Here is a 144179-nt window from a genome sequence, read left to right as displayed (position 1 = left end):
TAGCACATTGAGTTGCAGAAAAATAGGGAGACAAATAATTTTTCAAAGGAAGTCATGCAATAATCTCGGTGATTTCTTTACAAAGTCCTTACCAATTTGTTTATTCTAGAACTTGTTAATGGAATTGGTAACAAAAGAATTCGTGATTTGCAAGAACCAAGGATGATAACCTATTCGAGATCCTAGAATCTTTGATATTGCACTCTTTTCCTTTATATTGTTTTCTGAATGGTTTCTCAAAGAAGGTTTTTCAAGAAACAATAGTAATACAAGTATTATGATATGTCGTTTTCTCCTTATATTCCCACTTGGTTTTTGGAAGGAGATTTTCATGGCCAGTTATGTATATCTCCTCACATATTTTCCCTGCATGGTTCTTGGAGGAGACTTTATACAAGATGATGTATGACAACAAGGATAAGAGGTGATTAGGGCAAGTGTTGAGAGTAAATTAATATGTGGTTAGTTGGGTTTACTTATTGCCGTAAGGTCCCCTCCCCCTCTCTTCTTCTTGGAACAGCCCCTCTGGGGATTGCACAAATATGTGAACATCATGAATGAGAACGACACATAGCTCAGTACTATTCATTCTAGCAATTAACTCTTTGCAATAATTTAAAAAATAAAGGTTTAAAAGGGAATATATAAAATTCATTTTTAATTAACTATTAAAATGAAGGAAGGATACAAGAGGAACAATTGAACTGCATGCGCTCCAAACGAAGTCGAAATAGCAATTCAAACCAAAAACCAATGCACTATATTGCGAGGAGTTTATGGGTGTGACGGTAGGAGATGAAACCAGAATCACTGCATGGAAGTGCAATCGGATGGAGTAGGTTGGGTCGCACTTTGGATCCGTGCAGTGAACTTGTGGCATAATTCCCGATTTTAAATGTGAGCTTGTGACGGGAACAAAGTCAGTTCCTGGAGCTCCTTATCCCCAACACTAATTCATCTCCTGTATCACCATCCATCACAAATTCACAATGCATGACAAAGAGGGACTTTGTTGTTTATTACCAACAAAGGCACCTTTGCGTCCCACCACTACCATGTTAAGAACAAGAAACAAAAGAACCAACGAAAAAAGAAGCAGCTTCTCCATTTCTCCAAGGGACTATAGAGCAACTCCTAGTGCATTGAAAGCCATGTGTACGTCCAGCTTCTACAACTCCAATCCTTCATCTTATTTTCCATCTCTAGTCATTTCAAGTATGTATAGATACTCACACCAACCACCAACACTAAGTCCAGATAGCAAGGGATGCCATGGCTATGGCCCCAAGAAACAGGGAGACATATGCACCAACCTGCAAGATGGTCGGGTTGTTGCTCATCCTCCGACCAAGAAAATCAGCCGCGATGAGATCCACCAGTGCCATATAGATCAGTACACCAGCCGACATGGCATTAAGAATACCCTCCACCACCAAAGCACGGGGGCTGTACGGGTTGTAGAATGATGCCATGGCGGAGCCTGCAGCGATCCCGGCGGGTGTTGTGATGGCAAAGAAGAACGCCATCAAAAGCATAGAGAGATCCTTCAGCTGAGCCTGCGTAGATTTGTTTCATGACATACCTTGCTTAAAGTGAGGAACTATTATATTTAGCACATATGTAATGTAGAGCTCTTTTACAGTGGTTGTAGAGTTACGACTTGTAATTTCATGTAACTCCCCTCCAGAATATTTTGGACCGTCGGATTTATAACAATAATTTATAACGAGTGTTTTGCAGAGAAACCCTTGATTATTTTGATAATCAACCCGCAGTATATGCATAATAAACGTTTCGCTCTCCTGTTTCGTACGTCACCCTTCGCCGGCTGCAGGAGTTGTTTCGTCCCGATTCCCCTCCTCCTGACCCCACGAACCCTAGCTGCTGCACCAACGCAAGCCCGCCGCCGCTTCAACGTCGCCCCGCAGCCGACCGGCACGTCGCTTTCCTGTGCCCTCGCACCGGTCCTGCTCCACCCTCTCGCCTCCCTCCGCTCTAGGTCCGTCTTGCGCCGCCAGAAGCAACTCCCGGTCTCCAGCCATTGACCTCGCCTCGCTCCTCTCCGGTCGTCGTTGCTGTCAAGGAAGTATCCGGCGGAACGCAGCGAACCCCGACCTCCTCCACAACAGCCGACGCCCCTCCCTCTAGCGAGTTCACCCTGTCGTCGCCTGCTGCAGAAGCGGGACGAGCCTCCCAAACGCAGCGAGCTCCTTGCGTACGGTCAGATTGCTGCCTCCTTCTCTGGCCCACCCATCCCTAGCTCAAGAACTTATATGTCAGTTAATATATGATACCCTTGTGGCAGTTTGCATTTTATACTGTGCTTCGTATTGCAGCTACAAGCATGCAGAGGATTATCAAGAATGAGTTATAGCTGCTTATGAAAGCTGCGGACATGATTCGTCACATTGCATTAGAATTAGAAGTTTACTTTGCTATGTTCTTTGGTGCAGCACAACTGGGTGCAGTTTGTTTCTTATGTGGAGTTCGCTGGATCAAACTTCATATTCTACGTTGCTCTATCTTTTGCTGCACCTCAGATGCCCTTTATGCTTTCAGTATGATCTTGTGTGCAGTTAGGTGGTTCAAAGATTGAACTTCAGTATCCATGCGATATGTACGGATGTGAATACATGACCGTACGAGCTTCGATCTGTTTTGTTACGTCCAGCGGCTCGACGCAGAAGGGCGCCTCTTCACCGATGATTGCTGGCGGCTGTAGCGAAGTGCTGTTTCCTGGCGCCGAAGTCCAGAGCTAGCGTCTTCAGAGACAGTGGCCGTCGTCTCGGTTGTGTCTTCCAAGCTGAACGTCCTCAGATTTTCTCCATGTTGTAGCCTTGAAAACTAGTCAAAAGGAGTTGGGTCTGTGGCATTCGTTGAATGTTTCGCTAATGCTTTGCAGTTGAGAATGTTTCGATGGTGTCTTCATCGCCTCAGAAATTTTGATTATTTTTATTTAACCAAGTTAAGTTAAAAATAAATACCCATTGTTTATATGAAAAAAGGTTGGGCCTGGGACTCGAACGCAGGACCTTTGGTGATTGCCCTAGCGCTCAACTATGTGCGCGGAGCACAAGCAAAAATTACACTCAAGATAAATAGATGGCGGGCGTTCCTAGCAGGCCAACTAATCCTAAACGTTGATGCTTCATAGTAGTTCATCACATACTACAAATACTACATGATCAAACACTAATTCATTACAAACACTAGTTCATGTTACATACTACATTCACTACTAGTACTAAGGGGGGTGGGAATCTCACGGCGGCGAGCTGGCGGCCATGGACGACGCGGTGGAGGAGCTCAATCCTCGTCGGAGCTGCCAAGGTCGATATACTTCTCCCTCTGCTTCTCGCAGATGCGCCGCCACTCGTCGTCCTTCTCCTTGGCAGCAAGGTTCGCCCGACCGTCTGCTAGAGCATGAGGGCTTCGGGTTCCTCGTCATGGCGCCGGCGCTCTGCCTCCTCGCGCAAGCTGCGTTCGGCAATGGCGGCCGCGACCGCGTCGACATCGGCGACGAAGTCCTCGGGCCCGACGACGCTGTGGCGCATGATTTCCTCGGGCTCCTCCAGCTCCTCTAACCACTCCGTCTTCACGGGGATAAGCCTCTCGCCGGAAGAGGAAGAGCTTGCTGCGCGGGTGAGCCACGCGGCAGATCTCGATATTGCAGCGGAGGAGCCCACGGCGGAGGACCCCGCGGCCGGCTGACGGTCGTACTCCTCTGTCTCGCGACGGAGGAACCTCGGCGGCGGTGAGAGGCCCCAGTTCATCCACTTCTTGCCCCGCGCTTCCTCGCGCCGTTCGAGCGGACACGACGCTCGCGCTCGGGGTCGTGACAATCGCCGGAGCTGTGGCCGAAGCTCCACATGGCATTTCGAGGCGTGTTCGGGCTCGCCGGCGACGAGAAATGCGAGGGGGCAGTGGGGAATTGCTGTGGAACGTGGCGGCGGAGGTATAGGGTTTCGACCCATATCTCCCCGCAAACCCATAGATATACCGCTTCTGCTGGGCGGTTTGCGGGCCGCAGTAAATTTTTTTACGGGCCGGACGAGTATACGGGCTCTGTTCTGGCCAAAAAATTGGGCCGAGCCTGTATACTCGCCAGACTTATGCGGGTTTGCGAGATTTACAGGGTCTGCTAGAGATGCTGTAAGACTGATAACCTTATGTATGGAATGAAAAGAAAAGAAGAAACGTACACCTGGTTAATTTTTTATACCGCTTAATTGTCCATGAACTTGAATCAGTTGAGTTGGATACTTGAGTGCACATGGAAGAAGCAAGTACTGAAGATCCAGTGCAACGACTTCTGGAGATCGATTCAGCTGGATACTCCAGTGCACAAGTATACTTGAGTGAATTTATATCCGTTGAATTGTTATAAAGAAGTATTCTCCACAATCGTAGTATTTCAGCTACTATAGAAATTCACAAGCGAAAGAACCCCAAACAGTAACATTAAACAACTTATAATTTGCTGGGTGAATGACAAGATCAAGATGGTAATGGAACTGGGCAAAATATTCTCACTCTCATGAGTGCAACATTACATAGTATTTCAGTTCTGAAAGTAACTCTCTCTATACTATGCCTATTCCTTGAGTTCTTCTGTGCATATTGGTTCACTATCTCATCTTCTTGGCTGATCTGAAGCTCGATCGTTTTGAAGCAGAGAACAAACGAGGAATCCCCATTAAACATGGTCACGAAATCACCAAACACTGGTAGAAAAAGGGTCAAACGTGAAACACATTAGTGCCGGTTTGAATTAAAGCCGGCACTAATGTGTACATTAGTGCCGGTTCGTGGCGGCGATCAATAGTACCGGTTCGTGGCGAACCTTTAGTACCGATTCATGCCACGAACCGGTATTAAAGAGGTTGTGTCAGCCTGCGGTCAGGCTATGGCCCCACCATCACCATTTAGTGCCGGTTCATACCACGAACCGATACTAATGAGGTTATGGCAAGCTGTTTTTAGCCCCACCTCGCCAAGAGAGAGGCAGTATGAGCGGTTTATAAGCCGTGAGTGCACAGACAATGACGAAGAGTTGCAATGCTCACCTACATGTTGATTAGCTTCAAGCCTTGCGGAATAGTATAGATTGCACTGAGCTATGTGCAGTGGCTTAGTGCAATCTATACTATTCCGAATGGCTTGAAGCAAATTAACCAGCATTGCACCTCTTTTTTATTTTTAATAACTTATTTAAACTCCGCACTTCTTTTGTGTTCAGTATGCAGCATTTAAAGCGACGTCATCAATTTCCAACATTCTGACATCATTTGTTGTTTTTCGGTCATTTACCTAATTCTTTAGAGAGCTAAATGACCGTGAAATTGAAAATCACTACAAAATGAATCTTGAAAATGTTGAAACTTGCCATGGTATCATCATATCACCCGCATAGCATGCGCGAAAGAGTAGAGGGTCACGGAAAAAACTGGACGCACTTCGTGTACAAACTGGACATACTCTTTCCGAGTATCAGGGTTTCGGACGAGAACTCATCTGTTACATGGCCACTTCAATGTTTTTTAAACTTATTTGAACTCCAGACTTCTTTTGTGTTTAGTATGCAGCATTTAAAGCGACGTCATTAATTTCCAACATGTTCTGACATCATTTGTTGTTTTTTGGTCATTTACCTAATTGTTTAGAGAGCTAAATGACCGTGAAATTGAAAATCACTACAAAATAAATCCTGAAAATGTTGAAACTTGGCATGGTATCATCATATCACCCGCATAGCATGCGCGAAAGAATAGAGAGGGTCACGGCAAAAACTGGACGCACTTCGTGTACAAACTGGACAAACTCTTTCCGAGTATCAGGGTTTCGGAGTCCGGAGTGGGTACTAATGTGCATCCCACCAATCAGGAAGACACGGATCGTGTGTTTCTTTCTAGCTCTTGCGAGTCGTTGGATCAAGGGTGTGTTTCTTCCTAGCTCATGTGAGTCGTTGGATCGAAACTACCACAATCACTTTGTGAGCCAGACGACCCTATATATAGCCCACCTCTCGCCTTCCCTGCATAAGTCTTTCAGTTCATTGACTACATACATCTATCAGTTCATCGACTGCATACATCTACTAGTTCATCGACTGAATACAAATCATTCGGATTCGCCATCATACGTCCAACCGTGCATTTGATATGCATATATATGCATCACGAGCCACGGTTGGGCTGTATGATGGTGATACCGATTGGTTTGTTCTAGATCCGACATAAAAGGTTTGATACAACTTCTTTTTTGTGTCATAAGAGCTATCTCTCCTCCTACCTATTTTAGTTACACAACTACCTATTTGTGTCAAATTTTCACTTTTGATGTTGCTCTTGCATCATAAGCATCCATGTTAACTGGACTTACAAGTAATGCAATTTAACCAAACTATCTTGTGATCTTCACCAGGAGAGAGGCAGTATGAGCGGTTTATAAGCCGTGAGTACACAGCATTCCGAAAGGCTTGAAGCAAATTAACCAGCATTGCACCTCTTTTTTATTTTTAATAACTTATTTAAACACCGGACTTCTTTTGTGTTCAGTATGCAGCATTTAAATCGACGTCATCAATTTCCAACATGTTCTGACATCATTTGTTGTTTTTCGGTCATTTACCTAATTGTTCAGTATGCAGCATTCAATTTCCAGAAGAAAATAAATAGAAGAAAATAAATAATGCAGAAAATAAAAAAACTATACAAAAAATTACTCAAAAATAAATAGAAGAAAATAAATAATGCAGAAAAGAAAAAACTATATAAAAAACTACTCAAAAATAAATAGAAGAAAATAAGTAATGCAGAAAAGAAAAAACTATATAAAAAATTTGTTGGCACACTGCCCAGTGGGCCTGCCAGACCTAGTGAGTGCAAATGCAGGTCCAGAAGGGCCAGCAGGCTCACAGGACAGCGTGCCCTAATTAATTAGGCCGAGAAGCCTGCTATATAGAGGAGTTCGAAGAGGTAGCCGCGGCTGGGTTTATAAACCAGTGCGGCTGCTCTTCACCGGGCGAGGTGGGACTAAACTTTGGGGTGGCAGCGCAAGGCCTTTAGTACCGGTTGGTGGCTCCAACCGGTACTAAAGACCACCCTTTAGTACCGGTTGAAGCCACAAATCGGTACTAAAGGCCTGCTCTTCTTGCCTCTTTGCCTGGCCAAAGTAGGCCTTTAGTACCGGTTGGTGGCTCCAACCGGTACTAAAGGCTCACTCTATATATCAGTTACATCTCCCCACTTCTTTCGTCAACCTCTCGCGCGCCGCTCCCGTCGTCGCCGCCCTCGTCGTCGTCGTCGTCCCCGCCGCCGCCCCGAACGCCGCGCGCCGCCGTCCGTCGTCATCCCGCGACGCGGTCCCGTCGTCGTCCCACGCTGCCGTCCGTACGTATCTCGCTCTCTCTCCTCGCGCGTACCCGGCCGCCGCGCCGCGCGCCGTCCGCCCCGAACGCCGCGCGCCGCCGTCGAACTAGAGATTAGAACTAGTTGAATAATTAATATAACTAGTTTATTTTTAGTAAGAAAATTTAGGTATATGAGATTTGAACTAGTTCAATAATTAACATAACTAGTTTATTTTTAGTAAGAAAATTTAGGTATATGAGATTTGAACTAGTTCAATAATTAATATAACTAGTTTATTTTTAGTAAGAAAATTTAGGTATATGAGATTTGAACTAGTTCAATAATTAATATAGCTAGTTTATTTTTAGTAAGAAAAATTTAGGTATATGAGATTTGAACTAGTTCAATAATTAATATAACTAGTTTATTTTTAGTAAGAAAATTTAGGTATATGAGATTTGAACTAGTTCAATAATTAATATAACTAGTTTATTTTTAGTAAGAAAATTTAGGTATATGAGATTTGAACTAGTTCAATAATTAATATAACTAGTTTATTTTTAGTAATTAAAAATTTAGGTATATGAGATTAGAACTAGTTCAATAATTAATATAACTAGTTTATTTTTAGTAAGAAAAAATTAGGTATCTGAGATTTGATGATCTAATTAAAATATTATTTGTTAATGAGTTTTTCTATTTATTTAATTTTTTATATATTTTGAGTTTATATAAATGTTAGATTAATGTCGAATGTTAGATGAATTAGATAGAAAAGTTAAATATATAGTAATGTCAATTGAATATATAGTTAGATATATTAATGTCAAATGTTAGATGAATATATATTTGGCTAGATATAGGTGTTTAATGTTTCATCTATATGAACATAGGAAATGTCATCTGACGACGAAAAAGATTTCATTATGTGCGAACACTGTGAAGACCAGCGCGGCCTGTGCGACCAAAATTTCCTTGTTGATGGTAGGCGCTTCAGCATCAAGCTGGATGAGACATTCGAAGTTGATACAGTAAGTCACTTTGTTAATTATTATTTGAATGCAAAACTTATGCTTCATTTGCTTCAACTTATAATTTTAAATTTTCACTATTCTACTAGCGCATCCCCTACTATGCAAGAATTTTTGTCTTGGATAAGATAGGTTCTAGTGCTATAGATGATATGGAGGTAAAGAGAGTTTACTTGAAGACGGAGCATGGGTATACTTTCAACGTCAAATTATATAATGGAGACACATACACCCATTTTGAATGCAAAACTTGGCAAGCACTATGCAAGGCTTATGCATTTGAGCCTGATATGGTTATCACCTTTGATATTCGTCCGGAAGATGATATTGAAGGTAATATAGACATCTGGGTCGATGTGCAAACGCCTCCAGTTCTACCATTTGGTGACTTTTTCTCAACCATGCATGCATATGTTTATGTCTTTCATACAGTTTATTCAAAAATAGTTGACAACTAATTTGTATTGTCAGCTTATTTCGGTTCAAGCAAACATGTCCGGCGCTTGGTAGATAGGACCTACTACTGCCCCGGGGCTCAACTAAACTGCGAGGAGATAAGTCATTATGTTTCATGGCTTGAGGATCTTAATATTGTCAAGACAATTTTTTCTCCTAAACTTAGAAATGTTAGTACTCAAAATGTGCGACCAATGGTGATCGTATTGAACTACGGTCACATCTATAATCGAAAGATGATAAGATTTTAAATATTTGTCCTTAATTAATTAGTGCATCTTTTGCATACATTATTTTTGAAGCTAAACTTTCATTGCTTAGTATATTAATTACTGAGTGAAGTGCATCATAGGTCCTCCAACTATTTCAGAGGTGTCACGTAGGTCCTCGAACTATGAAAATCGTCATCCACGTCCTCAAAATGCAACATGTGTGTTATCCTGGTCCTCAAACTATTTTAAAGGTGTCACGTAGGTCCTTAAACTATTTCAGAGGTGTCACATATATACACACTTATTACTATATACGATGTTCTTCAACAGGGACTTCCGATGACAGTTGTGCCTCAGTGGATCGAGACTAAAGGTGACATGTCAATGGTTAGCTTACGGCCAAGATATCCTACATTGCACATAAGTGCATTCAGGATTTTTGAAAGCGAAGAATGCTTAATAGTGAAAGATTGGAGCAAAATTGTTAATGATCACAGAGAAGTACTAGGGGTCAGCAAGGAGAAGCACAACCCAAGATTAGGAGACAGATTCATCTGCATGCTCCAGTATGATGAATCAGGAGAGCTATACATGTTCTATACTATTCTACCTGAGAGGGAGCAGCAGGAGTAGCTACTAGTTCATGCTCTTAATTAGTACTTGTCTCATGTCCGTGTCCTGAACTTCGATGTTGGTGATGATTATGTTGAACTTGATGATATCTTTGCTTCTGTTACAAAGTGAATGTTTCCTCTTTAAGCTAGCCAGCATTGATGATGATTACATAGCTAGCGGTAATGACTATGATGATTAAATAGTGGTAATTAGACGACTATGATGATTTTTAGCTAGCTAGAGTTTATTTATTTATTAATATGCGATGATGATGATGATGATGATGATGACGACTACAACTCATTATAACGTAAAACAATCCTAAATTAAATTGATAACACAAATTTAATTGAAAAATACAAAATAAAACAAAAACCCACAACCATTTAGTACCGGTTGGTGTTACCAACCGGTACTAAAGGGCTCCCGGCCACTGAAACTGGCTCGTGCCACGTGGTAGCCCTTTAGCACCGGTTCGTGCTGAACCGGTACTAAAGGGGGGGGGGGCTTTAGTGCCGAAACTTTAGTGCCGGTTCCTGAACCGGCACTAAAGGGCCTTACGAACCGGTGCTATTGCCCGGTTCTACACTAGTGAAAGCAAGCATAGTTCCTGAAGCGACAGTCATGCTTCGGATTCCATCATAAAGGACTCGGAAAACATTAAGGGCCGGTCATCTCAGTGGTGTGTGACTGGGTGGCGACCATGGTGGTGTGCCCGGCAGCAGCCGCTTCCTCGAGGGACGGCAAGCAGGTTACGATGGGAGGGGAACCCGACGGTATGTCCGGCAACCGCCTCTTCCACGAGGGACGGCGAGCAGGTCGTGTGGTGGTGGGGAACCCGATGCGGCCGCTTTCGCGAGGGACGACGAGCAGGTCGCCAGGGAAGTCGTCAATGGCAGCAGAGATCGGAATCTACGGCTGTATCCGATGATACATTAGGATTTATTTAGGAACATTAGAAGGTACTTTGAGATTTGGATCAGGAATGACGTATGTGTTAACATCTGAGGAGGGGCCTCACGCGGAAGGCCCTGACCGTGGTAAAAATAACGGATATACCCTTTTATAAAACATAAAAAGAGTATCCCACCTAATTTTGGTACCGGTCCCACCATTACTTTGTAATTTCATGTAATTTCACTCTCGTAACTCCTTGTAACTCTAATTTTATTACCATCAGATTATAGAGCATGGACGGCCCCTAAAATCGCCAATCACCGTAACAGTTGTAATGTACTATTATTGGTTGAGCAGGTACATCTCAATTACAATACGAAGGTTTTGAAGAAAACACACCTCTTTTCATTTTCTGAAAGACCACACTTAAGCATGATTAGGAGAAAATGGAGATAGTTAATTAACCTGAGAAATGCAGTCACCCAGTGCAAAACCCTCAAAGAACTGGTGGAAGGAGAGGGCAGCAACCAGAGGCTTGATTGTACACGTGCTCTGCGAAATACCTAGTGATAGCCCGATGATCACCGAGTGTGATACAATTCCAAGTTCCAAAATCTTGAAGGTTGTCCATACATGCAGCAAATGACTATAAATAATTAGGCATATATACATGCATCAAATGACTATAAATCTTGAAGGTTGGCCATTCATTACATTATTAAACCACATGAAAATAGGCCATTGTATTAATCCACACACCAGCTAAAATATTTTTTTCATTGATCATATGACTGGCTTGATTAACATAGTCCACATCACCTAAAATATATTTTCTATTGATCATATGGCTGGCTACATTAACGCAGTACTAAATACAGATGTATTCGCTCAAAGAAAGAGATTTATGGTAAATACAGCTACATATATAGACATATAGTAAATAAGATCTTCTAAGAAGCACTACCTTTTCTCTAGAAAGTAAAATCAATTTTGTATCACAACTATTATCGATTCAAAAAGTTAGAAGTGGAGCCTATAAGCAGTACGTGCTTAAACTGACAAGGTTCCAGATGGTAGTATATACTGCTAACAATAAAGAGCAAGGATTTGACGAATTCAAAGTATCTAGGCCCTTAATTAATCATGGTCTTCATTTAATTTCCTTAGTTGTACATCGATCCTCACAATAATCTAGTACTCCATCCTTTCCGGTTTATAGGGCTTGTCTCAATTTAAAGGGCTCATCTCAATCTCATTTGAAGATTCCGGGGGCCATTAAATCACTGCATGCAAGAATTAAAAAGGAACACACCAATGCATGTAATATTCCTACTCATCTAGTCGACAAGCATGCATGCATTGCAATTAATTCAAATTAATGCATCAGTTTAATTTGAGTAGTTTTGTGAAGTACGAGAAACATTCCTCCACTCACCATATACCTTGGAAAATAAGTATAATGGTTGGTATTTGTCAATCCGAATCTAACATATCATAATGGTGGAGATTCTATACGAATGTAGTACTTTTTTGTGAGAATAATAGTGACATACTATATACACTGATGAAATAAAACGTGGGCTGCTCTCCCTTCAGTATGCGCAACTCTAGATCCATGGTGTAAATTTGAAACATAACTCACAAAAACAGAAAGTGTATATTTTTTTAAGGGCGTTGCAATGAAATTTAATATAATTGTGTACTAAACCAAACACTAGCATGTTTGTTTTGTGGGGTACTGCTTTCTTGACCAGGCTACAACAAACTAATCACCTCCTACAGTCCGTGGTTGGCCAAAGAATGAAAATTATGTAATTATTTTTATTTTACCATGTCAAATTAAAGATATGACTATCAAATATTTATTATTGATCCACTAGAAAGAACCTGCAACGAGACAAATATTTTAATATTGTCTTGAGGAAAAATATCGACATGTTGGATCCACATTATAATGATGATGGATGATCGGGAGTAGCAGCACGACAGGTTGGAATTGCTACCAAAGACTACTCCACCAAAAAATTGGTCATGGCCAGAATGCTGATCCTTGTTTGGATAAATATATATGATGATACTATTCATCACCCGGGGGTAGAATAAGTTATTCTGCATCCGAGATAATTTTATGATCGTTTTATAAATAAATTACCATTGGAATACAAATAGTTATATTCATATTGATTCACTATGTAAAATTTGGCATAGGAAAAGAAAAATATAGGTCATAAGACCAAAAAATCGTATTTTACGTATATTTTACACTATATTATTACATCTGTAATTTTACATGTCAAAGTATTTTTTATGGCGAATGTATGTTTTCTTACATTCTCTTTTTACGTCTAAAATAAGACAAAATTTACGGAATGTAAAATTATGATGTATTAATGTTGAAACAGAGGGGGGGGGGGGGGGGGGGGGGGGTGAAGAATAACTATTCCTCACTGAGGGTGACGAATAGTCAATCCCTATTCCTCACTTCAGGATAAATATATACCGAGACATTTGCTATTTTTGTCCATGACACATCCAGACATATTTTTTAATCCCACCGTTGGATCATGTTATATTATAGGTGTGTTGGTTCAATATTTTTTTCAGTATTTTTAAGAACCTTTACACCTTCGAAAACTTTAACTAGTTCTATGGTAAGCTATTGTAGAAAATCCTACTCCTATATATATATATTAGAAAATTATATGTCCCAAAATTCTTGGCTTAGATTTGTCTAGATGCGCATGTACTAGACGGAGGTTATATATATTTTTTGGAAAATTATATGTGTTTTGCTAGTTAAATTGATGACCTACATTCCCATGCGAGGCTTATATTTGCATCTGGAGGGAGTATGTAGATATGTTGGTTTATCATATATGTCATGCTATTCCATGCATGATTAATTCTTTTTTGTTGCGGGAAAGGAGCATGCATGATTAATTCGACTAGCACATTTGTCATCACTAGCACATTTGTCATCTTTTCCTATTGGTGTGTCACTAACCCCATATAAAGATGCAACTAATTTGCTGAAAGTATATAGCTTAATAAAAAAAAGTTGCACCCGGAGTATATGTGCGCGTGCAATGTACCCGGGAGGTTGGTGTCACGTGCATACAATATGCGGATAATACCATGACTATGGTGGAGGGGGTTGAAACTTGATATCATCAACCTCAAGTTCCTTCTTCTCTACTTTGAGGCCATGCCGGGTCTTAAGATCAAATTTGATAAAGAGTGACATTGTGGTTTTAGGATTCTCGGACGACGATCGGTAGCGGATTTCGGACAAGATGAATTGCAGGTTGTAGTCGTTCCCTATTACATACATAGTGATGCCGTTGTCTCATACGAGGGTAACCTTGAGGGATTTCAACCCGCTTATTGCTCTGGTCGCTTCTAGGTCGGTGCCATGGTGTGACCGTGTTAGGTCCAATGGGAGTAAGTACATTCTTATTGACTCCGGCCACTTGGCAGCCTTTTTTCTTCTTTCTTTGCATTCCCCTTGGATGTGTTTGTGCTGATGCCCCAGCGGGCGTTATTATTTTCTTTGGTGCACTTGAACTTGTTGTATGAACTGCATGATTGATTTATCTATAAAGCATGATGAAAGCCTGCTTCGAGAGAGTTCCTTCTTGCACACATACTTAAGCAACTAATTAATTAAGCGAGAGTGATATAGTGTTTTTGAGCTCGTTACGATTATGCTTGCCTGGTATAAGCTATCCCAAAAAACAGCATCGATTATGCTTGAGCTTGAGAGGAGGGGCAAGGCAAGCACTGTGTTCGTACCTGCGAAACCACCACTTGACGAGCTTGGGACGGGCCCTCCTCGTTCTCGTGGCCATGGCCGTTGTGCACTACTCCTTCGTAGACGTGCGCATGGCTGTGCCCAAGGTCGGCTTTACACTTCTCGCCCCCTGTAGTCCTCCCGTCCTCCAGCAGTGGCGACCCCGTCTCATGTTGGGCGCTCGTTGTGGCGGAGGCGGCAGCGGCCATATCGCGCTGCTTACGCTCGTAAAACTGTGTGCCGATGAAGTCGACCACGAGCGTGACGAGGCTGGCGAGCATGGCGACAGAGCCCGCGAAGGGGAACTGCCGCCACGGCGACGAGTCCGGGAGGCACGGGTCCAAGAATTTCTCCTCCGCGTCGTGCATCATGTGCACGTACCCCGTGCCCAGGACTACCCCCGCCGCGAACGCCTTGGCGAGCAGGAACGCCCACCCGCCCTCACCGGCTCGAACCCCGCCACGCCACCTGTGGCCGACGAGCGGGATGGCGACGCCGGCGGCGCTCGAGACAAGGATAGCGGCGACGGCGACTATCTTGAGCTGCAGCGCCGCCGCCTCGTTGCGGCAGACATCGCCGCCGCCATCCCCCGTCGCCTCCGCGTCGCAGCTCGCCGCGGAAACCGAAGCTGCCACCCATCATCAGATATACTGTATCAAGCAGTGCCGCCGCGTCATAGTCATACTACTACCAAGAACCATCGAGCGGTGCCGCCGTAACTAATTAGTAGTAACATGATATATCTACGTACATACCTGCGAACCGTTGTAGGTAGGCCAAGAGGGCGACGTACGGCTCCATTTCCTGGTCTCTCGACGAACGCCGGCCGACGAATGCGGTCGTCTTGCTCTTGTCCCGCAGAACAATCGGATGCGAGTTGAGAGTTGAGAGTTGAGACTCCGGGCAGAGTTTACAGCCATGAACACATGGTATCCACTGCATCAGCGCGGCGCATGTTGTCATCCCGCCGCGTCCGCGCCTGGTGGAACGTCGGGGGGTGGGCCAGGGTCCACATGCTGGGTGACGGCATAAAAAACATGAGACAGGCATGCGTGGTCTTCTCTGTGTGTGTGGATTTCAGGACGCGGAGGTACGATGTCGACACAATGACGATGTCTGGACACGAAGGTACCATGTCGACACAGTTGTTGTGTTTGCTTTGATTTTTCGTGCACAATTAATCTAGAACCCAATGTGTCAACCATAAGGTTTCATAAAATAATATGTCAATGATAAGGCTCATGACTCGACTTTGATCGTTAGGGATTGGTGCAAAGATCATTTCCTAAGTAAGCTGCAAGCAGGGCTAATTTTAACAACCGATGTAGTAACAATGAAAACCACTCCCTATTTGACGAGGCTGTACCAGCAAGTGTGTCAAGCAAAATATGCCATTGTCATGGAACGCCGATCCCAACAGCAGATAATGAGGGCTGAGAACGTTGACCACGAGGACACGTGTAAATGATGAAATACTAACACATCCACTCCTTGTGGGAGCCGATGAAACTTCACTCCAGGATCAAGGCAACCTCGAAGACGTCGACACACTGCAATTCAGTGGTACTATTTGAGTTCCCTGCGGACACCTCAAGAGGGTAACGACGCAAAGTGTCGTCGCCGACAAGCACGAAACAACCGTCTAGGGTTTTCACCAGAACCCAGACACAAAGAGAAAACCCGCAATGACACCACTGTTGTGTGTGCCAAAGTGCAGAGCTTTCACTCACATCCTCACCAATGCCACAATAGACATTCAGACCCAACCATCTAGACGGACCATCAAGGGTCGATGCCTTGGAATCAAAGTCGGACTCACCACCAGCACGAGAGTAAAAGGACACCTAAGAACAAAGGCACCAAGAAATGGACAACATCATAGCAGAACCGCCGTGAACCGGACATCCCGATGTCGGTCCACGCGCTGGGAGACCCACCTTTGTCGTGGCACGGATCAAGAGAGGCTAGCTAGCATCATCGCCGGGGCAGCCCTAGAAGATGGGCCTCCACGGGCCAGATCCGGTGGATCCCTAGAGGTCCTCCGCAACCTAACCCTAGATTCCCCATCACCGTACACCAGACACCCTGCACACCACCACAGTTGACGCCGGCCATAACCTTGCTCGAGCACTCCCTGCCCCGCATCGGTGAGGACATCGTCTCCCGCTGCCCGAAGAAGATGTCACGCCACATATAAAGAAAGAGAGCAAAGCAATAAGTAGGACTTTTACGGACATTGGGTGCCTAAACATGGTCTGTCCTTCTTTTATCTATGTTCTAGATCCACCGATAACCTGATGTAACATTTTGTATGCTTTTTTTACTTCTCACAACTGCTCTTTCCACATTCCTGGATATCTGGTGCCAAATTGCTGCACCTCTCCCTCTAGAAATTCGTTCTAGTATAGCTACTAGGATCCGACGAAAACTGACGCCGACCGTGGGGACGTCACAATATCATATTGGTCCTAGTAAACATCATCATCATGAACTGGCGCCCTGTTTCTCTCAACGAGGAGTTTTTGATGTATGATCCAATTATCTGTTTTATCACGACGAGACTTCTATCGACATATGTGGCTCTAGCAATGTAGGATACTACCAAGTTTAAGGATGCACCAACAAGTTATTTCTCGTCCGATTACCATCCCTTATCCAGAATATGTCGGGCCTATAGCATGCATGTGTATCAACCAACCACTGTACCATGGTTCCGGCTAGCTGGAGCTCGATTCACCCCTTAATGACTCACCAGGTTTAGGCTCTCATGCCAGTATGACTTGTCAATCAAAATCCTTCCATGTTGGGGAATTCAACTCATGCCTCCCATGTGAATACTTGGGTCAGAGTTGAAGCCATCACCATTTTGGACATTTTCTTAGGAATGTGATATTTGCAAAGACGTTGTGAAGTCATAAAACATGGATTCATGTCTTGCATCATCAAATCTGACCTGAATAACCGCGCCAACAAAGTGGGGGGGAAGCGGACCATCATATGTGGCATCCATCTCCTTCTCATAGGCATCAAGGGTAGGCGGGGTGCTCGGATATTTTGAAGAAACCTTTAAACGGACGATCTTCATATATTCAGCGTCCCAACCGACAAACTAACTTCATTATCATTCTTTTCCATAGATATATGATGATTATTTATTAGTAGAAATACGCGTATCCGGAAAGGAAAGAAAATATTTGATAGATGAAGTACCTGGCTTAAAGTCCAAATTGTGCTGGAAATTTTTACGAAAAAAATTAATTTGGCTAATACTCCAACTACGATGCCCAGTACATGTGGCTACACCTAGATATTATGTTGTAAACTACATAATATATATAAGTATATGCTACTCTTTCTCATATTTGTACCATCTAGAATTCTTTACATAGTTTATCATGGATGGGCGTGCGATCATGGTCGAGTTACTGCCTTGGTATCTAGCTATTTCTGTTGCTCTTGTGAGTGATTTAAAAGTTTCATTGTCAGCTCCTTAGCTGTGTCTGTGCGCAAGCTTATCCATGCTCTCTAGTTAGCTTCGCCATATAAACTTCCTTTTATACTTGCCGCCATACATCTTGCTTTAATAAATAACTAACACAAGCATGCACATAACACTACATAATGTGCACATCGAAACACAACCGTTGACCTTGCAACAAGGGCCTGCCCATTCTTTCAAATACAACCTGGCGTTGACATTCAAATGCAAGGGCCTGCCTCTTCATTCAAATACAAGCTAGCGTTGACTTATCAAATACAAGGGCGCCTTTGTAGTTGGCTACTCATCCTAAATTCGGTCAAGCCGCTTAGCAGCAAGGTAATTAAATTATCCCTAATCGCTTGCCCTGCAGCAACTTCTCTTCTCGCTCCATTCCTGAAATCTCGATCTGGTGATGTTCTTGTCTTCCGTTGTAGCCATGAAGTTCGCCAAGGAGTACAAGAGATATATGCAGGGGATGAAGGAGGAACTGCCCACTTTGGGGCTGAAGCGTCTCAAACAAATGATTAAGAAATGCAACACTATTCCCTATTGCCCGCAGCTCCCCGGCGACGACACCACCATGGTCGTCACGGGGCATAGCCAGTGCACCGGGGCCGGCCACTGTTATGGTAATTGCTTTGTGCTTGTTATTTTCAACCAGTTCTCTATTGTTCTCCAGAAGGCCAGCTGTTCTTTGTAGAAAGATGGAAACCCCAGCCTCTCCGAACGACTAATGCACTTCATTCTTACAAAGTATATCAGTAGAAAGGGTTTGAAAAGCAAACTCTCGAAAATAGTTTGAGCGAACACAAATATGGATCACAAGATACACTTGTGTAGCACGCGTCCTATTGCTAGAGACCACCATCTATGCCGGTTGAACATAGTTTGTGCTACCATCTTCAAATACGTGCACCTAAAATACATAACATCCTACACCTTTGCATATGGATCCAGTGGGTAGCCATATGAATAAATTGCAAAAAAATAGCACAACATAGAGCATACACCCCGCCCGAATTTTCGGCTTCGGTTGTCCACTTATCTTGGATAACTAATTTTAAGACATGCTTTGATAAACTAGTAAGTGTGGGTCAATTGAAAGCCCGGTGCACAATCTCCACATGAGTCGTTTCTCCCTCATGGCAATAACATCACTTCTGGTTTCCGTTATAGTAGTCGATCCTTTTTTTAGATCCTTAACAAGGTTATCTTTCGTTAAGCTTATCCCTAAATACCAAGTAAATTAGTGATCCGTCTAAGTTTGTGAAATCAGTAATTAATGCCCTAAGGGAGTAAAGGGCTTGAAAAAAAAGATAGTTATCCTCTAGCCCTAAGGGAGTAAAGGGCAGCCCCGGTGCATGTAGCTCCCGCTTGCGCAGGGTCCGGGGAAGGGTCCGACCACTTTGGGTCTATTGTACGCACCCTTTCCCTATATTTATGCAAGAGGCTGTTTCCACGACTTGAACCCGTGACCTCTTGGTCACAAGGCAACAGCTATACCACTGCGCCAAGGCTTATCTTGTGAAAACATGCATTGTTCCATTTTGAGAGATATCATTTAAGTTTGCACATCCTACATATGTGGTGATATTATAGGATAGAGGTAGACAATGTAGGGTCCTCCTTGATTTATAGAAAATGTGAAGAAAATAATAAGAATGAGGAATTATTTTCTTGGTGCCATTATCCATCAAAATTGGATTCATAGTAATTAATGGTGCAAAGAAGAAACAAGAACAATTTTATTTTGATCTCCGATTCAAAGAGAAATGCCATATCTGTACAATCCACTTAAACCTCTTTCTAGATTTTGTGTGTGCAGAGAATAAGATGAAGGTGTTCATTGCCAAAATAAAATTATCATTTGCTTATTCTTTTACCCGAAAAGAGGGTAGATTCCCGGCCTCTATGTCGGCTATACATGCAGCCATTCTGTTGCAAAATATTAAGGTATTATATAAGGAGTAGCAAAAAATGGAAGTACAGGGGAACCACAGCTCGACGGGACTACAACAACCACAATAGAGATTACATGCTACCCATAGTAGAGATGACATACTACACCTCATGTCTCACAAGTTTACTTTTGTATGTTCTTTGCATTAATGTGAACACCTTTGTTATGACTCCTTTGTATTTATTTTCCATTTTCATGAATCAAACACCTAAGTCTACAAAGTTCATGCATTCTTCATACGAATCAAACACCTTAGTCGTGCACATGCATTTATACTTGTTTTCCTATCTATATGTTCCTGAATATTTAAAGAGTTATTAATGAAGGTATAGGCTACATGGCCCATGATCAATATTTGACACTAGCTATTGCATGTGCAGTACGTGATGAGAGTTTCTTTCCATCCCTTGCCAATGAGCTGTCAACAATCGTTTGCTGCTTCAATGAAAGGGTCGAAAAGTTACTTAAATTGCATGTAGCATCCACGGGATTGAGGAAGTACTTCATGTGGTTCACAAACAGGTCTCAAAGGACTGATGAGGCACTAGTACGGCAAGGAAAAGACCTAGTTACCTATGCTATTGTAAATGCTGTAGCCATGAGGAAAATCACAAAGAAGTATGACAAGGCATGGCCCCTAACTCAATAATTCGGTTTTCCTGCGCTACATATATATGTTTTCTAAAGAAAAGCAAGCAGTTTTAAGATGGTCTCTTTTACCTCATCTTTTCACATGGAAGGTAAGAGTGTATAATAGATCTGAGCCGTTGATTTCATTAGGTAGTGGTCTGAGTAACTCCTACTTTCTTACCTCCCATGTGAAAAGAGGAGGTAAGACGGACATGTTAAAATTACTCAGTGTTGTCGATGAAGGGAAATTGACAGATGGATGACTAATAAGTCATAATACTTGGTTGTGAACACTCTATTTATCTATCCGAAGGTGCAAAAAGGCCAAAGGCCCCCAGGGCCTAGACCCAGGTCATGGCCCTAGAATCCTTCATTGACTGTAGCACTTCTGCTACTGTTCAACATTGTTCATCATGTTTGGCTCAGGCCGGATCCAATCCAGGCTGCGCCCCTGTATGTCTCTTTATTTGAAGATGCACACCATACAGTATTAGTCTCATCAATATTGTTGGTGTGAAATGGTGATTACTGCGGCAACATTACCATCTACTGTCCCTGCTTTGATAATTAGATAGTCACAAGCAACTACATAATGATAAATCATTTTCTTAATGGCATAATGATAGCATCTAACACAAAAAAACTTGCAGAAATGTTGCTCGAAACAAGGGCAATCTTTCAGAACTGAAGCGCGGAGGCTGCACATCGAGATACTTGAATCCCCGTGGCTGCACGAGCTCATGGCTTTGTACATCAACTTGAGGTGGAACAACACCGTTTCAATGGAGCTCTTAGTGGACCTCTCCCTCACATTCGGCGATGAGGATAAGCCGACGCTCTCTTGTAGCCTCTTGGATTCCTTGCGGGTCGACATCGACTTAACCTGTTCAATCTGCTTGGTAAGTTATGGATATAAATGCTCTCACATGCTAGCCTCTGACTTGGCGGTCCGATACGTGACCCACGTGTCAACAACTATTTTAGAGGGTAGTACTGCAGAGGAGAGTACGTGAGCTATACATTTTCGGCCCTTTTATTAAAGCTTTTTGTGAAAACTCGGACTGCTGAAGAGAGTGGATGATATAACTCAATAAGATGTTTGGTTTTGCAGGACACAGTGTTCGATGCAGTTTCTCTTTCATGTGGCCACATCTTCTGCTACCTGTGTTGCAGCGCTGCAGCCTCTGTGACAGTTGTTGATGGACTCGAGTCTGCAGATCCCGGATCAAAATGCCCGATTTGTCGCCGGGTAAATCTATCAAATTTTTGCTCAATATTTTCTACCAAGGTCACCTGATCAGAAACGTATATCTTTGGCTCTGCTTTAGGCCGGTGTCTTTCCTAACGCTCTGCGGCTGAATCAGCTCAACATTCTGCTTAGAAACAGGTAATAATTAATTAAGTGAATTTGAGAAAAAAATAAAGGGGATAATAGTCTTCTCTCTCTCTCTCTCTCTCTCTCTCTCTCACACACACACACACACACAAACGTGTGCACTATTTTTTACGTAGAAACCCTTCTTTCAGTTGACATTGCTGATCAGTGAAATACTTCTGCCTTCCTACAGTTGCCCGGAGTACTGGGAGAAGAGGATGCAAACCGAGCGTGTTGAGCGTGTTCGCTTGGCCAAGGAACATTGGGAAAGACAGTGCAGAGCCTTCACGAGCATATGATTGTACGAGACAACTCGGGTGTCCTGGCTTCTGTCTGTTATTTTTATCAGTTAGGTTGCCTATATGATAAAGTTTATTCAGGGATGCCTTCCTCGCGTGGTGTCAACTTTAGCAGTACTAAGACTTCGTTTGGCATTCAAGTGGATTGTAAATAAAAATCTTGTTATATATCAAACTGTTTTTGGATAATCGAATGCTTTGCCCGATTATCAATCCAGCTTCCTTTGAAGATTAAGATCTTTCTATGACAATGGATCCGCAGGCGCATCCCCTTCTGGGGTCGAGGTTCTCAAGCGCAACGGCCCCGGTGATGGTAATTGCCCCTTGTGCGATACGGCGGAGGAATCCAACCACATTTTCTTTACATGTGCGACCGCCTAATTTTTTTTTGAAGTTGCTTCCGTGAAGTAGTTGGTGGAGGATGGTGCCACACCGACTTCACTGAAATCTTCTCGGAACTGCAAGCTTCTATGTTGGGACACCACCACATTAGGTAGCTGGATATCGGAGTCCTCATTTGGACACTCTAGATGATTCATAATAAACTTGTGATTGAGCGTGCTACCTTGCGATAACCTATTGATGTCATTTACAAACTATACGGTTACCTGCAGCTGTGGAAGCCGCTTAGTCAAGGACCGGAGCGGAGCACCATCGACCTCATCACTACCGGTCTCCGCTCCCTGGTGTCTCGCCTATCGCAATTTGCTACAGCCGGCATCACATCCTGCTACAGCCCAGGCGCGCGCCCCTGCAGCACCACCATTTAATGCACTCCGTCCATCCATCTAGCTCCACGCCGACCAGCAAACCTCCACCCCTGGAAGCTGCAACCAGCTAAGCCATAAGCTACAACCGTCATCGAATTTTGCTACTACCGGTGACAGGTTTGCTATATCCATCAAGGCGGAGCTGCGACCTACTGGGGCAGTGGCTTTTTTTGTTGGAACCGTCCTCAGATTTAGCTACTACTAGCGAGGGATTTTGCTACATCCATCATGGCGGAGCCGCGACCGGTGACGGGACAAGATGAATTGTTGCAACCATCATTGTATTTTGTTACTACCGGCAAGGGATTTTGCTACATCCATCATGGCGGAGCCGTGACCTGCGACGGCGGCGACGACGAATTGCTGCAACCGTCGTTCTTTTCTGCTATGATTGACGATCTTTTCTGGTACATGCATGAACGGCGTTGACATTCTCAGCGGAGTCCATGTATAGCGTGTTAATTCTGTCTGATGTGCCAGGTGATAATAATAAGAAGATCTGAAAGATGAAGATACCTCTTAAGACTAAAATCTTTGCATGGTATCTTTGTCGCGGGGTTATTCTTACTAAAAATAACCTTATTAAGAGGAACTGGCATGGAAGTCTGCAATATGTTTCTTTTGTCATCATGATGAGACAATAAAACATTTATTCTTGCAATGTAAATTGGCTCATTCTATATGGTCAGTCATCTAAATAGCTTCTGGCTTGTATCCGAAGTATTGCTAATGTATTTGGCAACTGGTTACATGGGATTGACCATAGGTTTAGAACTCTTCTCATGGTGGGAGCGCTTACTATTATTTGGTCGTTTTGGTTATGTAAAAATTATACTGGTTTTAATGATAAAAATACTTCTCTGATGCAGGTTAGCTATAGATGTATCGAAACTCTCTGTTTATGGTCATCTCTACAACATGTGGAGAATCGACAATAGCGGAGACAAGGAGGGGCGAGCAGGGGCCTGGCCCCCCTAACGGTTGAGCATTGCTGTATACTACCTCATTTTCTGTTTATAGAGCTCAATTCGAAAATCTCACCAACCAAGGTAGATAATGAGTGGTGAAACAATTTTTATAGTTTGCAAAACCACTCAATTAATGCGTTTGTTTTCTTAAAAAAATTGTGTTTACTCATGCATTAATTACAATGCATGCATGCATAAACTACATGCATTGGTCAATTTTCTCTTAATACTTGCATGCAATGACTTATTGCACCTTGAAATCTGAACATATCATGAGGAACAACCAAATTGAGACTTACAAAATGAAAAAACTAAAAATTTAAGATAAGCTCTATGAAGCGAAAAGGAGGAGGTAACTACGATAAAAATGCATGTATCCCCACGTATATACATACTCGCCCACGATAAAAATGAATCGGAAATGGAGATAAGGATGAACGGGGTAAAGCCTTATCTGTAAAGATGAAGAGAGGTGCGGTATCTTTTGTAAAATTGTCATAGTTTGCTTTTTATCCGTCATATATTGATTGGACGGTCTATATTATAAGATGGCAGGTACATCATCATTACCAACTCAGTTTTTATAAAAGTAGAGATTAGAAAAAGAAATAGGCCCAAGTGAAGCCCACTAGCGGCCAGGATTTGTAAGTTGCATGTGAGTCTCCAGGCCTGGGCGTTGCGTTCCCATGTGATTAGCTTGTATTTCCTTCATTCTTAAATATTTGGTTTTTTAGAGATTTCAAATGGATTACCACAATACGGATGTATATAGACATATTTTAGAGTGTAGATTCACTCATTTTGCTTTGTGTGTAGTCACTTGTTGAAATCTCTAAAAAGACAAATAGTTAGAAAGGGAGGGAGTATGTGGATTAGTACGCAGAAAGTAATCGCCACCGTTCCGTGCCAAATTATCTTCTATGAGTTCCTTTTTGTGATTGGAATTTTCCTATGTAGAATTCATCCAATATAGCTAATTGTAGATTGTAATTCAGCAGCTATGAAGAGAAAAGCGTAGCCAAACCCTGCTAAGCTTAATTAATTTTAGGGTATATCCGAGGGACCATGTCAGTCCAGAAGTGCCCCCAATCACTAGATACTAATTTATCTTTTAAGCATCGCCAAATGGGAGACGACTTACTTTAGTATTGCATGAGAACATACGTTGAAAAAAAAGCAGGTAAGTTCTCTTCCAATGAAATTATTAAAATTTTCATTCATTTATAGAGGTAAATATGAACTCATGCAACTGTATAGATGCTTTGTAGTGTTTGCTTCATATTACATTACATTATTTTTTGGTCTAGAAATTTTTTATGAACTTCACTTGCCCCCCCCCCCCCCCTCCTCTATATCCAAATCCTGGCTCCGTCCAGACATGTTTACGGATGTGTGTACATGATTGGAGGCTATGACAAGGGATACTTTACCCAATATGGATGGCAGCTTGATCTTATGATTAGACCCCCCCCCCCCCTCCCCCTCTCCGCTTTAGGCTTTATACTGACTCTACATGTCTCTTTGTATTTCACTTTTCTTATTTTTCGTTTCTATGAAAGACCTTGTTTGACTGTGTGTATCTTAGTTATGCAGAGGATGGGTGTAATGTTTAAATCATTTAAGTAATAAAGCACCCATTTTCAAAAAATGAACGGCGTCGTCTCTTGACCGTCGCTCATGCAACCCCGTGCAGCGAGCTTCGACGGTGCATCACGGTGCTACGGCGAGCTGCCGCCATTGCCACTGGAGCTGCCACCGCGGGTGCACGTGGTTACATGCGTGGAGCCGCGAGAAACGTAGGCAGCAACCAGCGGCAAGGGCAGCTAGAGACGATGAGGGTGGCCGTGCTTCAGGTTGGTCGCACTCGCTTGCCCAATAGGATGGCTTTATGTATCTGGCTCTGCCGGTGCGTAGTGACCGGCTGAAAGTTTGGCCGGTGTCTTGGTTGTCTTCACATCATAGCTACACCTCTTGATCGGTTTAAAACCAAAAAGGGATATCACTAGGGGGCTTGGTTGTCTTCACACCATAGCCACACCTCTTGATAGGCTTAAAGCCAAAAGGAAATTATGTGGAACCAAACAGAGTATGTTGCATCAAGCACAACTCAAACATAGGTAACCACTGAGCACAGCTCAAATATTACCTGGGGGCTCCTTGCTTCTCAAAGAACAACGAGCTTGCGCCCTTGTAATAGGCTATCAAGCCAGGCTTGGAAGCCAGGTGTATTCACCTAAAACCCCGGGTTATCCTGCCTCTTTAAGTAAGCCACTCCGTCTAGGTAAACCTAGTATTACCCATCGAACGTTTGACAAGTCAATCTCATGGACCCTGAACTTGTCAAAGTTAAAACGGTGATTGGTTAAAGATTGAGATCCATCTTAAAAGGCTTTGCAAAATGGTTTAATTCAGCGGCCTGGCAGCCCATGAAAAGTCTCGATTTAGGGCCTGGCAGCCCATGAAAAGCCTTGTATATTTCCTTTTTGATTTGCTGTTTTTAATATTTTTTGATAAGGGATTTATGAATATTTCTAATAAGCCGGTGTTTATTACAACTTGGCATGGCTTTCAACGCTCAGTTGTTAGTACATAATCAGTTCTAAACCGGCAGCAAATTGCTCCGGTCTGGTTTTGGCTACAGGTCACCAGCATTATACGAACAAATCAGCGGCTATTATAGCCCGGCTTGGTTTTTATATGAATCGGCAAGAGAGCAAGGAGTCATCAACACTCCGGATTGGTGTTTTTCACCCTTACTATACAAACAGTTGGTCAGCCAACAAGGTATGTGTTATGTATCACCTATTTTTACAAATCTTGGTTGTCCATCCAAGTTATGTATATATTTTTTGGGCATTATGACCCATCCAGTGGTAAACCACTAGGACACTTTCAAAGTTCTTATATGCAGGAACACAAATCATAATGGACTATGCATAAATAGATCCCAAAGGCAGAACAAGTTTTCAGGTATCAAGCAAAACAAACATGCTCGATGGCATGACAGATAAAGGTGTTCATGCTATCCTATTACAAGGTGCTTTAAATAGCCCAAATTAAATAATTGTTTTCAAAGAGTGGAAGACTGCAACTGGTAAACCGACCACCGGTTTAGGATTCCTCATTGGGACGGCTTGAAGATTGAGGGTCATCTTGCGCGGTCACATTCTCTTCATCCCTCCCCATACGCTGGAAATCAACCGTTGACCAATCGATTCCGGTTAAGGCTTGAAAAACGGCCTCTTCATGGATAAGATTGGAGGGGCCAATGTCAGGAGCGTAAGTATGCTTACGGATTGGTGGCACAAGATCTTCAACATTATGGATCAACGCGGGCTATCTTTTTCCCTCAGCATCATAAACCGGTTGAAAATGAGATAGATCCGTGTCCTCTGCCAGTTTGCTTGCTATTGGTCGCATCTCCTCCTTTGTCAGCCTTAGGAGATCGTCGTTATTGAAATCTGAGCCATCTTCTTTCACACCAGGATACCCTTTGATGATATATGCCGGTTCAAGATCCGGAATCCATGCCTTGGCCCGGATTAGCACGGTCAGCGCTCCTGATCTTGCGGGTGATCACTTCAGTTCATTAATCCGGGCAGGTAGCATGGCCAGCTTTTTAATAGTTTCTTTTATCAGCGATGTGATGACCCACAAGTATAGGGGATCTATCGTAGTCCTTTTGATAAGTAAGCGTGTCGAACCCCACGAGGAGCAGAAGGAAATGATAAGCGGTTTCCAGCAAGGTATTCTCTGCAAGTACTGAAACAAGTGGTAACAGATAGTTTTGTGATACCATAATTTGTAACAAGCAACAAGTAACAAAAGTAAATAAAGTGCAGCAAGGTGGCCCAATCCTTTTTGTAGCAAAGGACAAGTCTGGACAAACTCTTATATAGAGAAAAGCACTCCCGAGGACACATGGGAATATCGTCAAGCTAGTTTTTATCACGCTCATATGATTCGTGTTCGATACTTTGTTAATTTGGTACGTGGGTGGACTGGTGCTTGGGTGCTACCCTTACTTGGACAAGCATCCCACTTATGATTAACCTCTATTGCAAGCATCCGCAACTACAACAAAAGTATTAAGGTAAACCTAACCATAGCATGAAACATATGGATCCAAATCAGCCCCTTACGAAGCAACGCATAAACTAGGGTTTAAGCTTCTGTCACTCTAGCAACCCATCATCTACTTATTACTTCCCAATGCCTTCCTCTAGGCCCAGATAATGGTGAAGTGTCATGTAGTCGACGTTCACATAACACCACTAGAGGAGAGACAATATACATCTCATCAAAATATCGAACGAATACCAAATTCACATGACTACTAATAGCAAGACTTCTCCCATGTCCTCAGGAACAAATGTAACTACTCACAGAGCATATTCATGTTCATAATCAGAGGGGTATTAATATGCATATAGGATGTGAGCATATGATCTTCCACCAAATAAACCAACTAGCATCAACTACAAGGAGTAATTAACACTACTAGCAACCTACTAGTACCAATCCCGGACTTGGAGACAAGAATTGGATACAAGAGATGAACTAGGGTTTTGAGAGGAGATGGTGCTGATGAAGATGTTGATGGAGATTTCCCTCTCCCGATGAGAGGAGCGTTGGTGATGATGATGGCGATGATTTCCCCCTCCCGTAGGGAAGTTTCCCCGGCAGAATAGCTCTGCCGAAGCCCTAGATTGGTTCCACCTCGTGGCGGCGGAGTTTCGTCCGAGAAGATGGCTTCTTATTTTTTTTCTCATCGAAAGACTCCATATAGCATAAGATGACCACCGGAGGGCCACCAGGGGGCCCACGAGGTAGGGGGCGCGCGCCCCACCCTCGTGGGCAGGGTGTGGCCCCCCTGGTGAACTTCTTGCGCTTAGTATTTTTTATATATTCTGAAAACGTGTTTCGTGAAATTTCAGAACTTTTGGAGCTGTGCAGAATAGGTCTCTAATATTTGCTCATTTTCCAGCCCAGAATCCCAGCTGCCGACATTCTCCCTCTTTATGTAAACCTTGTAAAATAAGAGAGAATAGGCATAAGTATTGTGACATAATGTGTAATAACAACCCATAATGCAATAAATATCGATATAAAAGCATGGTGCAAAATGGACGTATCAACTCCCCCAAGCTTAGACCTCGCTTGTCCTCAAGCGAAAGCCGAAATCAAAAAATTATGTCCACATGTTTAGAGATAGAGGTGTCGATAAAAATAAAATACGGACATGAGGGCATCATGATCATTCTTAAAACAGCAACTTATATAATTCTTGTTGTATGATCTCTTATGCTAGAGTAGTAATTCAATCACAATTTCAAGTATGAATCGTAAACTTCATTGAAAACTAACAAACTATAATCTCAGTCATTTGAGCAATTGCAACTTATCATAACATAGGAAAGAGTCAATATATAAGAGCTTTTCAACAAATCCACATACTCAGCTATCATATAGTCTTTCACAATTGCTGACACTCACGCAATACTTACGGGTATGGAGTTTTAATCAGACACAAAGAAAGATAGGGGCTTATAGTTTTGCCTCCCAACGTTTTACCTCAAGGGTAATGTCAACAATAATAGTTCATGAAAACTCACATCCAATTAGCCATATATACCAGGATCTTTCCAACATACTGTGATTGCCAAAGGATAAAATGTAAAAAGGATGGGTGAAGATCATCATGACTCTTATGAAATGTAGGAGATAGAAGGAAAAGATAGGCCCTTCGCAGAGGGAAGCAGAGGTTGTCATGCGCTTTTATAGTTGGATGCACAAAATCTTAATGCGAAAGAACGTCACTTTATATTGCCACTTGTGATATGGACCTTTATTATGCAATCTGTCACTTTTATTTCTTCCATATCACACGATCGTATAAAGCTTATTTCTCCCACACTAATAAGTCATACATATTTAGAGAGCAATTTTTATTGCTTGCACCGATGACAACTTACTTGGAGGATCTTACTCAATCCATAGGTAGGTATGGTGGACTCTCATGGAAAAACTGGTTTTAAGGGTATTTGGAAGCACAAGTAGTATCTCTACTTGGTGCAAGGAATTTGGTTAGCACGAGGGGGAAAGGCAAGCTCAATCATGTTGGATGATCCATGACAATATAATTTATCTCAGATGTAAGAAAACATAACCCATTACGTTGTCTTCCTTGTCCAACGTCAACTCTTTAGCATGTCATATTTTAATGAGTGCTCACAATCATAAAAGATGTCCAAGATTGTATACTTATATGTGAAGACCTCTCTTTCTTAATTACTTCATATTAATTGCAACGATGACCAAAACTATGTTTGTCAACTCTCAACAACTTTTATTCATCATACTCTTTCTATGTGAGCTCATTACTCTCCATAAGATCCATATGATCTCTTTTATTTTTTTATACTCTTTCTCTTTTCTTTTATTCACTTAGGATCATGGCAAAATAATCAAGCCCTTGACTCAACACTAATATTTATTATATATAGCTCATGGACTCTATTACATAGAGGGATCATAAAGCAAAACTCAAAACTGGATCATGCCATAAACTTTATTCTACTACATCAAGATATTATCAAAAAGATCGAACTAAGAAAAATAGTAAAGATAAAAGTGATGGTGATACGATACCGGGGCACTCCCCCAAGCTTGGCAGTTGCCAAGGGAAGTACCCATACCCATGTGATTATGTCTCCTTTGTTGGTGAAGAAGGTGGTGGTTTTGTTGATGGCGTAGGCTTGTCGTCCTTCTTCCAGGGCATAGGCTCACCATCATAGAAGGATGATCGAGTCTCCTGAAACCTCAAATCTGCAGCCAAACTCATCCTCTTGAATCTATATTCATACCCACAGTTTTGATTTTGCAGGTCATAAATCTGGGCTTGGAGGTGCTTGATTTTCTCATGAAGCTTGAAGATGGCCTCCCCAATGTCCTTGACGTCCAGCTTGTGGTTGTTGGTGAACTCCATGATCATAATGTGATTGGAATCAAGTCCATGCTCCACCATCTCCTGACACTTGAAAACTTCTTGCTCCAATGCCTCGAGCCTTGCCTCCGTGCTTCCGGTCTTCCTTGGTCCCTCAGCATCGCGGATGTGCTACAACCCCTCATGCATCTCAATGGTTTGAGGGTGTTGTAGCACTTCTGCGAGGTAGGGGTTGATGACCTTCTCGAAGAACTGGTCCTTGGGGGCACTTGAAGATGACATGACGACCTGGATCTATAGGAAAAATAGCTCGAAACAAAGACAGGAGATTTTTGCGTGATACGGAGGTCAAAACCCCCGGGAGATTATATAATGAATTTTTACCGACCAAAATACGTGGCGTGCAAAAAAACGGAGTCCGGAAAGCGCACGAGGTGCCCACGAGGTAGGGGGCGCGCCCAGGGGGGTAGGGCGCGCCCTTGATAACCCACAAGTATCGGGGATCGCAACAGTTTTCGAGGGTAGAGTATTCAACCCAAATTTGTTGATTCGACACAAGGGGAGCCAAAGAATATTCTCAAGTATTAGCAGCTGAGTTGTCAATTCAACCACACCTGGAAACTTAGTATCTGCAGCAAAGTGTTTAGTAGCAAAGTAATATGATAGTGGTGATAACGGTAACAAAGTAAAGACAGCAAAAGTGATATTTTTGGTATTTTTGTAGTGATTGTAACAGTAGCAACGGAAAAGTAAATAAGCGTAAACCAGTATATGGAAAACTCGTAGGCACCGGATCAATGATGGATAATTATGCCGGATATGGTTCATCATGTAACAGTCATAACATAGGGTGACACAGAACTAGCTCCAGTTCATCAATATAATGTAGGCATGTATTCCGTAAATAGTCATACGTGCTTATGGAAAAGAACTTGCATGACATCTTTTGTCCTACCCTCCCGTGGCAGCGGGGTCCTATTGGAAACTAAGGGATATTAAGGCCTCCTTTTAATAGAGAACCGGAACAAAGCATTAACACATAGTGAATACATGAACTCCTCAAACTATGGTCATCACCAGGAGTGGTCCCGATTATTGTCACTTCGGGGTTGCCGGATCATAACACATAGTAGGTGACTATAGACTTGCAAGACAGGATCTAGAACTCACATATATTCATGAAAACATAATAGGTTTAGATCTGAAATCATGGCACTCGGGCCCTAGTGACAAGCATTAAGCATAGCAAAGTCATAGCAACATCAATCTCAGAACATAGTGGATACTAGGGATCAAACCCTAACAAAACTAACTCGATTACATGATAAATCTCATCCAACCCATCACCGTCCAGCAAGCCTACGATGCAATTACTCATGCACGGCGGTGAGTATCATGAAATTGGTGATGGAGGATGGTTGATGATGACGATGGCGACGAATCCCCCTCTCCGGAGCCCCGAACGAACTCCAGATCAGCCCTCCCGAGAGAGATTAGGGCTTGGCGGCGGCTCCATATCGTAAAACGCGATGAAACTTTCTCTCTGATTTTTTTCTCCTCGAAAGCCAGTATATGGAGTTGGAGTTGGCGTCGGAGGGCCACCAGGGGGCCCACGAGGTAGGGGGCCACGCCCAGGGGGGAGGGGTGCGCCCTCCACCCTCGTGGATAGGGTGTGGGCCCCCTGGTCTTCATCTTTGGCGAGGATTTTTTATTATTTATTCTAAGATATTCCGTGGAGTTTCAGGTCATTCCGAGAACTTTTGTTTTCTGCACATAAAACAACACCATGGCAATTCTGCTGAAAACAGCGTCAGTCCGGGTTAGTTCCATTCAAATCATACAAGTTAGAGTCCAAAACAAGGGCAAAAGTGTTTGGAAAAGTAGATACGATGGAGACGTATCAACTCCCCCAAGCTTAAACCCTTGCTTGTCCTCAAGCAATTCAGTTGACAAACTAAAAGAGAAAAAGAAAAACTTTTACAAACTCTGTTTGCTCTTGTTGTTGTAAACATGAAAAGCCAGCATTCAAGTTTCAGCAATTATTATGAAGTAACCATACTCACAATAACACGTAGGTCTCACAATTACTCATATCAATAGCATAATCAGCTAGCGAGCCATAATAATAAAACTCGGATGACGACACTTTCTCTCAAAATAATCATAACATGATATAACAAAATGGTATCTCGCTAGCCCTTTCTGAGACCGCAAAACATAAATACAGAGCACCTTTAAAGATCAAGGACTGACTAAACATTGTAATTCATGGTAAAAGAGATCCAGTCAAGTCATACCCAATATAAACCAATCATAATGAATGCAAACGACAGTGTGCTCTCCAGTGGGTGCTTTTTAATAAGGGTGATGACTCAACATAAAAGTAAATAGATAGGCCCTTCGCAGAGGGAAGCAGGGATTTGTAGAGGTGCCAGAGCTCGATTTTTGAAATAGAGATAAATAATATTTTGAGCGGCATACTTTCACTGTCAACGTAACAACTATGAGATGGCTGTATCTTCCATACTACATGCATTATAGGCAGTTCCCAAACAGAATGGTAAAGGTTTATACTCCCCCTCCTCCACAAGCATCAATCCATGGCTTGCTCGAAACAACGAGTGCCTCCAACATTCAACGGGTCCCAGGGGGAGTTTTGTTTAATTGTTTTGATTTGCTTTGATCTTTTTGGATCATGGGACTGGGCATCCCGGTTACCGTCCCTTTCTCGTGAATGAGGAGCGGAGTCCACTCCTCTTGAGAATAGCCCACCTAGCATGGAAGATATAGGCAGCCATAGTTGCACATGAGCTGCTCGAGCATACAAAACAGAATTTCATTGGAAGGTTTGGAGTTTGGCACATACAAATTTACTTGGAACGGCAGGTAGATACCACATATAGGAAGGTATAGTGGACTCATATGGAACAACTTTGGGGTTTAAGGAGTTTGGATGCACAAGCAGTATTCCCGCTTAGTACAGGTGAAGGCTAGCAAAAGACTGGGAAGCGACCAACTGAGAGAGCGACAACAGTCGTAAACAGGCATTAAAATTAATTCACACCGAATATAAGCATGAGTAGGATATAATCCACCATGAACATAAATATCATGAAGGCTATGTTGATTTGATTCAACTACACGCGTGAACATGTGCCAAGTCGAGTCACTCAATTCATTTAAAGGAGGATACCATCCTATCATACCACATCATAATCATCTCAATAGCATGTTGGCACGCAAGGTTAACCATTATAACTCATAGCTAATCAAGCATGGCACAAGCAACTATAATCTCTAAATGTCATTGTAAATATGTTTACTTCATAATAGCTGAATCAGGAACGATGAATCATCATATTTACAAAAACAAGAAGGTCGAGTTCATACCAGCTTTTCTCATCCCAATGAGTCCATCATATATCATCATTATTGCCTTTCACTTGCACGACCGAACGGTGTGTATAATAATAAGAGTGCACGTGCATTGGACTAAGCTTGAATCTGCAAGCATTCAACTCAAGAGAGAAGACAAGTAATATGGGCTCTAAGTTAAATAAACAATCATGCATATAAGAGCCACTAAGCATTTTCAATATAGTCTTCTCGACCCCCAAAGAAAGGAAAAGAAAAAATAAAAACTATTTACACGGGAAAGCTCCCAACAAGCAAAAGAAGGACGGGAAATAATTTTGGGTTTTATTTTTAATTCTACTACAAGCACGGAAAGTAGACTAACACTAATTTTTTTCTTAAGGTTTATCAAACACGCAAGAAGAAAGCTAGAAAAATAAATTTAAACTAACATGGATATTACAGTGAAAGAGTATGAGCACCGACATCTAGCAATGAGTGTGAACATGAATGTAATGTCGGTGGGAAATACGTACTCCCCCAAGCTTAGGCTTTTGTCCTAAGTTGGTCTATTGCCAGGGATAACCTGGCTGATATCCGTAGGTGAAGCTGGGGTCGTACTGCGATGAAGAATAGTTGGGATCATAATGTGATGAAGAGGACTCTGACTGCCACTGGCTGGCAACCGCCTCAGGATCCCAAGAATAAACAGACATTCGTGGAGGCTCCGGTTCCAAGGCTGGTGCAGGATTCCGATAGGCTTGAACAGCCGCCCACGGAACAATGTAAGTACATGCAGACAAGTTAAACAAAGAGGGAGCAGGCAAAGTAATAGTCTCAGGGTGATGTTTATCAAAGTACAATTTATATTTAAGTGCCCTTTCGCGATTCTTAACAAGAAAATCATGTGCTACCATACTCTTATAATCTAAATAAGCACGAGGCAGTGCTGTTTCTTCTTTCTCCTCATGCCTAATAGGTATTTCAAAATGTTCAGCTAGGTGTGAAGCATAAATGCCTCCAAAGATGGGACCCTTAGTACGGTTCATACTCAACCGTCTAGCAACAATTCCACCCATACTAACAGAGTTATTGCGGTATAAACCATGGAGCAAAATAATAATATCAGGAATACTAAGGTTCCAACAGTTCCCGCGACCAATCAAGCAACGACTAGCAAATAAGGAAAAGTAGCGTAAAACAGGGAAATGTATGCTAGTAATTCTTGCATCAGAAACCTTCCTGGTTTCTCCCACAGTGTATAAGTTTCCACTTCATTACGGTGTGGTTCATCTAAAGAACCCTCGAAAGGTATTTTGCAAACCTCGCAAAATGCAGCTAATGTCATCTCCCCAGCAACATCATATAAATGGAACTCTACTGTTGGAGGTGATTTCTTAGGAAAAAAGTAGGAGTTCTGCACAAAAGTATTTGTGAGTAAGAGATACTGATGACTTGGTCGCGGAGGAAGTTGGTGAGGCCGGCGTTCTCAATCAATAGATAGAAATCTTCATAAATCCCGGCACTCCTCAAGAAGTCATCGGAAGGCCATTCACACGGCCGGACCTCCACGATACGAGGCAGATTAAATTTGGGCTTCTGTTCTTCTTCCTTTTGTTTCTCCTTAGAACTTTGGCTCGACGAGCCCCTCAAAAGTCTCTTCATTATTTCTGAAACAATGTGAAATTTTTAGTAACTTCAAACAAAGTGAACAAACTTCAATAAGATTGATAGCAACTACTCATACAAGTGCCTAGAGCATATATCAAGCATTAGAACTACTTGGAACCATATATATTTGACATGCAAGCTCAAGAAAATGGTCACCTATGCAGCACAAATTTGCAATGAATAAAGCACTAGAACAAAAACTAATTGGACCAATGGAGGAGTCACATACCAAGGAACAATCTCCCCAAGCAGTTTTGCGAGAGGTGCTTTGAGCAAGGAGATCGAAAATCGCAGCAAAAGTTGCTGGAACACGAGCTTGAGTTGGTTTTTCGGGTTTGTGCGAGACAGAGGAAGAAGATGGATGCAGGAATAAGTGGAGGAGGGCCACCGTGGGCCCACGAGGTAGGGGGCGCGCCCAGGGGGGTAGGGCGCGCCCTCCACCCTCGTGACCAGGTGGCAGCTCCCCCCGCGGTAATTTTTGCACTAAAAATCCTTAAATATTCCCGAAAAATCATATTAAATTGGCATGGCATTCTGAGGACTTTTATTTTTGGGATATTTTTATATTGCACGGATAAGTCAGGAAACAGACAAAAAAATACTATTTTACTTTATTTCTACTAAAGAACAAAAAATATAAAGAGGGTACAGAAGGTTGTGCTTCTAGTTTCATCCATCTCATGCTTATCAAAAAAAATCCACTAACAAGGTTGATCAAGTCTTGTTAACAAACTCATTCCGATAATCATGGAACCGAAGAAATTTCGAATAACACTATGTTACCTCAACGGGGATATGGATATCCCCAACAATAAGTATATCATATTTCTTTTTGACAGTAGGAAGAGGAAATTCAAAACCTCCAAATATAATCGATGGAATTTTTCCAATAGAGTTGACACTATAAACTTGAGGTTGTTTCCTCGGAAAGTGCACCGTATGCTCATTACCATTAACATGAAAAGTGACATTGCCTTTGTTGCAATCAATAACAGCCCCTGCAGTATTAAGGAAAGGTCTTCCAAGAATAATAGACATACTATCATCCTCGGGAATATCAAGAATAACAAAGTCCGTTAAAATAGTAACGTTTGCAACCACAACAGGTACATCCTCACAAATACCGACAGGTATAGCAGTTGATTTATCAGCCATTTGCAAAGATATTTCAGTAGGTGTCAACTTATTCAAGTCAAGTCTACGATATAAAGAGAGAGGCATAACACTAACACCGGCTCCAAGATCACATAAAGCAGTTTTAACATAATTTCTTTTAATGGAGCATGGTATAGTAGGTACTCCTGGATCTCCAAGTTTCTTTGGTATTCCACCCTTAAAAGTGTAATTAGCAAGCATGGTGGAAATTTCAGCCTCCGGTATCTTTCTTTTATTAGTAATGATATACTTCATATACTTAGCATAAGGATTTGTTTTGAGCACATCAGTCAATCGCATACGCAAAAAGATAGGTCTAATCATTTTAGCAAAGCGCTCAAAATCCTCATCATCCTTTTTCTTGGATGGTTTCAGAGGAAAAGGCATGGGTTTCTGAACCCATGGTTCTTTTCTTTACCATGTTTCCTAGCAACGAAGTCTCTTTTATCATAACGTTGATTCTTTGATTGTGGGTTATCAAGATCAACAGCAGGTTCAACTTCTACATCATTATCACTACTAGGTTGAGCATCATCATTAACATTTTCACTAGGTTCATGTTCATTACCAGATTGTGTTTCAGCATCAGACATAGAGATATCATTTGGATTATCAGGTGGTTCAGCAATAGGTTCACTAGAAGTTTGCACAGTTCTATCCTTTTTCTTTTTCTTCCTTTTAGAAGAACTAGGTGCATCAATATTATTTCTTTGAGAATCTTGCTCGATTCTCTTAGGTGGCCTTCAGGGTACAAAGGTTCCTGAGTTATTCTACCAGTTCCAGTAGCCACTCTAACAGCATAATCATTTTTCTTACTATTCATTTCATCAAGCATTTCTTTCTGAGCTTTAAGTACTTGTTCTACTTGAGTGGTAACCATAGAAGCATGTTTGCTAACAAGTTTAAGTTCACCTCTAACATTATCCATATAATTACTCAAGCGTTTAATCATAAAGGTATTCTGCTTTAATTGTCTACCAAAATAAGCATTAAAGTCATCTTGCTTAAACATAAAGTCATCAAACTCATCCAAGCACTGACTAGCAATTTTAGTAGGAGGGACTTCAACTTTATCATATCTATAGAGAGAATTTACCTTTATTACCTGTGTCGGGATATTGTGAGGTTCTTCAGTAAATAAGTAATTGAGATCATATACTTCTTCAACAGGCGGTAAATTAAGACCATGTATTTCTTCAATAGGAGGTAAATTCTTAACATCTTCAGCTTTAATACCTTTTTCTTTCATAGATTTCTTTGCCTCTTGCATATCTTCGGGACTGAGAAATAGAACACCTCTCTTCTTCAAAGTTGGTTTAGGAATAGGATCAGTAATTGGCTCAGGAGCTGGCTCAGGAGTTGGCTCGGGAGGTGCCCAATTATTTTCATTTGCCAACATATTATTCAATAAAATTTCAGCGTCATCCGGTGTTCTTTCCCTGAAAAGAGAACCAGCACAACTATCCAGGTAATCTCTAGAAGCATTAGTTAGTCCATTATAAAAGGTATCAAATATTTCAGGTTTCTTAAGAGGATGATCAGGAAAAGCATTAAGTAACTTGAGAAGCCTCCCCCAAGCTTGTGGGAGACTCTCTTCTTCAATTTGCACAAAATTGTATATTTCCCTCAAAGCAGCTTGTTTCTTATGAGCAGGGAAATATTTAGCAGAGAAGTAATAAATCATATCATGGGGACTTTGCACACAGGCAGGATCAAGAGAATTAAACCATTTCTTAGCATCACCCTTTAATGAGAACGGAAATATTTTGAGTATATAAAAGTGGCGCGATCTCAGATTATTAGTAAACAGGGCAGCTATTTCATCTAACTTACGAAGATGTGCCACAACAGTTTCAGATTCATAGCCATAAAAATGATCAGATTCAACCAAAGTAATTATATCTGGATCAACAGTAATATCATAATAATCCTGATCAGGAACACAGATAGGTGAAGTAGCAAAAGCAGGGTTGGGTCTCATCCTACCTCTAAAAGTTCCTTACTCCACTTAATTAGTAACCTCTTACGTTCAGGTTTATCCGGACAAGCAAGAATAACTTCATAAGATTCATTATTAAAAAGATAACCCTCAGGAATAACAGGCATAGGTTCATCATCACTAACATCATCGTGTTCAGGTTCACTAATTTCTCTTTCTCTAGACTTAGAAATTTGCTCATCTAGAAATTCACCAAGTGGCACAGTAGTATCAAGCATAGAAGTAGTTTCATCATAAGTATCATGCATAGCAGAAGTGGCATCATCAATAACATGCGACATATCAGAATTCATAGCAGTAGTAGGTTTAGGTGTCGCTAGCTTACTCATAACAGAAGGTGAATCAAGTGCAGAGCTAGATGGCAGTTCCTTACCTCCCCTCGTAGTTGAGGGATAAATTTTTGTCTTAGCGTCTTTCAAGTTCTTCATAGTGTCCAGCAGATATAAATCCCAAGTGACTCAAAGAATAGAGCTATGTTCCCCGGCAATGGCACCAGAAAAAGGTCTTGATAACCCACAAGTATAGGGGATCGCAACAGTTTTCGAGGGTAGAGTATTCAACCCAGATTTGTTGATTCGACACAAGGGGAGCCAAAGAATATTCTCAAGTATTAGCAGCTGAGTTGTCAATTCAACCACACCTGGAAACTTAGTATCTGCAGCAAAGTGTTTAGTAGCAAAGTAATATGATAGTGGTGATAACGGTAACAAAGTAAAGACAGCAAAAGTAATGTTTTTGGTATTTTTGTAGTGATTGTAATAGTAGCAATGGAAAAGTAAATAAGCTTAAATCAGTATATGGAAAACTCGTAGGCACCGGATCAATGATGGATAATTATGCCGGATGTGGTTCATCATGGAACAGTCATAACATAGGGTGACACGGAACTAGCTCCAGTTCATCAATATAATGTAGGCATGTATTCCGTAATAGTCATACGTGCTTATGGAAAAGAACTTGCATGACATCTTTTCTCCTACCCTCCCGTGGCAGCGGGGTCCTATTGGAAACTAAGGGATATTAAGGCCTCCTTTTAATAGAGAACCGGAACAAAGCATTAACACATAGTGAATACATGAACTCCTCAAACTATGGTCATCACCGGGAGTGGTCCCGATTATTGTCACTTCGGGGTTGCCGGATCATAACACATAGTAGGTGACTATAGACTTGCAAGATAGGATCTAGAACTCACATATATTCATGAAAACATAATAGGTTCAGATCTGAAATCATGGCACTCGGGCCCTAGTGACAAGCATTAAGCATAGCAAAGTCATAGCAATATCAATCTCAGAACATAGTGGATACTAGGGATCAAACCCTAACAAAACTAACTCGATTACATGATAAATCTCATCCAACCCATCACCGTCCAGCAAGCCTACGATGCAATTACTCACGCACGGCGGTGAGCATCATGAAATTGGTGATGGAGGATGGTTGATGATGATGACGGCGACGAATCCCCCTCTCCGGAGCCCCGAACGGACTCCAGATTAGCCCTCCCGAGAGAGATTAGGGCTTGGCGGCGGCTCCATATCGTAAAACGCGATGAAACTTTCTCTCTGATTTTTTTCTCCTCGAAAGCCAATATATGGAGTTGGAGTTGGCGGCGGAGGGCCACTAGGGGGCCCACGAGGTAGGGGCCCGCGCCCAGGGGGGAGGGGCGCGCCCCCCACCCTCGTGGACAGGGTGTGGGCCCCCTGGCCTTCATCTTTGGCGAGGATTTTTTATTATTTATTCTAAGATATTCCGTGGAGTTTTAGGTCATTCCGAGAACTTTTGTTTTCTGGACATAAAACAACACCATGGCAATTCTGCTAAAAACAGCGTCAGTCCGGGTTAGTTCCATTCAAATCATACAAGTTAGAGTCCAAAACAAGGGCAAAAGTGTTTGGAAAAGTAGATACGACGGAGACGTATCAGCCCTCCACCCTCGTGGAGGCCTCGTGTCCTTCCCGGACTGCTTCTTGTTTTTCTATTTTTCTAAATATTCCAAAATGGAGAAATATTGCCTTAAAACTGTTTTGGAGTCGGTTTTCTTACCGTACCACATACCTATTCCTTTTCGGAGTCTGGAATGTTCCAGAAAGTGTCCCTTATGTATTCCTCCGGGGTTACGGTTTCAATAACATTGGTTTCAACATTTATGGGGTTAACTGAGATATAATGTTTGATTCTTTGACCGTTCACCACCTTCGGATTTGTGCCTTCGAAGTTGTTAATTTTTATGGCACCGGAACGATAGACCTCCTCGATAACGTAAGGACCTTCCCATTTAGAGAGAAGTTTCCTGCAAAAAATCTTAAACAAGAGTTGTATAGCAATACATAATCACCTACATTAAACTCACACTTTTGTATCCTTTTATCATGCCATCTTTTAACTTTTTCTTTAAACAACTTGGCATTTTCGTAGGCTTGGGTTCTCCATTCATCGAGTGAGCTAATATCAAATAACCTCTTCTCACCGGCAAGTTTGAAATCATAATTGAGCTCTTTAATAGCCCAATATGCCTTGCGTTCTAGTTCGAGAGGTAAGTGACATGCTTTTCCATAAACCATTTTATACGGAGACGTACCCATAGGATTTTATATGCAGTTCTATAGGCCCATAATGCATCATCAAGTTTCTTGGACCAATTCTTTCTAGACCTATTGACAGTCTTTTGCAAAATTAATTTGAGTTCTCTATTACACAATTCTACTTGACCACTAGACTGTGGGTGATAAGGAGATGCAATTCTATGATTAACATCATATTTAGCAAGCATTTTACGGAAACCACCATGAATAAAATGTGAACCACCATCAGTCATTAAATATCTAGGAACTCCAAATCTTGGAAAAATAACTTCTTTAAGCATTTTAATAGAAGTGTTATGATCAGCACTACTAGTTGGAATAGCTTCTACCTACTTAGTAACGTAATCAACAGCAACTAAAATATGTGTATATCCATTAGAGGAAGGAAAAGGCCCCATATAGTCAAAGCCCCAAACATCAAATGGTTCAATAACGAGTGAATAGTTCGTAGGAATTTCTTGACGTCTACATTACCAATTCTTTGACATTCATCACAATATAAGACAAACATACGGGCATCCTTGAAGAGAGTAGGCCAGTAAAAAACAGATTGCAATACCTTATGTGCAGTCCTATCTCCAGCATTGTGTCCTCCATAAGCTTCGGAGTGACACTTGCGTAGGATCTGTTCATGTTCATGCTCAGGTACACAACGTCTAATAACACCATCTACTCCTTCTTTATAAAGATGTGGGTCATCCCAAAAGTAATGCCTCAAATCATAGACGAACTTCTTTCTTTTGCTGGAATGTGAAACTATGTGGTATAAACTTAGCTACAATGTAATTAGCATAATCAGCATACCATGGAGCAGTATGAGAAGCATTTATGACATTTAATTGCTCATCAGGAAAACTATCATCGATAGGTAGTGGGTCATCAAGCACATTTTCTAACCTAGACAAGTTGTCTGCAACGGGGTTCTCAGCTCCCTTTCTGTCAACTATATGTAAGTCAAATTCTTGTAGCAAGAGAACCCATCTAATAAGTCTATGTTTAGCATCTTTCTTTTCCATAAGATATTTAATAGCAGCATGATCAGTGTGAATAGTTACTTTAGAATCAACAATATAAGGTCTGAACTTATCACAAGCAAATACAACTGCTAAGAATTCTTTTTCAGTGGTAGCATAATTTCTTTGAGCATTGTCTAGGGTTTTACTAGCATATTGAATAACATTTAATTTCTTATCAACTCTTTGCCCTAGAACATCACCTACAGCATAATCACTAGCATCACACATAATTTCAAAGGGTAAATTACAATCAGGTGGCAGAACAATAGGTGCAGAGATCAATGCGTTCTTAAGTATTTCAAATGCTTCTACACAATCATCATCAAAGACAAATGGTATATCTTTTTGTAATAAATCAGTCAGAGGCCGAGAAATTTTTGAGAAGTCCTTAATGAACCTCTTATAAAATCCGCCGTGACCAAGGAAACTTCTTATACCTTTGATGTCCTTGGGGCATGGCATCTTTTCAATATCATCAACCTTGGCTTTATCAACTTCAATACCTCTTTCAGAAACTTTATGCCCCAAGACAATACCTTCATTAATCGTAAAGTGGCACTTTTCCCAATTGAAGACAAGATTAGTTTCTTCACACCTCTGCAAAACTCGATCAAGGTTGCTCAAGCAATCATCAAAAGAAGATCCATAGACGGAGAAATTGTCCGTGAAAACCTCACAAATCTTTTCACAAAAGTCAGAGAATATAGCCATCATGCATCTTTGAAAGGTAGCAGGTGCATTACATAAACCAAAAGGCATACGTCTATAAGCAAAAGTACCAAAAGGGCAAGTAAAAGTAGTCTTTGATTGATCTTTGGCTGACACAGGTATTTGAGAGAAACCAGAATAACCATCTAAAAAGCAAAAATGTGTATGTTTGGATAATCTTTCTAGTATTTGATCGATAAAAGGTAAGGGGTAATGGTCATTTTTAGTGGCCTTATTTAATTTGCGGAAAGCAATTACCATCCTATAACCTGTAATAATTCTTTGAGGAATCAATTCATCTTTATCATTAGGAACGACAGTAATACCTCCCTTCTTAGGGACACAATGGACAGGACTTACCCACTGACTATCAGCAACGGGATAAATTATACCTGCCTCAAGGAGCTTTAGTATTTCCTTTCTTACCACTTCTTTCATTTTAGGATTCAGCCGTCGTTGATGATCACGAACTGGTTTAGCATCTTCTTCCAAATTTATTTTATGTTGACATAGAGTGGGACTAATGCCCTTAAGATCATCAAGAGTATACCCAATAGCAGCACGGTGCTTCTTCATAGTTTTCAATAATCTCTCTTCCTCATGCTCTGAAAGGTTAGCACTAATAATAACAGGATATATCTTGTTCTCATCAAGATAAGCATATTTAAGAGTATCAGGAAACGGTTTAAGCTCAAACACGGGATCACCCTTGGGTGGAGGAGGATCCCCTAGGATTTCAACAGGCAAATTGTGTTTCAGAATAGCTTCCTGTTTAAAGAATACTTCATCTATTTCCCTTCTTTCATTCATAAACATATCATTTTCATGGTCTAGCAAATATTGTTCTAAAGGATCACTAGGAGGTACGGCAATAGAAGCAAGACCAATAATTTCATCCTTACTAGGTAATTCTTCTTCACGGTGTTGTCTACTAAATTTAGAGAAATTAAATTCATGAGACATATCATCTAAACCGATAGTAACAACATCCTTTTTGCAACCTATCTTAGCATTAACAGTGTTCAAGAAGGGTCTACCAAATACAATGGGACAAAAGCTATCTTGTGGGGAACCAAGAACAAGAAAATCAGCAGGATATTTAGTTTTCCCACACAATACTTCAACATCTCTAACAATTCCCATTGTTGAAGTAGTATCTCTATTGGCAAGTTTAATTGTGACATCAATATCTTCTGACTCAACAGGTGCAATATCATGCATAATTTCTCTATATAGGCTAATAGGTATTGCACTAGCACTAGCACCCATGTCACATAAACCATGATAACAATGATCTCCTATTTTAATAGAAATAACAGGCATGCCTACCACAGGTCTAGGTTTATCTTTAGCACAAGGTTTAGCAATTCTAGCAGTTTCATCACAGAAATAAATAACATGCCCATCAATGCTATCAGCCAAGAGATCTTTAACAATAGCAATATCAGGTTCAACTTTAATTTGCTCAGAAGGTGTATAAGTTTTAATATTGCTTTTACGAACCACAATTGAAGCTTTAGCATGATCCTTTATCCTAACAGGAAAAGGTGGTTTCTCAACATAAGCAGTAGGAATAATAGGATCATTATAAGTGACAGTCTTTTCTTCAACTTTAATAGGTGCAACTACTTTTACTTCTATGGGAGGATGATATTTAAACCACTTATCCTTGGGGAGATCAACATGAGTAGCAAAAGATTTACAAAAAGAAGCTACTATCTCAGAGTCAAGTCCATATTTAGTGCTAAATTTACGGAAAACATCGGTGTCCATAAAAGTTTTAACACAATCAAACCTAGGTGTCATACCTGACTCCTTACCTTTGTCGAGGTCCCAATCTTCAGAGTTGCGTTTAATTCTTTCCAATAAATCCCATTTGAATTCAATAGTCTTCATCATAAAAGATCCAGCACAAGAAGTATCAAGCATGGTGCGATTGCTATCAGAAAGCCGAGCATACATTTTTTGAATAATCATCTCTCTTGAGAGCTCCTGATTGGGGCATGAATATAACATTGATTTAAGCCTCCCCCAAACTTGAGCGATGCTTTCTCCTTCGCAAGGCCAAAAATTATATATATAATTGCGATCACGATGAACAAGATGCATAGGATAAAACTTCTGATGAAATTCCAATTTCAATCGTTTGTAGTTCCATGACCCCATATCATCACATAGCCTATACCATGTCGATGCATCTCCCTTCAAAGATAAAGGGAAAACCTTCTTCTTAACAACATCTCCGGGTACACCTGCAAGCTTAAATAATCCACAAACTTCATCCATCAGGATGCTTTGTTCCATCTCCTACAAAAGGATTAGCTAGCAGTTTTTCTATCATACCCGAAGGAATTTCAAAGCTGACATTTTCATTTTCAGAAGGTTCAGTAGGTTGAGGAGCAACTCTTTGCTCTACTGGTCGGGGTGAAGATACCCCGAACAAGCCCCTCAGAGGATTACTTTTCATAGTAACAAGTGACAGTAAATTTCAGCACACTATATAAATTTTTCCTTACCAAATTCCACCTACCAAAGGCACTTCACTCCCCGGCAACGGCGCCAGAAAAGAGTCTTGATGACCCACAAGTATATGGTATCTATCGTAGTCCTTCCGATAAGTAAGAGCGTCGAACCCAACGAGGAGCAGAAGGAAATGATAAGCGGTTTCCAGCAAGGTATTCTCTGCAAGTAATGAAACAAGTGGTAACAGATAATTTTTTGATAGGATAATTTGTAACGAGCAACAAGTAACTAAAGTAAATAAAGTGCAGCAAGGTGGCCCAATCCTTTTTGTAGCAAATGACAAGCCTGGACAAACTCTTATATAGAGAAAAGCGCTCCCGGGGACACATGGGAATATCGTCAAGCTAGTTTTCATCATGCTCATATGATTCGCGTTCGGTACTTTGATAATTTGGTATGTGGGTGGACCGGTGCTTGGGTGCTGCCCTTACTTGGACAAGCATCCCACTTATGATTAACCTCTAATGCAAGCATCCTTAACTACAACAAAAGTATTAAGGTAAACCTAACCATAGCATGAAACATATGGATCCAAATCAGCCCCTTACGAAGCAACGCATAAACTAGGGTTTAAGCTTCTGTCACTCTAGCAACCCATCATCTACTTAATACTTCCCAATGCCTTCCTCTAGGCCCAAATAATGGTGAAGTGTCATGTAGTCGACGTTCACATAACACCACTAGAGGAGAGACAACATACATCTCATCAAAATATCGAACGAATACCAAATTCACATGACTACTAATAGCAAGACTTCTCCCATGTCCTGAGGAACAAACGTAACTACTCACAAAGCATATTCATGTTCATAATCAGAGGGGTATTAATATGCATATAGGATCTGAACATATGATCTTCCACCAAATAAACCAACTAGCATCAACTACAAGGAGTAATTAACACTACTAGCAACCTACTAGTACCAATCCCGGACTTGGACACAAGAATTGGGTACAAGAGATGAACTAGGGTTTTGAGAGGAGATGGTGCTGGTGAAGATGTTGATGGAGATTGCCCTCTCCCGATGAGAGGAGCATTGGTGATGACGATGGCGATGATTTCCCCCTCCCGGAGGGAAGTTTCCCCAGCAAAACAGCTCTGCCGGAGCCCTAGATTGGTTCCGTCAAGGTTCCGCCTCGTGGCGGCGGAGTTTCGTCCGAGAAGATGGCTTCTTATTTTTTTCTCATCGAAAGACTTCATATAGCAGAAGATGGCCACCGGAGGGCCACCAGGGGGCCCACGAGGTAGGGGGTGCGCCCAGGGGGGTAGGGCGCGCCCCCACCCTTGTGGGCAGGGTGTGGCCCCCCTGGTGAACTTCTTGTGCTCAGTGTTTTTTATATATTCTGAAAACGTCTTCCGTGAAGTTTCTGGACTGTTGGAGATGTGCATAATAGGTCTCTAATATTTGCTCCTTTTCCAGCCCAGAATCCCAGCTGCCGGCATTCTCCCTCTTTATGTAAACCTTGTAAAATAAGAGAGAATAGGCATAAGTATTGTGACATAATGTGTAATAACAGCCCATAATGCAATAAATATCAATATAAAAGCATGATGCAAAATGGACGTATCAGCGGAGGCTTGTTATAAGCTGCAGTGCAAATGGCTCGCTGGGACCTAGAGAACTACTATTCTATCAAGGTGTAGGCCGTTTTAAGCTTCATCCACATGTCAGCGCCCAGGTGAGCAATGCGGGTCCCTGTCATGGTTAAACATCAGTAAACCAATCATTGATAAGATATTATGAGTTAGAAAAACTGCATGAGAGGGTACTTACCAAACACAGCAGAAGTCATGGCGTCAATCTGCCGCTTTAAGCCAGTCAGTTCTTCAACCACCGGCTTCAGGGCTGCCTCTGCGTCCTCGGCCTTTTTTTTCAAACCGGCTTTTTCTGTCTCCCAGTCTGCACTCTCTTTGTTGAAGGTCTCTTTCAGCCTTTCCATGGCTGCTAGGGCATTTGTTAACTCCTCCTTGGCCTTGGAAGCCTCTGCTTGCTGAGATATGACGTTCTCCTGAAGGTCTGCGGTTTGAGCATCATTTTTACTCAGCTCGGTCTACAAAGGTGAGGTATGTCATCAAAACAGGTTATGCCTTTTTACTCAGCTCGGTCTACAAAGGTGAGGTATGTCATCAAAACAGGTTATGAAGTATCAAGCGTATAACGAGTTATGCACTTTGTACTTGGGGGCTAAGCCTATTTGCTCTATCATTAACATATTTTTCACAAGTCTCAAGTACAATGCAAGCATTATCCTTAACACTTGGGGGCTAATGTACATCTGTTCAAAGTTGACGCATTGATTCAGGACCCGGTTTACCTTGCAAAGATAAACCGGCCCTTGGGGGCTACACCGATGAAAACTACAGGAATACAATGATAAAGTACCTGTTTGTTTCCAACGATGACTTGACATATGGAGGATCAGCATGCAAGGATTAAGATATTACAAAGTCCCGGTTTATGATTAACATCATAAACCGACCCTTGGGGGCTACTTGGGATGATACTTGAACTTTGGATTTAAGAAAGGAAAAGTGATGAAAATACCTCATAGCGTTCCTTCATCAGGTTCACTAAACCGGCTTCCTAATCACGGTTTGAGTGTAGACGGTTTAGAAAACCGGAGTGGAGTTCTTGAGCGCTGAGATGGGTGTAGCTTGGCAAGTCGGTGCTCCATTTGCCTTTTTCCATGGCAGCACACTCTTCCTTGGCACTATGTTTCGCCAATATAACAGGATGGCCAGGAGAGCTGTGGCTCATACCGGTAATGATAACATCGCCTTCTTTGTCTCCAGCAGTCTTTACTGGAGTTGATGGAGTGTCAGTGGCTCTCACCGGACTAGAAGACCTATCATCAGCCCGGATTGGATCTGCCGGTTCATCATCAGGCACAGCAGTGTTTAACTTTTGGTTGTTCATCAATATTGTGATCTTGAGGGGGTGGTTCATCAAAAGTAGCTTCAGGATTTGGACCCTCCGGTTCAACCATTTGCTCCGGTTCAAGAACCACCTGGTCTTCGGGCGAATTGTTAACCCAAGCCTTTTTGTTGGGTCTGGCTTTGGCTCTACAACATAAAAAGATGCGAAAGTTAAGCATAATATATATATATATATATAAAGTATGGAAACATCGAAGAAAGGGGTTGAAGTACTTACCCAGCTACAGTTTTGAGAGGAGGAAGTTGGGTCGCTGCTGACTCGCCAGAGGATGAGGGAGGTGTCACCTGATAATTCGAATCGGACGGATTAAGAGGTTGTCGGAAATAACATGCCTTGGGATAAGAATTGTCAGAAGTGGGTGAGACCTCAGATCGGCGCTTTCGAACCGGGGTGTCAGGTAAACTGGCCGAAGTGACCTTTTGGCCGTTGTGCCGGGTGGTGCGGCGAGCCTCGTGCTGCTGCGTCTTCAAAATAAATGTTGGATCCAAGTGAGCAAGAGGATGAAAAAAGCTTACTTTCCGGACCGCTTGACAGATTTTTTGTGTTGGCATGGAGTCTGAACCGGAGGAAAGGCTAATTACCTCTACATCGTCAGCTTGGCTGCCCTCCACGTCCTCCTGATAAGTATCATTGTCAATGAGATGCATGAAAAGGGAACCAAGTGAATCAAGTTCTACCTCAACTTCCGGTTCATCTGGGTCGTCGTCCAGTTCCATACTGATGCGTTCAGGTGCTTTCCACTTTGTGGTTTTCTTGACGGCTTTGGTTTTAGGGCGAGCAGTTTTTGCCGCTTTCTCTTGAGGTTTCTTCTTCCAAAACGGATCATCACCCTATTTAAAAGTAAAAAAGAAGGGTATTCAAGGATTGTACAGTCTAAAGATATCAAGGGTAAAGCGGAGGGACAATACTCACAGCAGGCGGTTTGTTCTGCGTGTAAAAGGGGTATAGTCCGGTTTGGTGACAGACAACTTCTGATTCGTTCAATATCTTCTTGACGGCCTCAGTGACCTCTTCATCGGTTAGCTGAATGTTGGTATGACATTGGGAGTCCTTTACATCACCAGTATACTCGCACATTAAGCCGGAGTGGCGACTTAACAGTAAGATGCTCCAAGATATCCAATAATGGACAAAGTCTACACCTGTTAAACCGTTGGCCAAGAAGGCTCTCATCTTGGCGAGTTGAGGTGTGTACGGGGTCCGTTCCTGGGCACTTAGGCGTTGTGGAAGTGGATGAGTATTGGCAAGCCGGTGGGCCCGGTAACCTGGCAGAGGATTTTCGTCTTCAGGGGAGTTGTCTTTACAGTAGAACCAAGTTTGATTCCACTCTTTGGGGTGACTGTGCAGCTTGGCGTGAGGAAATTAAACCTCTTTTCTTTTTTAAATGGAGACCCCACCGAGTTCAGTATTGGGTCCGTCTACAAATTCGGTGCGCCGGTTCAGGTGGAAGAAATCCCGAAACAGTTCCACAGTTGGCTCTTCTTGGAGGTACGCTTCACAGAAAACTTGAAAGTTGCATATATTGGATACCGAGTTGGGTCCAATATCTTGAGGGTGGAGTTGAAAGCTGGCAAGCACATCCCGGAAAAACTTTGACCTGGGCGGTTTGAAACCACAGCCTATATGATCAACAAACACAACTACCTCACCCTGCTTAGGGGTGGGAGGATTTTTTGGACCAGGAACGCGCCACCGGATCTCATTCTTCTTTGGTAAGGTTCTGATCTTGACCATTCCATTCAGTTGCTCCTCGGTAACCCGGGAGGGAGCCCAGTTGCATGAATAAAACTGCTTGGCCATTGCAAATGAAAAGCTGGAAAGAAATGCCGGTTTACAATTTATTCATAGTGATGCATAAGGTACAATAGAATAGAGGAATCCAAGTATATGAAATTGGTAAACCGGAGGCTGATATAATTATAAATGACAAAGCAATAAGCAGAAGCAGAGGTATATACATGCTATTAAACTGGAGTATGACGATGGAGACAAAGGATTGCCAGTTTAAAAGGGGAATAATGGTATATAATAGATTTCTTTTTACAAGGGTAAACCATCTATGTGATGCGGAAGGTATAGATCTAAGGCAAGAATGACTAAGTAAGGTAAAACAGGTTTCACAAGACTGCATTGAAATTTTGGATCTACCATAAGCCAGGAAAAGGAAAAATATTGAGACTCAAGAACTTGGTCCCAAAGCAGTTCATGAAAGGTCCAGATCAAGTTACAATGTATTTAAAGATTGGATCAAATGGTTGAGATAAGGACTTTCATAGTTACTATGAGGAATATATCAAGAACAAGTTCTACTGGCTATGGGTTGACGAAGAACACGAAGAGAGCAACAGGAACCCGCGTGAACCCTAACGGATCTACAAGGAAAAGAGGGGAAGCTTACCGTAGCGGTTGAGGTAGCGGTGATGCACCGCATTTCTCTGATGCAACCAGGTCGATGCAGTGGCCAACGGAGAGGCAGAGGCAGAGTTCGACGACGACGGCGGCGCTCGGGTGCAGGGGCGTCGCGAGGAGGAAGAAGAAGCGAAAAAGACGAAGGGGGAAAAGAGAATGACCCTTGGTCCTATTTATAGGGCGAACTGATAAGTGACAAGTGCGTGAATCGAGGAGCCTAAAATGGATAGTTAATAAGGATGTCGCCTTGGTGGTTGGATATTCATTAATGAAGGGTATCTTCGACTTCAACGAATAGATGACATCATGGCGGTTTACTACGGATCCAAAGGATGACATCACGGCGGTTTACCAGATCCATTGGAAGGTGCCAGGGCAAGAATTTTTCTAAGTGTTGAAGATTGATATGAACAAGTTCAAACCAATGCGGGGCCTAATGTTGGGGATATTACTACTGGACGTAAACCGACCAGGAGTAGCCGGATTAACTCCAAGAAGATCAGAAGCCCATGAAGACGTGAGGATGGTGGCGCTTTACGAAGGCCCAAGGCCCAAAGGTGAGTTAAGACCTGTAGATGTAAACCGACTTTATTGTATAACTTGCATTGCAAGATAGGAAGGATAGAGACCGAGCCGGACACGTTTATGATCCGGCCTCGGGACTCTGTAAACCGGCGGGCGTCAACCTGTGTATATAAAGGGACGACCCGGCAGCGGTTTAGGGACAACAGACAACAACTCGAGAGCCAGGCAAAGCGGATTCGCTCCCTGGTCATCGAAACCCCAGCAATACCAAGCATAACTAGACGTAGGCTTTTACCTTCATCGAAGGGGCCGAACTAGTATAAAACCCCTCGTGTCCCTTGTCCGGTTTAACCCCTTTAAGCTAACCCGTAGCGATGGCTGCACGACTAAGTCCTTTCATGAGGACATCTGCCGTGACAAACCCACGACAGCTCCTATGGTGTCCATTATCAGGGAATCTCCAAGAGCGACCCGTAAACCTCCCGTAACCGTTCGGACCAGGCTGTCCGGACCATAGAAGCCGTCTAATGCTGACCTGTATTGTTGCGCGGAGCGGTCCGGACGCGATGTCTTCCGCAAACTGGAGACAAACATGGGGGAGGTTTGCGGGAGTCCGAACACGTGAAATGTCGCTCTCCGTCCCCTGGCCTACCCAAAAGGAGGGCCGAGCCCGCACTTTTGTAGCATCCCGCATTGTTTTCACGCCAAACTCCCCAACTGTTTCCGTGCCAAACTCCCCACTCTCTTTTTCCACTCCCTGCCGCTCTCCGCCCAAGTCCCGATCTTTTCTCCCACCCTGTCCTTTCCTCTGCCGCCGACACATGGAACCGCCGGAGAACCTACCAGAGATGGGGGCGTCAAAGGTGCCGGAGGATTCGAGAATCACAATCGCTCGGAGCAACAGCTCGCAGACGTGGCAGTATCGCCGCGTCAAAGCGAAGCCGCAAACGAGAAGAAGATGAGGATACATTTGGCCGCCGGTGGGACTGGTAGTGGCGATGGTCTTGGAGGACGGCGAGGCCGTGGCGGACGCCGCTAGACGGGCACACCCACAGTACTGACGACACCATTGCTGGAGCGTTACAAGCCCTCATACTACTACGCTGCCAAGCAACTCACAAATCCTGTCGATATGGTTCCTTACATCGTCGATGTTAACGTGGCGCCACTCTTCTCTGAGTTCTCTTCGCCGTCGCTCATCCGAGCGAGGACAGCAGGGGAAGAGCAGATGGGTGCCCGCGTGTTGTTTGTCGCAATGCCGAGAGCGAGGGAGCCGGCGTATGATGCGCACATGGATATGCTCGATATCATCCACGATGGGGGCGAGGGAGGAGGAGGGGCTATGAGGACGGGCTGGTGGAAGACTCGGATCCAACCAATTCCTACAACTACCAGCAGCAGCAGTCGTACATCCAGATGGCCACGCAGAAGTGCTACACCCAGACTAGCGATGGCACACAACAACAACAACAACAACAACAACATTGGACCGCCGGAGAGCAGCATCCGGAGGGGGCGGAGGAGGGGGGGAGGAGGAGGAGGGCAATGACGATGATCTAGATGATACAGCCGGCGATCCGAAGAAAAGGAGAAAACTTCAAGATGCGGGAGGACGAGCTGTTGTGCGACGCATGGTTGGCAACTAGCCTCGATCCTGACCATGGTAGAGCAAAAGGGCACAACCTTTTGGAGGAACATTCACATATGGTTCCATGAGCACAAGCATTTCGCGCCCTACTCTGACGCATTGATCCTCAACTGTGAGTGGATGTCACTCAATCATCGATGGTACACCATCCAAGAGGCCGTCTCCAAGTATTGCGGGCACTTGAAGCATCTCATCGCATGGTGGCCATCGCCAATGCGGAGGACGCCAAGATGTTGACCTTGAATATCGACTCTTTGGATGCTGACATTAAAATTATCGTACAATCCGTCCGTTATCAGACGCTGGAGCGGCAGAAAGATCAGTTGGCGGCGGTGCAAGATGAGGACGCCGCGGAGGTGGAGGTGGACGTGGACACGGAGGTTGCCTAAGCCGCGGCGACAGCACCTCCTTGATCGGGAAGATCTTGCTAGGATGGCCGATCCGGCAGGGCAGAAATGCACGGACTGCCGGGCTGATGTTCTTTTGGATTCCGGCATGTAAAATCTAAGCATATTTGCCTCATTTTGGTTGTGATTGGGGTTGCGATCTGGCGCGGATGTGAGCTGGCGCGTTATGTGGGTCAGCGTAGATTGGAATATAAATTTGTTGGTGGACAATATGCGGCTAGCGTTGGATGGCTGCCTCCCGCATCCATGTCTGTGAACTGATCCTCTGTCCGTGAACGAATGCGGGCGGTTTTTTGCGAGTTGGGTTGCCGTTATAGATGCCCTTATTCAACATGATGTCGTTTTTGTTCCCACGGAATATATTCATCATTTTATATTACTGTACTTGATTGACACTTGACCCGCGGGATAGTAGAGCCGCACACGCCTCCATCAGTCCGTATTGAAAATATCTCCGCCGCGCGCGGCGCACATCAACCTACCGCCCGGGCGAGGTGGTTTGCTTGTCTTCACGTTATTACGGACCCCTCCCCCCCTCTCCATCGATGACGACATCGAACGAAAAGCATTCCACCACGAGAAAGGAAACCAAGTCAATGCGAACAAGAGAAGGAACAACACACGAAAACGTTGCTGGTCATTCCCCACCTTTCTCCGCCCACCAATCATCCTCCTCCGGCAGCACAACTCCGGATTGGCGTGGCCATCAAAGGACCAGGACGCGACTCCTCTCGTCTGCGGGTAAGCTCAACTCAAGCTGGCTGGCCTGTTCATTCGTCTCAGCTTGTTCTTCGTTTTCCTCCTGCTCGTCACCGCAAGAACGATCGCGGTTGACCTGCACCAATCATCATCGGTGGGGGGCATTCCCAATGCCGTCGATTGCATTCCATTACCGAATGAATGAATGAATGAATGAAAATAAGTAGTAGCAAGAGCATCTTATACATGCCGTACGTGTTCATGTTATCAGGTTTGTTCTTGCGGACCATGGACGACGGGGACATAGATTTCACCAATCCGGAGACGTACCTGCACCCGGCCATGGACAGCTACTTTGACGACATCCTGAAAGACCCGGAGCACCTCGCATGTACTCACACCCACGCCTGCTGCAACCCGCATGTACGCCATGACCTTGCCCACCACACCCAGACCTGCGTCCATGTCCACACCAAGATCCTCCGGGAGGAGTCGGATGATGTCCCCGAGACCTCCGAGTCGCCGCAAGAGAATAACGGCCCCAAGAAGCGCCCGCCAGGTAACCGGGCAGCTGTGAGGAAGTACCGTGAGAAGAAGAAGGCCCACACGACTTTGCTGGAGGAAGAGGTGGCTCGCCTCAAGGCTTTAAACAAGCAGCTCGTGAGGAGGCTTCAGAGTCACTCGGCGCTCGAGGCTGAGGCCTCCAGGCTCCGCTGCCTGCTTGTCGACATTAGAGGGAGGATCGACGGAGAGCTTGGTGCTTTCCCTTACAAGCGGCCAGTGAAGAACAAGGATTTGGCTGACCAAGGAAGTTCCCTTGGTGGTGCCCGGCAGGTTAGGCTCAGATGCAACGATCCGCCCTACTGCAGTCCAGAGATGCAGGCCATGACAATGGATGACGATGATGTTATGAGTAGCGAGGTGTTGGGTCAAGGTGCCGGTGATATTGCAAACAACCAGTGGCTCCAAGGTTTGCCAGATGATGTAAAGAGGTGAAGGCAGGTTAGTTATACTTATCTTGTGTGTTCTGTAGACAAAATTTTCTTGTACAAATGGCAAAGCGCCTGCCTTTTTCCTAAAAAATAGAAGAGTTTTTCTTATAGCAACATCAATTTCGGGCAATAAACTGCTTGTTTACTTCTGCCTTTCTGTATGTTCAAACTCACATTAGCTGCTCATAGCATTACTGAATAACCTTTTCCAGGGAATGATCATCAGTGTGATAGTATTAATTCAGTTTGTCATTAGACACTCTGTTCATTCATTCTGATAGCTACCCATGAACTTCATAATGCACCGGCCTTGCCATACTTTTGATTGTCCTTTAGACTGTTTTATAGTGGGCAGTTATGAACGGCTTTCATTAGTATGTGCATCTGATTCTTCACCTGGGAATAGTATGCTAAGTATAGTGATGACATATTAAACCCCATTAAGAGGCGCTAGAATGGTGCCCAACCAGCTACGCCATGTGGCGCATGCTGTTGGTCACGGTGAGAAAGTTTTTTAGATGATAGGCACTTTTTTCGAGAAAAGTTTTTCTAGAATTTTTCTTTTTCCTTTTAAGATTGTTGTGATGTCCACGTGATGCGAGAATGTTATAAAAAATTGACATGATGATGAGGTGCGCATAGTTTGCTGTCAAGTGGCCCGCAATGGCGGGCCCCAACCACTAGTAGTGGACAAGCGTCTCCATTATTCTGTTACTAAATGTAACCTTTGTCCATCTCTAGTCTTCGAGCTGAAATAATGAGTTAACATCTCACTATGCTGTGGGGATTGTACAAGGGCATCTCTAGCCGATCCCCTAAAATTAGTGAAGTAAAAAAAATCTCAATTCTTTTAGCCTAGCCACATGAACATCAAACAACTGCATAATATATCATCAATCATTCAAATATTTCAAAATAAACACGCGTAATGTATAAACCATTAACAAACATTTAGTTTAACGGATGGAGATATTCAAATTAAAACACATCTGAAAGACATCAGATCATCGATCAAGTTTGATCCAAAATCGCCACAACGTAGCATGTTTTATGTTGCGGATCGAGGCCCAATGATATACACGAACTGAAACACTTTCCTCGCCAAAGAAATCACGCACCGCCATAAACATGGGCACACCCATCAGCATCATCATCACCACCACCACCACCACCACCATTCCAAAGAGCGGCCTCTGTTTGGGTTAAGATCTCCCCAGGAGTGAGCTCCCAATATTTTTTTGTGATATCATCCATTGTGTTTGGGTTCATGACAACAACAACAAACTCCATCATCCATGGACCGCACACCAATCAGCGGCTCACCGCACAATGCATAGACCGAAATAAAAAAGAAATCACCTTGTAGGCATTTAATTGAGCACTTGGCGGCCGTGGCCCTTGTTGCCGGCTACGGCAGCTGGACACCCCGGAGCACTAGCTGTAGAGGTGGACGGAGATGCCACACGAGCCACCGTCCTCTCAGCCACCACCACCATCACCATTCGGAAGAGAGACCTCCGTTAGGATAAATCTCCTCACAAGTGAGTTCCCAAAACCTTTTTTGCGGTATCATCCATTGTGATTCGGGTCATTACAACAACAGCAAACTCCATCATCCATCAGCCGGTGACACTCACCGCACAATACATAGGCCGGAATGAAAAAAAAATACCTTGTAGGCATTTCATCAAGCACTCGGTTGCCGTCGTCCTTGTTGCCGGTTGCGGCAGCCGGATGCACGTGAGGCACTAGCAGTAGGGGTGGACAAACACGCCACAAGAGCCACTGTCCTCTCGGCCACCATCACCATTCCGAAGAGAGGCCTCCGCTTGGATCAAGATCTTCCCACAAGTGAGCTCCCAAAACTTTATTACGGTATCATCCATTGTGGTTCGGTTCATGACAGAAACAAGAACAAACTCCATCATCCATTGGCCGGCAACAATCACCGCACAATGGATAGGCCGAAATGAGAAAAAGCAAAAAAATACCTTGTAGGCATTTCATCGAGCAGTTGATGACCGTGGCCCTTGTTGCCGGCTGCGGCAGCCGAACACGCCTAAGCACTAGCCGTAGGGGTGGCCCGAGACGCCACACAAGCCACCGGACAGGTACGAGAGGTTGAGGTGGCTTTCTTTTTCTTGTTCTTCGCCGCCTCCTCGGCGAGTGGCGACGTGGCGGCCGTCGGCTTCCTAGAACACTTGTCGCTGGTTAGAGCAGTGTGCTACCGTCGACAGAGACGAGGTGGCCACCCAGCGATGTTGCTACTAGCGGTAATTGCTGGTGTGGTGGATCGGGTAACATTTTTTTGTCCAAAACCTTTTTCAGTATGGACGAGGCGCAGGGGTGTTTTGTAGTGGTGATACGCCGACGGTGGTAGCCTGTGGGGTGGTGGAAGGGTCTTTCGTACCCATTCCAGCCAGAGCAGCAGTCATCGGTGGTGATGGTGGGTGGGAACGGTGGCACTGGGCGGCGCAACAGAAAAGGTGCGGGGATGTTTTACTCGGCCGAGGTGGGGGGGAGTGATTTTGGGAGCCGTGTGCCAACTTTTCGGCATTGGGGTAAAATTCTTACTCCTCTAACCGATATAGGAGTTTGGACAGGTCCGGTTTAGAGGAGTAAACTCAAAATTTTACTCCTCTAACCGATTTTAGGTGATCGGCTAGAGATGGCCTACGCTATATCCAGTACATGCGGGTTGCGATGTACCTAGCTAGTTTGTGGCCTTCATCTAGCTCAGTACGACGCGCAAATCGTTTCCTTCTGTGGAGATTATTTTTTGCATTTTCTAAAAGTGTTGGTGTGGATGTTTGCTTCAGGACTCAAGTAACACTCATGCTACTGCTTTCATTTTTCATCATCTTTTTTGTCTCTGCAAGTGTTGGTGCGGATGCTTTGATCAGGACTCGAGTAACATGCTGCTGATTTTCTCTTTCAGGACATGCCTAACTGCTTATATTCCCTCTCTGGGGACTATTTGTTTCCGCTATAAGGAATACTACATTTCTTGCTTCTATCGGCCGGGTTGTGTTTGGTTCAAACTTTTGTATTGCCAATAATGCCTTGTATGGATCCTGAGGCGCTGCAAGTTCGATAGCTCCGATGCTACCAGGACATGGCTGTTCACGTTGCATTGTTCTGTTTTCAGTTATGTTCACGGAGTTTTGACAGCCTTGCTTCTGGTCCTAGATGCCTCCTTACAATGAGTAGATACACACCGCATTCGAAGTTATTGTGAACAATCAAGATTTCTGCATCCGTGGTTTGTGCTAGTTTACTTTTCTTTACCCGTCTATTTTTGAGATGTTAATGGTAATATAGCTAAAAATCACAACGTCTGACTCCTCTATGTCTGTGAATAATAAAAATCACAATGCAGAATAGAAGAGTTTTTTTACCCCTCTATGTTTGTGATGATAAATACGTTGCTGGTTTATACAATTGTTCTATGGTAATTTTCAACTCCGTTCATTATTATAAGATATTCTAACCCTTTCCTGATTCGGATGTACATAGCACATTTTAGTTTGTTTATCGACTCATTTCAGTCTGTATATAGTTCATATTAAAATATTCAAACCATCTTATATTTGCGAGTGGAGGAAATATTAAATATGAAGAGTATATACAAAGAGTAGCAAAATATTACATCAACCAATGCCATTTCTAGGCCACATAGAAAAAGATGGAAATTCAAGTTCACAGATTAACCGTGCACCGCTTGTTGAGCTGCTCTGCTTTCAGAGGTTTGACGCGCATCATTGTGAATTTGAGCAGTTCTTTCAGGGTGAAGGTCCAGCTATTAGAGTTCTGGATAGTATTTCTGAAAATTTTGTCATTCTAGGTTACATATTCAATTTGAGTTGACCGCGAGTTCAATATCAGCAGTTGTTAGCCTTTGGAAAACACGTTCACTATAAATTCCATCAAGTTGTTGGTATGCCTATCCAGTTGTATCGTGTTTGATGATACAAGCAGAAGGATTCCACCATTGTTCTGATATTTTGTAACACAAACACGCTACCCTGACAATATTAGTCCATACTTGTGGTCGTTCCTGTAAGTGTAAATAAGACACTATACACCGATACTCGTGTTCCCCCACTCCTAAGAAGAAAGCCCTTTGTTTCATGGTATGCAATGTAAGAAGACAACGAAAAATGTGTCCCTTGACATAGCAGTACAAACTAACCACACTAATCCTACAAAATCATTAAAAACTTGGAATAACATCCTCGGGTGGTTTTGGTATGTCGTATTTGTTGTTTTTCTATCGAGAGAAAGGAGGGGACAAGTACAGGGAGGGCGACTAGACGACTTCTGGCCGCAATGCCTGCATCGGTGCCTTCCTCTGGAAGCGATCGATTTCCTTCATTGATTGCATGAGAGATAGTTCTCTGAGTTTTCTCGTTGACAAGTTACCTTGCGCACGCAATAGGCATCAACAATAAAATGGCTTTGTGGGCGTCACCCTTACTTAGGTCCTGACCGGCTTCTCGGTTCTTCCTTGTTTTTTAACCAAATGAAGAACTTGACAGTGTTGTGATACCATCTTCAAGAAGTCTTCAGTGCAAAGTTCCAAGGAAAGTTAATGCAACATTGGCTGTCAAATGTGTTCTTCACCCACCAATATATTATATATGGAAGTATGAAATTCCATCAATAAATTCTTGAAGATCCAGAACTAAATTTTTGATAACCCAAGCATGATGAAGGTGATTAATGCCTTCATGCAAGCCTTACACCCAAAAGAAGTGAACCAGGCCCTAAAATTGTAATCTTCCAAAGACAACTGAAGAACTATACCCACGTCATGTAAGAGTACGTCTAAGGAGAAGACAACGACACGAGCAAAGGCGACACGTGGACCGCTGAGACACAATGTGCCTCCTCGGCTAAGGATCTATATGAAAACAATTCAAGGTTGATACTAAACATACCCCATGGATCGGAAGGTCGTGGTATCAATAACCTACCCCGCCAAGTCCACGATCCTCTCGATACGAATACAAAACCCCAGAGCCACGCGAGAAGAAGGTGCTCCTTCACAAGTCCACAATCCATTCAACAAATGAATGTCGAGATCAAGCCCAACAAGTCTCCACCGTGCCCCGCTAACAAGATAAAACATTAATATGTACTAGTAAACCTAGCCTCAGAAACACATGGGGACAATCCTGCCAATGGTTTTATTATTTAGCCTCGCACGAAGCACATTAGTAGTTTAAGCCCACTAGCTCAATCGAAGAGAACATACCAACGACGGCCTCATAAATACGTCTTGAAGTACACTGCTACAGAAAATATGTGATTTAAACATTCAATTTATCCAACTCCCACCTCCTAGTGACCAGAAAATATGTGATTTAAACTTGTGATTTAAACATTCAATTTCCTTCATTCACTTTTGTACTCACAAAATCATAAGTATTGTATAAATGTTATACGACAAATGAAGTATATCTCAAATTTAGCTCAGATAAACACACCATAAATCCTTCAGCAGAAGGAACCTATAGTACAAATACTCAAGACGGAGGTGGGCGGTAGATTAATTTACGCAAGCCACCATATAACAGTCTTCTTCTTCTGCCGTCTTTCTTCACCTTAACTTATTCACTGTTGGACGAAAGTGATACACATACCCATGACAGTTCAAAAGCAAACACTAACACATCCACACAAAGAAAAGGAAAAACGATGAATATAATATAAATGAAATACTCCCCATCTCATGCTTCTTTGTGAATTCATTCACTCCATGCTAGTGAAACTTTGGATGAGAGAGAATTCTATACATCGTCAAGCTTGCACAACTTTGGCGATTCCGTATGCTGCGGCAGAAGCAATGGCACCGATAAAAGTAGTCTGGAGAGCACTGAAGAGTGGGCGGCTTCCAGTGAAGCGGCCTTTGACATAGCCAAAAAAGAAGAGCGCAACAAGCGTGACCACAACTGATGTGAGCATTGCATCATGAGCAGTAGGAATGAGCATGTAGGGCATGAGTGGGACCAGCCCGCCAACAACGTAGGAGAGCGCTATCGTCAGAGCACTCTGCAGGGCTCTTCTAGGGTACCGGCTTCTTGAGTCTCAGCTCAAACCTGGATTAAATAATTATGACCAACTTAACACAATTTCTTTAGTGTGAAAGACACATCTCATCACACATGTCACGTCAAAAAAGACGACGTACCTCATCATGAACTCGAGCCAGGCTTGCGGATTCCTACGTAGGCCCATCACCACAGGGCCATACTCTTGGGGTTCGAGTCCATATTGCGACATGATCTCTCCGACCTCAGCAGCCTCTGGACATGGTTCGTAATTGTAAGGAGGAAAATCCGAACCCAACAGTTTAAATTCCGTAATGCACACATAAATATGTACATATGTAGGTGCATGCACTTTTTTGATGAACTAACTAATGTAGAAAAAAATATGTCCAATCTTTTTCGTCACAAATGACATTCTCAAATTACCGATTTCAGGGACCGCAATGATCTCCTCTTGCTCCCTTCTTAACTCCCGCTCATAATGGTCTGCTTCGCTCTTAACCGCCAAGTACCTATACGACAACGTATCCCAGAGATGCAAATAGATGATGAGAGGTTAAGCCAAATCAGTAGTCTTGAATGCACATCTGGTTCAAGATGCTCTCCAACTACCTTCTTGAACGAAAAATATACTGGAGAACCCGACAATATAAATATAAGTACAAATCCAAATTGTGATCATTCAAGACGTCAACCAAACAATGCAATTGTGCATCAACTCTCTCATCCAAGTGAATTAGATTCATTTCCACATGTTCTCCAACTTACCCCTAATAAGGGAAAAATAATATATTTAGTTTTAACCGCTCAATGGTAAAAGACATCCATGTATGTGAGAGGCGAAATGATAGCATCCCCATCCCCCCCCCCCCCCCCCCCCCCAAGGATGAACATTATAATATTCCATGTTTTTCCAAACGATTCAAATATAATTAGACATATAAATGTTCATGTATCATGCATGATTGTATATTACACGTGAAGATGATGGTCCCCCCCCCAAAGAATTTGTTGATGGTATAAAAACATGAAAATATTCTAGCAATAAAGATGTGAAGTTTATAAAGGGTACAAACTGATTATTTCTCAACAAAATTTTCGAAGCACAACTTGGACATTTGCATGTTTTCGTGTTTTACAGAATAATTTGACATTTCATAAAATTACACCCGGTTGAGTAAGCTATCATGTGCGGCTTTTGAATTTCTTCTATTGTATACATCACAATACATACATTTTACATTCTTATCTTAATACCATGTGTATGCAATAAGTATATTTATGTCTCAGAATAGTCATATCCAAACTTAGAACGTACTCCCTCCAAACGCTATTAGTGATCTAAACGCTCTTATATTTCTTTACGGAGGGAGTACCAATTTAAAGTTGTACTTAGTGCTTACAACAAGGATATTTGGTGTAGCACATATATTAGAAATTGGGATAAATTGGCAAGGAAGTAATTGTACTTGCCACCTCTCCTCCCAATTCAATGGATCACAAATGTTTGCAGCATGATAAATGCTTGATCATTCCCTATTATATTCACCCCCACCCCCGTTCCCACAACAAAAGCTTTAAACTGAAACTCTTTCAGAAAATGGAAGCTTAATTTATTAACCCTGGTCTAAGCACCAATAATACACACGGCCAAAATATAACAAAGATAAATGGGATAAGAGAAACATCATGTTACATATAGCATTTTTTTTCATAACCTACAACTACCAATATTCCCGCATCGGAAAAGTGTGCGCCAGAAGTCTATGAGCCAATACACCCCCCCCCCCCCAAACATTCACTATAAGGCTGGTCATAGTGGGAGTAACATAGGTAGTAACATAGATGCCACATAAGCAAAAATGATGATGTGGCAAGTAGTTAATAAGGAGAGAGGCAAATAGAGTAACATAATATGTTACCATCACATAGCGGTTTCCAATGCATAATGAGTCTATAAAGTAATAAATGAAGGCAACTATGTTACCACACCTATGACACTACCCACTATGAAGGTAGTAACATAGACTAGTAACATATGTATGTTACTAGTCTAAGTTACTCCCCACTATGACCAGCCTAAATGGAACAGCAAAGGCCGTAGGCCATTATATATCGATGACTATTAATAACCTCTTGTGTCGTAAGCATTTCTTTCTGTTTTGCATCAGTTCTACTTTATGTTTAAGGAGCTTTTAAGATGCTTCAAATTACCCCCTAGATGGTACGATTAGTATTTAATCCCAGCCATCCATCGAGCAAGGTTGGTTGTACCAATTTTTCACTTATGGCAAGTTATTTTCTGACCCCACAGATTCCCATCTGTACTAATGAAGAAAACCTATATGTTTATTTTCTTCACATCAAATACTAATACCACAGCAACGAATGTGCATCACTTGTATAGTATTGCACATACACCATTTTGTTGACGAAGACATTAATGCATAACATTAAGAGTGAGAGAAAGTGCATGTCTGGCTTTTAAACTGTACATATGATCTGTATTTTATACTGCATAGTGGACATAGCATATCTTCTAAAATATTGACAATGCAAGGATACAACTATGCACTATCTCGCAAAAAAACTTTACACTGGAGTTATTAGCTAGTAAATAGAAAAACATTAGTACTTTCTCCAATGTATTAATCTTTGTCAGTTTTTTCTGATCACATTGCATATTAGAAAACTGAGGCACATGTAGCCAATCTATGCACGAGCATTATTTAGGACCAGCAGCTCCATAAGCCAAAACAACCCCTCTTAACTCTTGTTTGTTATATGTACAACTTTTCTAATATGAAAAGTAAAATATGAGTATACATAATCAATATCTTCAACTAGGCTTGTATTTGTCAATATATATATATATATATATATATATATATATATATATATATATATATATATATATATATATATATATGATTTCAATACCTTACTTTAATAATAACCACATGCGGTTACTGGTAGAATCGTAGATATGTTTGAATCATTAGATCACATGGAATTAGTGGATCATATTAGTGGGTGTGTCTCAAAATTTCTCTTATATGCGCGTTATAGTTAAGAGTTATGATCAAACTAAGCGTTTTCATAATGATGTGTTCTTTATTCAGCTAATGCGTACTGGTGACGATGTGACTGTTTTTTTCTCCTTAAGAATATGATATGAAAATATTGCATCGTCACTCATCAGTTAGAAGTAACTAGCAGGGCGACCCGCGCATTTGCGCGGCTAGACTTTGCATATAATTATCATTATGTAACACTTGATTTTGACATGGTCTTGAGTAAACAATCATGGAGTGTTGCTTTTTATCTTAAAGAATATTACTACTTCGGGAACCAACCTGTGGTTGGATGGTTAGGAGGATAGTGGTATCCCCAGCCCATCAGAGTTCAAGTCCTTCCGGTGAGGTGCATTCAGTGGGAGAAGACATTTCTGTCGACTCAGAAGACGCCTATGGGGACTTCGTCAATCTCAAAATAATGTGTCGACTAAGTCTTTCAAAGGTGCTCATAAGGAAAGGGTGTGCGTCTGTACTGTGTTAAAAAAAGAATATTGCTACATCAACTTATGGTGTGACATATTGTTCATATATTAATGGCCAATGTTAGGAATGCTTGACTACCTCCTCCAAAACAATGGAACACTTGATTACTAGTACTTTTCAAAATCTATAGTTTCATTATTTTCTATTGGTGTGTAATTAGCACCAAATTAGGTGGAAACACCTAGTTCTAATGCATTTTTCTCAAATAGAAAAATTGGATAAATAAAATGTCGATGGTTCACACATAAACTGCTTCTTTTCCCTCCATTCATCTCATCAACACGTGGTGTTTTTTCTATTCGATTAATGAAGTGTGATGCATTCAAATTATTCCTCAACACTCATTCTACTATATAATATGCTCTTTGGTTTCACACAAAAAATGCTCTATGGTCTACTCAACTAATTAATGTAATGTGTTGATTGCCGCATATACTCATTGAATGCAAACGATTCTCCATACCTCGGTCCAGTCATATATTGTCTTTTTACGGTCTTGCACATGTTATTCATACTTATTTCTATTGTTCAATTTAGAAATAAAAAACTCATATTGCATATAAATATTTTTGTTTTGCCTTCACTATTCTCGCTACCATCTATGTTGCTTTCTTCATCAGGAGCGCTCTCTTGGACACAAACACATTTTCATTTCTTTTGAATTTTTTGCCCATTACACATGAGGTTTTAGGTCGAATCATGAAAATGACTAATTTCTTAGGAAAAACTAAAGAAACTTTAGTTATTTATATGGACTCTATGCAGTGACCATCTATCCCTTATTACGGATTTCTTACATAAAAATGGTTGTACCTAATATGAGCTGTCTGAATTTAACTTCTAAAAAATATACTTCCTATTGCTAAATTCTTATATCAAATAGAGTTCCATTTTATTAGCAATGCTTCTAAATTTATTTTTATGGACTTTTTTATGAGCACCAACTTTGTTATTTTCCTTGATTATAACACTTCGAAGATTGGCAGCGCTATTGTCGTACCTTTAGTCTGTAGTAGGTCCTCGTCTTGTAGTGCCTTCTCTCATTTGAGCACCACAGGGCATGTACTACATGTAAGTTTTCGACGTTGCTATGAGTGTGCCTTCGATATGAGATATGTACTTGATATGCCTCTGATCGTCCAATCGATAAGTTCAAGTTGCTGTTGTCGTCGTTGCGAAGAATGAACGGGTATATTACTGAGGGTTACTGGCATTATTTTTTATATGGATTTTCGGATATCTCAGTGTACTTTTGATAACTGAACAACACGGTGCGCATAGCATATATAATTTGATGGGGTCGTACCTTTTTCCGTATAGGAGCATTGATTTACCAGGCGCCTTGCCGGGCCATTGACCATCATGGCGTCACCGGCCCTTGTGCTTCATTGCATTGTCTATTTTTGCATGGTTGGCAGGTGCTTGGGCGACTTCTTGTGTCGTCTAAACTTAAATTGACAAATCTCTACGTCAATTTCGTGAATATTATGATGTAATGTCTGCATGTACAAATATATTTGCTGAATAATTTTTTTTGCATGTCCTTATACATGGAGACTCCTACGCCGATGGATATGAGCTAATGATTCTCAACCATCCAATTTATATTGCTTTAGGATAGATATAGAATATATAGATGGCACCGTATATAGCAATTAGCAAAGGTACCGCAAAAAAAGAATTAGCAAAGATGCAAAACACTCATGATTCGCAAATGCAAAAGCAGCAGTTATTTTGACACCGATGTTATTAATTAATTTAAGCAGCACCATCAAGACGATCATATATAAGCAGCACCATCAAGACGATCAAATGTAAAAGGACCGGAGACTAATATTTTTTATTAATCCGTGATCGAACATGCAGATTGTAGAATTTAGCTTAAATCAACCGTACATGTAGCTTGTGCATTGACGTGTCTGAAATGTTTTAATCAGCTGAGGCTGCCGCCTTTTTTGAGCTGCTTGCGTTTGGGTTTGGGTTTGATGTGCCAGTGGTACTGATGTGTTTTATTTGATGGCCAGTCCTGCCTGTATGTGCTCGTTTGTCAGATGCATGCCACTATATATACCAGATTGATTGATGCATACGTGTTTGCTTGTGTGTACCTGATATGTAGTTTTTTCTCGAGGGGACACGTACCTGATCTGGTTTCAGCCGATGATGGATGATGGACTTTGTTTTTTAAGAGAACATCCAATGATGGACTTGTGCTGCTAAATGCCGGGGCAATCCATGCCCCGTCCGAAGAGGGGCACTGTTTGCCTTTTTTCCTTTTATAATCATCTTGGTTCTCCTGTCCAGACACGGTTTGTGGTAATTAAATAACACGGATGGCCGCTAGCCTGCCGCAGGCACTGTTTGCCTTTTTTTCCTTTTATAATCATCTTGGTCCTCCTGTCCAGACACGGTTTGTGGTAATCTAAAAAAACACGGATTGCCGCTAGCCTGCCGCAAATAGCTTACAATTTTCTGTTGATGAATCTCAACCGTTTATTTCTCATAACTTGATAAAGTTAAATAGATTAACTAGGCTAGGCTGCAAACTAGCGGTGTAGTGGATGATATGTTATGGTGTAAGAGAACCAGTGACACTAGTAGAAAAAGGGCCTATAGTCCCGGTTTGTAAGGGCCTTTAGTCCCGGTTCCTAAACCGGGACTAAAGTGTCGGTACTAATGCCCCGACCTTTTAGTCCCGGTTCAATCCAGAACCGGGACTGATGGGCCTCCACGTGGGCAGTGCGCAGAGTCCAGGCAGGAGACCCTTTGGTCCCGGTTGGTGGCATCAATCGGGACCAATAGGCATCCACGCATCAGCATTTCTGTGGCTGGGGTTTTTGTTTTTTTTGAAGGGGGGGGGGGGGTTGGGGGTTTTGGGGGGTTAATTTAGGTGTTTCATATATTGTGTTAGCTAGCTATAATTAATAGAGAGAAGTGTCCTCTCTTATGTCCGTGCTTGGTCGACGCTACGTACTATACATACGTATAGAGAGGACTAGACACGCTAGCTAGCTAGTAAGCAAACGAAGGAAACAGAAGATCGTCATGAACATATATGCATACCGAGAGAAGTGATATCGACCACCTCTCCTTCTCCGAGAGATTGGTCGAACAACAAGTTCTCGTATATCTATCTGACACTACCGGCTACATATATACAATAATTATCTCTTACAAATATAATCATACGGACTCAGGGTCCACATAGAATTCTCCGTCTTCAGGGATCACGTGGTCAAGAAAGAATGCCGCCAATTCCTCTTGAATTGCTCGCATGCGAGCTGGTGCTAGGAGTTCATCCCGCTTCCGAAACATCTAATTTAAAGAAGGGGGTCAATACATATATATATGAATGAATGAAACTCAACACAAATGATGGTAATAAAATAAAATTGTGAATGTTGTTATTTACGTACTTCATATTGTTCGTCAGTGTAGCCCCGCTCACAGGTCGTGTGGCGGATGGACTCGCAAACGTAGTATCCACAGAAATCATTCCCTTGTTCCTGCCACAACCACTTTACAAGAAATAGAGGTTAATCAAACTGATAAGCAAGAATGCCAAATGGTATTGATGAAACTAGCGCTTGAATGACTAGTAGATGCGCTTAAAATGCTACTATAGTACTTACTTTCGGGTGTCTAAATTGCAGCTCCTTCGGCAGTCCCGGAGCTTTTCTGGTGAATTTTCTCCAAACCCTGCCGGACAAAGAAAACAATTACTTGATATATCAGGAAATGAACAAAGTTGCTGATATGGTGGATAATGATCGATTTAACTTACTTCTCGAGTATTTGAGTCATGTCTGCATAGTCCTGGGGATCTTTTCGTCTTGAGTCTAAGACGGTTACTAGTCCCTGCTCAAGCTTAATCTCTAGGAGAATATAGTGGAAACTGCACACGCATGCATAACTCATCAATTACATTACTATAACCTTGACTAATATATAAGGGAAACCGAATACGCACAAGACAGTAACACTCACTTGAAGTTGTAAGGAAAGAGTATTATATCTTTGTTTTCATTTATTACGAACGATCGTAGCAAGTTGGCCTTGGTAGCTGCGGCATGAAATTTAACCTGAGTTGCATCTATGAGATATGTGTTAATGAACCCAATATCACCGACTTGTCTTTTCTTCAATTCGACGATCTTAAATCTGCATAATATAGTGAGGATGATTATAAATACATGCAATGAAAGAGCTAAGCTATATAGAGAAACTTAATGACAGAAGTAGTACCACTTACAGACAGTAGCAGGCGACCGTTGTTTTATCAAGGGCCAATTGATTGAAAAACTGATAGAACTCCTCAAATGGAATAGGCAACAGTTCAATTCCACATCCAATCATGCAATCTTCGCATCATCGTTGATAGAGATCTTTCATCTTTGACGAGAGGCTTCCCGTACTCGTATCTTTGTATCTGCACGTCCATGGGTTCATAATGTACATCGTCGGGCAGGTAATCTACAAGATTGCTATAACCGGGCACCATCCTCGGATCATTAGCGACGTTGTGGCTAGGCACCTTGAGCGGGGGGCACGATTGCTTCGCTTGTTCGCCAAGCTGGGCAATTTGTTTCCCAGCTCGTCGTTCTTTCAGCCTTTGATCACTGACAGTACTTCCCGACCGCTCCGCTTCGGCAAATTCCTTTCCAATAATGCGCTCATAGTTTCCTTTCGGCGGAAACTTCGGTGGTTTTGTCAAGGCAGCCAGAGTGCGCTTCACTTTCACCGGATCTACCTTCTCCTCCGGAGGTGGATGTCTCTTTGCTCTCAACCCTTGAAACCAGTCATCCACTTCGGTTCGCGTGATCTCGGCGTTCTCCTCCGGGGTCCTCTCATATGGTAACTTCTCTGGAGTCTTCAGAGAAGGACCGAATCTGTATGTCCTCCCGCCTCTGGTTGTACTGCTAGACGCCGACCGAGCAGACGGAGCGGTTGTCTTCTTTACTTGCTTACGAGGCGGAGGAGAAGGACTACGACGCGCCGGAGCAGCTGGAGCGGCGGCAGGTCTCTTCCGCCCTTGCTGACGAGGCGGAGAAGGAGGAGGCTGGCTGCTCGGGCGCGTCGGCGCAGGCGGAGAAGGAGGCGGAGTGCCGCCACGCGCCGGAGAAGGAGCCGGCCGAGGGCCCTGATCGTCACTCGCCGGAGGAGGAGGCGGTGGAGGAGGCGGAGTGCCCTGACTTGCCGGAGGAGGAGGAGGAGGCGGAGGCGTCCAGTTCGGAAGGTTGATGAGCTCCTTCCGCCATAGGCATGGAGTCTTCAGAGCAGACCCCAGCCGAGTCTCCCCTTCACCGGTAGGGTGGTCAAGCTGGAGGTCCTCAAATCCCTCCGTTATTTCATCCACCATCACCCTAGCATATCCTTCTGGAATCGGCCGGCAGTGAAAAGTTGCGCCGGGTTCAGTAGGATAAACAGAGCCAACAGCCGCCTTGACCTTCAAATTCATCCATTGCGTCATAAGGTGGCAATTTTGAGACTCCGTTATAGCATCCACGGGATAGCTGGCAGGAGCCATCAAGGCATGCTCCGGCTGAAGCAGCTCGGTGGAAGCCACGCTGCTTCTGCGCTGAGATGGCGGGGTAGCTTCGGGGGAGGCTTCGGCAGTACGTTTGCTGCGATTTGCTTCTCGTTCCTCTATCGCGTCTACCCTTGCTTGCAGCGCCTGCATTTGGGTCTGCTGCACTTTTTTCCTCCTCTCATGGGATTTGTAACCGCCTGCGTCCGGAAACCCAACCTTCCACGGAATGGAGCCTGGCGTGCCTCGTGTCCGTCCAGGGTGCTCAGGATTCCCGAGGGCCATTGTGAGCTCGTCGTTCTCTCTGTCTGGAAAGAACTTCCCTTGCTGCGCTGCTTCGATATACTGCTTAAGCTTCCTGACTGGTATGTCCATTTGATCGTTCGTCCAAATGCACTTCCCTGTTACAGGGTCCAAGGTTCCGCCAGCCCCGAAGAACCAAGTCCGGCAACGGTCTGGCCAGCTAATTGTCTCTGGTTCGATCCCTTTATGAACCAGATCATTCTCAGTCTTGGCCCACTTAGGCCGGGCTACGAGGTAGCCACCTGACCCCGTGCGATGGTGAAGCATCTTCTTCGCAGCATTTTGCTTGTTTGTCGCCGACATCTTCTTACTCTTTTCCGATGTCTTGTGGGCCACAAATGCGGGCCAGTGATCTCTGATCTTCTCATATCTGCCCTTGAATTCTGGTGTCTCATTATTTTCGACAAACTTATTCAGCTCTTTCTTCCACCTCCTGAATAGTTCTGCCATCCTCTTAAGAGCAAAAGACTTGATTAATTTCTCTTTAATTGGGTTCTCTGGATTATCCTCTGGCGGTAGGGTGAAATTTGACTTCAGCTCAGTCCAAAGATCATTTTTCTGCATATCATTGACATAAGACACCTCAGGGTCTTCTGTAGCCGGCTTAAACCATTGCTGGATGCTTATCGGGATCTTGTCCCTAACCAGAACCCCGCACTGAGCAACAAATGCGCTCTTTGTCCGGAGGGGTTCAATCGGTTGGCCGTCGGGCGCGATTGCTATGATCTCAAACTTTTCATCCGAGCTCAACTTTTTCTTCGGGCCTCGTCTCTTTACCGAAGTTGTGCTCGATCCGGAGGGCTAGAAAAAAGAACAAAGACTTAATTAATATGTGTACATACCAAAACAATGAATGCATCAATCAGCTAGTCAGCACAGGCTTAACTAATATATATACCTGGCCGGACTCGGTTCGGTCACCGGAGCCGTCATCACGGTCTCCTTCTTGCACCGGCATTGGGTCACCGGAGCCGTCCTCATGTTCTTCTTCTTGCACCGGCATTAGGTCACCGTAGCCATCTTGTTCACCCTCTCCTTCCAGACCATCGGTGTCGTTGAGAAACAACGAGACGGCATCACTTCCTTCTGCGATTATGTCCCTCAACAACGCTTCTTTTGCTTCGTCTAGGGCGGTGTCCATAGTTTCTACAAATATTTACAACATGGCAATTATTATTCAAACATGACAGATGGATATATTAGTGCCAAACGTAGAACTAGCTACCTAATCATAGTAAGCTATCGGGAGGGGGTATATATCGACAACGACGACACTACATCTATGTCCCTCGACGACCCTCGTTCCCGATAAAAAAAGAGGAAGAAGAAGAAAAAAAGAGAAGAAGAAAGAATAGAGGAGATTCTTCTCCTCTATTCTTTCTTCTCCTCTTTTTTTCTTCTTCCTCTTCTTTTTTTATCCTCTTCTTCCTCTCATGTTCGAGAGCATCGCCGAGGGGTCGGGAGGTTGCGTAGTGTCAAAGGATTCAACAAAACCATGTCTTCATCATTAGGCGAAAGTAACATGTGCATGATGGTACGAAGCTCTTCAAAGTTGTTCTGGAACGGAGTCCCAGATAGGATAATTCGCTTTTTGGTACAAAGTTCAGCAAGAGCCTTCCGAATATCGCTATTTGGAAGGCCTTTGCTGAATTCGTACCAAAAGGCGGATTATCCTATCCGGGACTCCATTCCAGAACAACTTTGCAGAACTTCGTACCAACATGCCCTGGTTACTTCCGGCTAATGATGAAGGCATGGATTTCTTCAATACTTTGACACTAGAAAACCTCTCTCGACCCCTCGGCGATCCTCGACCCCTCGAACCCTCGACGACCCTGGAACCCTCGACCCCTAGACGACCCTGGAACCCTCGACCCTCGACCCTATAGAACCCTCGAACCCTCGACCCTGAAACCCTCGACCCTTGACCCCTCGAACCCTCGACCCTAAAATCCTAGAGGAGAAGATCAAAGAAAAAAAAGAAGAAAAAAAAGAGGAGAAGAAGAAAGGAATAGTGGAGAAGAAGAGAAAATAGAATATGTTCTATTTTCTCTTCTTCTCCACTATTCCTTTCTTCTTCTCCTCTTCTTTTTCTTCTTTTTTCTTCTTCTTATTTATTTCTCCTCTTCTTCCTCTCCTCTTCTTCTTCTTATTTAGTTCTCTCGACCCCCCTCGACCCCGACCCTCGTCCCTGATAACATTTTTTTCTCCCCTCGACACCTCTCGACCTCTCGTCCCACTCTCGACCCCTCATCATCATCTATCACCCCCTCGTTTTCTTTAGCATATATCCATGAAGAAAAAAGAAGTCTTCCTCTTCTTATTTTCCTTTTTCCACTCCTTCCTTTTCTTCTTCTTCTTCTTCCTTCTTCCTTCTTCCTCTTTTCTTCCTTTTCCTTATTTTACTTTTTCCTCTACACTAACCTAAAATCGATATCTACTAATTAACAACCTAAATAAAAAAATGAATACATATATGAAAAAAAAATCATATGAAAAAAACATCTAGCATTTCATCAAACACCTTCTATATGACAAAAAAAATCAGAAGCTCCTCTATTCCTTCTTCTTCTCCTCTTTTTTTCTTCTTCTTCCTCTTCTTCCTCTCCTCGTCTTCTCCTTCTTCTTCTCCTTCTTTCTCTACTTATTTTCCTTTTCCTTATTTTACTTTTTCCTCTCCACTAACATAAAATGCACTAACCTAAAATGCAACAAACATAAAATGCACTAAATCGATCAACTAACCTAAAATCAGTGATAAAATGCACTAACCTAAAATCGATATCTACTAACAACTTAAAAAAATTAATACATATATGAAAAATGCATATATGAAAAAAAACATCATCATATCATCAACAGAAAAAATAGTATTTTTTCTAAAAATCTATCTTTTGCATATATACATCAACATATATATACACTAACCTAAATTGCACAAAAATGCTATCGGAGAGGGGGTATATCGACCCCCCTCATGTATCCACATACATACATCTATACATGCATACATTTCTCATATATACATACATACATTTCTCATATATAAGTTTTTCTTCTTCTTCCTTTCTTCCTTCTTCCTAGCTAGATATATAAATTTTTGCATATATAAAATACATATATACTTGCATATATGTATAAATTTTTGCATATATAAAGTTTTTCTAAAATCTAACTTTTGCATATATGAACATATATACACAGAGAACATATACATATATGCACATTTTTATAATAATGAAAAAAATAATAGGAAAAGGCGCCGGCGGCCGGACCGAAGGTGGCGGCGTGTGGTCGAGGTGACGGCGACGGGGTTGGGGAAGGGGCGGCGTGCGCGGCAACGGCGACGGGGTCGGGGAAGGGGCGGCGCGCGCGGCGACGACGACGGGGTCGGGGAACGGGTGGCGCGCGCGGCGACGGCGACGGGGTCGGGGCAGGGGCGGCGCGCGCGGCCACAGCGATGGTGTCGGGGCCGGCAGGGGCGGCGGGCGCCGCGACAGTGTCGGGGTAGTGGCTCGGCGGCGGCGACGGCGAGGTGGACCAGCCTGACGGCGTCGGGGCAGGGCTCGGCGGCGACGGCGACGAGGAGCAGAAGGCGTCGGGGTGAGAAGAAACAGATGGATTTTGGCGAAAACTGCAAAGTGATGTATATATAGCAAGAGCATTGGTCCCGGTTCGTGGCACAAACCGGGACTAATGCCCCCCTTTAGTCCCGGTTGGTGCCACCAACCGGGACCAAAGGCCTCTTTTCAGCAGCCCAAAGGGCGGGAAGCGGTGGCCTTTGGTCCCGGTTGGTGGCACCAACCGGGACTAAAGGGGGGCATTAGTCCCGGGTCGTAGCACCAACCGGGACTAATGCCCCCCTTTAGTCCCGGTTGGTGCCACCAACCGGGACCAAAGGCCTGTGCTGCCCGAACCCAAATATTTAGTCTCACCTCGCTAGTTGAGAGGGAGGCGCACATGTTTATAAGGTGCGGTGCGCCTTCCCTCTCGAGCTCCTCTCTAAAGCAGGCTTTCGGGCCTAACACTGCAATCTGTGCCTGTGGGCCTACTGGGCCTCCCGCGGGCCTGAATCCTGGCCCACGGTAGGGTTTCTAGTCGTATTCAGGCCGTGGGGCCCAGTAGGTGGCACTTTTTTTGTTTTTTTTGTTTTTTTGTTTCTACTTAGAACTAAATACTTATAGTTTTGGAGTGATTTCTTTTTTATTTTAGGTCACAAAAATTATAAACTTTCTGTTAGTGCCATTAGTTTTAAAATTTGAATAGTTTAAATTTGATTTTTTTAAAATTTGTGTGAATCACTAGTTTATGAATAACTTTACTACAAAAATTGATTTTTGAGTCAATCTTTTTCCTGCTATTTAATATTACTGTGTTTTATCATTATACTCAATTTGGTAATTTTAGTTAGTCATAACAAATATTATAGGGGTGAGCCCTATTTTTTTCCAGTTTTTTTGTTTTGTTTTCTGCATTATTTATTTCCTTTTGATTTTTGCTTTATTTTTTAATTCTTTTTTCTTTTAGTTTTAGAAAAATTATAAACTTTCTGTTAGTACCATTAGTTTTCAAATTTGAAAACACTTTTTTAGTTTTTTTGTTTTCTTTGTTGCTTTATTTATTTTATTTTGTTTCTACTTACAACAAAATACTTATTGTTGCTATTTTTATTTTTTATTTCCAGTTTTTTTGTTTTGTTTTCTGTATTATTTATTTTCTTTTGTTTTTTGCTTTATTTTTTAATTCTTTTTGCTTTTAGGTCAGCAAAATTATAAACTTTCTGTTAGTGCCATTAGTTTTAGAAAAAATATAAATTTTATGTTAGTGCCATTAGTTTTCAAATTTGAATACTTAAAATTTGAACATAGATGCACCTATAGAGAAAATTCGACCTAAATTCATAGTTTTCAAATGAACTCTGAAAAAGTTGGCATAGCATACTCGTGTGTTACAAATTTGGCATGGTATCATCATAATAGGTCCGGGAGAAAGTCTTCACTTTTTCTTCGCTTGTGTCATTTGCTAATTGCGCCGTAACCATGGATAATCTTCATTGTTTATCAGGATGCTTGGGTCAGCCTTGACATTGAAGGGAGGAATTTCATGAAACTTTTCATAATCTTCAGACATGTCTGTCTTGCCGTCCACTCCCAGGATGTCCCTTTTTCCTGAAAGAACTATGTGGTGCTTTGGCTCATCGTATGATGTATTCGCTTCCTTATCTTTTCTTTTTCTCGGTTTTGGTAGACATGTCCTTCACATAGATAACCTGTGCCACATCATTGGCTAGGACGAACGGTTCGTCAGTGTACCCAAGATTTTTTAGATCCACTGTTGTCATTCCGTACTGTGGGTCTACCTGTACCCCGCCGCCTAACAGATTGACCCATTTGCACTTAAACAAAGGGACCTTAAAATTAGGTCCGTAGTCAAGTTCCCATATGTCCACTATGTAACCACAATATGTATCATTTCCTCTCTCGATTGCTGCATCAAAGCGGACATCACTGTTTTGGTTGGTGCTCTTTTGATCTTGGGCGATCGTGTAAAATATATTCCCATTTATCTCGTATCCTTTGTAAGTCAATACAGTCAAAGATGGTCCCCTGGATAACAAGTACAACTCATCACAAACAGTGTTGTCATCTCTGAGACGTGTTTCCAACCAACTGCTGAAAGTCCTGATGTGTTCACATGTAATCCAGTCGTCACACTGCTCCGGGTGTTTGGAGCACAGACTATTCTTGTATTCATCGACATACGGGGTCACCAAGGTAGAGTTCTGTAGAACTGTGTAGTGTGCTTGAGACCAAGAATATCCGTCCCTGCATATTATTGAGTCTCTTCCAAGAGTGCCTTTTCCAGTCAGTCTCCCCTCATACCGCGATTTAGGGAGACCTATCTTGTTAAGGCCAGGAATGAAGTCAACACAAAACCCGATAACATCCTCTGTTTGATGGCCCATGGAGATGCTTCCTTCTGGCCTAGCGCGATTACGGACATATTTCTTTAGGACTCCCATGAACCTCTCAAAGGGGAACATATTGTGTAGAAATACGGGCCCCAGGATGACAATCTCGTCGACTAGATGAACTAGGACGTGCGTCATGATATTGAAGAAGGATGGTGGGAACACCAGCTCGAAACTGACAAGACATTGCGCCACATCACTCCTTAGCCTTGGTACGATTTTTGGATCGATCACCTTCTGCGAGATTGCATTGAGGAATGCACATAGCTTCACAATGGCTAATCAGACGTTTTCCGGTAGAAGCCCCCTCAATGCAACCGAAAGCAATTGCGTAATAATCACGTGGCAGTCATGAGACTTTAGGTTCTGAAACTTTTTCTCTGGCATATTTATTATTCCCTTTATATTCGACGAGAAGCCAGTCGTGACCTTCATACTGAGCAGGCATTCAAAGAAGATTTCTTTCTCTTCTTTCGTAAGAGCGTAGCTGGCAGGACCTTTATACTGCTTCGGAGGCATGCCGTCTTTTTCGTGCAAATGTTGCAGGTCCTCCCGTGCCTCAGGTGTATCTTTTGTCTTCCCATACACGCCCAAGAAGCCTAGCAGATTCACGCAAAGGTTCTTCGTCACGTGCATCACGTCGATTGAGGAGCGGACCTCTAGGTCTTTCCAGTAGGGTAGGTCCCAAAATATAGATTTCTTCTTCCACATGGGTGCGTGTCCCTCAGCGTCATTCGGAATAGCTAGTCCACCGGGACCCTTTCCAAAGATTACGTAGTGTAAATCATTGACCATAGCAAGCACGTGATCACCGGTGCGCATGGCGGGCTTCTTCCGGTGATCTGCCTCGCCTTTGAAATGCTTGCCTTTCTTTCGACATTGATGGTTGGTCGGAAGAAATCGACGATGGCCCAGGTACACATTCTTCCTGTATTTGTCCAGGTATATACTTTCAGTGTCATCTAAACAGTGCGTGCATGCGTGGTATCCTTTGTTTGTCTGTCCTGAAAGGTTACTGAGAGCGGGCCAATCGTTGATGGTCACGAACAGCAACGCCTTAAGGTTAAATTCCTCCTGTCTGTGCTCATCCCATGTACATACACCGTTTTCATTTCACAGCTGTAAAAGTTCTTCAACTAATGGCCTTAGGTACACATCAATTTCGTTGCCGGGTTGCTTAGGGCCTTGGATGAGAACTGGCATCATAATGAACTTCCGCTTCATGCACATCCAAGGAGGAAGGTTATACATACATAGAGTCACGGGCCAGGTGATGTGATTGCTGCTCTGCTCCCCGAAAGGATTAATGCCATCCGCGCTTAAAGCAAACCATACATTCCTTGGGTCCTTTGCAAACTCATCCCAGTACTTTCTCTCGATTTTTCTCCACTGCGACCCGTCAACGGGTGCTCTCAACTTCCCATCTTTCTTTCGGTTCTCACTGTGCCATCGCATCAATTTGGCATGCTCTTCGTTTTTGAACAGACGTTTCAACCGTGGTATTATAGGAGCATACCACATCACCTTCGCAGGAACCCTCTTCCTGGGGGGCTCGCCGTCAACATCACCAGGGTCATCTCGTCTGATCTTATACCGCAATGCACCACATACCGGGCATGCGTTCAGATCCTTGTATGCACCACGGTAGAGGATGCAGTCATTAGGACATGCATGTATCTTCTCCACCTCCAATCCTAGAGGGCATACGACCTTCTTTGCTGCGTATGTACTGTCGGGCAATTCGTTATCCTTTGGAAGCTTCTTCTTCAATATTTTCAGTAACTTCTCAAATCCTTTGTCAGCCACAGCATTCTCTGCCTTCCACTGCAGCAATTCCAGTACGGTACCGAGCTTTGTGTTGCCATCTTCGCAATTGGGGTATAACCCTTTTTTGTGATCCTCTAACATGCGATCGAACTTCAGCTTCTCCTTTTGACTAATGCATTGCGTCCTTGCATCGACAATGACCCGGCGGAGATCATCATCATCGGGCAAATCGTCTGGTTCCTCTTGATCTTCAGCAGCTTCACCCGTTGCAGCATCGTTGGGCACATCGTCTGGTTCCTCTTGATCTTCACCAGCTCCCCCCGTTGCAGCATCACCGTATTCAGGGGGCACATAGTTGTCATCGTAGTCTTCTTCTTCGCCGTCTTCCATCATAACCCCTATTTCTCCGTGCCTCGTCCAAACATTATAGTGTGGCATGAAACCCTTGTAAAGCAGGTGGGAGTGAAGGATTTTCCGGTTAGAGTAAGACCTTTTATTCCCACATTCAGTGCATGGACAACACATTAAACCATTCTGCTTGTTTGCCTCAGCCGCATCAAGAAACTCATGCACGCCCTTAATGTACTCGCGGGTGTGTCTGTCACCGTACATCCATTGCCGGTTCATCTGCGTGCATTATATAATTAAGTGTCCAAATTAATAGAAGTTCATCATCACATTAAAACCAAAGTGCATACATAGTTCTCATCTAACAACATATAGCTCTCCAGAGCATCTAATTAATTAAACCATACATTGAAACTATGTAAAACATTTTAATGCGGAAACAAATGCGATCATAATCGCAACCAAGGTAACAATTGATCCAACGGCATAATGATACCAAGCCTCGGTATGAATGACATATTTTCTAATCTTTCTAATCTTCAAGCGCATTGCATCCATCTTGATCTTGTGATCATCGACGACATCCGCAACATGCAACTCCAATATCATCTTCTCCTCCTCAATTTTTTTTTATTTTTCCCTTCAACAAATTGTTTTCTTCTTCAACTAAATTTAACCTCTCGACAATAGGGTCGGTTGGCATTTCCGATTCACATACATCCTAGATAAATAAAATCTATGTCACGTTGGTCGGCATAATTTTCATAAACAATAAATGAACCAATAGTTATAAAGATAATATACATACCACATCCGAATCATAGACAGGACGAGGGCCGACGGGGGCGGATACCAAAACCATCGCACTATATAAGATGCAATAATAAATGTAAGAAAATGATACAAGTATCTATCTAAACATACAAGTAAGAATATTTTTTCTTTCAGAAAGAAGATAAGAACAAGAGGCTCACCACGGTGGTGTCGGTGATGAGATCGGCGCGGGTGATCGAAGGCGGTGAAGAGGGGGACGGGGCGTGACGGACCGCTAAATCTAGACAAATCTCGAGGAAAATGGAGTTTGGAGGTCGAGCTTCAAGAGGAGAAAGCTTAAGTAGTGTGGCTCGGGCATTCCATCGAACACCTCATGTGCATAGGAGGTGAGCTAGAGCACCACAAAGCCCTCTCCCCCTCGGCCAGAAAAAACAGAGCACTGTGCTCTGCTCTTGCGCGAGGGGGTATATATAGGCACCTCATTGGTCCCGGTTGGTGACATGAGCCAGGACTAAAGGGGAGCCTTTGGTCCCGGTTCAAACCACCAACCGGGACCAATGGTGGTGGGCTAAGAGCGAGGCCCATTGGTCCCGGTTCATCCCATCAACCGGGACCAAAAGGTCTAGATGAACCGGGACCAATGGCCCATGTGACCTGGCCGGCCCCCTAGGCTCACGAACCGGGACCAATGCCCACATTGGTTCCGGTTCTAGACTGAACCAGGACTAATGGGCTGACCCGGCCTGGACCAAAGCCCTGTTTTCTACTAGTGTGATTACCCCCGAGTCCCATGCAGGGGCGGAGCCCATTGGGCTGACCCTGATGCACAGGAATACGGGCCCATCTAATTTTTTAGTGCTACCTACCACCTAAAAAGGCCCTGTGCATCAGGTTGGCCCAACATCAGTGCATCAGGGTGTCCAGACTTCACGCACGCACGCCTCCGCAATGGGCCAATACAGGCCACGCACACACGCACCTGCTGTTTGTTCCCCAGCCCAAGTCACGTACGCACGCTGTAATCAATCGATCGATCAGTTTCCCGTGTAGACGTACGTGCGCGTACCAAGCGGCCGTGAAATCAATCGATCCATACGACCTATATACGCCTCGCGTACACAGGCGGCAGCGAACCGGCGACGTCGGACGCCGCAGGCCGCAGCACCACAGCCACACTTGAGTTCCGCGCGACACCTACCGCACTCGCAATTTCGTCTTCGGCTGGCCCTCCTGCTCTCTGCAATTCGGCGACCTGTCCGAGAGATCTTCCGTTCTGTCTATAGATTGGATAGGAAGGAACCCCAATTCTGGTAGTGTCCTTGCCCTACCTTTTCTAAATCTTTCTACGAATTGCAAGTTGCAAAAGTTACGTTTTGGAAAACATAATTTGGGGAGAGAGGATTCAATATGATCCGGGCAAGAGAAAATTGAAAGAATGAATGAAAAAGGCCAGCAATGCTCAAGTTGTTGAATATTTCGTCGCTCGGAGGTGTAGGATGTACTAAAGGTAATTTACAGGTTTTTAGTCATTTAAGTACTTTCATCCTAGCATTTTATTATGTTCGACTAGAAAGTTCAATTCTATTTTTATCTTGTAGGTTACTGAACCTTGTTGTCCAATGATGTATTCTGGAATTTGGAAATGCAAGACATCCATTTTCAGGTAATTTTGTCTCTCATTTTATCATTATAGTGAGCATTTTGATTGCTACATATTTTTTTACACATCGCCTTCTATTATGTCCTATAATATGTGCTAGAAGTTGTTAAACAAACCTTTATTCAATAGAAAGTTGTTTGAAAATTTTACGCCTTATTAAAGCGGTGCATCGGGTAACATTTGCTCCAGCTCCGCCCCTGGTCCCATGGAGATGGCCCCTGCTGCGACCTCCGCAAGGCCGGCGGTGAGGACGAGCGAGGATGGAGCGCTTGCACCTGAGAGCCCCGCGGCAAGGGCGAAGGGCACGGTAAGGCCGTCGGACACGCCCATGATGACGTCCCGCACCACCTCCTCGGCTGTGAAGTGATGCTCCTTGTGGCTGCTGATCAGCTCCTTCTCCAACATCGGCTGCTCCCGTCCCTCGCTGGCGCCGTCCATTGCCTTGATTGCTGGAGCTAGTGAAAGGGCTGGCTAGCTCTACGCGGTTTCAGGGCTTCTGGTTTGTTGGACTGTCGTGACGGGCGTGTGCTTTACACGGCCCACCTGGACCATTCTTATATAGAAGAGCCCCTAGGGAGGGGAACGAGTGGAACCTGGGGTAGGTGCACCCATTTTTTTCAAAAAAGTTAGTAATTAAGAAAATGGTCGAAAATCACGATGTAAATTGTTTTGTGTTACGCTCGAGTAAATTGTTTTGCATACAAAAGACTTTACTGGTGTTGTTAGCGAAAAACAAAATCAACACTATATGAGAGTTAATTACTATATATTCACTCTATATTGTCCTGGAAATTCTGTTTTTCGCCTTAGATTTTTTATGGCAGTTTTCCTTTGTCGAAATTTTTAAACGAGTATGCCAGTTGGTCAAATTTATTCGAAAATAGTTTCAAAGATTTTTGAATTTTTCGTGAGTTGCTAATTTTCTCAGATTTTTTTAACAGGTCCATCTACACCCAGGTGTATCAGGGTATTTTCCAGCTCCTAGCAGCAAAGACCTATTACCGGTAGAAAATATTCTCGTATTTTCTTGATTGTTTGACAAAGGATATAGCTAGGATGCAAACTTCATATCAATATCCCTCAACCATCCCAGTTATCAAACATGTTACAAACAATACGAGAGGTAGATGTTTAAAGCTAGCCGGATTATGGGTCAAACGCAATGAGCCCACTTACACTAAAAAGATGCTTGGTTGACTCATGGTTAATTATGGCCGAAGACACAAGACTTACTCATGCTAGGTCTTCTACGTGCGAGCTTGTCTCATCGAGATCCCAATCAGGGTTATAAACCAATGGGAAATGTTCACTATTAAAGGCATTTTCATCCATAACCTTCTAATTATCCATAGGTTTATCGACATGGGGCATGGGCTAAATAAAGCGAGTCGACGGAACTTTTGTCATTCATATGTAAATTCAATCGAAACTCATCCGGCTTGTGCGATAGCCGAATGGGTTTCAGACGTGCAAACATCTCATTCTGCGGAACAAATCATGGAGCTAGCAAATCCCTCAAAAAATATGTCAGGATCAGCTTCGTATTTTTGTGATGGTCCATGTGTTATTTTTTCAGATCAACGGCCTGATCGCACAATTATTAATTAACCAGTTGACATTTCGATTGTTTGTCCTTGAATGTCATACACCATGTGTTCTACTACTATCTGCGCCGGGATGCATGTCCTGTTTATGTGTCATTGTGTGCACACCCTCGATATGTTTCAGCAAGTTGTGTGTGACGGATCAATACATTTATATATACACTGACAGTCTGTTTATTTCCCATAGTCTAGCAACTAAACTTGCAGTGTTTCAACTGCTTATTTAATTTATAATTTTTTTATTCAATTAGCATGTTCGTGCATCCGGATGTGCACAGGCTGCAAAAGATTCTTTCCTCTATTATCTAAATGAAAGTTGATTTGACAGTTAAGATCAAGTGAGCCAACAATATACATCCCTAATCTATAGTCACTCATCAAAGTAACGTTTGCAGTCGGATCCCAAAACCAAAACGGTACACGCAGGAAAATGACAAATCGTGCGCGGCATTCCCATCTGCATCCACCATCAAAATTGCTAGCAAAACCATACAGATAATCATAACATTGTCAAGTGAGACAGCCCCAGGCATGATAGATGATTGATTAAATTCCTACCACTCGCGTGCACCATGAATCATACCGTGCCAGGGGTGGATAGAAAGCTCGAGGCTCGAGGCCCGGGTCATGGCTCGGATGGCGAACTAGCAGAGCCCAATCCCTCTGACCAGCTTGTGAAACTCGAAAGATCTCTGGAATCCTTGAACACGAAATTTTGGCATGACCTTTGATAAACAAAAATTCACAATGATGTATAGGCATGTCATCACTCCATAAAATATCATACCAAGTTTCACTAATAACATTAATTCATAGTCTCATACATCATACTGCAACACTAATCCATCCACATGCACTTAGTCCAGCAATTCCATTTGGGAGATTTGTTTGAACATGTGTGATGCCTGAGCCCTGGGATGTGCTGCACACCCCAAAATATACGAATACTACTCCAATAAAGTCATGAAACAGTTTAATCCCGTGATGGCACGCACTAACACTAAGAAACTGAAATAATTTTGTGTGCCGAATGCTATGCAGGAGGCATGTCGTCGACCACCGATTGCTCACCACCTTGTCCATTCTGCTGGCCTAGATCGGGGATTTCCCAAGGGAAGTTTGTCCAGATCGTGCGTGTGGTCATGGTCATAATCATGTAATACAGGGAGTAGGCGCGTAATCGGTAAATGGTCACTCAGTTTTTTATTTTGAAAAGTCATTGAAAATCTTTTGGAAAATATCCGGTTCCCCCACTCCTTCTCAATGCTCCCAACTTCCAAAAATACATTTAAATATTTCAAAAGTTCCCGAAGAACGTTATGAATGTTCACAAGACATGGGCCTATAATCCCAAAAAAATTCAAATCCAAATTCAAAATTCATAAGGAGAAATGAAAAGACAAAGCACAGTGAATAGTGTCACAAAAAGACAAAAGCACAAAAGACACTATACACATCCTGAATTTTTTTTGTTTCTCCATGTATATTTTGAATTTGGATTTGAAATTTCGAGGGATTGTTGAGACAAGTCTTGTAAACAATAAAAATTTACTTTTGGAACTTTTTGAAACATTAAAATGTATTTTTGAGAGATGGTGGCATGGGAGCATTTGAGGAGTGAGTGCTCCCAAATTCCAAAACATAAATTTAAATCTTGATCGAAACTTATTTATTGATAATTTCCATTCAGTCGTGTGAACTCTTTGATTTGGGCACTCCTATATTTTGATGTCAGCATGTCGTGCATATAAGAGCAACTCTAGCAGATACCCCTAAAACGCCTCGAAAAAAAAGGTCCAAACCATATCCTGCAAAACCGCATGTACTGTAAATTTTTTACAGTCCCCCTAAAAACTGCACCGTCCTCTAAATATGGAGGTTTGGATGAAAATTTTATAGCTCCCTCTATACCAGAAAACCATTGGCGGGAGGGAAATTTGAGCTCCCGCGCGTTCACCCTCGTCACCGCTGCCATCTTCCATTGTCGATTTCGGCCATCCCTGCCGCCACCAACCACACCACTGCGGTGGCTTGGAGGTCGCACGCGCTCCTATGCATGACCAGGAGCAGCCCGGTGTCGTCCACCTCGCCTATGGCGGCCGCACGTCGGACCACGGAGCTCGAATGGGACCAGCTTTTGGGAGCCCTACGTCCGAGCTCGAGATGGACCATCCTGCGGCGGCCGCGCATCGGAGCAGAAATTTCGAGCGGTACCAGCCCGTTGTCGTGGCCGATGTGAACCAGCGGTCGGTCTTGATCGACCACCTCCTCTACCCCGACTACATAGATCGGAACTGATCTGCTGCATCAAGCTGACTAGAGCAGAATCAGGGGTCAGCCTCGATTGTAATTCAGTTTTTGTTTTGAGGGTGCTTTGTGCTAAATCTTTACGAGATCTGTTCTGCCGCAGCACACATCATACCATAAAAACTCACCAAACACATTTTGCGGTATACACTAAAATGATTTTACAGTATGAGTTTTTAGGGCATCTGTTAGAGTTGCTCAAAGGTTGGAGCTGGAAACGTGTCAACATATCTAGTATACTACACATGCCACTTCATCACACATGCCCCACCATTTATATTTCTCTCTTCATGCATGAATAATGCTACTTACTCTCTCAACATGCACGGTCTCCCGCTTTATCAACCACACTACTTTTATTTCTCTCAATATGCATGAGATATGCTACTTATATTCTATAAACTAGTGGTTGGGGCGCCACCGGGTGGCGCCGCTTGAGGCGTGCATGTGCGGTAGCAAATAGGTGGCCGCACTTTTCATTCACTTTTTGTCGCTGTGATTAGAACATGTACATGGAACTGCCGGTCAACTCATGTGGACTTTGATTACTTACAAGACCAACAAAAATGCATTACTTGCAATATACATTTATAAAATAAATCGGAAATATTATTAATAGGTAGGCTTATATGAACATAGAGTAGCAGTCTTACGTCCTACAAAGACTTATACCTATAGAGATGATGGACTGCAGAGCCTAAATTTTCTAAACTCAAGCATCCACAAAATGAAATCATCTCATGATGATGATGAATGATAAGCACTGAACATAACTACAAAGACCTAATAAGAAGCCAAGACTATTCGACTAAAATTTTAATTATGAAAAAGATGACAGCAGGCCGATGATCTGAACTACAACCGAGGAGTTCTTTCCTCCCTCTTTCTCTAAATTACATGTCTGCAAATAAGTTTCAGAACAACAGGGATGGCATGGAATTCCAGTGAATGAAAATGAATAAATTATGGCTGACATCTCTGTTTCACCTTCGAAGCTGCATCTCACAAGTTGACTATAACCATTCTAGATGCTCATAATCTTTGGAAGTCCATCAAGCTTTGCAGCATGTACAAACTGCATTACTCCGTACGTGGTTTCATTGGAAACACCGATATATTGTACCTAGATTAGAAGAGACAAACATCGAATTATATACTGGTTTATGGTTACCTGTCTGCTATCTTTGGCTGTCTTATGCATATACTCTGAGTGAATTATTCAAATGTGCGTTTATGAACACAACAATCATATGTTCATAATCTAGAATAAATCTAGGCTATTATTACATCGAAAATGCACATGGTTTTTAAAGAGTGTGCAAAATACATGCACCAAATCCTTTGGAAAGATAGATCCATACTAAGATTTGTGTTCAATTAATAATTATCTGGTTGTTGTTTCTAAAATAAAATTATACTCCCTCCGTCCCATAATATAAGAGCGTTTTTTACACTAGTGTAGTGTCAAAAAACGCTCTTACATTATGGGACAGAGGGAGTATTACACTATTACCTTCCCTTTACCAATTAGTTCCTGAAAGCTTTCCATTGATCCACACATGGGACGCTTGGCCTCCATTTGGTTGAATTGTAACTGAATTCACCGTAACGTGCGACATACCTATCTAGCCTGAAGACATAAAGCAAACTTTGGAGCCAAAGTTGTCTTTTTTGTCAAATAAAATAATAATGATGACATATTAATACAAACAAAGTATGAAAAATTCTATGTGAAAAATGAAAGAATTAAAATGAAGAATGTGTGCTGAAAACAGTCTGTATAAGACGACAAAAGGACTCACAGAGGATGGAAAAGAGAACTCAGATTTACAATTTTCAAGTTCAGTAAGGAAATGCAAAATGTGAAATATGATTGTGTATGAATCAATCTGGAACAAGATGTGAAAATTATTCTGAGCAAAAATAATCTTTGAAATAAACACTACCCAGTGTATGTGAAGAAAATCAGTGTAGTCTTTAGATAAGCATGAAAGGCTCTTTTCGACACTTTCCTTCATAATGGGATCATCAACACACACCTTTCTGCATTGTACCGATGAAAAGTGTGATCTGAATAACCAGAAATTTTGGTGGCTAAAGTTGTCTAGTCAGAAACATAGTGAGCTGGGAACGACAAATGGATTCAGAAGCATGCTATCTGAATTGGGATCGGGGAACTCCAAATGGATTAGAAAACTGCAAATAAATTATAAGGCCGGTTTAGGGTACTTTGTCTCGTGGCTTGGATTTCATCCACCTGCCTACATATAGATCAGTCCTCCCTTGAGTCTCCTTGGGTTGCATTCGGTAGTAACAACCAATAGAAATGGAGTATTTCAATTAAAACTGGGATCAACTGCAGAAAATAAGACGGTGGTCGAAGGGAAGGAAGGAATGTGTACCGGCAATTTCTGCGGTGTCCAGTATGTTGATGCCCTGATTAAAATAATAAGAGAGCATATCATGGGATTCCTTCTCTGTTCTTTGCTATCCAAAGATCATCTAAGAGAAGTAAACATTAGACTAAGATGTAAAAAAACTGGACCAACAACAACAACAGAAACATGAAGGTTCAGCTCTGCACATACTGTTCCAAGAGTTATCCCGCTAATAAGGAGATCTGAATCTCCCAGCTTCTTGTACGGCAACTTCGCTGCTTCTGGCTGCGGACACGTCTCGGGTGCCATCTTCGGGAATGTTGGGCACTCAACCCTGGTAAGTATGAGGAGATTGCAGCAAACGCAAATAGCACCATTTGTCGCGTATACTGTTGTCGAATTTTTTGTTGTTGCATATATTGAAACCCTGTTCTTGCACATTCCAACAAACATATCAAGAAGAAAAAAATCAATGCGTGAAATGATGCAAAAAATCAGTTTTTGTTTCGTATATGCCTAAATTCATCTTTACTCAAGGAAATTCTAGCAAATTAGCCTAGTAATTAGCCACATGCAGCAAAGAAACACCAGTATGCAGTCACTTTAGTCTGCGAAATATTCAAAAGTTTGGAGAAAATACCATTGTCTTTGCAAAAAGAAACTATCAAGAGGCAAGAACTGGTTACTACAGAGTACAGACTGAAATCTTCATCAACATCACAACAATGCAGATGCTTATAAACTAATATACCAATAAATCCAATCTATTTGGTCTAGAACATGACGAGTGGAGAATGAAAGAGCAAAAGAATCAATCTCACCCGACAGAGTCGAGGATGTCGTTGGAGATCTTGGCGGCTCCCTTGTGCAGGTCTCCCAGGCTGTAGGCCGCTGCCGCTTGATCACTGGCGTCTCCCCTGACCCCGCAGAAAAGCCTCAACAAAGTCTTGGTTTGCAAGCACATCACAAGGAAATTTATAGACGACCCCAACTGACTCCATTCAGAACTGGGCAATTAAGAGAGGGCCTCAATAGCTGGCAGCTTCATGCAAGGCTGAAAAACGAGAACAAATTCAAATGTGTACGAGTCAGAGAGCAATGAATGGATGATGGACTCACCATCGAGTTGCAGTTGCAGAGACTGAGCACCGTATCGAGGGCTCCGTACATAGCTGGCGCGGGCCCGAGGTTGGATCTGATGAGTCGTGCAAGGACAACGGCAACGTCTCCGATGCTCTGCATCGAACCCAATGCCCTGACAGAACGCAACGCCTTCAGTGTACTGACGACCTGCATCTCCACCCCATGTTGTCTCTTTGCTGCCATCACGGAGAATCCCATGATCCTAGATGCCCGAAAGGACAATGGTATGAAATTTTCAAAACAGGACTAAGCACTACATGATGTTGTGGTTACCAAATGACATTACTTACAAGTTAATGCACTGCAAAAATTAGTACACTTTTTCACAGTAGTACAGCTTGCATTTGACGAGAACCCATACGTCTTCCTACAAAATGGTCAGCTTTAACCATAGAAATGATAACTACGTCAAACATGACTCATGCCCACTAGACCATTACATAACACATAATGGCAGCCATAGTGCTGAACTTCCTCACACTGGTAAAGCACAAAGACAACAAGGTCTTCAGTAAAATCTAACAGGCACATAAGACCAAGAAATGTTTAGAGGCTTTAGAATTTAGCACGTATGGGATTTAATAAACAAATTACCTTATATTTTGGACAGAAAATCAAGGAGAGGAGGGATATGTAGTCCCTGACTCCCAATCGCCTTGTCCCTTTCAGCTGCTGCAGGGAAAAAGCAATCGAAAGATCAGCACACACCACCATTCAACCACGCATACTAGCGCAAGCACAACATGCGCACACCACGACAGCTAGCACACACGCATGCCACCGGCAGCACGCGCAGCACAGAGGCATGCCCGCTCCACACCACGCCCAGCTGCAACTGCCAACGCCGTCAAGATGTCCGCAACTTTTGCTCCAATGGTAGAGAGAGGATTGGAAGGAGAGAGGGCCGCCGCACAATCACCTTCGATTTGCAACCACCGCAGACGGCCTTCAGCGTGACGACGGCGGGGTGGCCCGAGAGGTGTTGCATGATCTCGACCTCGCGGTGGACCGTGTCCTCGACGTTCTTGGGGATATACCAAGAAACAGTGGTATAAGTGTATAACAGAGCAATGCAGCTATCATGAGAAGCATAAAGAGATGAAGGCATCACAACTCATGGAAGATGAAATGAATATTGCAGTTATTTATTTCACAAGGAAAACAGTAATAAATATCAAATGGCAAAACACATCGCATATATTTGAGCAATAGCACTCTGGCTGTTTATTTTCAGTAGTCATTCACACATTTAGGCAAGGCCGCAAGGCACATTAGGGGCTGATCAGGTGAGCTAAACATATACAAATAAAAACATTGCTAGGGTGGATAAAGGGCCACATGCTAGAGATGAGTCAATACAAAAATTAAACAAGTTCTGGCAGAATAACTGCACTGACAAGAGCATGCAATATTACTTGGCAAGTGTAAACTTCAAATGGCATGTAAAATCAACAATTACTTCCAAATTCGTACAAGTTGTAAAGGCTAGTTATATATGCAATCGAAGTTAAGGGACTTTAGGATGCGAATCACAACCAAGTTATTAGCAACAAAGCAAAACAAAGTTACCGAGTTACAGTAAAAGCTAATGAAAACTATCAAAAATTCGCATCAAGAATATGATATCCGTGCAGTTACAATTCTACTTGGAACTATACAGAAGTCCACACCTTGAACAGCTCAAATCTACAGCCAAGGGAGGGACACGCAGAGAAGAAATTCTAAACTAAACATGAGCACGATCTCAATCACTACGTCCATAAAGGCTCCTCCGCCGCAGCAGATCGAGAATGACAGGAGGAAGCAGGGAAGGGGATCAAACTCACCCTGTTCTGGTCAACAACGTCGACGATGACGACGAGGCAGCCGTAGTCCTTGCCGTAGTTCACCAGGGCCACCCACCCGATCAGCACGAACCTCTTGAACGGCTGTACAAGCACAAAAACAAGGCAACCATGGTCAACAACCAAGACCACCAGAGAGAAGGCGACAGAAAAGGCCTAACGGTGAGTTGGATTTCACAGGTCTTCCTACCATAGATCCGAACGGAGCAGAACTTGCCGTGTCCGATCTCGTTGCCGAGCTCATGGTAGGAGACGATGATAAGGTTGGGATCTTTGGACGGTTGGAGACGCAGAGCAAATCGACTGAGGCTGCGAGCTGGGATGGTGCCGAAGGCGGCGGCGGCACGACCACCATCACCAATTAGCAAGTATCCATTGTTGTTGTGCCATGACCATGAATCAATCACAAGGTTTTTCTTTTGTGACTAGCACTGCTAGGCTGCTAGCTGTACGTGTCCATCCATCCATGCGTCTACCAAACAATTATATCATCTTAAGAGAACTCGAGGAACTGTCAACATGCATCAGTTTTATTGGACAGCTCCTCCTTCTATGTATGCTTTATCTATTCGTGTGACTGCTGTGTTCATCAACATCAACAGCAAGAAAAAGCTGCTGCCAAAGGTAAGCGTGCCTCTCTGAACCTTGATTTGCTTTAGGTTGTATATATATCTAGTTAAACTCTGATCTTAGGTTACGTACATGTCTTCCTACCAAAAGCTAACAATTAGTGATGTTTTTCAGATAGAGGTGTTAATGTTCTTTCTGCTGCTGCTGTCCTTTGTGACCCCATCACCAAGGCTCTCTTGGCAGGATTCCTTGCTATGCGTAAATAACCATGGCAATTCCTCAAGTGTCAACGTTTCCTACTCTCTAATAACAGAAAAAAGCAAGAAACGCTGGGATTTATCATCACGAACAGCAAGAGTTGATGGAGTAGGAGAGATACATGCTGCGGGGAGGGGAAGAAGGACCTTGACGCACTCCAGGGGAGGGATGGGAGCTCCATGGCGGCTTGAAGGTGTTGGTTCTCGTCAGCCCTTAGGGGCCGGTGGTCCTTGTTCTCCTCCTCAGTCGTCGCCGGGATACTCTAGGCAGCAGCACCAACTTGACGAAGAGCCTGCGAAATCGAATCGAAACAAATGAGTGGAAGATAAAGTGGGGAGGGGACCTTGTGGATGGGCTCCATGGATTGGCTTGGGCACCATGGAGGGGAGGTGCTGCTTACCCGAGCTAGGAGGTCGCCGTCGTACACGACGTGGAGCACACCGGCGAAGACCACGGCGACAAAGGCACCTTCTTCCGTCGAGCTCGACCATGTGTGGGGTGTTGTCGTCCTCGTCCTGCTGCTCCGAATCGAACGAATAGGTAAGGGATCGAGGAGAAGAGGAGAGGGTCTGGATCGATGGAAGGCAGGCAGAGCTCACCTCGGTGGTCGCCGCGGATCCGTGGGGGTCACCTGGGGCGCGCAGCGGAGGAGCGCCGGCGACCAGCTGCGGCCAGGGTTCTCCATCGGGACGCCGTCGCCGTACATCTCAAGGTGGACGAGACGCCGTCGAGGGTGGAAGATGAGAGAAGGTCGCGGGCGGGCGACGCGATGGGTGGCGGCGATGAATGGGCGGTCGTATCTGGCGAAGGTGGGGAGGAGGTGGCGTGCGTCCTCTCTCTGTCTTCTCGAGGAAGGAAACGACCACGCCTTTAACCAGAGATCGCTCATTGCGCGATGATAGATGGGTTGGATACTCCCTCCATTCCCTTATACAAGCCACTATGAAAAATATATTTTGCATACAAGACCACTAACAATAACCGAGGCAAAAAATAATGATGTTTCCTCGCATTATTAACTTATTTAATACTTACATGCTTGTAGTCATAATGACACTGTGTTACTTCCTTTTCATTCATTCCTTGCATACATACAGGCGTATTAATGATTTCGGTTAACGAAAAGAAAAGTGGACTTGCTAAGCTGTCATTAAATTTTACCTTGATACCTATAATTTGAATTTGTGGCTTGTACTCCCTCCTTTCCGGTTTATAGGGCTTATCTCAAAATTTTAGTTTTCCATTTTATAAGGCTCAATTTTGTTGTTCCCCATCACATGTTTAGACTTCAAGGTGCATTAAATCATTGCATGCAAGTATTAAGAGAAAACTGACCAATGCATGCATGCATTGCAATTAATGCATTCGTAAACATAATTTTTTGAGGAAAACAAGAGCATTAATTCGGTGCTTTTGCAAACTACAAAAAATATTCCACCACTCATCATCTATCTTGGTTGGTGAGATTTTTGAATTGAGCCTTATAAACCGAAAAGGAGGGAGTATAAAGGAATGGAGGGAGTATCAAAAACTTTATAATCATTAAACAAAATAAGTGTGTGGATGCGTGCGTGTGAGTGGGTGTGGTCTTCATTCTCGTATTCAAATTTCAGACAACAAATCTCATCAAATAATATATTGCAACCCAGTTCCGGTAACAACCTGTGTGGTATCATCTAGTGTAAGTAACAAATGAGCTTCCGTTATAGTGGGGACTCTAAAAGTTCATGCATGAGGGAACTGTAATAATTTATGCATGATTTGCTGCTTTAAATATGTCTAACCGGTTGCTTTCTTCTAAAAAAGGAGGGTCAAAACCTTTTTTTTTTGCACCTCCTGCCCTGGATTCGCAGATGCACGTAACCATAAATTAACTAAATAAGATGCAAGTCGGCGCTTAAACTTACAAGTAGAATCCAACAAGTATATAGCAATGACGAAACGACGACAAGATGAGAAACAATCAACTGGCATTGTAAACTCATAATTTTCTTCCATGACCAAATTTCAAAAAGGAAGTAGGAACCCACACCGACATTGCCTTGTCAAGCCTATAAATGTTAAGGTAAAGACTTTCATCCTAGAAATTGAGTCCGACCAATCAAGGCTAGAAGATCATAACAAAGAAAACAAATTCAACAAAGAGGCGGTGCAACTATGCCATTGTCGATCTGACAAGTGAAAGAAAGATGGCTAGTTTTCAGCCACAACATGTAGTGACATTCTAGCCACACCATCATAACGCAGAACTTCCGAGAGATGCGTCGTTGTTATTCTATCAATATCCACGTGCCATGGTGTCCTCGAGAGCAAATGACCAAGATCGAGCTCAAATCAAGCCATATGATTATTGTTCGGCCACCTCACGCACAAATATTTCACTCATTGCCACTAGTAGAAAACAAGGCTTTGGTTGGGGCCTGACCAGCCCATTAGTGCCGATTCAGTCACGAATCGGGACCCTTGGGGCATACGTCCCGGTTCGTAAGCCCGGGGGGCCGGCCGGGGCCTCGTGGGCATTGGTCTTGGTTCGTCTGGATCCATTTGTTCCGGTTCCTAGCACGAACTGGGACCAATGGGCCTCGCTCCTGGCCCACATACATTGGTCCTAGTTCGTGGCTCGAACCGGGATAGAAGGGGGGCCTTTAGTCCCGGTTCCAGCCACGAACCGGGACAAATGAGTTGCCTCTATATACCCTCTCACCAGCGAGCAGAGCACTCCACGGTGCTTTGTATTTTTGGCCGGCGAGGGGAGGGCATTTGGGTGCTCTAACTCACCTCCTATGCACATGAGGTGTTCGATGAAATGTCCGAGCCATGCTAGTTAAGTTTTCTCCTCTCGAAGCTCGACCTCCAAGCTCCATTTTCCCCGAGATTTGCATAGGTTTAGCGGTCCGTCACGTCTCGTCCCCGTCTTCACCGCCGTCGATCGCCCGCGCTGATGTCGTCGCCGGCACCACCATGGTAGCTTCTTGTTCTTATCTTTCTGAAAGAAAAACAATTCTTACTTCAGATAGATACTTGTCTAATTTTCTTACTTTTGACACACGTAATTATATATAATGCACGCAGATGAACCGACAATGGATGTACGGTGACAGACACACCTCCGAGTACATTAAGAGCCTGCATAATTTTCTCGAAGTGGCTAAGGCAAACAAGAAGAATAGTTTTATGTGTTGTCCATGCCCTATATGTGGGAATACGAAGTCTTACTCTGACTGAAAAATTCTTCACACCCACCTGCTTTACAAGGGTTTCATGCCACACTATAATGTTTGGACGAAGCACGAAGAAATAGGGGTTATGACGGAAGACATCGAAGAAGAAGAGGACGATGACAACTATGTGCCCCCTGAATACCGTGATGTTGCAACGGGGGAAGCTGTTGAAGATCAAGAGGAACCAGACGATGTGCCCGATGATGATGATCTCCACCGGGTCATTGTTGATGCAAGGACACAGTGCGAAAGTCAAAAGGAGGAGCTGAAATTCGATCGCATGTTTGAGGATCACAAAAAAAGGTTGTACCCCAATTGCGAAGATGGTAACACAAAGCTCGGTACCGTGCTGGAATTGCTGCAGTGGAAGGTAGAGAATGCTGTGTCTAACAAAGGATTTGAGAAGCTACTGAAAATATTGAAGAAGACGCTTCCAAACAATAACGAATTGCCCGACAGTACGTACGCGGCAAAGAAGGTTGATGACCCACAAGTATAGGGGATCGATCGTAGTCCTTTCGATAAGTAAGAGTGTCGAACCCAATGAGGAGCAGAAGGAAATGATAAGCGGTTTTCAGCAAGGTATTCTCTGCAAGTACTGAAATAAGTGGTAACAAATAGTTTTGTGATAAGATAGATTGTAGCGAGCAACAAGTAACAAAGGTAAATAAAGTGTAGAAAGGTGGCCCAATCCTTTTGTAGCAAAGGACAAGCCGGAACAAACTCTTATAATAGGAAAAGCGCTCCCGAGGACACATGGGAATATCGTCAAGCTAGTTTCCATCACGTTCATATGATTCGCGTTCGATACTTTAATAATTTGATATGTGGGTGGACCGGTGCTTGGGTGTTGTTCTTACTTGAACAAGCATCTCACTTATGATTAACCTCTATTGTAAGCATCCGCAACTACAACAAAAGTATTAAGGTAAACCTAACCATAGCATGAAACATATGGATCCAAATCAGCCCCTTATGAAGCAACGCATAAACTAGGGTTTAAGCTTCTGTCACTCTAGCAACCCATCATCTACTTATTACTTCCCAGTGCCTTCCTCTAGGCCCAAATAATGGTGAAGTGTTATGTAGTCGACATTCACATAACACCACTAGAGGCTAGACAACATACATCTTATCAAAATATCAAACGAATACCAAATTCACATGACTATTCATAGCAAGACTTCTCCCTTGTCCTCGGGAACGAACGTAATTACTCACAAAGCATATTCATGTTCATAATCAGAGGGGTAATAATATGCATATAGGATCTGAACATATGATCTTCCACAAAATAAACCAACTAGCATCAACTACAAGGAGTAATCAACACTACTAGCAACCTACTAGCACCAATCCCGGACTTTGAGACAAGAATTGGATACAAGAGATGAACTAGGGTTTGGAGATGAGATGGTGCTAGTGAAGATGTTGATGGAGATTGCCCTCTCCTGATGAGAGGAGCGTTGGTGATGACGATGGTGATGATTTCCCCCTCCCGGAGGGAAGTATCCCCGGCAGAACAGCTCTGCCGGAGCTCTAGATTGGATCCGCGAAGGTTCCGCCTCGTGGCGGCGGAGTATCGTCCCGAAAAGTTCCTTCCTATTTTTTTCTCATCGAAAGACTTCATATAGGAGAAGATGGACGCCGGAGAGCCACCATGGGGCCCATGAGGTAGGGAGGCGCGCCCTAGGGGGGCGCCCCCCACCCTCATGAGCAGGGTGTGGGCCCCCTGGCCTTCATCTTTGGCGAGGATTTTTCTTTATTTATTTTAAGATGTTCCGTGGAGTTTCAGAACTTTTGGAGTTGCGCAGAATAGGTCTCTAATATTTGCTCCTTTTCCAGCCCAGAATTCCAGCTGCCGGCATTCTTCCTCCTTATGTAAACCTTGTAAAATAAGAGAGAATAGCCATAAGTATTGTGACATAAAGTGAAATAACAGTCCATAATGCGATAAATATCGATATAAAAGCATGATGCAAAATGGACGTATCAACTCCCCCAAGCTTAGACCTCGCTTGTCCTCAAGCGAAAAGCCGACAACAATAAATATTTCCTCATGTTTAGAGGTAGAGGCGTCGATAAAAATAAAATACGGACATGAAGGCATCATGATTATTCTCATAACAGCAACATATATAGATTTTGTCATATGATTACTTATGTTCAAGTGATGATCTATTCACAATGCAAAAGTATAAATCATAAATCTTATTGGGCTCCGACAAACTATAATCTCAGTCATTGAAGCAATTGCAATTTATCATAACATCGGAAAGAGTCTATGTCAGAGCTAAAAAGCAAGTCCACATACTCAACTATCATTTAGTCCTCCATAATTGCTAACACTCACGCGATACTTGTGGTTACGGAGTTTTAATCGGACACAGAGAAAGATAGGGGCTTATAGTTTTGCCCCACAACCTTTTACCTCAAGGGTAATGTCAACAATAATGGTTCATGCTCCCCTACATCCAATTAGATATATATATATATATATATATATATATATATATATATATATATATATATATATATATATATATCATGTTCTTTCCAACATGCTGAGCTTGCCAAAGGATAAATGAAAAAGAAAAGGTGAAGATCACCATGACTCTTGCATAAGGTAGAAGATAATAATAAAAGATAGGCCCTTCGCAGAGGGAAGCAGAGGTTGCCATGCGCTTTTATGGTTGGATGCACAAAATCTCAACACGAAAGAACGTCACTTTATATTGCCCCTTGTGATATGAACCTTTATTATGCAGTCCGTCGCTTTTATTACTTCCACATCACAAGATCGTATAAAGCTTATTTCTCCCACACCAATCAATCATACATATTTACAGCAATTTTTATTGCTTTGCACCGATGACAACTTACTTGAAGGATCTTACTCAATCCATAGGTAGATATGTTGGACTCTCATGGCAAAACTGGTTTAAGGGTATTTGGAAGCACAAGTAGTATTTCTACTTGGTGCTGAGAATTTGGCTAGCATGAGGGGGAAAGGCAAGCTCGACAAGTTAGAGGTCCATGACAACATACTTTATCTCAGATATAAGAAAGACATAACTCATTACGTTGTCTTCCTTGTCCAACATCAACTCTTTAGCATATCATATTTTAATGAGTGCTCCCAATCATAAAAGATGTCAATGATAATATATCTATATGTGAAACCTCTCTTTCCTTATTACTTCCTATTAATTGCAACAATGACCAAAGGTATGTCTGCCAACTCCCAACAACTTTTAATAATCATACTCTTTCTATGTGAAGTCATTACTCTCAATAAGATCAATATGAACTTTTTGTTTCTTTTTATTCTTTTTCTCTTTTCTTTTATTCACCCAAGATCATGGCAAAATAATCAAGCCCTTGACTCAACACTAATCTTTATTATATATAACTCACGGACTCGATTACAAAGAGAGATCATAAAGCAAAACTCAAAACTAGATCATGCCATAAACTTTATTCTACTAGATCAAGATACTACTAATAGGATCGAACTAAGAAAACGGTAAAGATAGGAGTTGTGATTGTGATACGATACCGGGGCACCTCCCCCAAGCTTGGCAGTTGCCAAGGGGAGTGCCCATACCCATGTGATTATATCTCCTTTGTCGGTGAAGAAGGTGGAGGTGTTGTTGATGATGCAGGCTTGTCATCCATCTTCCAAGGCATAGGTTCACCATCATAGAAGGATGATCGAGTCTCCAGAATCCTCGAATCTGCAGCCAAACTCATTCTTTTGAATCTATATTCATACTCACAGTTTTGGTTTTGCAGGTCATAGATTTGGGCTTCGAGGTGCTCGATCTTATCATATAGCTTGAAGATGGCCTCCTCGGTGTTCTTGGCATCCGGCTTGTCATTGTTAGTGAACTCTGCGAGCATCGTGTGGCTAGCGTTGATTCCACGCTCCACCATCCCATGGCACTTGAAAACTTGTTGCTCCATTACTTCGAGCCTCGTCTCCACGCTTCCGGTTCCCTTTGGTCCCTCCACATCGCGGATGTGCAACAACCCATCACGCTTCTCAATGGCTTGAGGGTGTCGCAGCACCTCCGCGAGGTAAGGGTTGATGACATTCTTGAAGAACTTGTCCTTGGAAGCACTTGGGGACGTCATGATAATCTAGATCTGTCAGAAAAACAGCTCGAAACAAGAACATAGGAGGTTTGCGTGATACGGGAGTCAAAACCTTCGGGAGAATATATAATGAATTTTTACCGAGAAAAATACGTAACGTGCAAGAAAACGGAGTTCGGAAGGCACACGAGGTAGGGGGTGCGCCCAGGGGGGTAGGGCGCGCCCACCACCCTCGTGGGGCCCTCATGTCCTTCCCTGACTGCTACTTATTTTTCTATTTTTCTAAATATTCCAAAACGGAGAAATATTGCCAGAAAAATTGTTTTGGAGTCGGTTTGCTTACCATACCACATACCTATTCCTTTTCGGAGTCTGAAATGTTCCGGAAAGTGTCTCTTATGTATTCCTCCGGGGTTACAATTTCAATAATATTGGTTTCAACATTTATGGGATTACCTGAGATATATTGTTTGATTCTTTGACCGTTTACCACTTTCGGATTCGTGCCCTCGAAGTTGTTGATCTTTATGGCACCAGAACGATAGACCTCTTCGATAACATAGGGGCCTTCCCATTTAGAGAAAAGTTTTCCTGCAAAAAATCTTAAACGAGAGTTGTATAGCAATACGTAATCACCTACATTAAACTCACGCTTTTGTATCCTTTTGTCATGCCATCTTTTAATTTTTTCCTTAAACAACTTGGCATTTTCATAAGCTTGGGTTCTCCATTCAGCAAGTGAGCTAATATCAAATAACCTCTTCTCACCGGCAAGTTTAAAATCATAATTAAGCTCTTTAATAGCCCAATACGCCTTATGTTCTAGTTCGAGAGGTAAGTGACATGCTTTTCCATAGACCATTTTATACGGAGACATACCCATAGGATTTTTATATGCAGTTCTATAAGCCCATAATGCATCATCAAGTTTTTTGGACCAATTCTTTCTAGACCTATTAACAGTCTTTTGCAAAATTAATTTGAGCTCTCTATTGCTCAACTCTACTTGACCACTAGACTGTGGGTGATAAGGAGATGCAATTCTAAGATTAACATCATATTTAGCAAGAATTTTACGGAAAGCACCATGAATAAAGTGTGAACCACCATCAGTCATTAAATATCTAGGGACTCCAAACCTTGGGAAAATAACTTCCTTAAGCATTTTAATATAAGTGTTATGATCAGCACTACTAGTTGGAATAGCTTCTACCCACTTAGTAACGTAATCAATAGCAACTAAAATATGGGTCAATGATTTACACATAATCTTTAGAAAGGGTCCCGGCGGATTATCTGTTCCGAATGACGCTGAGGGACGCGCACCCACGTGGAAGAAGAAATCTATATTCTGGGACCTACCCTACTGGAAAGAGCTAGAGGTCCGCTCTTCAATCGACGTGATGCACGTGACGAAGAACCTTTGCGTGAACCTGCTAGGCTTCTTGGGCATGTATGGGAAGACAAAAGATACACCGGAGGCACGGGAGGACCTGCAACATTTGCACGAAAAAGACGGCATGCCTCCAAAGCAGTATGAAGGTCCTGCCAGCTACGCTCTTACCAAAGAAGAGAAGGAAATCTTCTTTGAATGCCTCCTCGGTATGAAGGTCCCGACTGGCTTCTCGTCGAATATAAAGGGAACAATAAATATGCCAGAGAAAGTTCCAGAACCTAAAGTCTCATGACTGCCACGTGATTATGACACATGTGTTTCCGGTTGGATTGAGGGGGCTTCTACCGGAAAACTTCCGATTAGCCATTGTGAAGCTATGTGCATTCCTCAATGCAATCTCTCAGAAGGTGATCGATCCAGAAATCATACCAAGTCTAAGGAGTGATGTGGCGCAATGTCTTGTCAGTTTCGAGCTGGTGTTTCCACCATCCTTCTTCAATATCATGACACACTTCCTAGTTCATCTAGTGGACGAGATTGCCATTCTAGGCCCCGTATTTCTATACAATATGTTCCCCTTTGAGAGGTTCGTGGGAGTCCTAAAGAAATATGTCCGTAACGGCGCTAGGCCAGAAGGAAGCATCTCCATGGGCCATCAAACAGATGATATCATTGGGTTTTGTGTTGACTTCATTCCTGGCCTTAAGAAGATAGGTCTCTCTATATCGCGGTATAAGGGGAGACTGACTGGAAAAAGGCACGCTTGGAATGGACTCAATAATATGCTGGGACGTGCATTCTTGGTCTCAAGCACACTACACTGTTCTACAGAACTCTACCTTGGTGACCCCGTATGTCGATGTACACAAGAACAGTCTGCACCCCAAACACCCAGAGTAGTGTGACGACTGGATTACATGTGAACACATCAGGACTTTCGGCAGTTGGTTGGAAACACGTCTCAGAGGTGACAACACTATTTGTGATGAGCTGTACTCGTTGTCCATGGGACCATCTTCGACTGTATTTACTTACAAAGGATACGAGATAAATGGGAATACATTTTACACGATCGCCCAAAATCAAAAGAGCACCAACCAAAACAGCAGTGTTCGCTTTGATGCAGTAACCAATAGGGGAAAGGACACATATTATGGTTACATAGTGGACATATTGGAACTTGACTATGGACATGATTTTAAGGTCCCTTTGTTTAAGTGCAAATGGGTCAATTTGTCAGGAGGCGGGGTACAGGTAGACCCACAGTACGGAATGACAATAGTGGATCTGAACAATCTTGGGTACACTGACGAACCGTTCGTCCTAGCCAATGATGTGGCGCAGGTTTTTTATGTGAAGACATGTTACCAAACCGATAAAAAGAAAAGATAAGGAAGCGAACACATCATACGATGAGCCAAAGCGCCACATAGTTCTTTCAGGAAAAAGAGACATCGTGGGAGTGGAGGGCAAGACAGACATGTCCGAAGATTATGAAAAGTTTAATGAAATTCCTCCCTTCAAAGTCAAGGCTGACCCAAGCACCCTGATAAACGATGAAGATTATCCATGGTTACGGCGCAATAAGCAAAGGACACAAGCGAAGAAAAAGTGAAGACTTTTCTCTCCAAAATTATTATGATCATGCCTAAACCCTAATCATGATACTTCGAAAGAGATTGTCCGTTTTGTACACGAAGTGCATCCGGTTTTTGTCGTAACCCTCTCTACTTTTTTGCACATACTATGTGGGTGAAATGATGATACCATGCGAACTTTCGACCTTTTCAGATTTCATTTGAAATGCGTTTCAATTTCAGGGTCATTTAGCTCAACCAAATCAGTAAATGCATGAAAAAATAACAAATGAAGTCAGAAAGGGTTGAAAATTGATGATGTGGCTTTGAATTGTGCATTTTGAAAATTGATGATGTGGCTTTGAATGGTTCATGTGAAGTGCTTTTCAATTTCAGGGTCATTTAGCTCAAAGAATGAACTAATATAAAAAAGAATGATCTGGAAAACTTTAATAAAACTCTAATAGCAAAAATAATAAACTAAAAGGATGAACTAGAAAACTTTAATGAAACTCTAATAGAAAAAAGAATGAACTAGAAAACTTTAATGAAACTCTAATAGCAAAAGGAATCAAATAAAAAGTTTTATAAACCTCTAGTATTGTTGAAACTAAAATTATATAAAATTTATGCAACTAAAATTATCAAAGTATTTTCTGTTCAAAACATTATAAGGAAAAAGAATTTTCATAAAGAACTTTTTTGTTAGAAACTTTAATAGCAAAAAGAATTATCATAAATATTTCTTTTGTTAGAAACTAAAATAACGAAGACTGCTTTTGAATATAATGATAAAACACAGTAGTATTAAATAGCAGGAAAAAGAATCACTCCAAAATCTATATTTATAGTAAAGTTAATCACAAACTAGTGATTCACATAAATTTCAAAGAATTCAAATTTAAACTATTCAAATTGGATAATTAATGGCATTAACAGAAAGTTTATAATTTTTATTACCTAAAACCAAAAAGAATAACTGAAAAACTAGTAAGTATTTTGCTGTAAGTAAAAATAAAATAAAATAAATAAAACAAAAAAATGGGAAAAAATAATAAAATGCCGCCTACTGGGCCACCACGGCCTGCATACGACTAGAAACCCGCTAGTTGGGCCAGGATGCAGGCCTGCAGTTTGCCCAGTATGCCCACAAGCACAGAGAGTGGATTTAGGCCGGTAAGCCTGCAGTAGAGAGGAGCTCGAAGTGGTCGGCTCGGCAGGGCTTATGAACCACTCCGAGCCCCTCTCGGCTAGCGAGGTGGGACTAAACATCCCACCGCACCGCGGCAGTTCCAGTACACGCCCTTTGGTCTCGGTTGGTAGCACCAACCGGGATGAAAGGGTGCCTTTGGTCCTGGTTCGTGGCACCAAGCGGGACCAATGCCACCCTTTAGTCCCGGTTGGTGCCACCAACCAGGACCAAAGGCCTCTGCTTCCCGCTACCAATGCTCTTTCTATATAAGCCACACTTGTGAAAAAATTCGATTTAGTTCTTCTTCCCACTGCCTTGATGTCGTCGCCGTGTGCTCCCCTGCCTCGACGCCGTCGCCGCGCCATCGCCCCCTGCCCCGACACCGTCGCCGCGCAGCCGCCCCCTGCCGCGACGCTGTCGCCGCGCGCCGCCCCTGCCCAAACACCGCCGCCGGGCCGTCCCGCGCCGTCACCGTCCGTGCCTCGACGCCGTCGCCGCCGCCCCCAGTGAGCCCCCGCGCCCCTGGCCTGCCCCCCGCCGTGGACGCCCCTGTGGCCACCGTATGCATATATGTTTTTTTTGCATATATGTTGATGTATATGTAATGTTGATGTATGGAGCATATATGATGATTTTTTGTTCAGCGTCGTCATATATGATGTTTTTTTCTGCATATATATGTGATCATATGAGTTTTTTGTTCATACATGTGATTTTTTGTTCATATATCATATGATGTTCCTATTGTTGATAGATGATCAATCATATTTGTTCATATGTATGCAAGCGAAGTTGTTGTCGTTAGTTGTAATGTTTAGGGTTTGGGTCGTCGAGGAAGGAAAATAAGGAAAAAGAAGAAAAGAGGAAGAAGGAAGAAGGAAGAAGAAGAAATATAAGAAGAGGAAGAAGTAGAAAAAAAGACGAGAAGGAGAAGGAATGGAGGAGAAGAAGAAAAATAGATATTCTATTTTTTCTTCTTCTCCTATATTCCTTTTTTCTTCTCCACTTTTCTTCTTCTTTTTTTCTTCAACATGAGGGGGGGGGGTCGATAAATAATAGAACTAGTTAAACTAGTTTATTTTTAGTAAGTGCTTAGTAGTTGAACTAGTTGATTTAATAAAACTACTTTATTTTACTATAGAAGTAGTTTATCTTTAGTAAGTACTATTTTATTTTATTTATAGTAAGTGCTTAGTAGTTGAACTAGTTGATTTAATAAAACTACTTTATTTTACTATCTAAGTAGTTTATTTTTAGCAAGAAAATTAATAGAACTACTTTATTTTTTTAGTTGAAGCAATTATTCCCGCATTGACATCGACGATGCCTATGCAGCATCCTCGTCGTCGACTCGGCGGAGGAGGCCTGCTTGATCAGAGGGGCCATGTCCGAGACTGGGCTTCGCCGGGCTGGTATTGGGAGGTGCTACCTTCCGGGGCCGTAGGTTGGTGAGGAGCCAGCCCGTCGTTGACCCGAACCTTGTTTGGTGGCGGTCGCGTGGGCTAGTGACAGTGCCGAGGCTTCCGGACACTGCGGAGGTGGTACGTCACCGTGTTAGCGAGGAGGACGAGCACGTCCGTCGCTACATGGTTGCGTTGCAGGGCAGGTTCGACAATATCTGGCAGGTTCTTCAGGGATCTCACTGGAGTAATGATCCTGTGTTGGTTCCTTCTCTTTGGGTGTCCACTGCCCGCGCCGATACCCGTCGGGCTTTACGGTTCTAGCTAGTTGTATTAGCGATGCTATATGTATGATACTATTCGAGGTGTATTAGTGATAATATTCGACGATGTAGGGACGCAAGAGATGATGTATTTTTGCTTATAATTGAATGCATTCTAGTTTGAATACTACTTCTACTTTGAATGCTAAAATTGGAGAGCACTATGCAAGGCGTATGCATTTGATTAGTTGATAGCTTATAGGTTTTTTAGTACATATATTTAATTTTACAAGTTTAATATTTGAATTATGAACATAGGAAATGTCGTACTCGCACGACGAAAGTCTCCTGGGGGAGTGCGACTGGTGCCACGATGACTGAGGTTTGTGCGACAGGCCTCATCTGGACGAAGGTCGGCGCTTCAACATTAAGCTCGAGGACACCTTCGACGTTGAAACGGTATGCAACGACGACAAGTGCTTTTTTCGTAATTAAGCATGACTTCAACTATTTCAACATGTAATTTTCATCTTTTACAATTTGAGTAGCTTATTCCATGCCATGCAAGACGCTATTTCTTGGAGAGGATGGGTTTTGAAGACCATTAAAATTTCGAAACACAGAAAATTCACCTAAGGACCCATCATGATGTGGATTTTTAAGCAAATCTGTATAATTATGAGAGCGTAACCCATTTTGGTTGCAAAAACTGGGAAGAACTTTGAAAGATGTATCGTTTTTATGAGGGTATGCTTGTCATCATGGATCTTGATGATCCTAACATTGACCAAGACAATATGGACATTTGGGTCCTTGTTGATACGCTTCCAATTCTACCACTATGTGAGTTTCTCAAACATAGTTATTAACTAATTTATATTATTCATTTCAAAATAGTTGACAGCTTATTTCCATTGACAACTTATTTTCATTGTTCAAACAATGTGCGGAACATGGTAGACAGAACCTACTACACCGATGGCTCTGAGTTAACTTATCAGGAGAAAAATCATCTAGTCGCATTTTGTACTGATCTTGAGAATTACAATATCTGTAATAAAACCCCTCCACATTATGGTCAGTACTTGCCACTAGTGCACGTGTTGAACTACGGTAACATCCATGGAGAAGCCATGGTAAGATTTTTTACTATTACAACATCCGTGCATCTTTTGCATAAATTCTTTTAAAACTTAAATACATTGCTAACTACGAAGTTATTACTATGTTTTTCAACAGAAAATCCCGGATGATTGTGTGCCTCATCTGATGTATCCGAATGTTCGCATTAATGTTTTGAACATGCAGCCAGGTCATCCTACGAATCTCACATGTCCATATCGGATTTCTAAAAAAAGTGGAGACATGAAAATCGCAGAATGGAAAAAATGTATGGACAGTCGTAAGGAGGTTCTTGGAAGCAAAAGTAAGCGAAGCGTAAGAATTGGAGACAGGATGATCTCCATTCTCCATAATGGAGAGTCAGGGCCTATATTGTTTTATGCTATTTTACCTTAAAGAGGGTATTTAGGTCCTACCTTATACGGATGATCATGTGCTAAGAACAATTAAGTAGGGTTGGTTCGATGAGTATGAGGATGGTGATCGTATGACGTGTTATTAATAACGAGTAGAAGTTGTATGATGATGATTAGTAGGACTTGTTGTTATGATGATGCATGATGCGAGCATGAAGAGTTATTATATATCAATGGATGAAATGAACATGGATTGGATTGAAGGGAAGGCAACATGCATGTGGTGCATGTCGAAAGTAGTACTAATCCAAACTTGATGAAGTTAGGATTAGTATTACTTTCGACATGCACCACATATATGTTGTCTCCACTTCAATCTAAGCCACTTTTAGGCATTGCAGCAGCGTTGATAAACCAAGCATGGAGATAAGAGAGGACACTTTTCTCTATTAGCTAGCTAACACCCTAAATTAACCCCCAGAGCCCCCTAAACCACCCCCTTTCAAAAGAAACAAAAACCTCATCTCCTGCCAGCTGCTGACGCGTGGATGCCTTTTGGTCCCGGTTGGTGCCACCAACCGGGATCAAGGGCCCTCCTGCGTGGGCTCGCCGCAGCGGCCACGTGGAGGCCCATCTGTCCCGGTTGGTGTAAGAACCGGGACTAAAGGCTTAGGGCTTTAGTAACGACCCTTTAGTCCCGGTTCCCCAACCAGGACAAATGGGCCTTACGAATCGGGACAAATGGCCCTTTTTTACTAGTGTGTGTGTGGGGGGGGGGATGAATCCATGACTCACAATTGTGGTGGTACACTGCATTTTTACGAGATAGGAAGAGATATGAAAGATGTATTTATGTACAAGGACAAAGGCATTACATAACATATATATCGTTGAGCATATGATAAGGAAGAAGGAGCCAATTCGGAATAACATGGAAAGGAGTACATGGTCGTCTGAGCTAAGGAGATTTTCTTTACTTAGTCATGGAAGATTGTGAATCTGACTCGAATTCAGTCTGATTTGGAAGGCATGACGTTCACCTTGGGGCCCAGATGCCAAGTCCAAGAATCGAGCGGTTCAAGTTCTACAACCTGTTTGAGGTCATCCACCGCATGAGAATCCATGGATCAATTCAGAAGCTCTAGTCGATTAACTATTAGCTCCTTTATCTTCCAAACAATGCTGCTATCTATTTTGAGATAATAAGAAGATTGATAAAGTCATGAATTAGGGCTATTACCCACCTTGGGTGCTTGAAACCTAGGTAAATATCATGTCATCATCTACTTCATCGGTTTGAGCTTCGTTGGATTAATTCATGTATCACCTCACCTCCAAGATTTGTACAACATATAGCCATGTATACATGGTCTAGCAACGGGCGATACAAAATTTTCTACATACGATCTTGTGTATACATTCTAAAGCAGCTTTCTCGACTCTAAACATCTAGAAAACGTCGCATGTTGAGTTCCCTAAGACAAGTATTTATAACAAAACGACCTCCAATGGACACAACCACACCATAGCAGCATGTTGGACGGTTGTAGGGTGGACCTCTCATTGGCATGTCTAACTTCGTACCTCGGTGGGGATGCCAAAGTCCTTCACCATTACCTTTTTTTGGTGTCCAATAACAATGATTGAGTAACTTTATGCTGGGAATGCATCATACTCGGGCTTGCTTTTGTCACAACGAAGAACTACAGTCAATGTTCATGTCTTGTCGCATTGTCTGTAAGATTTTGATGAAATTTCTTGCATGGGCTCCATCCTAGGTAGGCAGCATAACCAGATAATGGTGAAAAAGAACGAGTTAGAAGGGGCTCTTGATAGATGAGTTGGTGAATACTTCTCAACATGATATTCGACCGTCCTCATGTGGTAGAGGTGATTCTGTTGCACACAACTGCAAATCAACCCTTTAATGAGAAACACTTGAATGCCTCCACTAATGGTTTCAATGCTCATGACTAAGCCTCGCCAAAGGGGGGATACCTTCCACTAGTGGGCACCTTACAACAAGTGGATATCTACCACTAATCACATGCTCTTGTTTCAAGTCAATGGCAACATGTCCAAGGAAGCTTGGGAGCCACTTGGAGGTGCTACCTCCACCCAGGCTTATTGGGCCCTCTTGTATTTTGTGTCAAACTTTGACTATCCATAAAACTAACAAAATATAAGCTATATGATACAAAAAATATTATTAGATTTATATTTGGAAGAGATTTTCTATAGTATAATTTTTGTTACATATAGTTACATTTTTTAAGTCAAATTTATGATCAAACTTCAGCCCAAAATAAGAGGTGGCCAAATAAACCAGGAATAAGGTAGTACTTATTCTATTGGGCACCCTAGCCCGTCGCATGTGTAAAGGAGTGTCCAGGAATGATCACCTCAACTCGGACCATTAGGGGGTTGAAATCTATGTGTCAAACCTAGCGCAAGTCAAATTGTTGCACAATTCGTGATGATTTTCTCTCAGAATTCATATATCCATCACATAGCCGGGTGTATTTCACATGCTACATTCCTATATGCATAAATAACATCAATATTCACAAACACATGCTTATGTATATGACATAAAAAATCAGCGCAAATGTATGAAATAAAACGAGTGCACAACCATTGAACAAAGTAGTTAATTCTATTATGAACACATGCAATAATTGATGAAGTGCATAAATAACGAATCTATCATGTTTTTTGCGGGCAACAAATCTATTGAATTTTGTATACAAAATTCAAACCCCCTAGGTCTTACATGTGGCTTGTACGGGCATCACCCTTGAAAAAATCATGCCTTGTCTAGTAGTTGGATGTCAGCGTATGCACCGAGAAAGATCGTTGATAGGAAAGATCTGTTAAGCACCAACGACGGCCCCTTCTCTTTACCTTTATCGTCTCATACCTCAGTCCATTGCTTTAATGTTGTCTCTCTTCTTCTTTGCTCGCGAGAGTGAATAAGAGGACGACCCACCGGTGGGAGGATGGAATAAGTCGGCTGCTACCTCTTGAGCATGCGTTGGTTTTCCTTTAAAGAGGAAAGGGTGATGCAGCAAAGTAGCGTAAGTATTTCCCTCAGTGTTTGAGAACCAAGGTATCAATCTAGTAGGATACTACACGCAAATCGCCTAGTACCTACACAAACAATCAAGAACCTCGCAACCAACGCGATAAAGGGGTTGTCAATCCCTTCACGGCCACTTGCAAAAATGAGATCAGATAAAGATAATAACATAAATATTTTGGGTATTTTTGTTGTATAGATTGAAAAGTAAAGATTGTAAAATAAATAGTAAACTAGAATTATAGATCAAAAACTTATATGATGTAAAGTAGACCCGGGGGCCATAGGTTTCACTAGTGGCTTCTCTCAAGATAGCATATATTAAGGTGGGTGAATAAATTACTGCCGAGCAATTGATAGAAAAGTGCATAGTTATGAGAATATCTAGGCATGATCATGAACATAGGCATCACGTCCGTGTCAAGTAGACCGAAATGATTCTCTATCTACTACTATTACTCCACACATCGACCGCTATCCAGCATGCATCCAGAGTATTAAGTTTATAAGAATAGAGTAACACATTAGGCAAGATGACATGATGTAGAGGGATAAACTCAAGCAATATGATATAAACCCCATCTTTTTATCCTCGATGGCAACAATACAATACGTGCCTTGCTGCCCCTGCTATCTCTGGGAAAGGACACCGCAAGATTGAACCCAAAGCTAAGCACTTATCCCATTGCAAGAAAGATCAATCTAGTAGGCTAAACTAAACCGATAATTCGAATAGACTTGTAAAGATATAAAATCATGCATATAAGAATTCAGAGAAGAATCAAATATTGTTCATAGATAATCTTGATCATAAACCCACAATTCATCGGATCTCGGTATACACACTGCAAAAAGTATTACATCGAATAGATCTCCAAGAACATCGAGGAGAACTTTGTATTGTGAACCAAAGAGAGAGAAGAAGCCATCTAGCTAATAAATATGGACCCGAAGATCTGTGGTAAACTACTCACACATCATCGGAGGGACTATGGTGTTGATGTAGAAGCCCTCCATGATCTAATTCCCCTCCAGCAGATCGTCGGAAAAGGCCCCAAGATGGGATCTCACGGGTACAGAAGATTGCGGCGGTGGAAAAGTGGTTTCGTGGCTCCCCTGGATGTTTTCAGGGTATAAGAGTATATATAGGCGAAAGAAGTAGGTCCGTGGAGCTACAAGGGACCCACGAGGGTGGGGTGCCACTACTAGGAAAAGGCATGCTAGTGGCGCACCGAATTTGCCTTCTAATGGCGCACTACTGGTGCGCCACTGGCATCACGCCATTAGAATTAAATTCTAATGGCGCACTACTGGTGCGCCATTAGTATCTGGTGTTCTAATGGCGCACCGCGTAGTGCGCCATTAGTATAGCCTACAGTGCGCCATTAGAATGCCTCCCAGGGGCCATATGTACAAATGTGCTTTGGCATTCTAATGGCGCACCAGCAGCTAATGCGCCATTAGTGTGATGATCACAGTGCGCCATTAGTGTCTTGTGTGGTGCACCATTAGTATGAATATTAGGTTTTATTTTTTTTGCTTTTCTGATTTTTGCACAGGTTACAAAATATATTATTGCATAGAATATAGACAGTAGCACACAACAACATCAGATTCATCAAATACAATAGAAGATTAGTCTCCGAATACAATTCATCATATTAGTCTCCGGATTCAAAAGACCGGACAAAGATAAAACATTACAAGTCTCAAGACCGCGAGTATCGAGTTTGCCTTCACATTACAAGTCGATATCGATCATCTAAACTACCATCACATAGAAGAGAGCTGTGGTCATCATGATGAGCATCATCGCGATCAAACTGGTCTTCATCCGGTTCCTCCAACGCTCCCTCCTCTCTCCCGCTAGATAGCGGGCGTATCTAGATTCGGCCTCCGCCCTAGTGGTGTACCCTTTGTAACTGTTACTGCTGAAACGGTGAACCTGTCTCCGACACTCCTCCCAGTCATCGTAGACTCCGGGAACCTTACCCTTGTACACGACATACGACGGCATCTTTATGCACAAGCCAAACAACAGACAATCTGTGGACTGTACACCAATCTGGATGATCCTAAAGTTAATCACATTGGTTCCACCTGGTGAAAAAGTTGGGTTCGAAGGAGGACTGTACACCAATCTGTGGACAACACACATAAGAACAGTAGCAGTAGTACTACTACTAGCAGTAGTACTACCAAAAGAAAGGAAAGAACAGTAGCAGTAGTACTACTACTAGCTAGCTAGCTAGCTGGTACTGATCTAGCTTCTGCATGCATTTCTCTGAATTTTGTTATACTTAAACACTACAAGGAATTATACTTTGTCATAGCTATTAGTCTTTGGACTAAGGGGCACTAGCACACTAGTAAGTGATAGGCAACCATCCTACATGGAAATGTGAAGAGTTACATGGATGAGTACCAGCTCTAAGTGAAGGCTCAATGGATTCAAGATCAACCGACTGAAGTTGCCCAAACCTGCAAGGAAAAGAGAGAATAATGATTTCGAACTGCTTCTGATGGCATACATAAGCATAAGTTCAGTCCCCCAAATCAAGTACTCCATCAGATTGGGATACTACTCTAGATTAGTGTAGCCACTATCTAACAAAAAATTTCAGAACTGAATTTCAGAGTACTCTAAATGTTGTGTGCCCTAGTATTTCTGTGTTCCCTTGCATTTCTATAACATTTAGTAGCATGACAATTTTATCATGTTGAAAATAATTCAGTAACATGAATTTGGCTAAGCCAAGCATGATCTTGCTTGCATTGCCGCCTTTGCTACATGAAGCAATAGGGTAGGTTCAGTTTCACTGAATTTTTGAAACTATACATCATTTGCTGAATTTTTGCTCTACATCACTTGCTCTTTGTAAATTATTGCATATATCCAGTGACTGAATTTTTGAAACTATAGGTGAACCTCTTCAGGAAACGCAAAACAGTTAACTGAAACTATCTAAAATAGTTAAATCCACTTGATGCTTACCTAATGCAGGCCAACAGAATGAAATGAACTACGAATTTGTTCTCTGAAATACATGTAGGCCAACAGAGAGGATGTTCTTACAAGGGAGCAAGAAGCCTGCCGCCATGGCCCTAGGGTTTGCAGGTGAGGGGGTGGAGGAGAAGGGAGGAATCACCATGCATAGGTTGGGGAGGGAGGAAGGATGGAGAGGGAGGAAGGAGGAAGGAGGAGAGGTACCTGGGCAGGCGCGGCCGGTCGTCGGAGGGGTCAGGGTCGGGGTTGGGGTCGGGGTCGGCGGCGGCGGCGTCGTCGAAGGGATGCCTCAGTTGGCCGTGGGAAGGCCGGCGGCCGCGGTCGTCGTCCTGCACCCCGTGCCCGGACTGAGGAAGACGCCGGCGTTGAAGCTCCGGCAGCGGCTGGGCGTCGGGGGGCGACGGCGCGGGGGCGACGGCGCAGGGGCAAAGTTAGGTCGAGTGGGGGGGGGGTCTGGCGAGGGAGGGAGAGAGGCCAGAGGGGAATAGGTGGAGGGAAGCTTTCTAATGTCGCACCACATGCAGGTGCGCCATAAGTACAACTGTTCTAATGGCGCACCACACCTCGGTGCGCCATTAGAATTTTGTTTTAACCTAGCCTAGTAGCCATATCTACAGCCCAACCCTGTCTACAACAGAACCCACGCACTAGCCCGACTGGTCAGCACGCAGCACACACACCAGGAGGTCTTGGGTTCAATTCCCAGGATCCCCAATATTTTTTTATGCATTTTAAATGGTGTTTTTTATATTTATTTGTGTTTAAATATGTTCAAACTTGTTTAAATCATAACAGTAATATTTTTTATGCATTTTAAATGCTGTTTTTTATATTTATTTGTGTTTAAATATGTTCAAACTTGTTTAAATTATAACAGTAATATTTTTTATAAAAATAGTAAAAAAAATTTAAAAAAAGTAAAAATAATAAGTATATATACTAATGGCGCATCTCCTCTGAGTGCGCCATTACTAGTTTAAACTAGTAATGGCGCACTGTGCCACGATGCGCCATTAGTAGTTTTCCAAAAAAAGAATAAAACAAAATTTACAGTAATGGCGCACTGCCTGCTTGGTGCGCCATTAGTAGTTATAGATAGTAATGGCGCATTATGGACCCGATGCGCCATTAGTATGTATGGGAAAATGGAAAAAAAATAATTCATACTAGTGGCGCACCCTGTTTATGGTGCGCCATTAGTATATAGTAGTGGCGCACTGCTTCCACGGTGCGCCATTAGAATCAATCCTATCTATAGCCCTTTTCCTAGTAGTGGCGTGCCTACCCCTGGGCGCGCCCTCCTGCCTCGGGCCGCCTCGTTGCATCTCTGACTTCCACTCCAAGTCTCCTGGATTGCGTTTGTTCCAAGAAAGATCCTCGTGAAGATTTCGTTCCGTTTGGATTCCGTTTGATATTCCTTTTCTGCAAAACACTGAAATAGGCAAAAAAAACATCAATTTGCACTGGGCCTTCGGTTAATAGGTTAGTCTCAAAAATAATATAAAAGAGTATATTAAAGCCCATTAAACATCCAAAACATATAATATAATAGCATGGGACAATCAAAAATTATAGATACGTTGGAGACGTATCAGCATCCCCAAGCTTAATTCCTGCTCGTCCTCGAGTAGGTAAATGATAGAAACAGAATTTTTGATGTGGAATGCTATACCTAACTTAACTTTCAATGTAATTCTCTTTATTGTGGCATGAATGTTTAGATTCAAAATATTCTTGACAAAAGGTTAATATTGACATAAAAATAATAATACTTCAAGCATGCTAACCAAGAAATTATGTCTTATCAAAATAACATAGCTAAAGAAAGCTTATCCCTACAAAATCATATAGTTTGGCCATGCTTCATTTTCATCACACAAAATGCTCCCATCATGCACAAACCCGATGACAAGCCAAGCAATTGTTTCATACTTAGCCTTTTCAAAATCTTTCAACTTTCACACAATATATGAGTACGAGCCATGGACATAGCACTATGGGTGGAATAGAATATGATGATGGAGGTTGTGTGAGAATAGAAAAAAAGGAAAAAGTCTCACATTGACGCGGCTAATCAACGGGCTATGGAGATGCCCATCAATTGATGTCAATGCAAGGAGTAGGGATTGCCATGCAACGGATGCACTAGAGCTATAAATATATGAAAACTCAACAAAAGAAACTAAGTGGATGTGCATCCAACTTGCTTGCTCACAAAGACCTAGGGAATTTTGAGGAAGCCCATCATTGGAATATACAAGTCAAGTTCTATAATGAAAAGTTCCCACTAGTATACGAAAGTGACAAAATAAGAGACTCTCTATCATGAAGATCATGGTGTTACTTTGAAGCACAAGTGTGGAAAAAGGATAGTAACATTGCCCCTTCTCTCTTTTTCTCTCATTTTTTTATTTGGGCCTTTTTTCTCTTTTTATGGCCTTTTTTTGTCCGGAATATCATCCCGACTTGTGGGGGAATCATAGTCTCCATCATCCTTTCCTCACATGGTACAATGCTCTAATAATGAAAATCATCACACTTTTATTTACTTACAACTCAAGAATTACAACCCGATACTGAGAACAAAATATGACTCTATGTGAATGCCTCCGGCGGTGTACCGGGATGTTCAATGAATCAAGAGTGACATGTATGAAAGAATTATGAAGGTGGCTTTGCCACAAATATGATGTCAACTTCATGATCATGCAAAGCAATATGACAATGATGGAGCAAGTCATAATAAACGGAACGGTGGAAAGTTGCATGGCAATATATCTCAGAATGGCTATGGAAATTCCACAATAGGTAGGTATGGTGACTGTTTTGAGGAAGATATAAGGAGGCTTATGTGTGATAGAGCGTATCATATCACGGGGTTTGGATGCACCGGCGAAGTTTGCACCAACTCTCGAGGTGAGAAAGGGCAATGCACGGTACCAAAGAGGCTAGCAATGATGGAAGGGTGAGAGTGCGTATAATCCATGGACTCAACATTAGTCATAAAGAACTCACATACTTATTGCAAAAATCTACAAGTCATCAAAACCAAGCACTACACGCATGCTCCTAGGGGGATAGATTGGTAGGAAAAGACCATCGCTCGTCCTCGACCACCACTCATAAGGAAAGCAATCAAAGAACACCTCATGCCTCAAATTTGTCACACAACGTTTACCATACGTGCATGCTACGGGACTTGTAAACTTCAACACAAGTATTTCTCAATTCCACAATTACTCAACTAGCACGACTCTAATATTACCATCTTTATATATCAAAACAACTATCAACTATCAAACATCTCATAGTATTTAATGTACTCTATATGAAAGTTTTTATTATACCCATCTTGGATGCCTATTATATTAGCACTAATTTTATAGCCAAAGCAAATTACCATGCTGTTCTAAAAGACTCTCAAAATAATATAATTGAAGCATGAGAGATCAATAATTTCTATAAAATAAAACCACCACCGTGATCTAAAAAGGTATATGTGAAGCACTAGAGCAAAATTATCTACCTCAAAAGATATAAGTGAAGCACATAGAGTATTCTAATAAATTCCGATTCATGTGTGTCTCTCCAAAAGGTGTGTACAACAAGGATGATTGTGGTAAACTAAAAATCAAAGACACAAATCATACAAGACGCTCCAAGCAAAACACATATCATGTGGTGAATAAAAATATAGCCTCAAGTAAAGTTACCGATAGACGAAGGCGAAAGAGGGGATGCCTTTCGGGGCATCCCCAAGCTTAGGCTTCTGGTTGTCCTTGAATTTTACCTTGGGGTGCCTTGGGCATACCCAATCTTAGGCTCTTGCCACTCCGTGTTCCAAAATCCATCAAATCTTTACCCAAAAACTTGAAAGCTTCACAACACAAAACTCAACAGAAAATCTCAAGAGCTCCGTTAGTATAAGAAAACAAACCACCACTTTAAAGTACAGTAATGAATTCATTCATGATTTATATTGGTGCTAAACCTACTGTATACCAACTTCTCTATGGTTCATACCCCCTATACTAGCCATAGATTCATCAAAATAAGCAAACAACACACGAAAAATAGAATCTATCAAAACAGAACAGTCTGTAGCAATTTGGAGGTTTCAAATACTTTTGTAACTCCAAAAATTCTGAAAAATTAGGACAGACTAAATAATTTGTAAACTGTACCACTGTGGTTGGAATTGGTATTTTATCGCTCTCTGCTAAAAAATGAAAATTATTTTCGTGAGTGCACACTTTCTGTTTTTATCAGCAAGATCATACAACAATCACCCGAGAAGATCCTAAAGGCTTTACTTGGCACAAACACTAATTAAGACATAAAAAGCACAATCATAACAGAGGCTAGATAAATTATTTATTACTAAACAGGAACAAAAAGTAAAGAGCAAAAATAAAATTGGGTTGCCTCCCAACAAGCGTTATCGTTTAACGCCCCTAGCTAGGCAAAGAGATTTCAATGATGCTCACATGAAAGACAAGAATTGAAGAATAAAGAGAGAATCATAAAACACGTGACAAACACATCTATGTCTAACATACTTCGTATGAATAGGCATCTTATAGGCAAACAAATTATCAAGGCAAGCAAAAACTAGCATATGCAAGGAAGCGGAAAGAAACAATAGCAATCTCAACATAACGAGAGGTAATTTAGTGACATGAAAATTTCTACAACCATATTTTCCTCTCTCTCATAATAATTACATGTAGGATCATAAGAAAATTCAACAATATAGCTATCACAAAGCATATTCTTAACACGATCTGCATGTATGCAAAGTTGACACTCTTCCAAAATAGTGGGATTAACATTAACTAAAGTCATGACCCCTACAAACCCACTTTTATCAAAAACTTCATAAGATTGAACATTATCAAAATATGTGGGATCTAAAGTTGACACTCTTCCATACCCACTTCAAATATTATAGCAAACATTATTATAAATCTCATATTCATCATGGGGCTTAAATTTTTTTTCAAGATAATAAGAAGAATCACCCCAATCATGATCATTGCAACAAGTAGGGGACATAGCAAAACTAGCATCCCCAAGCTTAGGGTTTTGCATATTATTAGCACAATTGACATTCATAGAATTTATAATAACATCATTGCAATCATGCTTTTTATTCAAAGATCTATCGTGAATCAGTTTATAAAGCACTTCATCACAATTTTCAGATTCACGGATTTCAAGCAAAACTCCATAAAGGTAATCTAGTGCACTCAACTCACTAGCAATTGGTTCATCATAATTGGATCTTTTAAAAAGATTAGCAAGAGGATGAGGATCCATAATAATAGATATTTAGCAAGCGAAGATGCAGGCTAATAGAAGGCACATGGTAACATGAGCAAACAAAAGGACGAACGGAAGAGGGCGAATAAAATGACAAAGGTGAAGTGGGGACAGGAAAACGAGAGGCAAATGGCAAATAATGTAATGCGAGGAAGAAGAGTTTATGATGGGTACTTGGTATGTCTTGACTTGAGCGTAGATCTCCCCGGCAATGGCGCCAAAAATCCTTCTTGCTACCTCTTGACCATGCGTTGGTTTTCCCTTGAAGGGGAAAGGGTGATGCAACAAAGTAGCGTAAGTATTTCCCTCAGTTTTTGAGAACCAAGGTATCAATCCAGTAGGAGACTACACACAAATCGCCTAGTACCTGCACAAACAATCAAGAACCTTGTAACCAACGTGATAAACGGGTTGTCAATCCCTTCACGACCACTTGCAAAAGTGAGATCTGATAAAGATAATAAGATAAATATTTTTGGTACTTTTGTTGTACAGATTGAAAAGTATAGATTGTAAAATAAATAGTAAACTAGAATTATAGATCGGAAACTTATATGATGTAAAGTTGACCCGGGGGCAATAGGTTTCACTAGTGGCTTCTCAAGATAGCATATATTACGGTGGGTGAACAAATTACTGCCGATAAATTGATAGAAAAGCGCATAGTTATGAGAATATCTAGGCATGATCATGAACATAGGCATCTCGTCCATGTCAGGTAGACCGAAACGATTCTGCATCTACTACTATTACTCCACACATCGACCGCTATCCAGCATGCATCTAGAGTATTAAGTTCATAAGAACAGAGTAACACATTAGGCAAGATGACATGATGTAGAGGGATAAACTCAAGCAATATGATATAAACCCCATCTTTTTATCCTCGATGGCAACAATACAATACGTGCCTTGCTGCCCCTACTGTCACTGGGAAAGGACACCGCAAGATTGAACCCAAAGCTAAGCACTTCTCCCATTGCAAGAAAGATCAATCTAGTAGGCCAAACTAAACCGATAATTCGAAGAGACTTACAAAGATATCAAATCACGCATATAAGAATTCAGAGAAGAATCAAATATTGTTCATAGATAATCTTAATCATAAACCCACAATTCATTGGATCTCGGCAAACACACTCAAAAAGTATTACATCGAATAGATCGCCAAGAACATCGAGGAGAACTTCGTATTGAGAACCAAAGAGAGAGAAGAAGTCATCTAGCTGATAACTATGGACCCGAATGTCTATGGTAAACTACTCACACATCATCGGAGAGGCTATGGTGTTGATGTAGAAGCCCTCCGTGATCGAATCCCCCTCCGGCAGATCGCCGAAAAAGGCCCCAAAATGGGATCTCATGGGTACAGAAGATTGCGGCGGTGGAAAAGTGGTTTCGTGGCTCTCCTGGATGTTTTCAGGGTATAAGAGTATATATAGGCGAAAGAAGTAGGTCGGTGGAGCTACAAGGGGGCCACGAGGGTGGGGGTGCGCCTACTCCCCTAGGCGTGCCCTCCTGCCTCGTGGCCAATTCGTTGCGTCTCTAACTTCCACTCCAAGTCTCCTGGATTGCGTTTGTTCTAAGAAAGATCCTCGTGAAGGTTTCATTCCGTTTGGATTCTATTTGATATTCCTTTTCTGCGAAACACTGAAATAGGCAAAAAACAACAATTTGCACTGGGCCTTCGGGTAATAGGTTAGTCCCAAAAATAATATAAAAGAGTATATTAAATCCCATTAAACATCCAAAACAGATAATATAATAGCATGGAACAATAAAAAATTATAGATACGTTGGAGACATATCATCGGCAAGGGGATCAACCATCTTCTTTCAGTAAAGGCCCACACATTATCCTTAATATTGGGATAAAAGGACTCTGAAGAAGGAAACTATCTTCCCGTCTTGTGTAACTGAACACCGCAAGTCAAGTCGAAAGTGCTTATATGCTTTAACACATTTTTGTCTCAATGATTAATTCTTCCTTTGGTAGGTTCACGTCATAGTCAATGATGTGCACCAAGATATGTTGGATGCATGTAAAGTTCACCTTCCAGTTATACATGTCATTACACAGCTCATAGCAGAAAGTTTTCGGTGATATCGTATCACATCATCAATGTTGGCTTCTTGACTGAACAAACGAGTCCACATTGGCGCATAGTTGTTACCCACAAGTCACATGAACTTTAGGTTCCACTCTGCATTAGTACTTATAATGGAGTCCCAAACATGTCTTATTTCGAGGTGCTACCAAATCCTTAACAAAAATTACTAGATGCCATTGAGGTTTGACCCCTTTTTTGTTGGAATAAAGATAAAAAATCATTGACCAATATAGGAAAGATCTCAACGAGGACCGAAGTTACTATGTAAATCTGAACCAAGGGATGTAAGTAGACAAAGATACGTGCAAACGAAATGAAAATGAAATGCCATTCTATACTAATAGACTTGCGGTGGATAACGGGGAAGTGGTATGTACTCCTTGTCCTTACGAAAGCACATGAGCTCCGTAAGATATTGGACCAGAATCTCTTTGCCGTCTAGGGCCCAGCATAGGATTCAATCATGGTTATCGAATCGACTACTCAAATCTTTCAGTTGCATAGACGACTCCATTCTTGGGTGTAGCAAAGCTCCCATAGCCTAATCATCTTGTGTGAGGCCTATAGAGGTTTCACATATTTAAGATGTCCTCTAAGTTGATGTATGAAGGTTTGGTTCGCCGCAAAAAATGGTATTCTCTAGACATTTTAGTCAATCATTATGGATAATCTTTAACTCCACATGAAGATTCTCTGACTCATCCTTCAATGGAAAGTCTCACCTTCATAGAAAATATCTTGCCAATGACAACTAGTAACCATGTGTGATGTGTGTCCAACATGCCGATGGTGAGGGCCTTAGTTCCATATGCCACGATATTTTCTCAACCATGTGCAATGTCTCACCTTCCAAAAAACTATTCATTGAAACATAATCACATAAGGGATTTAGTTTTGAAGAGCTAGTCTAGGAGCTCCAACGGTGAACGGATCATAATTTTAATGCTCAGTTCATAAGTTGTTGAGTTTTGAATATTTTTTAAACATAGTTAAACTACATGAAATGTTAAGAGTGTGCACGCAACAGGTAGTACCTCACATGGTGGGTGGACAACCCAGCCTTGCTCACTCTGCATATATGTCTCCCTTGTATCCCACCTCTCCTCGTCCTCCTCCTCCAGCCCCTCTCTCTACTAGATCGAGTGGCCTCACCAGATGGGGAGGTGAGAGATGGGGAGGGGGTCCTTGCACTCCCTACCTTTAGTATTAGTTAACGTTGTTAGGTTTGCATTCTTGGTGGTATTTGGCACATGGTCATCATCAGTATGTCATTTGTTGTGCTCGTTGATGTGGAGAATATAGTGAGTTTGGGTCGAGGTGACACTTGGGGTGGACGTTTGTGATAGTTTTCTTCTAGTTTCCCTTGATTCCCCCATCCCCTAAAAACGTCTCTTAATCTGTTCTTGCTAGATCTATTCCCTCTTCTCATAATTTGGAGCTCTACTAGCAGATTTTGGTCACCATATTCATCCAAGTTTCAGTTGTCGGACCTTGATTTTTTTCTTCATCTTCTCCGGTGTTAATCTTATTATGCTCCATCTTCGATCTCTGAAGGTTTTCCGCTGGTTGTCTTGGAGCCGAGGCCTGTGTTGCTGTTCTCAATTATTGCGTCAGTTCCCTTCCCTGTAGGTGATGTTTTCTGGTCATTCTGTTGTGTTGACATGGGGTCAATCTTAGACAGCAGCATTGTTCTCTTCATGCCTTCTCCACCTCCAACCTCTACTCAGGAGGCCCACAGTGCAGTCACAAAGAACGTCGACATTGGAGCTAGCTCCTTCGTGTTGCAGGATTCCATGTGTAGAGATCTCCAACCGAGGAATGGTTTTCTTCGACTGTCGGTGCATGTGCTTATTAATCTTGTATGGTGCTGGCAGACTCTGCATCCTTGAATCCACTTGGTGGTTTGACTTGAGGTTCTCTGGAGGGTATCCTTTCTGCCGATCTGGTGGCAACCAAAGTTGTGAGACGGCGAGGTGAACCGCTCCGGTTAGCGGTGGTGTTAGCCTTGGGACACTTTGCTCATCACGACGTCCTCATGTGGCTTTGGGAAGTTGCTAGTTCAATGCTTGTTGCCGGTATATTATATATCCATACACGTGTAATTTTTTTTCTTATTCACAATTGCTGTAAACATTTATACCATTATGTGGGGTTTATCCCCACAAGTCTCGGAATATAACACGGTGAAGTTTGCTAAAAATGGTGCTTGGACTAGAAAATAAGTGAAGGATAATCTTCTTATACATAGGATGTGTTGGACATATACATGTATATATTTTGGTGGCGATGAAATTTCCATCCAACACTACTAGGAAAAAACCTACTAGCAGCGCGGGGTAACGGCCTAGCAGAGCATGGGGCACCGCGCTACTGCTAGCGCGCTACAACTAGCTTTCTAACAGTAGTGTCGTGTGGTACCCTGCACTATTGCTACAAAGAGTTAGCAGTAGCGTGGGTCAACCCAGCGCTACTGCTAGCTAGCTGCAGTGCCGGGATGAACCCCACACTACTACTAAGTCTATGTAGTAGTAGCGCTGCACTAGTGCCGCTGCTACCCTCTTATCACGCGCCACTACTGAGACTTTTTGTATATTTTTTTGCGTATTTACTCTGTATATATACAGGTTTTATACAATAGCAACATACACATACATTGAAACTATATGAGAAAAGAATGTCTAATCGTCATCATCATCATCATCATCGAAGTGCTACAACATAGTCTCATCATCATCATCATCATCATCGTAATGATCCAACACAAATGTCTCATCATCATCTCGAAACAACAACTACATGGTCACATACAAATGTTTCATCATCGATCTAAATTATGATATACTATGAGAAAGAGTGGGATTAAATAGGACATATCGATCGAGTTTGCCCGAAATTCATCAAAACGTAAATAAATGAACATTTCAGAAAAACATAGGCAATTCATGTCACGCACAATTCGGCAAATACACATAGGCAACTCATGCCACAACCAATTCCATCATATCACCCGATTTGGTCATGTCGCACCATTCGGTCATATCACACAATTCGGTCATATCACACAATTCAATCATATCCCACAATTCAGTCATATCACACAAATTCCAGTCTTGCATAACACTACTTTTTACCCACCTATCTCGATAGGGAGCATAGTAATGAGGCTGGTGTCGCAAAGGATCGAAGTGGGCAAGGATAATTAATGCCCCTTCTTTATTTATGAGGGGGAGGTAGATAAGTTACTTCATTAAATAAGTAGATCTACTTGGGGAGGAGAGATGAGTATAACTGTTGGAGTGGGAGAGAGAGATAGTGAGTCAATGAAGTGGAGGGGCAAGAGATGTGGGAAGAAGGAAGAGAGAGGGAGAAGAAAGCAAGTGAGAGGAAAGGGAGCCATTAATGGAGATGGTGGAGGGGCAAAGGAGAGAGAGGGAGGAGGGGGAGAATTGAAGGAAGAGATAAGAAAGCAAATGAGAGAGGAAAGCAGGCTATGGGAAAGGGAAGGGGAAGGGAGGAGGGGGAAATGTGGCTGATATTTTGGATGGCACCCTTAGTAGTAGCGCGGGATAACCCGCCCGCACTTCCGCCATAGTTAGTACCTATAGAGAGGGCGTATGTACCCGCGCTACTGCTAAGCGGAACCCACCAGTTGAACCCGTACACAAACGACGTTATTGCTATTAGATTAGCTATAGCATGGGTCGTATACCCAATGTTGCTACTGTGGCCTGCCCTAGGGGTACTATGGGGACCACTTAGTAATAGCACGGGGCCGCTCTATCCACGCCACTACTATGTACTACCTGTAGCATGGGGTTTAGCCCCGCACTGCTACTAATTAACTGTAGCGCGCAGTCTCCACCCCGTGCTACTACTAAGCATATGCCTATAGGGGTTTCCCTAGTAGTGTAACCATGTGTATGCATCTGACTCCACAAAAAAGTGCAGGTGCACATCATTGTGAATAAAGTTTACCTTTGTCTAAAAAATATTAAGATAGCTGAAAAATTTACAGTCAGAGACTTCATTACATGTCAGGATAAACTCAGTAGATACACTTGATTGAAAATATAAGCACACGACCAATATAAAATTGTAAGAATCAACGCTCGCGACAAAGATCTAATGCCATGGAATCATACACACACACACACACACACACACCATAAAATGTACTCCACAAAGTTCAAACCATGGAGCACTTGTAGCACAACGTAAAATCCAAAGATAGTTGAAGAAGGTGTGACTGAGAAAGCTCCCTAGCTGGCAGGAGTGAACTTCATGCAGATTGGAGGGTTAATCTTGGCAAGAGCAAGTAGGGAAGATGGGAATACCCATATGCCATCCCCGCATATCAAGCCGGATGCAACAGCAGGCACTTGGATGGCAGCCTCCTTCTTGTTCATCTTCTCCCACACAAATACCACTAAACTCCCAATGCACATGTCAATGGCAAAGCTCCCACCTACAAGGAAAGGCACCGCCATTGCCATCGGTAGTGGAACATACTTGGCATACCTGCGTGGTAGGATATCCCTTGCAATACTCAGAAGCATCGCAAATGCAAAAATTCCAGCCGAGATTGAGAGGCAGTGCTTTGGCAAAGCTGAGAAGCCTTCCACACCGAGAATCACCATACTACGGTATATGAGTGCATACGGCGCCTTCCAATAGCCATCTGGGTTCCCAACATCAAATGCCTTGTAGAAGAGCATGAAGGTGAGGGGTGAGACGATGCAGCCCATGCCCGTCCCGATAGCCTGTGCCACAAGCATGGATCTTGGGGATGTTGACGTGAGATAACTCGTCTTCAAGTCATGCATCAATTCGGCAGACATCAGGACCAACTGCTTCACAAGCGTACCACCAACCAGGCCGGCAATTACACCATTTTTCTTGCCAGCCCAGGCTGCGAAGATGAAGAGGGCGATCTTGCCGTAGTTGTAGGCCATGTTGATGTCAGTGAGACCTGCTCCGTAGGAATTGGAGAACCCGAGCACAGGTGCAAGGAGATATGCTACTATCACATAGTACCACTTTATCTGACGGAACATCAGGGGTATGCTGATTGATGAGATGATGCTAAGCACGACGTATCCAGTGTATGCCATCCATGAGGGTATGTTGTCACTCTTGAAAATCTCATCGCGCTGGATTTCCTCTAGTGAAGCCATACCATCCCTATTTGTCACTGAATTTTTTATAGGCTACACGTTAGAACAGAACCTGAGTTTAAATGAGGGAATTGAAGTACTGAAAACGTATGCTTTCCTCACCTTTGTTGGTAACAACTTTGTTGTTTAATCGTTGATGTAGGCTTTTACTAGTGACATATGTGACTTTCAAGAATTGGTAAAGGCCATCTCCAATTATTAGAGCTACACAAAAGAAGGCCTGTAACAAGAGCAATTAATACTAGTGACGTCCACTCTTTAAGTGATGTCTATTATTTATTAAAGTAGTTGACCAAAAAAGGGTAGATACCTTGTAACCGTACAAGCTTTTCATGCTGCTTGATGGTACATCTGCCGGGTACCAAACCCCCTTCTGTTTGCTAATGAGTGGCCACATTATCCCCCATGAAAGAACTGCACCCAAGAGAGTGGAGAGGTTCACTAGGTGTGAGCAAATCATTCCCGCACCCACATACGTGAGGCTAAAGTCAAAGAAGAACCTGTCACACCAAGAAACATTAATTAACAGAGTTTGTTGCGTACGAAAAGTTACTGATATATTATAGTGTGAAACTATATAGAAAGCAAAAAATACATACGTTTGTTTCCAAGCCTTGAGACCAAAAGTAGGGAACTGCACAAAACCGCAAACAGGGCCTCCAGTGTAGAACCATTGAAAGAAGCTCCACATAAAGCTGATCCCGAAGTATTTTAGGAACCCATGGACTTGCTTCCTGTCATGAAAAATCAAGGAATAATTCATCATACCTTGTTTGATTCAATGTTTTAGTGAATCAATTGCAATTGCAATGTTATGTTATGTAATGGGCATGACAGAGGTGATAGAATCCATACTTTGCATTCTTGTCTCCCTTGGGGGTATGAAACCCATTAATAAGAACAGCAGTTGCTGTCCCACTGGGGTAGGTTAGTTTGTAATCGACCACCAAAACCTGAATACATTTTGGAAAATCATGGAGAGTCCAAAGCAAGTACAGGGATAAAAATTAGTTGTACAAGATTTCACATGAATAATTTGTATATTCCTCTTGAAACTTGTATTGAAACAAATGGACCATGAGTCTTGAGTCCAGAGTCCGAAAAGAATTATTTAATTGTTGTATTTGGAAATATGCAACGTGATACATGTGGCGACCTGCAATATCACTTGCAACCAAAGTAGGAAACATCATCAAATCCATTATCGGAAGGACTAAAAATCAGTCGACTGATTTCTATCGAAGTCTCAGTTGATGCCTTCATTGATTTTTTTTTATGCTAGCTGCTTGTCACGTTTAAATCAGCCTGTTAGGATGACATGGCCGGCCTGTTTCTTTTTGTTTTTGTTTGTTGGGCTACGATTGAAAATAGACCATGCAAACTGCAGAGAGCAAAGCGTTGTGTTGTTTTTTTACTAGATCAACATGTGTGTCCAATGTTTCCCTATATCTTGTAGCATGTCATAATCAATGCACACTTCTATTTTCCTCCATGCATTTTTTTTTATTTTCCTCCATGCTGTGGGTCAAACTTTGCTCGTATAAGATTTTGTAATGCGATAAATTGTTTAATCTATGAGCCAATTCGTGCAAATTTGTGTTGCATTTCCTTTTTCTGGTCGCAACATTCTGTACTATTTTTTTTCAAAATGGCTTGTGCTAATTCATTTTGGGTTTCTAGGATAGTTTTCCTTTTGATTTTTTTGTTTGTTCTTTTAAAATTATCAATTATTTCCATTCTTCTCATTTTTTCTTGTTCTTTGCTCTCTCATAATTTCTTCTTTGAAGTATGTTTGTGTGTTTTTCCATTTTTATTTTTTTGAATTTTATTAATTATTAATTTTTCACGCTTATTTTTCTCATCAGCAGACATTGTATTCGTGTATAACTATGTTTTTATTTATTCTTTATTTTTAGCCTCGAAGGAAAAATTCATTGTATGTAGCATGTTCATTTATCCGTGCACAACTACACACGTCTTACTCCACATGCAATTGGTGAAGGACTGACCTTTGCGTATATTTTTTTCTTTTTTCGTCGGGAGAGGGGGCAGTTGCATGTCTGCCACTAGGCACACAACTCCAAGTGCGGTCCCCAACTACAACTACATGTCTTCGACGCGATTGCAACTCAGTGGTGTGTTTGTCAGGGGAGGGGGGTAGTTGCATGTCTGCCAATAGGCATGCAAGTGGAGTGTCGTCCCCGACTGATATTGCAACTCAGTAGTGTTTTATCGGGAAGCGGGGGAAGTTGCATGTTTTTCACTAGTCACGCAATTACAAGTGTCACACCCGCCCGAAATTCTATGGTGTTTTGTGGAGGGAGGTGGTTGCATGTATGTCACTTGGCACGCAACTCCATGCCCACACCTGACTGCAACCGGCGTTTGTTTTGTAAATCAGCCATGGGAGAGGGGGGCGGTTGCATGTCCAATATTAGGCCTTGCAACTGCAAGTGTCGCTCCCGTTTGCAATTGCATGTCTTCCTCCCAAAATGCAACTAGCCTTGTGTTTTTGTTGGAGGGCGGCGAGAGAAGGAGGGGGCATTTGCATGTTCGACACTAGGCTTGCAACTGCAAGTATCGCCCTTGACTGCAACTGCATGTCCACACACCCAACCTCAACCGACCTTTTATTTTGTAGGTAGGCGTCGAAAGAGGGGGTGGGTAGTTGCATGTCCGACACTAGGCTTGCAATTGCAAGTATCACCCTCGACTACAACTGCATGTCTACACATTTGTTTTGTAGGTGGGTGTCGAAAGAGGGGTAGGTAGTTGCTTGCCCGACACTAGGCTTGCGAATGCAAGTGTTGTCCTCGACTACAATTGCATGCCCACACACCTGAATGCAACTAAACTTTTGTTCCATAAGTGAGTGGCGGAAGAGGGGGCGGTTGTGTGTCCGACTCTAGGCTTGCAACTGCAAGTGTCGACCTTGAATACAACTGCATGTCTTCCAACATGGTTGCAACTGGATATTATTTTGTTGGACGGGGTGGGGGAGGGGGATAGGCGAGGGGCTAAGACTAGGCCTGCAACTGCAGGTGTCGCCCCTGACTGCAACTACATGCCCACACACCTCGGTTGCAACTAACATTTGTTTTTGTAAGTCGGCGGTTGGAGAGGAGGAGTTGCATGTCCGATACTAGACATGCAACTGCAAGTGTCGTCCCGACTGTAACTGCATGTCTCCCCTCAGACTGCAATTGGCCTTGTCTTTTTGTCAAAGGGCGACGGGAGAAGCGGAGGCAATTGCATGTCCGACAGTAGGCTTGCAACTGAAAGTGTCATCATCGATTTCAACTGCATGTTCATACATCCAACAGCAACCGATCTTTTTTTCTCGGTAGGCGGCGGGAGGGGGGAGGAAATTGCATGTCTGACACTAGGCTTGCAACTGCAAGTGTCGCCCTTGACTACAACTGCATGTCTACACGCCCGACTACAACTGACCATTTCATTTTGTAAGTGAGCGGCGACAGAGGGGGGGGGGGGGGGGCAATTGCATGTCCAACACTAGGCATGCAACCGCAAGTGTCACCCTCAAATGCAATTGCATGTCTCCAACATGGTTGCAACTGCAAGTGTCGCCCTCGACTTCAATTGCATGCCTTCGATGATGACATGGGATAGCGATTTGCTTTTTTTGGAGATCGACCGTGCATGCAGGTACATGATGCAGGCGTATGTTTTTGATGCAGGAGCGTATGCGTGTACATGATGCAAACGATTCGTGGTACCTTTTTTAGATGTGTGAAAAAACAAATTTATAGCCCAGCTAATAAATATAATAGTAAAATGTAAGTAAAAATGAAAAATAAAAACCAAAAAAACTGATAGAAACCGTTAAGAAATTTGTGCGTACAACAATTTTCCATTTTGAGGGTACCTACAGCAGGTTTTTTTGAGGCACCTACATCAGCTTTTTTTTGTTTTTGAGAAATGGCACCTACAGCAGCTAATATCCCGGCTGTTGCACCACCGAGATGAGCAGCAGCTGCTGGCCCAACGCTGCTCCAGTACGCACGAAGACATTGCCAGCCCAAAAAGCAACAAGGGAGGAGGACATGGGCTGGCTTCACAACCAACAAGCAATGAATGGATGAAACTGATGATGTCAGCCGACTTAGACTTCGTGGCGAAGTCTAAGTCGACTGAGACCTAGACAGACTCATCCATTATTTCTTTGAAAGCGCAGTGGGAACTCGGAGGTGCGGTCCTGGTGACCGAATTTGGTTCATACATTTTTGGTCAAATGCTAGCTTGGTGTCGCCTTCATGGAAGTTCGAAGTCGTAGGCAAAGACGTACTATATAGGCGCACATGGTCATTTCATTTCAAAATTTTGTTCTCGGTCCAGCACGAAGACCAAAATACCTCACGTATCATGTTACTCTAGAATCTTCATCGATTGCTTTTCCTACTCCATCATATGGCTCCGGTAAATTAATTGCCCTCTAATTAATTAACCTAAGGTTCACCCAGATCAAGTCTACTTACTAGTACTCTACTACATGATGAACGAAGGAGTGAAAGGAGGATTAATTTCTAATACCTTTCTGAGGGGAATAAGGCTGAGGAGCCCCCCAAAACAGATAGCCAGGAGGAATCCCGTCATCCACCCAATGCCTGGCTCCTTGTAGCTCCCCGGCACGTTGCCCGGCGAGTCCCCGGCAAGCTCGTACGTCTTCTTGTTGAGACCCAGCAAGGTCGACCCGAACCCGCCTGCAGCAGCAGCGCCCGCACAAAATCATCGTTAACTATTCATCAAGAACTGGCACAAAAACTTGAGCATGGCGCTATGCGTAGTACTGGCTGACGTGACGTACCGGCACTTGCGATGGTGTAGCAGGAATCGGCACAAGCCTGGATGACTGTGTTCTCCTGCCGGGTGAAGGGGCGAGACGAGATGCCGAGGCGGGCGTGCCCGCGGGTCTAGCCGCGGAGCGCGAGGAAGGCCACCAGCGCGGTGGAGACGTTGAGCGTCGGCACCAGCCCGGTGGTGAGGGCAATCTTCATCACGATGACGGTGTAGATGAAGCCGATCAACAGCGCCGCCACCATTCCCCGCACCGTCAGCTGCTCCTGCCACGGCTGCACGGGCTCCAGCTGCCGCTCGCGCGCCAGCGCGGGGTCCGACTCCATGTCGCCCTCCATGGCGACGTCGTCGAAGTCCTTCTCGATCTCCGGCGCCACCCGTGTGCGGTCGGCTGTGACGTCCATGGTCGATCGATCTCCCTCTCCTCGGTTATCAGCTCCTATCTCGTGGAGCGGACAGATGGTGATTGATGATGATAATGCTCACGCAATGCCATGGAATTATATAGGGGTTCACGGGGAAATGTCAACTCCCCGTGCTGCAGTTTTCTGTATCTATATATTATAAACTGGAATGCCCTAGCTAGTTGGGTATCACTACTCTTTTCTGTCCAAGTATCTTAGTTTTCTTTTTATAATCGCTGCAAGCAAATGCCTCTTCCAGCTGTTTGCCGATGAACGCGCGAAATAGCAGGTCGACAGTGCAGTTAGCTAGATATCTAATTCACATTTTTTTTAAAGAAAAGGCACAAAGGCCCGACTTCAAATTAATGAAGCCATCAACCGGCTAGGATACAATGGTGCTGAATTACAAAGGCAAAGACTTGACCAAAAACTGAAAAATACATGCCAAATTCACTACAGAGAATAAGGCAGCAAAAAAACTGCGATCAAGCCGCCGGAGAGCTTGCACAGCTAGAACGGAAGGGCCGAAGCCACCCGGCGACAGCAAAAGCCGTGAACATGAAGATCCAGACCGCGTGAAGGAAACCATCGACTCCACCGCCCGCCGCCTCGGGCCACTGCCGGAGGAGAGACCACTATCTCCCCTTCGTCCAAACCGTGTCGAACACGCGGACGCCCACTGTCGGCCGGCGACCAACCAGCAAGCAAAGCGAGGAGCCGCTGAAGGATGCGGAAGAACCCACACGCCACCACCAACGCCGGCAACCAAGGGAACCGAGCACCACCGCCGCCACCCACCACCACGCACCAGGTCCACAACCCCCAACCACCCCTTGAACGGCGCCTCCAGGAAGGGCCGAGACGCCAGAGCGCCTCCACCGTCCGGCCAAAAGGCCAAGGCTTTCGCCCGGGGAAGGGAGGAGGAGGAGGGGGGCGGATCTGGAAGCTCGACCCGCCCTCAAGAGGGAGAGCGGCACCGGAGCGCCGCCGGCGTCGAGGTCGACGCGAAATCGACCAGGGGTTTCCCCCGTTCCAAGAGTCCACCGGCCCAACCTCAAAGCCCAGATCTGACAAACCAGCCACCAGATCGGCGAGAGGAGACCACCGCAGGGGGAAGGGGCTGGGAGGAAGAGAGCCGCCCACCGCTGCAGCAAGACCTCGCCATCCTCACGCCACCCACGCGGCCGGGAGGAACGGCCAGCACCTGCGCGCGCCATCCACCGGAAAAATCGCCGCCGCCATCTCCACCCAGGGCCGCCGCCCTGGCTTCCAAAGCTCCTCACGCCGGCGCGAGGCAGCAGATCCTCGCCGCCACCTTCACCGGAAGACGCGCGGCAGCCGGCAGGCTCCTCGGGTGGCGGCGGGGAGGGGCAGGAGGGAGGAGAGGAGGCGGCGGCTAGGGTTTGGGGCCGCTCCCGAGTCGCCCGAGAGGGGCGACGCGAGAGCGGGGGGGAAAAAGAAGACTCGGCCCTTTTGCAGGTCAGCTGATGAACTAGCTAGGAACAATTCAATCTGGAGAGTTAATCAAGGAAACAAAGAGATGAACGTACTAGAGCGAGAGTAATATATACAGCAGTGGACGCACTTTTCTTGCCGTCACTTTAGAGCTCTAAGTTTTTTGCATCATATATACATGCAATTGATAATAAAACAGTGTTGCTAAATCTCAGTCGAGTTATGTCTCAGTCAATGTTATATTTATGAATCTCACAAAAAATACTATGTTTGTCAGATCTTAGATTAAGACATGTGCAAATTTTTGCTTGTAGTTTTTTCTTTCTTTCTTACATGTCACGCGCGTCATTTGTGAGACTTTGGGATTTGGTTAAGTCTCAGTCGACTTATACCTAGCGACACCCTAATAAAAATGCAAATAACCATATGTTATTGCACTGTAAAAAGTACATCACTATCAAGTAAAATCACGTGATACGCCCGTATATATGAAACTATTAAATATTAGTTAGCCATCTAAGTCACTCTGCAGAAAAATCATCTTTTACATAAAATTCTCTGGTGAACCACTTCAATTTGTTCACACCAGATTCGTTGAGAGACATGCTTTGTGGCCGTTGATCAAGGATTGGGATTGTAGCCAAATGATTCGAGAGAACATTAATTACATGTTGAAAAATATGCAAATGCATATGTTAAAATGCATATATTGAATCTACAAGTTGAATTGGGGTGTTATGTCTGCCATAATACCCTAAATAAATGTGAGAATGATTTTAGGTAGGAATTTACTGTATTTTTATTTTTATTTTCTCTTTTTGTTTTTTCTAGCTGTCTTCAGTTGATTCGTGGAATATGGTTGAGAATGGCACCACCTCTGGTTCTGCATCACAAAAGTATTATTTTGAAGCCCTATCAACATCTATTATCATTTTTTTCTTGAACACCCCTCCAAAGCCTAATTCTCTATTCAGAAATCCAACCATGTACTCTCACCCCCTAGGGCCCCGTTCGATAGCAAAGTATTTTCTAAGTATTTTAATAATACTGTAGTTTTTGAGATAACCATAGTTTTATTTACAATGATTTGTTTGGTTGCCCCTAACAACTGTGATTTTAAAACTGTAATATTGGGAAAACCGTAGTTTTTTCTCTGCATAAAAAAAGAACCACATACCTCTTTTTATAAAACAGAGTTGCTGAGCCTTAAATGCAATGGCTAGACAGCACAATTTACAGCGTTGTGGGGCAACAACCAAACAGGTTCTATGTATTGTGAATACTCCAAAATACTCCGTTTTAGTAAAACCATGGTATCTCATACCTATAGGCAAAATTACTATAGTTCTTAATACTTTGGTTTACATAGTACTATGCTATCAAGCACAAGCCAACCTATGTCAAAAGCAGATGATTTTTTCTAGTACTTCATGGGGCCTACTCAAAATGTATGTAACTTATAGCTTCAAAACATTTTGTTCTACACCAGCTCAAAATATTTAGATGGGTTTGATGATAATTTTTGTTTTGTTTGACCTAAATTCACAAACCAACATCTCCCACTTCCAATTTTTTTTTTGAAAATTTGACACAAAACTCACATGGAGCGTCACTCCATTCCACGAGAAGCTTGCCATGTTCGCAGTGTGGCGATTCTAGTCCCAATAACCATTACTGCCATTTATTACCACTTTTACAATTATTGTTCCAAAGCTTGTTAGTTCTGCGATCCAACTCCCATACCCCATTTAATCAATAAGGGATAGTTCGATCAGAAATGTCAGATTTTCCAAATTCACTAAGAGCACACGATACATGGCAAAGAAAGTGCATGAAACATTTGGCACTTTCATGTTGTGTTGCCTGGCGTCGACGTGGTCTTCTACGCAACACCAAGCCTAGTTGTTGTGCCACCATGTGCCATAGGGTATTCATGTATCGGCTACCAATTGAAGACCATCAATATTGTCATTGACATGTTTGTGCCCCCGCCGGGCATGCTCACCATGTGAGAGTTAAAAGTGAATCTTAGGCCCCCACTGGGTTTTCATGATTAATGACAAGGAAATTAAGAGGAAACATATTTTATGAAGTTTATTTCAGTTATATTCTCCATATTGTTGAGTGCATTGGTGACTCCTATCTTCCATACACTAGTTAGGAAACCCCTAATTAGCGGCATCCAACATTGCCCTCTAGTAGTGTTCGGACAAGACACCGCTAGTGCGACGCCGCTGGTAGCAAACCGGTACCAGCGTGCGCACCACCCGCGGCTAGAGACTAGCAAACTAGCAGCGTTATCCATGCGGATGCTACTAAGAGCTTCGCTATAGTGGCGTGCATTCGTATAGGCTCTACTAAATGTCAACAACTCTAGTTGTATTTGTTGCCTGTCTTGCACACTGCTAAGTGGTGAAGACATCGGCCGCATTCCCTTCTTCCTACACGCTGCTAAGCATTTTTTCTGGGCCAAAAAAAATCAGCCACGGCAGTTGTCAAGGTAATTGTAAGTGCATCTAGTGCCCCTTAGTGATTTTGGTGTATTGAAAACTTATAGGTTAAGGGACTAATGCGTTTGTGAGTGTACACAGGTCTATAAGTCTATGAGGAGTTTGATATTTACAGAGAAAGTCGACCCCTAAAAATGAAGTTCTTCGACTCTAGACTTTGGATTTCTGAAGACTTTCTGAAGACTTTGAAAGTGAAGAAATTGGTGTGACCTTGAAGACTTGGTATTCATTCGAGAAACATGAAGCGTGAAGACTTTTGTTTTCATAGTTTCATTTTCTCTTTCTTGAGTCATAGGAAACACCGTACTGCTAAAGGGGGTCGAGGAAATACTAAGGAAAAATTTCCATGTGATGCTCAACTCAAAATCCTACACCTACCAATCCCTTCGAGTGAAGCCATTGGAAATCTCATACAGTCCAGTCATATTCTTCAGTGACAGAGACGAAGTTCTTCTGGTCTCTGAGAAATTTGTTCTGACTGAGGAATTAGGAATTCGCCAGTGCGGATTGCCTACACAGTGAGGAACATGATAGCCCTGAGGATTTTGCTACTCAAAATTCCGACCGTTGCTGTGCTATGCGCCAGCTGTCCCAAAATATCTATCCACCTAACGGTCATATCATTGAAGGGCATTTATGTCTTATCATGTCGGGCTGCTCCCTAGGCTATAAATAGCCGCCCCCTACAACCACTAGCTGGTTGGCTGCTCCGAGAGAAACTGACACTTGTCATTTGAGAGCAACCCATCCTCCGAGGACTTTGAGCGAAAATCATCAAGTGAGGAAAAACCCAAACCCAAACACCTACAAACCCCAAGTGATTGAGCATCACTGAAGAGATTGATCCTGCGTGGATCCGACGCTTGTTACCTTTGAAGACTGTGCTTCTTCCAGACGGTTAGGCGTCATGGTCTAGAGCATCCAAGAGGAATTGTGGATCGCCGAGTGACCAAGTTTGTGAAGGTTCGGAAGTCACCTGAAGACTTACCACGAGTGATTGGACGAGGTCTGTGTGACCTTAGTTCAAGGAGAATACGGTGAGGACTTGGTGTCCTGAGCTGCGTGTTCAGGACTGGGTGTCCGGGACTGTGTGTCCTCGAGTTTAAATACTCAGCCGCTCCAACCAGACGTACAACTGAGACAGCAGTTGGAACTGGTCTACCAAATCATTGTCTTCACCAAGCTTACTGGTTCTATTTCCTCAACTCTTTCATTTCCTCATAACTGTGTTGTGTGCTTGTTCATATCTGTGTTTGAAGACTTTGACTGAAGACTTTCTCAATTTCCTCAGTTCAATTTCTTCAGTCTGTTTGTCTTCATCCTGTGTTATCCTGTGCTTACGCTTCCTGTACTCTGTGCCTGTCTTCATTTCATCATGATGACTATGCTTGTATTCTGTTATGTTTACTTTTGAGTACTTATTCCGCTGCTAGTAGTTCTTCGCTAAGGAATTTCCTCACCGGCAAATTCCTCAGTGAAGAATTTCATAAAAATCGCCTATTCACCCCCCTCTAGTCGATATAACGCACTTTCAATTGGTATCAGAGCAAGGTACTCCCTTGTTCTGTGTGATTTTGGTTTAACCGCCTGGAGTTTTAGTTATGTCGACCGCAGGTATGATCAAGGTCTCTGCTGGGTGTCCTACCTTCGATGGGACGGACTACCCCTACTGGAAGAATAAGATGCGAATGCATCTTGAGGCAATTGATAACGATCTCTGGTATGTTGTGGAAAATGGTGTTCCCTCAGTCACACCTTCTCTGAATGCTGCTGATGTGAAGAGATTCAAGCAACTCGACTCTCAAGCGAAGAATATCATATGTGGCCATCTGAGCAAAGGACAGTATGGCAGAGTGAGTGCTTTGGAGACAGCGAAGCTTATCTGGGACAGGTTGTCCAAAGTGAATGAAGGAGTCTCAACACAGCGTGACTCTCGAGTTGATGTTCTTCGCAATCTCTTCAACCGCTTCAAAAGACTCGACAATGAAAATGTTCAACAAACCTTCGATCGCCTCACTGACATCTCAAATGAGCTTCAAGCACTTGGTGCCACTGACATCACCGACCATGAGGTGGTGAAGAAATTGCTGAGATCGCTTGATTCCTCATTTGACACTCTGGCATTGATGATACAAGAACGTGCTGATTACAAGTCACTTGATCCCGCTGATATTCTCGAGAGGCTAAATACTCATGAGTTCCAACTTGCTGAAAAAAGAGATCTCTATGGTTCGAGCTATGGCAGATCACGTGCACTGAAGGCCAAGGCAGTATCTGAGTCCGAAGATGAAGACTCTGGTAGCAGCCTTGGTGATCCTGAAGAACTAAGCCATGATCTAGCTCTGCTCGTGAAGAAGTTCCAAAAGTTCTCAAGACGTGGTCGCCTTGGAAGACCCTCAAGGAGCAATGATTCCTCATCCAGTGACTACAAGAGGAGGCTCTGTCACAAATGCAAGAAACCTGGACATTACATTCAAGATTGTCCTCAGTGGGAAAAGGAATCAAAGAAGAAGAAATACAAGGATTACAGTTCTGATGATGCGAAGAAAAAGAAGAAATCCACAAAATCTTCATCATCAAAATCCTCAAAGCCTTCATATCACAAGAAGAGCAGCTCCAAGAAGGCTAGGGCATTCATTGGCAAGGAAATGGACTCTGAGGCTGAATCTGAAGAAAATGAGGAAGAGGAGACATCTGAGGAGTCCGAATCCGGAGTGGCGAGCCTAGCTCTCGCTACTGCATTCGTCAGCAAGTCTATCTTCAACACTGAAGAAAATGACCTCACCAACAAGGCTGATGAAGGCGATGATGACTACGCTCCCACCTATTGCTTCATGGCAAAGGGTGCCAAGGTACTCAAATATACCTCCTCTGAATCAAGTGAGAATGAATCTGATGAAAACCTTAAGCCCAGCTATTCTAAACTTGCTAAGATTGCTGTAAAACAACAAAGGGCTTTGAAAAGGTTCAAAACATGCTAGACAAAAGTGATGATATGTTGGGTGAAGAAATGGATCGCACTAAAGCCTTGACTGAAAATCTTCAGAGACTTCAGACTAGGTTTGACAATCTTCAAGGTCATCATAACACTCTCTTATCGATCATGAGAAGCTTTCTTATGAATTTCTTCAAAGAAAGCAAGACCTTGAGAAGCTAAGAGTGAGTTATGAAGATCTTCAGAAGGAGCGCGATTCATTACTTGCTCAACAAATCAGCGCTTCTCAGGAAGAATTTGTTCCTCCATGCTTGAAGTGCATTGAACGTGAATCTGCTAATTCTTCACCTGAATGTTCAAATGCTGCTAATGTTTCAAATTCTTCACATGCCTCTGCTATCACTAATTCCTCATCTGAGGACATTGCTAGTATCACTGACGATGCAGGGCTGAAGGAATTGTACATGATAGGCATGTACAAAAGCCTCAAAGGGCATCAGACTCTTTGTGATGTGCTTAAAAAGCAGATCCTCAACAGGAACCCTAGGAAAGAGGGTATTGCTTTTGAGAGGAAACTCAATGCTGATGGTACATATTGGAAGCCTGAGCAGTACCCCAAAACTACATGGGTTGCTGCAAAGGGACCTCCAGTTGATCCATCTAACTTATCTGGATTTGCATGTGAATCTCCTCGTTCTGATGATGAGTCATTTGACTCCAACTATAAACTGTTCAAAAATCAGAATGGTGAAGTATTTGCTAGATATGTTGGCACTAACTGCAGGAATGGTTCCCCTATGAAGAAAATCTGGGTTCCCAAAAGATGCCTTGAAAATCTTCAGGTGAATGTCATCATGACACCACCTGTGAAGAATAGGAACCCCAGATCAAATTCTTCATATGGACCAAATTCTTCATATGGATCCAAGTCCTCATACGGACCAAACTCCTCACATGGATCATATTCCTCAAAAGGATCAAAGTCCTCATATGAACATCATCGTGCTAACCCGTCTGTTTCGCAGGGAAGATCTAAGGATTATGGATATGTGCATTATACTTCAAATCATTATGTCCATAAGTCCTCGAAGAATTTCTCTGCCTACTCTTATGCTTACTCTAACCCCTCTTATGTGAAACGAAATGGACTGGCTTCTATGCCATCCTTCTCGTATGGAGCTCGCAGAATGATGAACTCTTTGCCACCCCTTCAGATGTGGGTGGTGAAGAAAAAGAACTAATCTCTTCTGCAGGGTCAGGTCTCCAGACGTACGTAATCGTCTGAAGAATTTGCTGGAGACCTGAGAATGCCTGATAGGACGCAGACTAATCATGAAGAAATGAACTTTCATTTCTCACGTCCTCATACTGCTTTATCTGTTCTGTTGCTTGATGAAATTGATCTGATGAATTGATGTCATATTCTTCACTGATGAAGTATATGAGTTTGTAAGCTGCACTAATTCATCTGCAGGATGATCAACCCAAAGCCACTGAGTGGGTCCTCGATAGTGGATGTACAAATCACATGACTGGTGACAAGAATCTATTGATGGATGCTCCATTATCTCCGTCGCATCTGAAGCATATCATCTTTGCCGACAAAGGCAAAAGTCAGGTATTGGGTCTAGGTAAGGTTGCGATCACAAAGGATCGACACATGGACAAAGTCATGCTTGTTGAGTCCTTAGGATACAACCTTATGTCTGTCTCAATGCTTTGTGATCTTGATATGGTTGTTGTCTTTGGCAAGTATCGTTGTGTTGTGGTTATGGAAGCTGACAATTCCAAAGTCTTCGAAGGCTTTAGGAGAGGAGACCTGTATATTGTTGATTTCTCTACAGGACCACAACCAGCCGTGTGCCTACTTGCAAAAGCTTCAGAAGGCTGGCTCTGGCATCGACGACTTGGTCATGCAGGCATGAGGAATTTGCACATGCTTGCGAAGAAGAAGCATGTCATTGGCATTGAGAATGTCAAATTCCTCAAGGATCACCTATGCGGAGCCTGTGAAGCTGGAAAGATGACAAAGGTCAAGCATCCAGCGAAGACTATCATGACCACTACTCGCCCATTTGAATTGCTTCACATGGATCTCTTTGGTCCTAATCATTATTCTGCTGTTTCAAATGAAGCATCTCAATATGGCTTTGTTATTGTTGATGATTACTCTCGTTACACATGAGTACACCTTGTTACTTACAAACATGAAGTGAAGGAAGTCTTCAAACGATTTTCCTCGAGGGCTTCAACCAACTTTGGTGTGAAGATCAAGCACATCAGAAGTGACAATGGCACTGAGTTCAAGAATTCTGGTCTCGATGACTATCTTGATGAACTTGGTATTACTCATGAGTTATCTGCTCCTTATACTCCTCAGCAGAACGGCGTCATGGAGTGCAAGAACAGGACTCTTGCTGAGATGGCTCGCACAATGCTTGATGAATACAAAACGCCTCGTCGTTTCTGGATTGAGGGAATTGATACTGCGTGCCACATCATCAATAGAGTATATCTTCACAAATTCTTCAAGAAGACTGCCTATGAACTCCTCACTGATAAGAAACCCAATGTAAGTTATTTCAAAGTCTTCGGTGCTAAATGTTGGATTAGAGATCCTCATCACAACTCAAAATTTGCACCAAAATCATGAAGGTTTTATGCTTGGTTACGGAAAGGACTCGCACACCTACAGAGTTTTCAACAACGTTCTTCACAAGGTTGTTGAAACTGTAGATGTGCGGTTCGATGAAACTAATGGCTCGCAAAGAGCACCTACCTACTGTGATAGATGAACCAACACCTGAGGAAACTATCAAGTTCAAGGCTACTGAGGATGTCATTCCTACTGAAGAATCTGCTGAAGAATTCATTCCAGAACATGAAGAACATCGAGCTAATGCACCTGAAGAAAATACTGAAGAAAATGGTGCTGAAGAGAATGCTTATCAAATTCCTCAACGACAACCAGCTCATCCTTGCATTGCAAAAGAAGTGCAAGTTGAAAAGATCATCAATGACATCAAAGCACCAGGTCCTCTCACACGCTCAAAAGCTTCACATTTATCTAACTTTTGTGGGCACTGTTCTTTTGTCTCTATCACAGAGCCCACTAAGGTAGATGAAGCATTTCTGGAGCCTGAGTGGATTCGGGCCATGCAAGAAGAATTACATCAGTTTGAGCTCAACAATGTCTGGGAACTGGTCAAACGTGCAGATCCTCGCAAGCACAATATCATTGGCACAAAGTGGATCTACCGCAACAAGCAAGATGAAAATGGCCTTGTGGTGAGAAATAAGGCATGGCTTGTAGCTCAAGGCTACACACAGGTTGAAGGAATTGACTTCGATGAAACTTTTGCACCTGTTGCTCGACTTGAGGCTATTCACATATTACTTGCTTATGCTAATCATCATGATATCACTTTATATCAAATGGATGTGAAAAGTGCATTCCTCAATGGTAAGCTTGAGGAAGAAGTATATGTTGCTCAAACCCCAGGTTTTGAAGATCTGAAGAATCCTGACAAAGTCTTCAGACTCAACAAGGCCCTCTATGGCCTCAAGCAGGCCCCACGGGCGTGGTATGACACATTGAAGGAATTCTTCATGAAGAAAGGCTTCAAACCCGGTTCACTCGACCCTACTCTTTTCACTAAATCTTATGATGGTGAATTGTTTGTGTGCCAAATATATGTTGATGATATTATCTTTGGCTGTACTGACCAACGTTATAGTGACGAATTTGCCTATATGATGAGTGAAGAATATGAAATGTCTATGATGGGAGAGTTGAAATTCTTCTTAGGTCTTCAAATTCGTCAACAACGCAATGGCATATTCATATCTCAGGAGAAATACCTCAAGGATGTACTGAGGAAATTCGGCATGCAAGATTGCAAAGGCGTCAAAATTCCTATGCCCACAAATGGCCATCTTTGCACTGATGAAAATGGTATTGACTTCGATCATAAGGTATACCGCTCCATGATTGGCTCTTTATTGTACTTATGTGCATCTAGGCCAGATATAATGCTTAGTGTTTGCATGTGTGCCCGATTTCAAGCTTCACCGAAGGAATCACACCATAAGGCTATGAAGCATATTCTTCGATATCTAGCTCACACATCAACACTTGGATTATGGTACCCCAAGGGCTCGGCTTTTGATCTCATTGGATATTCTGACTCTGACTATGCTGGTGATCGTGTGGACCGCAAGTCAACATCTGGTACATGTCATTACCTCGGACAATCTTTGGTCTGTTGGTCCTCGAAGAAACAGAACTGCGTATCACTATCTACTGCTGAAGCTGAGTACATTGCCGCTGGTTCTTGCTGTGCTTAATTGCTATGGATGAAGCAAACTCTCAAGGACTACGGCGTCAACATGAAGAATGTGCCTCTCTTCTGTGACAATGAGAGTGCCATCAAGATTGCTCACAACCCAGTTCAACACTTAAAGACTAAGCACATTCAGATTCGTCATCATTTTCTTCGTGATCATGTGTTTAAGGGCGACATTTCTATTGAACATGTGAAGACTGAAGAACAACTAGCCGATATCTTCACAAATCCCTTGGATGAGAAGAGATTTAGCAAGTTGCGGTGTGAGCTAAATATCCTAAAATCTTCAAATGTTCTCTGAAAAGGACACTCATCCTAACACTTATGCAAAATTGATAACTTAGATGTGCAACACATGAAGAAATGCTTTTCTTCAATCAATGAAGAATAACACTCTTAGTGTGAAGAAATTAATGAAGAATTTGATTCTCACAACCCTACGATAATTGTACGCGGTGTCTGAAATCATCATTCTTATACGGTGGGTCACGCCACCACCAAAAGTTGAAATTCCTCAGTTGTTCATAATCTTCAACTTTGCATTACCTTCACTGTTTTCGTCATTTTTCTTCATTGGCTATATATATGAGTTTATGTCCTCTATAGCATTCACTTATTGCTAATTCTTCAAGTTGGTTTTTCTGCTAAGTGAATGTGATCGGACCCTTTCCCCCTCTATGCTATACTCAACCCAATCTGTTCACAAATTCTTCATGTGCGTTCTATTTGAAACTCGTTCAAAATCTTCATTGTGTCCTTGTCAGCTGAAGAAATTGTGAACGGAATTCTAAAACCTATCTTATCTAAATTTTTGGCTTTGCCGCTCAAACTGTTCCGCATCCCACGATACACTTATCCTTTCACCCACGATCGCACACGATCTCCACCTCTTAGTACGTGGGTGAGTCATGCGAATGAGAAGGGTCAGGGACACGTTCGTCCAATTTCTTTGGGCGAACATTTTTTCACCATGGCTATAAATACCCCTCTTCCCCTTCCTCACTTCTTTTACTCCGCTCGACCTCTCTCCAGCTCGAGCTTCTCAAACCCTAGCGCCGCCGGTGAGGAAGAGCTTCACTGCCTGGACCTCGTCGCCGCCGTACTCGCGCCGGCCGTGGAAATCTTCACTCCACCGCCGCTGTAGCTGTCTTCCTCCGCCGAGTTAGGGCGTGGAAGATCTACACAGACGAACTTCACCTCTCCACCTCACTGTTCGTCATGTTCTTCATCCAGGGTAATTAAAAGTTACTTTTACTACCCTCGTTGATTCAAATGATTATCTACAAAATCTTCAAAGGTGTTTTTCTTCATATCTTCACACACTAAAACACCTCACATATCATCTGTTCTTGATTCGTTTCTCTAAGCTATGATTTTCTTCTAGATTCCTCAAATGTGTGGATTTTTTATCTACACATCTCTGGAACCTAAGAGAAAGAACGCTTAGTGAAATTCTTCAAGACTCATCTGGTCAAATTCCTCAAACTTGTTCTTTTTACAAAACCTTCTGAGAACGCATATGACCTCTCCAAATTCCTCGCAACTATACTCTGTTCACAGGTACTCATGTCAGCTACTGAATCACTAGGTTCTCATCAACTTAACTCATTTGCAGTGTTCCTCGAAGAAAAGTTGCATACTTCTTCAGAGAATTCAATTGTTCAAATTCCTCAACTGAAGAAAATGGCTGACGGTAAGAAGCCACAGAAAGGAGGAAAGATGGCTGAGGTCAACACAACATTATAGATCCCTGATGATATATATGCTGGGTACTGCACACCTCCTGAGGAAGACAAAAATCAGCGCAAGGTGCGCATTCAGAAGATAGAGAGGAGATGGGCAAGAGAGTGGAGGGAGTACATGTATGTTACTCCCAAGTACATGAAGAAATTTGCACTCAATCCTCCATGCCCAAGACCTCCATTGGCACCTGGCCAAATAGCTGATCCCACCAGCCTCAAGCGCGGTGAGGATTATCCTGATGAATGGGCCAAGCGCCAAGCCAAGTTGGCTAAGCAAGCCAGAGAAGTAGTGAGGAAATTCAATGAAGACTCTGTTGTTGCTGCTGCTGCCTCTGCTGAGGCCTTTGTTGTCAAGCTGAAGAAGGCTATGTCAAGGAAGCCTGCGCGCAAGCCAAGTGCTTCACCAACAGTGCCCTCAAGGCCAAGTTCCTCAGCAATGCCCTCACGGCCAGAATCCTCAAAGCCCTCACGGCAAATTCCTCATGCTGCTCCTGTTCCTCAAAAGTCCTCAGCTCCTCCGCCAAAGTCTTCGGCCACTCCGACAAAGTCCTCTGCAGCTGTGCATCTCGCCATGTGTCGAAGGACTACTGGCATCTCAATTGCCTCAGGAGCTTCAGCTTCTTCCTCAGCTGCACCAAATTCCTCAATGGGGCCCTCTCTACTGAAAACAAAGGCCACTGCTGGACGAGGTCCTTGCCCTAGTCCTCAGAAGAAGCAAGTCGGCTTCCAAGTGCCGTCTGAAGAAGACGAAGCTGATGATGATGAACTTGCTGAAATCATAAGAGATAGGAAAGTCAGGGCCGCTAGAGCCAAGGGAACAAATGTGCCACTGCTTTTGGATCCCAAGTTGATCCTCGAATACATTGACATTTGGCACAAGAACCCCAACACTCCCATGCCTGATTTTAAGCTGACTCCTGGCCAAAGTCACATGCTGACCCATTTCATCCAAGAAGAAAAATGGAAATATGAGAAGGCCAGGAAGATCAAGAAAGCGCAATACAAGAAGGAGAAATTTCTGAAGAACAACGTTGTCACTATGACAACTGATGAACTTGTAAAAATCCAATCTGAAATCAAAACCCTCAGCGATGACTTCAAAGCCTACTATGCTGATTGGCAAGGAGCCAAAGTCAGATTTGTAAAGATAACTGAACAGTTCACTTCAAATG

At 42.8% G+C, this 144179-nt stretch overlaps 4 protein-coding genes, 1 long non-coding RNA gene and 2 pseudogenes across 24 annotated transcripts; 3 read left to right on the top strand and 4 right to left on the bottom strand.

Moving 5' to 3' along the window:
• Positions 1 to 1247: 1247 nt before the first annotated feature.
• LOC123153571 (zinc transporter 10) lies at positions 1248 to 15365 on the bottom strand. The gene is made up of 4 exons (XM_044572635.1): positions 15109 to 15365; positions 14356 to 14981; positions 11029 to 11178; positions 1248 to 1556 (listed from the first exon to the last, which is right to left on the bottom strand). The coding sequence occupies exons 1-4, from the start codon at positions 15314 to 15316 to the stop codon at positions 1248 to 1250; spliced, it is 1293 nt and encodes a 430-aa protein (XP_044428570.1). The 5' UTR covers positions 15317 to 15365.
• Positions 15366 to 18270: 2905 nt separating this feature from the next.
• LOC123149144 (probable E3 ubiquitin-protein ligase BAH1-like 1) lies at positions 18271 to 22098 on the top strand. Its single transcript, XM_044568676.1, has 6 exons — positions 18271 to 18463; positions 20175 to 20422; positions 21075 to 21323; positions 21536 to 21673; positions 21753 to 21811; positions 21993 to 22098. The coding sequence occupies exons 1-6, from the start codon at positions 18271 to 18273 to the stop codon at positions 22096 to 22098; spliced, it is 993 nt and encodes a 330-aa protein (XP_044424611.1).
• A 32134-nt stretch (positions 22099 to 54232) lies between these two features.
• Positions 54233 to 58701, top strand: LOC123148658 (basic leucine zipper 19). The gene is made up of 3 exons (XM_044568143.1): positions 54233 to 54465; positions 54695 to 55425; positions 58354 to 58701. The coding sequence occupies exons 1-2, from the start codon at positions 54270 to 54272 to the stop codon at positions 55417 to 55419; spliced, it is 921 nt and encodes a 306-aa protein (XP_044424078.1). The 5' UTR covers positions 54233 to 54269; the 3' UTR covers positions 55420 to 55425; positions 58354 to 58701.
• A 2516-nt stretch (positions 58702 to 61217) lies between these two features.
• LOC123152723 (vacuolar iron transporter 1-like) lies at positions 61218 to 81946 on the bottom strand (annotated as a pseudogene).
• LOC123152724 (uncharacterized) lies at positions 80535 to 81667 on the top strand. Its single transcript, XR_006476316.1, has 3 exons — positions 80535 to 81225; positions 81317 to 81381; positions 81568 to 81667. It is a non-coding gene; the product is annotated as an uncharacterized lncRNA (long non-coding RNA).
• A 4144-nt stretch (positions 81947 to 86090) lies between the features above and the next one.
• On the bottom strand, positions 86091 to 92361 carry LOC123148655 (uncharacterized). 20 transcript variants are annotated; one of them, XR_006474034.1, is made up of 14 exons: positions 92082 to 92339; positions 91883 to 92000; positions 91604 to 91774; positions 90845 to 91126; positions 90637 to 90738; positions 89730 to 89886; positions 89405 to 89482; positions 89101 to 89192; positions 88787 to 89012; positions 88489 to 88721; positions 87878 to 88094; positions 87692 to 87791; positions 86803 to 86919; positions 86091 to 86412 (listed from the first exon to the last, which is right to left on the bottom strand). XR_006474034.1 is itself a non-coding variant. In XM_044568135.1 (6 exons), exons 3-6 carry the CDS (start codon positions 91007 to 91009, stop codon positions 89406 to 89408), a joined length of 501 nt encoding a protein of 166 aa, XP_044424070.1. In that variant the 5' UTR covers positions 91010 to 91774; positions 91883 to 91997; positions 92082 to 92354; the 3' UTR covers positions 89399 to 89405. The 20 variants fall into 20 exon arrangements, 3 of the variants coding, with proteins under 3 accessions (XP_044424070.1, XP_044424071.1, XP_044424072.1); XR_006474032.1 differs by having other exon boundaries at positions 91629 to 91774; positions 92082 to 92338; XR_006474036.1 differs by having other exon boundaries at positions 90845 to 90970; positions 91629 to 91774; positions 92082 to 92338.
• A 31470-nt stretch (positions 92362 to 123831) lies between these two features.
• Positions 123832 to 130221, bottom strand: LOC123152719 (iron-phytosiderophore transporter YSL15-like; annotated as a pseudogene).
• Positions 130222 to 144179: the final 13958 nt, after the last annotated feature.

The sequence above is a fragment of the Triticum aestivum genome, chromosome 7A (genome assembly GCF_018294505.1).
Source record: "Triticum aestivum cultivar Chinese Spring chromosome 7A, IWGSC CS RefSeq v2.1, whole genome shotgun sequence".
Taxonomy (NCBI): Eukaryota; Viridiplantae; Streptophyta; class Magnoliopsida; order Poales; family Poaceae; genus Triticum; species Triticum aestivum.
This window is presented reverse-complemented; position numbering and strand designations above follow the sequence as displayed.

Bases quoted from the DNA above. Each gene is read 5' to 3' on its own strand.
- LOC123149144 (XM_044568676.1), top strand. From the start codon at position 18,271: ATGAAGTTCGCCAAGGAGTACAAGAGATATATGCAGGGGATGAAGGAG. The intron at 21,674-21,752 runs GTAAATCTATCA...GCTCTGCTTTAG, and splicing joins AATGCCCGATTTGTCGCCGG to GCCGGTGTCTTTCCTAACGC. The intron at 21,812-21,992 runs GTAATAATTAAT...GCCTTCCTACAG, and splicing joins AACATTCTGCTTAGAAACAG to TTGCCCGGAGTACTGGGAGA.
- LOC123148655 (XM_044568135.1), bottom strand. From the start codon at position 91,009: ATGGTGGTCGTGCCGCCGCCGCCTTCGGCACCATCCCAGCTCGCAGCC. The intron at 90,739-90,844 runs GTAGGAAGACCT...GTGCTTGTACAG, and splicing joins CTGCTCCGTTCGGATCTATG to CCGTTCAAGAGGTTCGTGCT. The intron at 89,483-89,729 runs GTGATTGTGCGG...TTTTCCCTGCAG, and splicing joins GCGGTGGTTGCAAATCGAAG to CAGCTGAAAGGGACAAGGCG.
- LOC123148658 (XM_044568143.1), top strand. From the start codon at position 54,270: ATGACGACATCGAACGAAAAGCATTCCACCACGAGAAAGGAAACCAAG. The intron at 54,466-54,694 runs GTAAGCTCAACT...TCATGTTATCAG, and splicing joins GCGACTCCTCTCGTCTGCGG to GTTTGTTCTTGCGGACCATG.
- LOC123153571 (XM_044572635.1), bottom strand. From the start codon at position 15,316: ATGACAACATGCGCCGCGCTGATGCAGTGGATACCATGTGTTCATGGC. The intron at 11,179-14,355 runs GTACGAACACAG...ACAACCTTCAAG, and splicing joins GTCAAGTGGTGGTTTCGCAG to ATTTTGGAACTTGGAATTGT. The intron at 1,557-11,028 runs GTTAATTAACTA...AAATCTACGCAG, and splicing joins TGGGTGACTGCATTTCTCAG to GCTCAGCTGAAGGATCTCTC.